Source organism: Podarcis raffonei, chromosome 3, assembly GCF_027172205.1.
Source record: "Podarcis raffonei isolate rPodRaf1 chromosome 3, rPodRaf1.pri, whole genome shotgun sequence".
NCBI classification, from domain to species: domain Eukaryota; kingdom Metazoa; phylum Chordata; class Lepidosauria; order Squamata; family Lacertidae; genus Podarcis; species Podarcis raffonei.
Window position 1 is genome coordinate 83,427,847 of NC_070604.1, and position 144,179 is coordinate 83,572,025.

Sequence of the window (144,179 nt, forward strand, 5' to 3'; positions counted from 1 at the left end):
TTTGAAAAAAATAAATGAAAACATTATATATGCATAGATGAGTAGGACTTGTGTTATTGATTGGTTGCCACGATTTCCCAATCCTATTCTGTTCTGAGCTGCAAAATGATACAATGACCATTTCAGATCTTACACTCACTACCATTGCAGAAAGCAATCAAAAGGCAAAATATGGTTGCATTTCATTTCCTGTGTATGTGGAATTCTTTCTGACATTACTGCTGTGCTCTGCGCATCATCATGCTCAAACTGGTAGGCAGGAACTGAACCTGAAATACGATACCTTTAGACTTCAGCATTTTATTGCTTGAGTAATCACTGAATAAACCCATCAAGAGAACAGCATTCCGTGGCAGTTCATTTGACCTCTGATTACATGAAACAGAATGAACACAGCCAAAGAAAATTAATGTTTGCATCCATTTGAATACATTCTGTATAGAAAATGTTTCCATATCCAACTGACGTCAACTCCTATTTATTTTAATGGCATGGGATCAACACCTTTTAACGCTTCGTGCATAGATGCTTTAGAAGTGCTATTCATGCACACGTAAGTTCATCACTGACAGCTGGTGTGTCACAGTGGCTTAGAGAATGTATTGTAAAGCAAAAGATTGCCTGTTTCAATCTCAGCCACCATTGCATTAAGCAATCCACTATCTTTCAAACAGTAACGGGGCACATGATCTCGTGGAGCCATGGCAAAATCCTCCTGACATCAGTATCACTGCCACTTACCTGGACAGGGTCAAGGCCATACAGGTGCACCACCAGAAGTACCAGTTTGTCTCTCCCCAGTGTGCCCACACAGCTCTGGCCTCACCTCTGTCCAGGTAAGCAGCAGTGATGCTGAAGTCAGGAGGTTGGATCTGCCCCACCACATCCACCACTACTGGTTTCAAACTCACCCTCTCCATCTGCAATATGGGGATAATTCTACCTGCCAAGCTTGTAGATAGTAGCATTTCTCTAACCCTTTATCTGAGCTGGTTTGGTTTTTTCATTTTCTTGGGTAAGGATTGAACAGTGGTACCTTGGGTTACATATGCTTCAGGTTACATACGCTTCAGGTTACAGACTCCTCTAACCCAGAAATAGTACCTCGGGTTAAGAACTTTGCTTCAGGATGAGAACAGAAATCGTGCTCCGGGGGCACAGCAGCAGCAGGAGGCTCCATTAGCTAAAGTGGTGCTTCAGGTTAAGAACAATTTCAGGTTAAGAACGGACCTCCGGAGCGAATTAAGTACTTAACCCGAGGTACCCCTGTAGTTTGAGGAAAGTCTGATGTCAATTGTTTACATCTTCTTTATTTACTGGAACAAAGGGAGATGGCAGTGTGAAACTATTAAATTACATTCAGCAAGGAATTCAGTGCTATCACTTGTGGATTAAATTGGTGTAATGGATTTTTATCATGCTACATGTGCTAATTGGCTTATCAGTGCCACGATGGCTGCATTATCAACCCAACTGTTTTTATGAATGACCATTGTTAATAATGTAATTATCACCAACTGTAGTTTTCTGCATTAATTTCCTTCTGACCTCACTTATTATAATCTCCACATGTACACACCATGTTGTCTATATACGGCTCAGGATAACACTTTGTTCATCTGATGAAATGGATTATATTCCACAAAAGCTTCTCTCATAATAAATTTGCTTGGCTGTCAGATGCCACAAGTCTCTTTATTTTTACTGCCAAAGATTAACATGCCTACCCCTCTGGAAAGTGTTTCAGTTAGATTGACACTTTGTTTCAAAATTAGCATTTTGAAAAATATTATGGGATTTCAACAATACATTTTTCAAGACTGAACTCAGTAAGGTATAGACTCAGAGTATCGACCCTTGTCCCTAACATTCCCATTACTCCAGTAGGAAGTGACCTCCGTACAGAAGTCAAATATTGGGGCATAATTATTTAATGTTCTACCAGTGTTGCTGTCAGTACTGTGTGCAGGATAACACTGCTGTTAATGAACTGCCTGTGAATTATTTGTCCCTCAATATTGTCTGCACACCGTAACTTTAGCAATTAGATTGCTTAAGCTCATATTGAAGGTATTAATAAATCACACGTGTTTTTTAGTTAAGGATAAACCTGGATATACATTTCATTAATGAAAAGTGAGCATGCTTTTTTGGGGTTCAGAGATGTATCCTCTACATAATCAGGATCATCATGTGGATTGGGCTTCGTGGGGAAGTTGGTTAGGCCCCTGGGAGACCATCAAGATCTCATCATGCATCATAAATTCTCTCTGTGGCTCTGTGGTTAAGATGCTAACCTTAACCATTTACTTTTCTGTATCTAAAATTATTGTTGCCAGCAGCACACCCAAAATGTAGTCATTGCTTTGTAATGGCCGCATTCATACCGTATTTATTTGAATATAATGCACCATCGAATCTAATGTGGACCTTGATTTTCGCAACATAATTTGGCCAAAAATGGTAAGCATTAGATTCAAGTAAATATGGCATTTCACTGGCATGAGATCCAGAGCCACAGCTCCTGTTGTTTCTTGCATTGTTGCTCTACGTGGCTGAGATACCTTGCTGTTGATATGCTATTGTACCATGTCTTCTTCCTTCTGTGAATACGATCCCTTTTTTCTCCCTTGAGGCCAGCTCCAAATCTTGGGGCGAGTTGCCCTTGGTTCACTTCATTGCTGACTAATCCCCAGCACTTGTTACCACTTGGGCCAACTGGAACTAGTGCTGCTGCCACCTGAATGAGGAGCTGGTGGACTTACCAGGTAGGAGCAGCACTGCAATTGGCTGGGAGCTGAGTGGCTGTTCTGCTATGAAAGTACCAGGTGGGCTGCAACTGAATCTCCTAGACCATTACAGTGTTATCACCACTGGGGGGGGGGGGTTTACTACCCAGAGGGAAGTGGCTTACTCATGACAGCAGTGTCATGAGTCCTCAAGTAACTTCATTTTCAAGGCTGAGATGAATCCACATCCTGGTCCACCCTGAAGCCCATGTCCCCTGAGCATCAATATCAGCAAACTCTGATGGCTGGTCCACAGACTCCCCAGGGGAATCAAGAAAGCCCTGAGTCGTCCCCACAGTTGGAAACTCCATTAGCTTGAAGGAGCCAATGGCTGCAGAAAAAGGCGCCAACTTTTTAACGGGCCTGGAGTTTTAACTGGACTTGAGGTGGGTGAAACCTCCAGTCATCGACAACCTAGTCTTGCTATGAAACTCATACAGTAGTTCCAGGACCTTGCTAGGGCATCTTTAATGTTTGGTCTCAGCTTTAGGAGCACTAGATGTGGTCCTGAACCCACAGCTTTATCTCTTTCCAAGGTGCTGACTTGTTTTGCCCTGCCTCACAACCTGTCTGCTTGGCGAGCCGGCAACTACCGACCTCTCCTTGTTTGGGCCATCCCCCCGTCCTTTGTGGGGGGCAGCCCATGGATCAATGCTGATAGGGACAGCAGCAGCCAAGCTGAAGGTCCCAGGCTGAGTGCCAGGGGAATGGTATTTCCTGAGATGAAGGAGCAGGTGTGCATCTATGTTTGGATACAATTGCATGCCATTTTTAATCAAGATGGTGGACTCTACCTTTCAAAACTACTCTGATTTCAAAATTGAACTGTTTTCTTTTTTCAGAATTCCTTAACAATGGTGGGTATCAGATTGCTAATATAATTTATAAATGCATAGCTTGTGAGCAAAAATACATTCAAAAGCATATTAAATATGATTTGTGGGGCATATTTTGATTTTTTTTAAATGCAGATGAATGTGGAAATAGAATGGAACAGACTTAAACTTTAACACACTTGAAGAAGCACAAACTGAAAACAGACTGATCCATCAACATCTGCATAAAGCACATGCAGTTGCTGCCACAACCTCCTGGAGAGGCTGTTATCTATAGCTGGGCTATATGGATAGTTCTGCATTACCATACCATCTGACTTCAGTTCAAAGTAGTTGTGCAATGATTTAATTAAAGCTATATCATTTCAGCCATCATGTGATAGGTGTTTAAGTGGCCATGGCATGGTTAATAATTGCCTGTTCCCACTCTCTCGCTGATGGAGACGTGGTGGCGGGGGGGGGGGACAGGACTGAAATATATTCTAAATTGCATAGACCTATAGTTATTTAGTCATTGATTTTATTCTTATGGTGGGCAGCTGATATTAACAGATGCCTCCTGGCACTCTTGAGCAAAGGGTCTCTCAACGCTGTGATAAACTGCTTAGCTGAAATGAAATCCACAGGGTGCCCTTAACACAAACAGAAACCAATAAAATTACCATGGCCAACATCCGAATAGGCCCACAACCGCAGCATAGTAGTCAGAATTTATGGGAGCAAATGTTTTGACTTACAGTAAGATAGGTCTGCTCACATTGCCTCCTTCAAGGAAGCACCATAAAAGTCAGCATTTTATTTACATCTATATGAAAGTAATGTCATTTAAGGAGCAGTTTGTTAAATAGCCACAAATGGCATTTTTATTAGCCTATTTCCATTGCTCTACATCATGTAATTTTACTACTTGTTAGAGGCTCCATATTATCCTGACCCCTACGTCTCCTCTACGGTGACAGGTTTCTTTATGAAATTTCCAATCTAACTTTGATTTCTCCTGCAAATAATACCAATACTGGCACACCTTCTGCTTTCACCTGTATATCATCCATTTCTCAGTCATTCTGTCATCTAGCTAGACCTGAAAATTGCTTTCCTGTCGAGCACTTTTTCTCTTCCTTTCTTCCTTTGTTCCCTCTTTTTTCTTTGCTTCCAAAGCTTTCACTGTTTTGGAGTCTCAACCTACAGATTAAACATAATTTAAGTCACTGGACTCATAAACACTTTATTCTGGGATTTGTGGCTTTTCTCATTTCTCACAGTAAGCCTTGAATCTTACTTTTTCACATTTATGTGGTCTACCGTCATATATATTTCATTCCCCATTATAAATTTTATCATCTCTGCCTCCTATTTCTCCCTCTGTAACATTCCCCTCTTTCCAATTTTTTGCTTCCCTTCTTTAATATTAATTAGTATATAGCATAATAGAAACAACAGAAGTCAGAGCACTTTCATTCTGTAAATGAAGACTACAGAAACACCTTAAATCTGAATTCTCTGCTGCAGGGTCTTTAAACCTGGGATGTTGTTCTTGTTGTTGTTGTTGATGATGATGATGATGATGATGATTCATTGCATTTATATCCCACCTTTTTCCTCCAAGGAGCTCAAGGCAGCATACATGGTTCTCCTCCTATTCGTTTAATCCCCACAACAACCCTATGAACTAGGTTTGGATTAGAGAGCCAGTGACTGGCCCAAAGTCAGCCAGTGAGCTTCATGGCAGAGTATGGATTTGAACTCTGGTCACCTAGGTCCTAATCCAACACTCCAACTACTAACCCACACTCGCTGTTCTGGGATGAAAGCCAAGCCAGCAATCACAAACTTATATGAGTTAATAAGATGGAGAGTCTGAGATGCCTGGCCCACTGTCTATTTTTGTTTGTTTGACAGATTTTGCATACCGCTTAATTGCAAATAATACCTCTAAGCAAGGGATGGCACTGTGGGTTAAACCACAGAGCCTAGGACTTGCTGATCAGAAGGTCAGTGGTTCGAATCCCGGCGACGGGATGAGCTCCCGTTGCTCGGTCCCTGCTCCTGCCCACCTAGCAGTTCAAAAGCACGTCAAAGTGCAAGTAGATGAATAGGTATCACTCCGGCAGGAAGGTAAACGGCGTTCCCGTGCGCTGCTCTGGTTCGCCAGAAGTGGCTTAGTCATGCAGGCCACATGACCCGGAAGCTGTACGCCGGCTCCCTCGGCCAATAAAGCGAGATGAGCGCCAAAGCCCCAGAGTTGGCCACGACTGGACCTAATGGTCAGGGGTCCCTTTACCTTTACCTCTAAGCAGCGTACAGATAATTGCATCCTTATTGTTCATTATGTTGGTGCAAGGTGAACCCATGGGTGTTTATGGGCTGAGTGCAGCTAAAAAGTTTCCATTGGTCTTTCTACATGAGAGAGGAGACCAGCATGATATTAGAAGGTGTGAATATGCACATTTGATTATATCTCATCAGAGGGGTGAAAGAGAGGGAGGAAGGAACTAATGTTTAAAGAAAGTGTGAACATAAAATAAATTCAGCTAGCTTGTGGAATCAGGAGCAGTAGCTGTAAGAAGAGGTAATAGCCTTATCTTTCATGAATTTCTTTCATTCAGCCATCCTCTTTTAAAGTCATCCAAGCTGGTGGCCATCACTACATCTCAGGGCAGCCAGTTTCATAATATCTAAGATAAAATATGATAGGAAAGTGGTGATTGGTAAACTTTCCATGGCTCATGTTGATGGCTCATGTTGAATTAAACCTGCACCCACCCAGTCCACAAAGTGGCCATTTTTAACCAGGGATTGTAAAGGATTGCATGATTCCACAATGGGCCTTACTTCTGAGCAATATTTTAAGTACATGAGCTTCAAGCTGTTCCCTGTATTCATATAGTGCACCATTTCGTAAAGCAATTGTTTCAATAATTAACTCACGAAACTATGTTTTAGTTCTGTTTACATGACACTTGCCTTGGAACTTTCTCAAGATTACCTCATTTTAGGGGAGTTCGACACCACTGTGGAATTTTGAAGGAAAAAAATATTTCTGTTGATGAAACATGGCACAGGAGTGACAACTGAAACATCCATTTGTGAATATAGTTACAGCCACACATCAGAGATTGCTTTTGCTGGGAGGTTAAATGTCATCTTTTCAAATACTGGGATGTAGCCTTATTGGTTTCAATGAAGAAAACCTATTTCTTGTAAAACCATATCCAGTAAATAAGACAGTAACAGGAAATTGAAGGTGTGCATTTCTCTTAAATGTTTGTCTATGTCTTACTGAACACCTGGGATCACTTCTCACTCGCATCTAGCTTCCACTGAGTGTGACTCTTTGTCTGCCAAACATCTCTATTTGATTGAACAAATAAGCAGATTCCCTGGTAACAATCTGCATCCTCCCATTACCTCAGAGGACTTCTTTACATTGGCAAGGCAAGTCTTGAGTCCATTTCCTTTTATTCCCGTCTGCCTGTTTTTAGAGGGAGCCTAATGAAACTGTCCAATTTAACATAGTTAGGCAATACTTCAATCCTAGGTCCTCTCTACTAATTAAGAGTAACGTATATTAATAAACACTTTTGGCAGCTGACAGACAGGAGTCAATTAGATTATCGCAACCAACTTCAGTTGCTGCTTGGCTCATTATGTATAATGTACTTGGAACAAATCTTCCATTGGGCTCCTAGTATTGAAGCTGCTCTGTGAAGACCTGAAACAGAAGGAAGAAAATGGCGCAGATCTTTTAGGAGCAGGGTTACCTGTGGGCAGCAGGATGCCCCACAAGAACCTTCCTTTGCTGCTAGAGTCCATGGAGTTTTTCAAAGAGCAAGAATGCTATGAGTTTCTTTACATGCAGGCTACCAATGGACAGCGCTCCCTCAAATGCCCATTGGACTATGTGATGGCCATTCAAGGAAGTGCTGCCTTGTTCAGGACCTATGAAGAGAGAGCCCTGTGCCCCTGTGAGCACGTGCAGGACTCTTGAAAGGTTTAAAGCAGGGGCCGGGAGCCATTTCTACAGCCTGAGAGCCACATTCTCTTCAGGGAAAGCTTTTGGAGAACACACACTAGTGGTGGGTAGGGCGAGAAACAACATTTACCTTTGTGCCATAGGCTAATTTCCACATATGTCCACTGTCTATCGTCCACCCAGCAGCAAGAGTAATTATCAGAGTTCAAAGATACGTTCAAGACAGAGATGGAGCAAGTCTGCTCATCCATTTCCGCCGTCCTCGCTAGTTTGCTGGACACTAAAAGTCAATGCCTGTGTAGGACTTGAGTTTAATCAGGTTTAAGTTGTAATCTGATTGGCAGTTTCTTGGGAGTAAGCCCCATTTATCAAATTTATTTTTGAGTCAGCACATAATCTAAGACTGTGCTGTTAGTCAAACACCACACTGCAAACTCAAAATATTTACGTGAAAGAAACACCATTAATTTCAACAAGAGTCATTTCCATTTGGCCTAAACGGCCCAAAATTTAATTTGTATTTCATTCTGTATTGAGCTATCTTCCTCTGGTATTTGCATTCTCCAAAGTAAAAAACAAAACCCCTTTAAAAGCTGCATCTTGAGTCTTAAATCAGTCATACACACTCATACCATCTGCTTCCTTTTTACCAACAGGAGAAGCAGATGTGAAGCAAGCCCTATTTTGAACGTGTCACAAGTCATTTATATTCATCATCAAAGACTGAACACCTACTGAAGGTGTAGGAAAATTGCCTTCCCAGGGCATGTCTTCTCTGAGTAAGTTTTCTTCCACATTTTAGCAAATTGGAGCGTTGTAAGAAGAAATTAGTGGGCTAATTAAACCTACTGAAATATTGTTTGATGAGCAATCTAATAGACGAAATGTGAGTGTTGGATATTTGATTAGGATTCATTCATGTGCGATGCTGCTTTGTTGTGTTTTCGTTGCTTTGAGTGTTCCTGAAACAAAGCCCATTTAGGACTATACAAAGAACAGCATAGTTTATTGGTGCTGTGATCATGCCATTAATTTTTCACATAAGTACTGAATATTGGATAAAAAGAAGGTGATTGAAATGGGAGGGATAGGAATGTGGCGCAAAGGATGGCAGACGTACAAAAAACAGTCACACACACACACACACTGCTGATCTATGGATCAAATCAGCTGCTATTGGAGGAGACACTGCTGCAGATACTGGGGCCCTGAGCTATTTAGAGATTTATTACCAACGAGGGATGGGGGAGAAATTCAAATTACTTTGTATTTCTAGGTTTTACGCACTTTCCAAAACAATACACAAAATGAGACACAGCCATCCATCAAAATTCTCAACTCAGTTCTTCAGCCAATTAAGGAGTGCAGGAATTCATATACGGGGGTAAAGTATGCAAGTATGCATAAAGATGTGTATATTGCTATAAACTGCACACAAAATAGTATAAATAACACGCAGAAATTGTATTAGGGAAAATATAAATATTAGGGAAAACATACTTTGGAAAACTGTGTATTAGGAGAAACTTCACTCAAAAATGCTTATATTAAGAAAAACTGCTGTTGAATTTTCCTGACGACTTTTTAAACAAACAAACAAACAAACAAACAAATGCAAGCTAATGTAGGAATGTGAAAAAGTGAACTTAAGACTGGGAACATGTCCCGGTCAGAGAAGAATGGCAAACCAAGTTGATGAGCTATGCCAAAATGGCAAAATTAACTGGGAAGCTGAGGAATCAAGATGACAAGAAATCTAAAAAAGAATGGGAAATGTTCATAATGTATAAACAAAATCATTGCAAACAGGTCAAAACATTAGCAGGATTTTAAATACACTTGTAATCAAACAAAACAAATTATGAAGGTGAAAAAATGGAGAAGTACTGATGCTCAGTTGAAAATACAATAAAAAAGGACCCATGGAGGGGATAAGGGGAGGTCGGGAGATTCAGAGTTATCTCGATATTTGGACTTTGTATTGCTTTATGTTGTATGTGTATATATTTGAAAACCAATAAAAAAGATTATAAAAAAGAAGACTGGAAACATGTGAACCTGGAGATACTGAAATGGATGGATTTGCCCATCCCTATTATAACACCATGAACTGGGCCCAATAGATTAGAGGCAGACCGTGATGTACTTTAGTAAGCAGTGTTACCTTCTGCCATGTTGCTGCCCCAGTTAATAACCTGACAGCTGTATTCTATACTAGCTACAGCTTCCAGAACATTCAGCGGTAGATCCACATACAGCGCATTGCAATAACCCAAACATTAATGTAGACATTAATTCTATGATATATCTTTCCCTTTGTTCTTCAACATGCAACCCATTCTTCCTGTGTGGTTGTTTTGATTTGGGAATCAACATCTGTTGCATTTTTATTACCTCAGTCCTTCTTGGGATGGTTTCAATCACTTTCCCCAATTGATGGATATATAGATTTGGGTCGTAAATCTCAACCCAAGAGAAGCCATCATCTTTCCCTTCTAGAAATTATAGCTCTCTTTATTGTCTGCATCTTTTTTTGAAAAAAATACCTTCATGCCTTAGGATTAATCTCCATGCATGTTTAAAAATACCTGAAAATTTCTTTTGATCAAGTGGAAACATGCCACATTTCATTCAAAGCACATCTGCTGTTGAAGGCAGGGTAAAGAGTTGAAAAGAGACAACACCAGTGTCTGCCTTTTACGGATTAAGGGCAGATATATCAATAACATTTCCCACCGCACACCCCCACCCCCGCCCAACTGTCACCCAACAAAGGAGTGAAGTGGAGGCAATGGTGATTAAGCAAAAATCGTAAAGAAAACAAAGTTTATCATTGAAAAACTTACATATATAATGTATATTGTATAAATTATTAGAAGAGCTACACATTATGTATTTCTTTTGACCACATACACTATTCAAACCAAAGAGTAGCCCACAAATAACACCTGCTCCCTACAAGAATGCCAAAGTATCACACAAAATGCAAATAAATAATGTTGAATAATAATGAAAATTAGTACAACATAATATTATATACAAAGATTGATAGGGTGACACAACATATTCAGAACTACAAATGTCTTCCACCATAGTGCTTATGTCTGATTCCAACAACAATCAAGTGGCCAAACTATATATTTATCTGACAGATTTCTATACTGCCCTTCAGCAAAATCATCATCAACAGCATCATTCAGAACAGTTTACAAACTTGTGAATAATAAATATAGGATTTATTCCAGGTTTGAGGAGGCTCTCTCTGAGTAGTTTTGCCCTCCTCCCTCTTGTTACATTGTTATTTTAAGGATTTTATGCATTCTTTATTTGATTTTGTTTTTACCTTATTATTCTGCAAAGAACAATATATAAATCATCTACAGAAAGTAAATAAATTAATTTTGTCTTGGTTGTTTCCCCCCTTCAATTGCCTTTCCCTTGGTACCCAATCTGCACCAGCGTGGTATAGTGGTTATGAGCGATAGACTCGTAATCTGGGGAACCGGGTTCGTGTCCCCGCTCCTCCACATGCTGCTGCTGGGTGACCTTGGGCTAGTCACACTTCTCTGAAGTCTCTTAGCCTCACTCACCTCACAGAGTGTTTGTTGTGGGGGGGGAGGGAAAGGAGATTGTTAGCCACTTTGAGACTCCTTAAGGGGAGTGAAAGGTGGGATATCAAGTCCAAACTCCTCCTCCTCCTCCTCTTCTTCTTCTTCTTCCTCCTAAAGTGACCATGCAAGAGAGGATAGGACATGCTAAGATAGCTCCTTTACAATGCTCTCCCCTTAGCTCACTTAGCGAGGGCAAGTGGATACGTAGCAGAAGGAGCAAGTCCAGAGGACTCCAGAAATGGCCTAGGGCCATCTGGAGAAGTGTGGGACTCAGTATGTTCCCAATGATGTCAACCCATTACTCGCTTACATTTATATCCTGCCTTTCTGCCATTATGGAACTGAAAATAGCATAGATGTGGCTTCAACACAGTCATCCATCCAAGCACTGACCAGACCCAAGTCGGCTGAGCTTCAGTGAGACAGTGCCAGCCAGACAAGGAGCCCAATTGGCTCCCTCTTGCCACACCATGAAGGAGGCACAAAGCAGGCCCACTGTGAAATGCTTCCATGAAGCTATTCTAGCTAACCTGTGACAGTGAGGATCTTCAGTAAGATGTCAGGCTCTTTTGATAAACATTGCATTTTGAGGTAGAGGGAGAAGCTCTTCACATACTCTGCCAGTTCAATTCATCAAACAGATGCTGCTAATAGAACTCAGGCTGAATGGTAGGGAAGAGGATTCCAAAAATACATTTCAAAAGTTGCCCATTTTTATGCTGGGAAGTGTTTATTTATGATAGTCAAGCAGATACTTCCAAAAGTCTTGAACTGTAGTTCTGTTTTGGGGTGTGTGTGTTTTTTCTATCAGACTTGCTATTGGCAGTAGCACTGTGACTATCAGGAGTTATCACATTGATGTCTATCATTTAACCTCAAATACAGACTCCAAGAATATCATTACAATGTTGCAGAACTGGAAATACAAAATAGAGTGACTCCTAATTGTGGAAAATGGAACTCTGAAAATTGTGCTTTCCATATTCATGTCAGGTGTCAGCATTGGATTTGATATCTTTTTCTGCAGTGGGAGCTCGAGTAATTTGGATTTTCACAGCATTTATTTCACAGCTTGATTATATATTTTCTGGTACAGTTCAGAATTGGACATATTTGGAGCTGGTGTCACATCAAACTGGGTCCAATGTCATGACCTATGAAAGCTAGATGCAGTTAACGATTTGTGTTTCAAAATGCTTCTGAAATGGTCATAATTGTAATACTTCACATTCGGACAAAAACCAAAAGAAAGCAGAAAGAGTATTTTTGTTGTTGTTAGTATGAGTAAATTGATGCAGATTACAAAGCCTTTTCAATAAATTACAGTCTTCGCTTAAAAGGAAAACTATTCCTCTTCCTGTTAGTCTGTCAGTTAAAAACAATTCACAGCAATTTTTTCATGAGCAAGCTGTTTGCTTACAGAGAAAGAACACAGGCTGAACCCAGTTTCCTTTGTCTCATAGACAAAAGAGGATAGGGTATGAAGGTGTCCACAAACACAAGCACACACACACAATGTATGCCCACTGGCTCCACCTCCACATTGGCATATTCTCTCCCACAACCTGACACCTGCATGTTCAGCATTACCATGAAAGGGACTCTACAGTAGAGATGAATGAATCACTCTATTTCCAGTCGTAGATCCTTTTTTCTGCATTAATCTTGGGGTGTTGTTTTTGTTTAAAAAGATCCATTAAAAATCATATTTAAACATGTGTTTTATCCCAAATTGCTTGTTTTAAATACATATCTCAAGGTATGCATTTCAACCTGAATTTTGTCCTAAAATACAGGGTTTTCATACTTTCTGATTCATTTTATTGCAAAATTCAGAGAAGTGTGAAATCCAAAGCATAATTACATTTCAATCTGTGCATTAGTCCACCAGCGGCAAATTAGGTCAGTTTACTATATATAAAAAGAAAAAGTAGACCAAATGAAATTCTTCTCCATCCCTATCCTACAGTCCTATAGCCAATAGCAGGCATCATGGGAGGGGGCAGTGGTGCTTACCTGACCTCCTGACAGCTGGGTCACTTCTACTTACCAAGAAGGAAAGAAGCCGGGTGAGGCAGTAGGAAGCTCAGGAGGTGCAAATGCACCACCAGATTGTTTCTGCTGGTGCGTTGGCACTGCACTAACTTCCTTGCCTTCTCACCGCTCCCCTATAGCAGTGACAGCTGTCGAGAGATCAACCCACCATCCTCTATGATATATCACTGTATACATATATGTTTCTGCGCATGATCAGGATTGCCCCAGTTTCCCCAACAGCATGGAGCAGCCCACATGCTTAATAACTCCATGCGCACAGAGTCCCTTTTAGCCCCAAGCTAAATATGTGAATGTCAGGACAAGGCCAGTGTCATAATTCTGCTACCTATAAGCATTTCATTTACCTAACTGGAGTGTGTGTGTCTGTTTACCCCTACAGTCCACTTCTTGTAAGAGCTTTGCAGGCATTTCTCCATGCACGCGTTCTGTACATTGACTGTGCAGAGGGGAAGCAGGATTGTACCTGCAAATACCACCCCCCACTTCTGCATGCTAATCATTAGTACTGAAGTGGCTGTGTGTGTGTGCTGTGTGCATACAGATTTTGCCACATATTAAGGAACTCTGATCTCTCCAGGTCTTTGCAGGCAAAAGCTCACAGCGCTGATTGATCCATGGTTCATCTAGCACAGTATTGTCCACCCTGTCCCCAGGATTTCAGACCCAGCTCTGAGTAGGTGTTGGTTAGACTCACACCTATAATAGATCGGAAACTGAAGGTATAAGGGACATCATGTATGCTATCTGTATACTATGACTCTACTCTGGCCAAAGGAGATAAGACCAGGAACCCCAGCCACATCAAGGAAGTTCTTGAACAACAATAGGTCACAGCAGGGCATGTGAAATCCCTTACCCCTTATAAGCACAAAAACTCATTTTCTTTTTTTGTTGTTTAATTTTGTTATGTATTTTTGTATTTTTCTTTTGTTTTGTTTATTTTTTGCTCTTGTTTAATTCTTGAAAATGCTAATAAATATTTAATAAAAAAAAAAACTCAGGCTTGCTTGTTAATCTGAGCAGCTAGGAATTTGTACTGCCACTACTTCTTTTGCAGGCTATAGACTGTCGGGAGAACGCTCCGTGCTATCTGCAGCCCCCCCCCCCGATCTCCGAGTGTCCTCCGGTGAGCATAGCTCTGGAAAAGGCATCCCCTTCTTCTCCAGGGTGCTCCAGCGACATAAACCAACTTGATTTACGCACACTAGCCTTCTCTCTTGGCACAGCAAAAGAAAGAAGCATCATAGATCTAAACTATTATTTATTTACAGAATATTTACAGACAACAGCATTATGGCGTCTTTTTTCTCCTACCCCCAGAACAAAACAGAACGACGTAAAGTAGTTTAGCTGTCCAAGGTCTGAACATCAATCCATGGCATCTGCTATTAGAAGAATCTCAGCAGTGCTAAGAAAGACCATTCCTTGAAACCTTGGAGAGCAACCACCAAGTCAGCCAGCATTTTACTAGATCAGCCTTTCCAAACTTTAGGTTCCCAGATGTCATTGGACTATAACTTCCACCACTCCTGACCATTGGCCATACTCCCTGAGGATGATGGTAGTTGTAGTCCAAAGGCTGGGAAAGGCTGATAGCTTCATTTGCTTATTGGAACATTTTTATATATGTGTATTGGGTGCACACAGACACACACACAGTGTGTTCATTCTCGAAGATTAGCTCAAATATCTGCCTGCTACATCCTGCTCTTATATTTAATCTTGAAAATGAAATCTGCATATGGAGTAATGAGACCACTTCAATAAATTATTCTCATGGAAAGGATAAATGTTATATCAGAAAGCGTGTTCTGCCTGCATCTTTTCACTTTGACCTAAGGAATATTCTCTTTCACTGTATGTTTGCAGAGTAGTCTCCTTGGGAGTTTACAAATCCTACAGCAATCCAAATAATAATAATCTCCTTTGTATAGGGGCTTTGAGAAGCTTTTCCAAGTTCAGTCTTCTAACTTACTTTTGTCTGCAATTATTCCACTTAATGTTTGGATTAAGTTTCAAACAGTGTGTCATGCTAATCTAAGAAATAATTGCAACTGGCTAGAAAGATTTCACTAGACCAAGGAATGAGAGCGTGTTTTTAATAATTAAATTCATTCACCTATTGCAATGCTCATCTGTCCTAGGGATAGACTAATTTGCTTTTCTGTGATATCTAGCTTAATTCGCCTCCACACCTTTGAACATAGGGGCATTTTTTACTTCACACACACAGAGGGGGGGGGCGGGGAGAGAGAGCTCCAAGCTAGATGGGAATGGCCATCTCCACCATTCCATTTTCAGGGATATTTGATAGATCACTCTAGGGGACAGATTACTATAGAGTTCTTACCTGCAACTAGCTATCATTGTCTTCTTGTGTGATAAGAAGAACTGAACTGCAAAGCTTGTCCAATGAATTGATAGACTGTCAACTTACTGTCAAACTTGATGCTAATTGTCAGGAGGGTGGGGTGGTTGTTTTATGTGGGCCCATTTTTGTGGACAACCACTTTTAGTGTATTTGTTTTGTTTTCATTGAGTTTCATGTTATATTTTGTATGTCCTTTCTTGTAAATGGCTTCTGGACTTCTTTTGGCAGTGTGAAACAATACATCAATCAGCACCTCCTGTCCCTAAACTGTGCCAACTGGTCATTACAGGAACAACTGTATAGAAACTGATGCCTGGATTTTTATTTTGATTCTCCTCTTCCCTCCATTTCCCTTCCCCCTTGTGTGTCTTGTTAGCCCATGGGTAGCCTTGTTTTGTATGTAAGCTGCTCTGGGAGTCTTTTTTCTGAAGAGCAGGGTACAAATGCTCTAAAAATAAATAATACATACATTTATTTGAAACTGATGGCTCCCAGTTTGGGAATGGGAAATAAAAGATTTGTCTTTTCAGGTGTCTTGCTGTGCTGGATATTGTGGGATATTTAAAGATGCAGTCAAACCAACAATTTGTGTTTTGCTAGATAGGGATGTGATAGGAGCTGAAGTTCACAGAGTTTCTTGTAAGTTTGCTAGAGAAGACTGTGAGAAACACTCCCACTGGGCCCTGACAGAGGCAGGGCATAGCTATATATTCTCCTCCCTGCCTGGGCACACCCTCTTCCACTTTCAATCTCTTTCTGCTCTGACAGCAATGTGGCAACATCTGCTTAGTCTGAGCTCCAAGGCCAGACACATTACCACTTTAAGTTGGCCTGAACAAAGCTGCTGTATTTGTTACTCTTCAACAAGCATTTTGAGTAAATGTTATTTTTTATATTTTACAATATGGTTTGTGTGGTTGTTATTTTATGGGGAGAAAAGGGAGAAATACCAGAAAAAAATCTAGTCTGCCTTAAAGCATCCTGAATTACTTAAACTAAAAGGCTAAAACGAGCCCAAGCTTCCTTCTAAACTGCAAAGGAATGGCACTCTGATGAACTCACAAACCCGAGGAAGGATAATATCTAATAAATATATCCTCTCCTGGCATCTATTCACATCCCAACAGTTATCTGTGAGAGAGAGCCTGTTTACGACCCATTGAGATTATCACAATTCTGGATTGCATTGCTAGAATAGAGGTAAATTTGTAGAGAAATATGTTTTCGCTGGTTCAAGTCGATACAGATCAATAAAGTTATGGTCCCACAGTTCCATTGTGTTCTTCTATGTTACACTTGTTTTAAAAATAATGGGAAGAAGCCTGGGGAATCCTACAGTGTTGAGGCAAGGGGGGGGGAGCATTGCCAGCATGCACTTCTGTGGCTTTAGAAAACATGAGCAGGCAGGAGATGGGGAAAGCACTTTACTGAAAGCAAAAAGAGTTCAAATAGCTTATCTCCTACTAGACAACGCTCTCTGCTCCTCAGTTGGTGGATGCTTTAGGCCCACAAGAACATTTAATCATTTATTACTTTTAGCTAGCTGCCTTGAGGTGGAATGTAAAATTCTAAAGTATTTTTAAAATTAAAATAAATATAAACTCCTGTGCATGCTTGCTTGGAAGTAAGTTCCACTGTGTGCTTAATGGTGTGTTTAGGATCACAACCTTACCAAATATCTCATGGCTCATGAGCGGTTCTTGACACACAGCCATGCCCTCCTACACAGTTTCAAATTACTGCTGCATGCTCAGAAAAGGCTTGCCCCTTGTCTCTTTTTGAGGCAATAGCCATGTTGTAGCCTAGCTATTGCAGGGCCCATCTAGGAGCCGTTTTGCAGTGTTGGGCCATTGACACATTGTACCACAGCATCTTCGGCATAGCAGAAGTTCTTTCAAGGCCACACTACTCAGTTCTGAATTTTCAGTTAGTACTGAGATATGTCCCCATTAAAACCAAGCTATTATCTTTAGTCGTAGCATGGATGGGGAACTGGAATTGCTTCTACCCCTGCACGCCAAATTTAGCAGGTGAGTGAGACCACCCACCTATCAACGAATGTCAGGTGAAGTCTTGCCAATTAGCTGATCATCAGCACTTCAGAAGCCCTCTTTGGTCTGACTCAGCAGCATTTTTACCTACCCACACCTGATGTCATATGTGACATCAGGTAATTGGGCATGACTTGACCAAAATGACCTAGCAGGCCTTAATTAGGTCCAAAAGCCAGACGTTCCCCATCTCTAGGTTACAGCAGATAGTCTAAAATATAGTGATAATTCTTTTGTCACTTCTAGGTAGCAGGCAAAGCAGCAGGAGAAGCAAGAAAAGATTCTGTTTCTAAGTGCCTACTGCAACAACAATGGCACACTAAAAAACGTGCACACAAATAAGCACTAATGTTAAAAATGCGCACAAAAATATAGAACAGACCATCACTGAAGTGCAATTATTTTATTTAATTAGTTATTGTGTAATGTTAGTTTAGCACTCTCCAATAGGGATTCTAACACCCTGCTTGAAGATGCAAAACTGGGGTTCACTGGAGTCTCCTCACCTTCTGAACCAAGTGGTGATAGATCAGCCAATTTCAAATGTTTTATTATAACAGAATTTAACTTATAGTAGAATGAAATTAAAAAAAACTGTGTGTGTATCAGCTTTCTATTTAAAGTCCTTGCCTGATCATACTCTACATGCCTTGCTTTGCAAATTCTTACCTGCTTTTAGCTGTGATATGCTGTTAGTCTCATGATTCCATGTCCCCATATACTTGAACCCTCTTGGTTTTCCCTTAATCAATCAACATGATCTATCAACCATATACCTATATGAAAATGTGCATGCCACTTTAGTCCTACAACTGTCATCACCAGGATGTTCATTTTATTGGTCACATAACATAATAAGAGGATCGTTCTTATTTTTTTCTTTGCAAAAGGGTGATTGTCTCAAATGTCAGTCTTTGTCCTGACACTATTTTGATTACAACTGATCTGATTATACTCTCCTGCCCGCCCCGCCCTATTTTCTTACCAAAATCAAAAGCCTCTGTATCTATATGTTGTCCACACAAGTGACATAAAGCAATTCCTATCTCTTACAGGTGCTGGGGAAAAATTCTGCCTGTCAAGTCTGTTCCTTTGCTCTTTATCAGAAACACCTAGCTAGTGTTTTATTATGTCTAGGGTAGATCCATTATTTGATGCGCCTTTCTGAGGAGATTTTCCTCAGCGAAAACTTATTTTATCACTTCTACAAGCAGCCCCTTTTCCTTTCTTTCATGAAATAGTGCCTGATGCCCTGAATCAAGATGTGCCACAACCCACTGTAACATTTAAGTGGAATATTTGGCCAGGATATTTGCTCTCTGAGTACTCTGAAAAATGAAGCATTTTTTATTTAGTTTTTAGGCGTATCTCTGTATATATTAGGGATGTCCATTGACTCTACATCAATTCCAAATAATGAGTCAAAATGGGAGACTCTCACATTCGAAAGTCAGATCACACCTTTAACTGTGTTGAGAAGGATCAAGGTGTCTGCAAATATGCTCTATGGCTTCTGTTGCTCAAGAAGTTTTTCTCCCTGCTATATTTTCTTAAAAAATAATAATAATGAAACCAAGCTGGCTGGAGAAACACAGCCAACTCAAGAGAGGAGGGTTATAGAGGACACAGGGTATTTCATTTTGATGAATAGGTCAAGCTTTAATCACAGTGAATTGTCTTCCCAGTATGCTACAATCACAGCTGTTAATTCACAAAGCTCTAAACAACATAGGCCAAAAGTCCCTTGAGGACCACCTGATTCCTTATGTTCTGCCTCCTTCCTTATGTCACTGGCGACTTTGATTGGAGAATTTTTTGTGGTCAGGTACTTGAAGAACAGACTCCTGCAGGCCACCTGTTGCCACTGTCAGAAGCTACCCTGGAGAGCTGCCTCTGGAGATTCCCTCTCCTGGGTGTCTTCCCTCAGCTTCTAACCTCCAGTAATCCTAAACTCACTTTCTGCCTCTTCTTTGTCTCTTCACCCTGTGACTGACAGGTTTAAAACATTACTGTGTCTGCCCTAATATTCACTCCAATCAGACCCTTTGACCAATCTTCAGGTTATCCCTGGAATTCTGAATACTCATTGGGCAGTAACTAAGGACCAATGATTTTGAATAGAATGTCAACTAAAGACCTAAAGCTGGCTCTTTTCCATTCTCCTGACCCATATAAAAGACATATTGTTAACTGCTGTAGTATAAAACCTTGCAAGTATGCATTCAAAACACCACTTTTGAAAGTACAACAGCCGAGTTGCTTCTTGGCAGACTATCAGCTGAATCCACAATCATAATTTTTCCTGACTTTAGCCAGGAACAAGCAAAATAGCAGCTTTTTCTTCTCTCTATTCACACAGTTAACAATTTTCATACCTAACAGTGTTCACAATGGAACAACCTCCTTACATTTAAATTTTACCTCATAAAAATCCAGTTACTTCAAAATAATGCTATGAAACAAATCTATGGTGTGATCACACTTGAATGTGGTGTACAGTTCTGGTCGGTGAAGCTCAGAAAAGATATTGTAGAGCTGAAAAAAAGAAAATGGTAGCCAAAATGATGGACGTGTGTGTGGCACAAAACCCTCATGAGGAAAAATTACATTGGTTAGGGGTATTTTAGTTTACAAAGAGGTGGTGGAGGACATGGTAAAAGTGTGGAAATTTATGCATTGTGTGGAGAAAGTGGGCGGAAAAATGGTTCCCCCCCCCCTCTCATATCTTACCTCAATATGAAGTGGCCAAAGGTCCTGGGGTTTCCAGGTTCACTGACTGCACCCATTAGCCAGATAATGGAAACTGCAGGAGGTAAACGTATTCTTAAGGATATCAATTGGACTAATCGCTGGAAAAAGCCAGGCTGTTTTCATAGCTTCATCTCATCCTAGACAAGGATAACTACATGAAAGTGTGCATCCAAGGACAGCTATAGAAAGAAGAATATTCAGATCTGGTGAGTCACATTTTCAAGATCATTCAGTCTGATTTTCATTGCATATCCACAGCTCAAGATAAGAAGTAGGCAGAATTTGTAATCATTTTATCCTTTTATTTGTGTGGCAATAACCGCCCCTATCCACAGTTAGAGTAAATAAAGACAACGGACACCAGAATTAAGGTTAATGGGCGAAAAATGGCCACAACTTTATTGATTACAGGAAAGAGCGGTATTGGCCTTAGGCATTGGCCCTATCAGACTATCGGTATAAACCGTGAAGGGTTAAGCACCAACAGGGGGAGCCCCCGAGATGCACATCCCTAGGCGCTCCCCTAGGGGTTACCGCTCGGGAGCACGCTTTAGGCCCTAGCCTCCGTAGGTTTCGGACGAGGCGACGCCCCCCGGAGTCCTTTAACAAACTACCCTTCAACATTTGGGGGAGGTGATGGCGTTCCTCCCCCCCAACTCATTTGCATAATAATAATGAATTTCCCTGCCAATGCCTAACCGCCAAAACCAAAGGTGTTGTGACGTTTTGCTGCGAGGTAGGCGAAAAAACCAAGTGGCTTCAAAGTACAGCCAATTAGCCAAATGGAAAAATTCCTACCAGGCCCCTTGCGGCGACCAGCCGAAGCCCATAGCAAAGTCCAAATGCAACGTAGAGGGTGGGTGGGTGGGAAACCGCAGCCGCTAGAAGGAAGGAAAGGGGCGAGCTGGGGCTGCCCCAACCTTAAATTGCCCCCTAGTAAGCCCGCCCCCGCCGCCATCCGATTGGCTGGCAGCGTGACTACATGAATATTGATGACCGGGAATTCCCTGAGTCCCACGGGACTGCCGCCAGTCCCGCGAGGCTGTAGGCGGGGCGTGAGCCCGCAACCCCCCCTCCTGATGTCGGGAGTGGCTTTGTGCACAATTGTATCCTTAGTTAATGAGCTTGATAGATTAGCTGGAAGTTGAAGTTAACAAGCTGGCATTGTCCATTTCTTCATCAAAGTCGAGTTGAATGGTGCCAGTAGCTAGAGGCTCTGTTTAATTCAATTTTGTCAAAGCAATGTCAATTGCAAGTATTTCTGCAACACACAAGCCCTGATTCTGGTTCAAAATAACCCAGAATTTGCAAATGATTCCAAGTTCCTGTTAAGATTCTGTTCTACTGTATCTCTGTGTGAAATGTCAAAAACAGCTCAATGAAAATGTCATGTGTGATGAGCATGGCTCTTTTGGCATTTTAACAATGTTGGATCTTAAGTTATTTCTTGGGAAATAACTTATGACTAGAATGATAATTCTGTGCCCAGCAGAAAATTAACCTTGGCAGGTACCAGGTAACATCTCTTATTCATGTTTTACAATGATAAGTTCATGACTTTTTAAAAAAGAAAATGATAGATGCTTCCATTAATGCTTTTCTCAATCTCAAAATATTTTTTCTGGTTTTTATAAAATAATGATGTATATTGTGCTCTAGGCATAGTTTGGCCAGAATCGAATATACACTTCCATTATAAAAAGCTAAAGGACCCCTGATAGTTAAGTCCAGTCGCAGATGACTCTGGGGTTGCGGCATTCAACTCGCTTTACAGACCGAGGGAGCCGGTGTTTGTCCGCTCCGCAGACAGTTTTTCCAGGTCTTGTGGCCAGCATGACTAAGCCGCTTCTGGCGAAACCAGAACAGCACATGGAAACGCCATTTACCTTCCCACCAGAATGGTACCTATTTACCTACTTGCACTTGATGTGCTTTTGAACTGCTAGGTTGGCAGGAGCTGGGACTGAGCAATGGGGGCTCACCCCATTGCGGGGATTCAAACTGCCGACCTTCTGATCAGCAAGCCCAAGAGGCTTAGACCTGGGCTTTTTAGACTCATCTATCCATGTACTATCTGAAACCCAAGGGGCACATTGATTGCCAGAAGTGAAATGTTTTTCAGCTCTCCCACCCCACTAATTGTCTGTCCTAAATATTCTAGCACCGAGCTTCATTGGGTGAGCCTGGCAATGCCAGACTTAAGGTGGTGTGGGTGGTTTCCCCCACAAGGTGCTGAGCCAAGATGGCACAGGACAAAAGGGAAGAGGGAGTAGGGCATGGAAATAAGAAATATTTGGGGGACACCAAATTTTGTCCTTGCTCAGAGCACAATTATTACCAAAGTCCACCCTGCATTATGGGGGGGGGGGGAGAGAAGGAGAGAGAGGGAGAGGGAGAGAGAGAGAGAGAGAGAGAGAGAGAGAGAGAGAGAGAGAGAGAGAGATGCCTCTCTATATGCCACTTACCCTAACCATGCATAGTTTTACATACTTCCGTCATGCCCACCCTTACTTGCCTTTGTTCATCAACTATAAAACCCCAAAATGATGTGATCTTTCCTCATAAGGCTTCAAACCCATGATAATTTTGGTTGCCATTTTCAGAACTTTCTCCAGATCTACAATATTGCCTTCCCAAAAGCTCCCTTAGAGGGATGGAGAAGAGGGGGTTCCTCCCTCCCTTGGCTCATAGATGCTTCTGCTAGATCAAAGATCTTTCTGTCAGCAGAGTGACATAATTGGATATATTTCTTTTTTTAAAAAAAACACCTGACAAAATGAAGGAGGGACACAATTTGCTGGATTTCTAGAATTAGAATTGTAGAGTTGGAAGGGACTCTGAGTGGCATCTAGTCCAACCCCTTGCAATGGACAAGGAGTTTCAAAAAGTTGGCACCGCCACAAAAAGTCCATACTCCAAAACATACACAAACTAAGGAACATGAGAGAGAGCTTTAGATGGAGGGAAGAGGCATTTCACCACATCATTTGAGAGCTTTAAAGGTTATTGGTCCCATGCAAACAGAAAGGCAGAGCAAATGACCCAAGACAGATACAGTATGCTCTTTGCAGCCCATCCTTATTAAAAAATAGCCTTACAATCAGTGTCTGTTTATAGGGTTGAAATGGTAATCTTGATATTTAATGCTATCCTTATCAGTCATTCATGATACCTGGATTGTAAGAGGGCTTAATCAAAGCTGGACCCCCTTGGAAAGAACGCTTGGTCCTAATTTGATCTGGCTGTTGTACTTAATTAAATATCCTCAGAATATCACCTTTATTGAAATACTGTAATGCTTAAATTGGGTAATTAATCCATTAATCAGTTAAGGGCAAGAGAGTTAATTGACAAAAAATTTAATCATTTGGCAGCTTTAATTATTTGCAGTAGGATTATTGTAGGTAGTACATTTAAAATACTCCTTTCAGCTAAATGCATGCTGAACATGGACAGCCTTCTGTCGGTTGAAGCTTAAGGTGCAATTAGGGAAGATTTTGTATACATTTCAATCTTCTCTCCATTATTCATATCTAAGTGATTAAAACAAGCCAAAATAACCGGGGGGGGGGTAGCCTGTGCTGACACCCAACAGGCTTCTCTATCGTGATTTGTGTGGGGGAAGATTATTATTAATTCAGAAGTGATGAATATTCTGTTGGGAGTTTGAATTGCCCTTCTGCTGACCTACCATGCTTTGACCAATTTCATTACTGCCCACTAACTGCCTTAGAGGAAAATGCAGTTGGAGATTTGGGGCACTGCTTCCACTGTCAGGTATCTCACCACAGAATGAGCAAATGTAAGTAAATTAGAATGAAGGGTTACAAGTAAGATGAACTTTGAGAATGGAAACATAATCCATCCAGTTAACCACCTTAATGCACAGACTAATGTTTTGCAACACCCTCATACAAAACAAAACAAAACCCTAAATGGACATTGGATTCTGCAGCAGGTCATTCCAAAAGAGTTGAGCAAATGTTCCTTGATGAACCAGAATTAGTTCAACGTTCAATCACCTTCGATTTTTATTGGACTCATTACTAATTAGAGCTAGAAGGAAACAAAAATTCCTATTTGACTGAGTGTCAAAGTTCTCTGCAGTATTTGAACATCCTCCTCAAAATCCCTGTTCTTGATTTCAGTTTGCTTTCTTGGGAAAAGGAATACTTTAAAAAGGAAATTCAACAACCTTGAACATACAATTAGATTACTGTAAACGGACTGTATGTGGGTCTATCCTGGTTCAGAAGATGCAGCTATTGCAAAGTCCAGGTGCTGGGGTGTTTAGTGAGTTATCCTGCTTTATGCTTATTGTAAAATGTTGAAAGATCTGCACTGGTTACCTATTAATTACCAAGCCAAGTTCAAGCTTTTGTTGCTGGCATTTAAATCCCAAAACAACTTGAGAACAGGATCCCTAACAAACTGCCTCCTGTGGTACACACTAAGCCAGTCTTTAAGATTATCCAAGGAATGATTAGAAGATTTTCACTTGATGACAATTTGGAGGTGGACCTTCTTGGTGTAGCACCCCTCAAGTGATTCAGAGAGTGTAATGACTGCTAAATGGCTTTTTAAAATGAATGTTTGGTCAGGCTTTCCTGAACTTTTTAAAAATAAAGCTTTGCACACTGCTTATTTTTATTTGTGATACATTGTTTTGTTTAGATCTCTTTTTGCCCACCTGTATATGAGGTGCAGCACCAACGCAGATGAGGAAGTCAGGGGAGTGTCTCCATAGCCCTCAGAGTTTCTATCTCCCTCACCAGGAGAGCCCTATGAATGGAGTTTGGCTTAAGGAGCCTGCATCAGGTGATTGAAACAGATCAGGGATTCTGCTGGTGTACTACCCACCCTACTGCCCAAAAGTCTCCCTGACTGAGATGGAAGAGGTGGTGTCAGATGTGATGTCAGGTTTCACCATCCACTGAGGCCAGCTGCACATGACCAGATCAAATATCACCATCAAACTATAAGTCTGATCTTTCAAGGAGAATGCATTCATAAAGGACTGGAGATCAGCTCCCAAACCACCAAACCACACATCCCCTTTATTGTTTGTGTTCAGGTTCGTTGGACCCCATCTAGACTATTTGTCAGCTGCAAGCCACAATTCAATTAGCCCTGCCAAGCAAACTATGACTAATCAAAGTACAATAGATATTTCGAGAAGTGTCCCTAAAACAAGGGCCACAACCACCACCTAATAGGCTACTGAAACTTCAGGTCACCTGGTAGGAAATTTTGTAATGGACAGCTTCATTGTTTGGTGTGTGTGAGGAAGGAGTAGAGGAGAAGGCAACAGTAAATATTTGTGTGAATAGAAGTCAATAAATCCAACTCTTTTTAATCAGTGTTATGCTTCTACCATGTTGCGACATCTAATACTATGTCAGAATCACCATGGACATTGCAATCCAACTGTAGATTAATTATCTGATTCCATAGCTTGAAGCTGCTGTTAGTTCTAGGACAAAGGCCTCAGGTTGTATCTCTGGCTGGCCAAGATAATGATTCCTGTGCAAAAGCTTCATGAACTCACTTTACAGAATTTCCATGATTTGTCCCTTCAGAACTGACATATAATTTCTCAGTTCACAGAGCTTTGAAGTGAATCACTTTACATTAGGGGGGCTGTGTAGCATGGAAACCCAAAGCCTACATTTTCATCGTGAGCTGAGTAAGGTGGAACACTCTATTTGCAGTTATTCTCACTTCTGACATTTTAAAAAACACATTGAATGGATCAAGGAAATGACAGAATTCCAGGCTCATATTTTATAAGTGAGTGTCTAGCATACTAAACAGGTGTGTTGCAGGACACTGTGAGCAGAAGCAGAGTTGATTCTGATGATATCTTCCATCCATTTCTTTTAACTTTGTATTCTTCTCTCCCAACTTTTGGACTGAACATTTAAGTGACATAGGCTAGAATATATTTGAGTTATTGCACAGATTCCACCCTCCACCCCCACTGCTGCTGCCTTCGGTTCTTTTAGTGAGTAAAGTAACAGAAGGCTGTTTGATGCCAAACATTTAATAGGCCATACATGAATAGGAAGCCTTCTAATGAATAAATCTCAATAATAAAATCCCCCGTGGAGTGCCGAGGCAGATAGGTTAATTCTCTTGCTTGAATTTTAATCCTGACTATGAAAAATAAACCACCAAAGAGCGAGCAATTCTAAACAGTATATAGAAAATTAAGTTTTAAATGGGTTTCTTGTTTCTTTCAGTAATCTAATGAAATCATGGAGAACAGAAAGGGGTGTGTAAAACTCATCTTTATTCCAGCAATATTTCAAAAGAGATGATCAACTAACAGGGAAGTTTACTCAAAGACTTTAAAAATCATTTAGGGTTAGGATATAGTTCAGGTTCTGAAGGACTAGCAAAAACACTGTGATGTTCCATGGGTTTTGTCAATAGTAAAGAATTTGCTTTGCATTCAGGTGGTTCGGAGTTCAATTCCCAGCCTCTCCAGATAGGGCTGGGAAAGGCCTGTGTCTGAAACCCTTGAATGCCATACAATACCTATGGCCCGACTCTGTTTAAAGCAGCTTCCTAGGAAACATTGGTCCTTCTGTTAAGGCCACATTTTCAAACCTTCCAAGTGTCCCATTTTAAGTGGGATGTTCATGATTCTTATGAAGGCGCCCCAGGCTCTGCTTTCATCTCAAGGCACACTGATGTTGCATGGCCTGTGGATGGGGGCTGTGGAAGTAGCTCTTGCAGGGGCAGCAGGATTGGGAAAGAGGCTTGAGAGCTCCTTCCCTTCCCCACCAACATGGTGCCCTTCTTCTCTATTACAACTCCCATCAGCCCCCTGGGAGAGAGGGGGGGCAGCTGACTGTTGGCACTTGTGTGCACACCCAGGATGTCCCTATGTAGCTGCCATGGCAGGCACTCTCTAATGAGCCTCAGGTTGCCATGGCATGAGCTGGCTAAGGTTAGGTGGAGGTGGGCAGCAGGGGGCCGGGCGGCAGTGGCATGGGGCATTCATAAACCACTTAATATTTTTTAAAAAAATCTCTAAGCAGTGTACGATATAAAAACCATATCATTAAGAAACACAGCATAAAACCAGTAAAACAATAATATGAAAGCATATAAGAACAAGAATTCAAACAAATAAGATCAGGGTCTGATTTCATGATCCGAAAATAATATGTCTTTACAAGACAGATGATGTTGTAGCAGAAATAGTGGTAATGGCCAATGTGTGTTAGCAATTTCACTCCTCTGACGCTGGAGATGAGATTGTTGTAAATCACATGCCTGTCTGGGACGAGTCTGGGAAAGGAAGACAGTCTTATTTCTTCCTCTGTGGGTACTATTATACTGTACTTTCGCTTTTATTTCTGGCTGTTTTGTTCTCTCGGAGCTGGAGAGAGCAGACACCATTATGCTTTTGTCTGTACATAGTATGTTAATAAATAGTAGGTTAGCTCTACGATGTCTCACTCTTCTTGCTGTGTTATGCCAGAAGATTAGTGTGTGTATATCATTGTGATGTATGTCACTAGAAGCGCACTGGAAGAGAAGGGAGATGCCTTTTCCAGAGCTGCCCATACCGGAGGACTCTCAGAGTTTTGGGGGCTTGCAGGTGTTTTTCCAACAGTGTGTTGGGTGAGGAAAAACAAGGCAGATTACAGAATCATAGAACTGAAGAAATGCAAGGGACTCCAAGTGTCATCTTGTCCAACCTCTGCAATACAGCTAAAGAGAGAGATGGCCATCCAACCTCTGTTTAAAAACCTCCAATGAAGTAGAGTCCACCATCTTCTGAGGTAGCTGTTCGACTGTCAAGCAGCTCTTACTGACTAATCATGCAAGTGTCATTTTCTTTCTTTCTTTCTTTCTTTCTTTCTTTCTTTCTTTCTTTCTTTCTTTCTACTGTTTCCAATGTATTTACATTGTTGTGACCTTCAGGTAAAGGGCAGGTAAGAAATAAAACAACAATAATGCCCCAGAATGATTTCCATAAAAAAAATGCATCCATAACAAAATCAATAAAATAGAAAAATAGGCTTCCAGGTGGAAAAATCAAAATTAGAGACTGAACTGTTAGAATCCAGTACTAAGAATTTGTCAAAAATGTATGATCTGCTGCTGAAATGGAATACACAAGATGAAATGGTAAAATCAAGTATGATTAAATGGGCTCAGGACATTGGTCATAACATCATGTTTGCTGATTGGGAAAAGTTGTGGACCACCGGGTTGAAGTTTACGGCATGTAACGCCTTAAGAGAAAATATAATAAAAATGATTTATAGGTGGTACATAACCCCAGTCAAGCTTGCAAAGATCTATCACTTGCCTGATAATAAATGTTGGAAATGTAAAGAAAAGGAAGGTACATTCTTTCACCTCTGGTGGACGTGCCCGAAGATTAAGGCATTCTGGGAAATGATTTATAACGAACTGAAAAAGGTATTTAAATATACTTTCCCCAAGAAACCAGAGGCCTTTCTCTTGGGTATTGTCGACCAGGGGGTGTTAAAGACAGATACAACTTTTTTCATGTATGCTACAACAGCAGCTAGAATACTTATTGCAAAGTACTGGAAGACACAGGATCTACCCACACTGGAAGAATGGCAGATGAAGGTGATGGACTATATGAACTTGGCAGAGATGACGAGCAGAATCCGAGACCAGGGAAGAGAAGCGGCGGAAGAAGAATGGAAAAAGTTCAAGGACTACTTAAAGAAATATTATAAAATTGGAGACAGTTAGAATGATGTTGGATTAAAACAAATGGTTACTATCAGTAATGGTTATGACAAAGAGAATAAGGGTGATTAGCATAAATTTATAATAAAATAAGGCAAGATTTCGCTGAATAACTGTAAGAATTTGGAATACAGAAACGGGAAGTAAGAGGAGGTCGAGGAAGTAAGGTTTAGAAATTGGGTTATGAAATGGTACTTGTTTTATGTTTTATTATTGTTGAATGTTTGTTCATGTATGTTTTGTTTCTGTTATATAAAAAATTGTTCAATAAAAATATTATAAAAAAAAAAATCAATAAAATATAATAAAATGCAATCAAGACATACATAATAATTCATAACAATTCCATTCTATTCAGAACTAAGCAGGAGAAAAACAGAGTCAACCACCAAAGACTTTTGAACACATAAGGGTTTTCACCAAATGGTTACCAGTTATGCTTCCAAGGGGATGGAGTTCCATTAATGAGGCCACAACAGAGAAGTCCCTCTTCTGATTCCTTACAAAACAAGCAACACTCATTGGTGGGGCCAGTATTTACAGTCACGTGATATCTACTGTGGTTTATGTGAATTGTATCATCTATCTATATAGGTAATTTTACAAACTCTCTGTAGATGGCCATTTGATTTGTGATTGGAAGAAAATGCAAATTCAAATTATTTTTTTCCATTTGGGACACGAGTTGGTTAGTAGCATTTGTATGCAAGGTAAAAATAAAATATTAAAATGAAGCGTGCCTGTCTGGGTCTATTTAATTCAGGTTAGTCAGCAAAAGCTTTCTGTCAGTCATTTAGAAAAAGAAACTGTATATGCCAACAAAAGAAAGAGAGGGGGAAATACTTATAATATCAAAGAAAGAAAGAAAAAATGTCAAGGAAAAGGATTTGCCAAAGAAACATAGTTTGCTGGATCAAAATATTCTTACTGAGATCCATTGGCTAAGACAATGAATCAACAGAAGTTCATTTTAATGAGAAAGCTCTCATTATAACAAGCATGTAGAACATATCCGTCAAGCAAGCATTGGCAGAATATCTTCAGGAAACTCACAATATGCTCAACTTTTGTTAGCAGTCTTGAGTGTGACATCAAAGAAAATATCTCAGTTTCTGGCTGCAACAGCATAGCTATTTCACTTTCCCCCCTCAAAAGGAATCAGACACAACATATGCTTTGTTGTTCCAAAAATTGCCTATATGAAATGAAAGTTGGATATTTTATTGTGAAGAGAAACAACTATCAATAAAAGTGGATTGGTTTGGGGTTCTTTTTAAAAAATGAAATCAAGCGTATAGAATGGGTTTCAGAAGAACCAGTTTCATATCAGCGATGAAAACTCTCAAGGGTGATAAAGAAGCTGCTCAGAGTTTAAGTTATAAAAAAGAGCACTGAAAGCAGAACAAAGATCACGGACATATGTGTACATTTTAAAACAAGGAGGCAGGTGGTGCCCTACTTTTTTAAAAAAGGCACTGGGGGAGACACCAGACTGAAATATCAGAGACTTATCCACAATTAAATGTCATTTTGAAATGCAAGACATTTAGATAACAAGTAATCATTCTAATTGCTCTTAGCATAAAAATGAAATACCAAGTTCTTCTGAGCATTAATTAGACAAATGCCACATGCTTCTATATACAGCTGTATATACACAGCTTTGGGTGAGATGCTACGCTGGTGGCACAAAGGGACTTCACCCCCACTCTACTTTTGAGGGTCCCCAAATCCTCCAGAGCAAATTTGGGGGCTGCATTGAGTTCTGCAGGGAGAGAAGAAGGGAAAGCCCATATGTGGAAGCAGAAGTCCATTATGGAAGGAGGACACTGCAACTGGGCTTCACCCTTTAGCTTCCAACATTGGCCAACACTTTTAAAACCACGGGCCCCGAAACCTTAAGGACACAATGACAGAGCAGTCATGCTTCATTTAACCAATCAAGCATCAATATAATACTTTCCTTTTTATAAACTTATGAGCCCAGTATAGAGAGTTAGGGTGATGTTAGTTGTACATCACAGCCAAGCAATTTAAATCAATGCAGGGAAGTAAGTTAGGTCTATTGATTTCAATGGGTCGGCTCTGAGTATGACTTAGATGGGCATCACTTTTAGAAAGAGAGTTACTAGTAGTTGAGAATCAGACATGTTTTATATAAAAATGAAATACATTACTAACTGCCAGATAAGTAGGTAAAGGATTGTAACCTCAAGGTACTGAAACAGGGCATGTATAGGATATTCCTAGTGGCTGCTGCTCCAAAAAGATGTTTCCCACAAATTCTCAATGTGATTTCTATTACAGTGAGACGCTTTGTTCTCTTATTCCAAAGTGGTGCAAAGGTTACCAGACCTGCATGGAGAATGAAGAGGAAAGGTAATGGAAATCCAAGAGATTACTTTCTCAGATTTAAGTAATATCCATTGTGAAGTACAACAAGACTTACATAAATGGAGAACAATTTTAGAGATTTCTTTTTCCAAAGCTGACAAAGCCTGAAAAAGTGGATTGATTTTTGGAAATGAAGTTAACAATGACCTGAGCATAAGATGATTAGTTAAACAAGCGTAACTCTTGTCTTCAAATACAGAATACTAAAGGGGAAAGCAGCGAGAGGAGGGTAGAAAAGGAGAGGGGAGCAATCCATTCCATCAGGGAAAATCAGTACAATTGCTTTGGAACTACTAGAAAGGAAATTCTTTCCTATCATCAGCCTTATATTTATACCAGGCATTCTAAGAAATCTTTAAGGGTATCTAAAAAGGAAGAGTGGTGAGTTATTAAGTGATTTTTAAAAAGATCTTCAGATAAGACAGAGAAAATGCTAAAAGTTTTTCAAAGAAGAAATCATAACGAGCAAATCTCATCTGAAATATAATAAGGAAGAAGCAGGAGCAAAAGAACTGTAAGAGAGAGTAAAATTGAAATGTTTTAAAATGCTAATTATCCATTTGCAGTCACTCTGAATAGCTATTCTTAAAGTGAGTTCTTCGTGTAATGGGAGTGTTCACGGTCCTTGAATGAATTGACAAGTTTATTCCAAAACCTGGGAGAATATACATAGGATGCTGGGGGTTTGTGCCGTTGCACGGAAAGACTGTATAGTTAGATAAGGAGCTATAAGGATTTCCATGGAGGATTTATGTGGCTGCAATTATTACATTCCATTTCCTAAGACCTGTGTTAATGAAGACAAAGCGTTTCCCTAACTTCAGAGAGCCAATGAGATGGAACTGCAACACATGTAAGAATCCCATTGATGGGGTGTTAGAAGGATGCTTCAGGTTTTTGTTATTATACACTGATCTGTTGGTATGTTTCATGCTCATTAAAACTTTATGTATGCTTCTGATGAACATTTGATTGTTCATCTTTCAAAGGGGCTTCACACAAACCCCTGCACCCACAGAATAAATGTATAGAGGGGGTTGTGGGACCTCACAAACTAGGGCTGGTCACTGCCACCACGTACTGCCATCTTTCCCCCAACACAATAGATGCTGGAATGACTTCACTGCACAATACCAGTGTACATGGGAAGAGTTTCTGCAAATGAGGAGGCACCTTGGCTTAACCAGAGTTCCTTACTGAGCAGAGCAGCTATGCCTGTGTTCACCTGCATGTGCACACAACTCACCCCAGTGACTGCTGAATGCATAGGAACTGGGTGAACATGGTTGTGGTGGGTGGCAATGATGGGTGCCCCTAGCCTGAGCATCCCCAAGGTACTTGCCATGCATTCTTTCCATGTGAATCACCCTAGTGTTTTATTACAGTAGTATCCATCTCAATCATTGTGTGTGTGCAAGTGGATGTTGTGCCATCATTGCATTTAAATTGTGAACCACTTTCAGCACAATATCTTTGTGAAAAATATGGTATATACAGTACATGCTAATAAACTGACTACGGGTACATGAGCTCACTGAATTCTGGTGCATGAGGGGGGAAGTGCTAAAGTATGTATTTAATATTTGCTGTCCTTTACCTTCATGTCCTTTTTTAAATTCAAAATTGGGCATTCTTCCCTATTTTTATTCCCTAAAAGGTAAAGGTAAAGGTACCCCTGCCCGTACGGGCCAGTCTTGACAGACTCTAGGGTTGTGCACCCATCTCACTCTATAGGCCGGGGGCCAGCGCTGTCCGAAGACACTTCCGGGTCACGTGGCCAGCGTGACAAAGCTGCATCTGGCGAGCCAGCGCAGCACACGGAAACACCGTTTACCTTCCCGCCAGTAAGCAGTCCCTATTTATCTACTTGCACCCGGGGGTGCTTTCGAACTGCTAGGTTGGCAGGCGCTGGGACCGAGCAGCGGGAGCGCACCCCGCCGCGGGAATTCAAACCGCCGACCTTTCGATCAGCAAGCCCTAGGCGCTGAGGCTTTTACCCACAGCGCCACCCGCGTCCCACTTTTTATTCCCTACTAGATACTAAATGAAAAACATTTATTTATGCAATATTGGCATCTATTTTTTTCCTCTGCCTTAGTGAAAAAGATTTTTTGAGGCAGCTTACAAATAGTAAAAGAAGAAGCAAGCATTCAGACATCAAATAAACCAAAAGCCACAGCAGGAAAACTCAAGAACAAGGCACTAAAAGCTCCAGTAAGGCACTCAAGCTAGGAGTACATTAAAAGATCAGCTGGCCAAATCAAAGTGCTGAAGTACATAAAGTTTAAAATACCAACTGCAATTCTTAGCAGTTTCATTTTTCGCTAAGAATGAAAAAGCATAGAACCATTTTTAACTTGTGCTTAAAACCCATAAGAGAAACCACACAATGGAACCTACTGTGGTTGGGCATTCAAAAGACGGGAAGCGACTGCTGAGAAGACCCAAAGGCCATTCATGCTAACTTCAGCAAGCTTGAAGAAGGGGCTTTCTAGAGGACATCAGATCTTACTAGGGCATGTGCTATGTCAGATATCATGGTTCCAAGCCATATGGTGCTTCAAAGGTAATCCCACACTTTGAATTGAACCCAGAAATTTATAGGAAGCCAGTAAAGATCTTTTAGAATTGGTAACGTATGTCCTATCTAATATATGCTAGTCAGTGACTTGCTGCTAAGAGGTCTTCAAAGGCAGTTAATCCTGGATGCTACTGATGCAGATAGCCATGGTCTTCCTTTCAAAGGGAAGAGATAAGGAAATACATGAATGCTTCATACTAACAGCTAAGGTGAGTTGGTAAAAAGCTAATGTGATAGCTTAGAGATGGAGAACCTTTTGCCCTCTAGCTGTTGTTGGCCTACCCAACCGCATCACGGTTGATCATGTTGGCTGAGGTGGTTGGAAGCTGGAGAACAACATCTGGAGGACCAGAGATTCCCTATCCCTGTGGTAGATTGTTAATGGATGTAATCTGTTCTGTTTATTTGTATGCTTTTTCACCGAGTATGAAAGGTAGCAAGGATACTACACTGAACTCTAGGATATTCAGCTGTTACTAGATCATTTTTGACTACAGCTTAAGTTATGCAGACATGAATAAACAATGGTGTTACAGCTTAGTAATTAAGACTGCAAACATCAATTATTCTTTAAAACTCATTTGTTGTTGTTTTTTAAAAAATGCTTTTATGGTGTGGCATGATAAGTAACAACACTTCACAAAATCTGATAAAACTCCTGAATGGATAAACTCTGGTTTTGTTACGGAGCATATAGTCCATGCCTTATCTGTCCAATGGGCACGCCAGCTTTGGTTGTGCTCTTAATAGCTTGATCCTATGTGTGTGAACACAGCAGCAGGTCCCACAGTGTTCAGTGAGGAAATGAGCCTAGAATTGCACTGTAAACATTGGAGATGATGACTGCGGGAAGAACTGAAATTATATACACTACCTTTTTCTTGTGCTGGTTGAAAACAAGCCTATATTTAATGGCTTGTGCCACCTGAAGCAAGTAATTGAAGCTAAATACAGATTGCTACCTTCCTTTTATGATTCTCAACACTTTGCCAAGGAAGAAAATGTCAATTCAATACCTGCACTGTGTCACTAATCACTTCCTGCAGTTTGACTTTATCTTATGATCTACACACCTCCTGAGCTCACCCAACAGAAAATTAACCACCTTCTTACCATGTATTTTAAGATACCTGAATCATCCCACTCTTTGTTTCACTAGGTACTGCAGATTCAATCAATTAAGTAACAAAAAGTATATTTCTCTAGCAGTACCGCTATGAAATAATTCTGTATCTTTCAGTTTTATAAAGTAGCAGTCAAGGTACCTCAGCAGGGTACAAAGTAACTGCAATGACTCATTGAACAACTTACTTTTTACCTATATAACAGTTTCGGGGCAGGGTGGGGGCGGGGATGAATCCAGCAAGGATAATTTCTCATTTTATGCATCCTAAGTGTATTCCACCTTTTCTCCAAGGAATTCAGGGTGGGGTACAATTGGCTCTATTTCATTTTATCGTCACAACAACTGTAAGTCACAGCCACAGCCAAGAGGTTGGTTCACCAGCTACACCCATTCTAGGAGACAAACAACATGGTCATAGGAATTCATGCCTTGATCACATCCATACTGAGTTGCTGTAATGCACCCTACAGTGGTCCAGAAGTTTCAAAATGTGACTACCGCATTATTGATAGAAACTGGTTGTTTGGAGCACATTCTACCAATTTTACAGCACTACATTGGCTCCCAATGGTTTATGGGCTCAGTTAATCATGGTAGGGTTGAATTTTACAGCCCAAATGGGCATCCTGGATGTAGTCTTCTGTGAACATCCAGATCTTCCTTGGAAACCTTGCTAAGCATTTCTGCTCTATCAGAAATATGGTTCATAGTTAGTCAGGGAAGGGCTAGATATTGGTTAGAAATGCTTTGCATTCCAAGTGTCCCATGTTCAATCCCAGATAGGACGGAGTGGAGAACTTTATTAGACCTCCTGGGCTAACTTCTGGGGGTCATGTGCCAGTGGGAAGCAGGGCCAGAGGAAAAGTGGGTGTAACATTGAATATAATTTTTACCTTTGAGCAGTAGGCCAGCTTCTACACACACTCCATTGTTCATCCAGGCAAACAAAAAGCATGATCTGAGTTTGAGGATGCAGTCAGTTCAATATACATATGGAAGGTGCCAACCAAGGCCTATGATGGGTTGTGGCCTGAAGGGGGTGTGTGACCTTAGGGAGTCCTGGGAGGTTTCCCATCCCTGAGTTGGGGCATCCCTGCTCTTCTAATTAAATCTAAACATTCTTGAAACCCTGACCTGACATATGGGGAAGTTTTTGTGGTTTTTTGTGGGCACAGAAGCAATGGACAGAAAAGAAAATGAAAGCAGTTGTGTGGGTTGGTCCCAGTTGCCTGCTAGTGAGATTCAAGCCTTGATGAATCTCCATTTCGTTCAGTACCCTTTGTCTCAGGCTCCTCCTAACAGTTTAACAATTGAGATAATGTAGCATGCTTCACGGGATTGGGCTAATGATAAGGTTTCACTCGGAGTTTGAAAGAAAAGCGAAGCATCAATCAGTTCTTGGGGGCTTAACTCTCTTTTTTTATTCAGGAAAACTCCCATTGAAGTGAAAGAAAATCCTCCTATGAATTGAGTAATAATATCGCAACAGGGACCTCAAAGGGCAAACCATTGTGTCTACTAAATGAAGAGAGGACTCTAGGCGTTCACATGGAATGCAGAGCAGACAAAGACTTCAGCATTCAAAATTTTATAGAATAAGAATCTGAATCCTTCCCCCCCCCCCCGTGTGAAATATTAATCATATCAAGATCCAGATCTGATAGTAGCAACGTTTTGCCAGGCAGGATTGCAAATGCCTTTCAAAGGCTTGGTATTGTTCCCAAAGGGGTTAGTGCTCAAACTTCTGTTGAAAGATGTGGTTTAGAGTTAGGCATTAGGAGAATATTCCAGGAGTCCATTGATCCTTGAGATAGAATGCAAAAAAAGATTACTATATCATGTACGAGTCAATATTTTAAATGAGTATCAAGCAAATTCCTCTTCAATTGCTCGGTTCCAGTTTCTGGTTTAGATGCTTAGAGGCAAAGTATCAACAAGTAGGGAAGGAGATCTATGATTAGATCACCTACCGGTAACTTAATTTAAAAAAAAAAAAAAAAACCCTTAAAAGCAGCAACTGGGGACCACAAATTGGTTTGGGACAACAATGGTGGGATTGGACGTATACAGCTTTCCATCCTCTGTTCAGAATTGCCAGGCAGGCAGTTATTGTGCTTGTCTCTTTCACAACTAGGCTTCTAATTGCTGAGGGCAGGTATTTCTATTCCTTCCTTTGAGGAGCTCAAGATGTCCTGCATGGTCATCCCTCTTCCCCATTTTGTCCCTAGAACAGGGTTTCCCAAACTTGGGTCTCCAGGTGTTTGAATCTCTATTCTGGGCAAGGTCCACCCAGAAGATGGACCAGTCATTTTCCAACTTTGCCCTAGCCATTTAATGAACCTATCAGTCCCATGTCTTTGCCCTGTTTTTAAGCTTTTTGTATACCTCTTTGCAAAGTAATTGGCTTGCCATTTTTTAAATGAATGTCCCAATGTTGTAATCATTCTCCAGATTCATATAAAATGATGTGAACCTTTTCAACATTGCTTCCCAATTTAGTAATCTGCTCAGAGTACATCTGCCATCTATGATGTTCTCTTTGCAATTATTTACTAAGTGACTTTATAAAATTATATGTTTTTGAATGTTATCTCATCCCACAGCAAATAGTAGGGCAGCAGAAGTAAATATACAATTATTGCCATGTAGACTGGAGAAATATTTGACACAGCTTCCAGCTTTCAAGGTTGGATAAAATAGTTTTTAGTATACTTTATTTTAAAAAGAAGAAAGAAAGAAAACATGCTGCAGTAACTGTCCATCTCCTAACTTCCTAGTTATGTTCTCAAATACTTTCCCCAGATATTTTCATATGATAATTCTTTTTCAGGCATCCTATTTATCTGGTAACTCTTACCTCTCCTCAATTTTGTTATTTTTTGGTTGGTCTAAAGAAAGGTATTCCCCAAATGTGAACATCTGAGTTTTTCTTATGGACCAACATGGCTTACTTTGCTTTGTGTGTGCCTTGAAGCATACCAAATTTAGGTGTTCATGGTGGAATCTACAACCAGGTGAAGCTGATTTACCACCACTGAAGATGGACGTAGCATTTTATTTTTTTATTTGTTTGCAATGCCTTTTAATAACTAAATAATATTATACAATTGATCTGCAATTGGCTCTCTTCTTTTTTACCTAGAGCACTATCCAAAATTAATCACAGATTTTGCTGAACTATAGAACTGCCATGGTTCTCTTTACTTCTTCTCTCTGCCTACCCAAGAAACTGTGTTTAGGACAGATCCGCATTACAAGCCAGACTTTCTTTTCTAAGAAATGGGGAGTGGCTATTTATTTTTGTCCCAGAAGCTGAGATGTGTCACCTGAGAACTGTGGCACCTGGAAAGGACTTTTTCAACCTGCAATCTCCGTTGTGGAGCTGGATTTACAAGCTGACTTAACGGCTAGAACATCCAGCCTAATTTTGGTACTTTTCTTGTTTGGCTGGCACCTGGCCGGGACACCAACAACTGATGCTACACCACTAGCACAAGTAGCTTCTGTTTTCTTCTCAGATTTCTTGTAACACTTATGACTGAAATTTAGTGTGGCATGCCAGCATTTCAGTAAAAAAAGAAAAGAAAAAGCCACAGTTCCATAACACAACAGTTAATACAGTGTGAAAGGAGCATTGGAAAACAGGGCAGAAGCACTAGCATTATAAGCAGGCAAATGAAAGCACATCTAAATGTACACTTAGTCAAAGAGTTTGAATGCTGTATACCATGATGGCATGTAGTTCTGCATGAGAAATGGAAGTGGCCTTAAAAAGCTCCACCATGTCCTTCAACCATAAACCATCTCACAATCAAATTTAGGCTGTAATCCTAACATACTGGTCCTTAAATTTTTAGTCATGCTGGGTTCTGCTGGATTTGGTCTACTTTTAAGAAAACAGGTCTGTTGAGCTCAGTGGGACTGACTTCCACTCTTTAAAGTGTTTAAAAACTATATTTCTCTTGGAAATTGTGATCCCTACACTGTGCCAAAAAATATAGCATTTTTAAAATCTGAACTGGAGGCAACTTAAATAATGACAACTGCATATGCACATGCCACAGGCAGATTAGATGAAATGCCTTATGTTCTTCAAACAGGGGAATGGTCACAAATTATTCAAAATGTCATTCTTTATTCATGTCCTTTGCATCATCTTCAAAACACAGCTAAGCTGAATATTGACACTACTTTTGGTTCTTATCTATCTAAATCTGGCAGGCTCTGGATGGAGGACTTCTCTGATTTCATGAGTTTTGCAAGTGACCTCCTCAGTGGCATTCACTGAACAAAGAAACAAAAAGGCCTGGATAAACAAGCCAGATTTATTAAAACAAGGCCTAAATTAAACAAACCAGTGCCTGCTATGGTAGAAAGCCATTTGTTGTATTCATCTGTGGTGACTAGTACTAAAATTCAGCTGAGCAACACTTTCTCAGAAAAGTGTTTTCCAGCAAATTTTACAATCTGTGACCTAGTTGTGTTGTTATATGTATTCTTCTGGTTGTTGCCTGTGGGGATTTTTTTTCCAACCTAGGCCCCATCTACACCATACATTTAGTGTAGTTGAAGCAAGAAAAGGGGGGCTACCCTTATGCTATTCATATAATCAGTTATCAGTAATCAATATATTCACATATGCTCACACATAACAGGGCTTACAGTGATTTTTATCATCCATTTTGAATCAGGAAAGCTTTTGCCTAAGCTAACTGCAAACTGCTTGGAACCGCAAGTCCAGAACCGACCTTTTACCTAGTAACGTCCTTGCACCCTAGAGGAAAGGGGAAGCCATGAATCAGAAGGGCTGGTACAAATCTCCCCCTCAAATCCATGCTAAAATGGTCCATGAAACAGGAAGGGCCAAACCACAAAAACTCCCTACATGAAGCAGAATGCATAGGGGGAGGTAGCGCCAGGAGATTCCCTCCCCGAGTCTCATTTCCCTGTTCTGTCAGAACTAGGGAAAAGGTCAGACTGTGCATCATTGTGCAGAAAATGGAAAGCAGAAGTTGGGAGTGAACTCTGTGCACGGCCAGGGCATGGCAAGAAGCGCTAATTGGTTATTTTTCGCTGGCGTTCATGACTGTCTCATGATTGTCTCATGATCTGTGATTTGCTCAGGTATATAACCTCAGGATTTGTATGCTTCGGGGTCCCAGTCTTTTGGAAAAGATTCCAACTGGGTCCATTATTGCTCAGCAATAAACCTCACCTTCTTTTTCTCCAAATTGCTGCGTCTGTCTGATCCTTGTCTCACCCTAAGTGGGTATCACTATAAATCACGTGCTTCATAGAAACATACCACTTTAAACAGCTGTGGCTTCCACTCCCAAAGTATCCTGGGAACTGTAGTTTGTCAAGGGTTCTGAGAGCTGTTAGGAGACTCTCATTCCTTTCACAGTTCTACAATTCCAGAGTGGTTTAACAGTCAGTCCCCCTCTCTAGGGAACCCTGAAATGTATATTGTAGGCAGGGTTCTCATTTCAAAATGAAATTCTATGAGGAAATAAATAAATTTTGAGCTCCTCCTGAATGGTTAAAATAATTTCATTATTCCACTAGAGAATATTTTGTGATATGACCTCCTTCTTTTCATGATCTACAAGTTTCAGGGACCAGTGGGATTTAAATATTTATTGATTAATATCATTTTAATATTGTTGAAGAGTTTGGTTTCTAATCTTTCTAGTCCTTCTTAGTCCATTGTTTCATTCACCCACCAGCAAAAAGTTTTATGCAATATTAAATGAACTCAAATTTCTCAGCAGAGAATTCCTCCTCCCTCTCCTTCCTTCATCAGCAAATGCCCCTTTCCCATTTCACCACCCCAAATAGTGTGGGGAATTTTGGGGCGCTAATTTCACTAAGTCCTGATTAGCCTTTGTCAACTTAACCATAGGCTGATTTCCAGGATTGTTGTGAGAATAACTGAGTTGTGACTATCACTGTACATTTTGTATACCAGCAACTGAATTATGAAACTCAGGGCCATTATAACTAAATCATCACATGACAAAGGGTTTATCACCAGAAGACAAATGGAGATAAGCAGGGCTCAAAATGCATGGCGTTCTTACATAGACCAAGCATGAAACCAGAAATATATTTCACAGTTTGAGGCTGCAATGCTCGACCACTTACCTGAGAGTAAGCCCCACTGAACTCAGTGGTACCTAATTCTGAAGACACATGGACAGGATTGCACTGGGAGAAACGGAGAGAAATCTGCGGTGGGGTGGGGGGCTGTTGTAGTAGGAGGCTACCACTACTGACTTTCTAGCATCTGCTGCCTGAGACAGTTGCTTCACTTTGCCTAATAGTAGGGCCAGTCCTGAATTCCATGCACACCCAGTTATGCACACCAAACTCAATGGGAGTTCTGAGTTTAGAATTGCACTGTTAGGATTGTACTTAGCTGTAGCTGAAAATGTCTATCCTTAAAAGCCTTAGTCACAACCTATTCCCTGCATTGCTGCTTTACATCTAATCCGTAACCCCGAGGTATTATTAAATAAAGCTTCACTAACCAACCATAATAATGCATTCAAAATCTCAGTGTGTCCCACCCCCACTCTTGAAGATGAAATCTTAATGAATATTTGCAGCAGAAGTTCAAAGCTCTATCTACTTCTGTAACACCTCTTTCCTCTGTAAAAGGTTTTTGGTTCCTTGGCACTGAAAAAGTGGAACAATCATTTAGGTTGCAATAAATTATTGTTTATAAAAACAAAATCTCGTTATTGTTTCCCCTGATAGTGTAGCTTCGGTCTGACTAAAAACATCTTCCTTTGCAGTGCCTATCGCAGCCATTATTGCATTGCTGAGTCTTATTGGATTCCTAGTCATCTGGATGAGAGTGAATGTGTGGAGAGAGGGATGAAACAAACAAAAGAATGAATTCAGCATTCCGATAAGAAGTGAACTGGAAAGGCTATTTCCTCACACAGTTGCACCACTTATTCTATTTGTTGTGACAACTTAAATTTCTCTGGAATACATTCAGATGACAGTGGAATGTGAACCTACTTTATTACACATGACAGGAAAACATCACTGAGAACAAATGATTTGAAGAGCCTTTTTGCCCTGATCTGTTGTCCCTTTCATTTACATTCTTTCTGAAGAATGCCTTTGTGGCTGACTCAGAGTGGAAAGGAACATCAATGTTAGATGCAGCATTTGGGGCAGGGAGGACACGCCTATAAGGAGTACAGGGCCTCAAGGGTGGCCAGAGTGACTGTGGGTCCTGAGAATCATGGTCAGGGTAACACCCCACCTCACCCTGAATGATACATGAGGAAGAATGCTGGCCATGAAGGTCATGCCAGAACGCAAAATTCCACATGGATTCTGAAAGAAAGATGGACAAGCAGTTGAGAATCTGCTACTCTCCAGCTTCTACATCAGGGACAGATGTTAATATGTGACCCTCCAGCAGTTGCGCAACTCCAACTTTCATCATCCCTGACCATTTGCCATGCTGTTCAAGGTTGGAGTCCTACAACAACTGGAGGACCATAGGCTAGACAAACACACACACCGTTCTGGATCATCCCTGCATCATCATCATCATTTTATTATTTATATGCTGCCCAGCTGACTGGGTTGCCCCAGCCACTCTGGGTGACTTCAACAAAACATTAAAGCACAAAAAACCTCAAACATTGAAAACCTCCCTGTACAAGGCTGCCTTTAGACGTCTTCTAAAAGTCAGATAGAAGTCCATTTCCTTGACATCTGATGGGAGGACTTTCCATGGGGCGGGCACCACTACCGAATAGGCTCTCTGCTTGGTTCCTTGTAACCTCACTTCTTGCAGTGAGGGAACCACCAGAAGGCCCTTAAAGCTGGATCTCAGTGACTGGGCTGAACGCTGTGGGTGGAGATGCTCCTTCAGGTATAATAATAATAATAATAATAATAATAATAATAATAATAATAATTTTTTATTTGTACCCCGCCCATCTGGCTGGGTTTCCCCAGCCACTCTGGGCGGCTTCCACAAAGACCAAAAATAAACTAAGATGTCACACGTTAAAAACTTCCCTGAACAGGGCTGCCTTAAGATGTCTTCTGAATGTCAGGTAGTTGTTTATGTTTTGACATCTGATGGGAGGGCATTCCACAGGGCGGGCGCCACTACCGAGAAGGCCCTCTGCCTGGTTCCCTGTAGCTTTGCTTCTCACAATGAGGGAACCGCCAGAAGGCCCTTGGCGCTGGACCTCAGCGTCCGGGCAGAACAATGGGGGTGGAGATGATCCTTCAGTTATACAAAGCTGAAGCCATTTAGGGCTTTAAAGGTCAACACCATCACTTTGAATTCCACTCGGGAACTTACTGGGAGCCAATGCAGTGATAGGGAATCTCTGACCCTCCAGATATTTTTTCTGCTCCAGTTTCCATCAGGGTTAGTGGGAGTTGTTGTCTGTCAGCAACTCGGAAGGGTCAGGGTTTCCTCACCCTTGATCTAGACTACAGCATCAAAACAGTGAAACACTGTAGTCTTGGAAGTTGTTCCTGCATCGCAGGGGGTTGGAATAGATGACCTTTGGGCTCCCTTCCAACTCTACAATTCTATGATTTCATTCTCATAGCTCTATGACAAGGCCAGCTTACTTGCTTCCCCCTCTCCATATTTTTTCCCTTTTCCTTTAGATTGTAAGCCTGTGGGGTCTTATTATTTATTTATTTATTCTTTATTTTAAAAAACTGATGTTATGAAAGCTGCCCTGGGAGTATTTTCAGCTGAAGGGCAGAGTAAAAAAAAAAAGCTTTAAAGAAAGTAGTGGCAGGACACGCGCAGCTATCATGCATGCCTAGGGCATCACGTGAAAAACCTAAGAGAGATGCAACAATAAAATTTTGTATATAACACACACACAACATTCCGAGCGGGGGGAATCCTTATGAATGAAATAGCAAACTTTGCCACAACTTGATACAGATTTCATAGTGTCACCGGGGAGAAAATAACAACCTTCAGAGCTGGATCAATATACCAGAGGCTCCAAACATGGTGAAACATTAGTGCTGCACCTTCTCACCATGCCTTTAAATGAAAACAAAAACCAGTAGTGATTTCACTGTGTCAAAAGGGCCATGGGTATGTATCTCAAAGTTAAGAATTAGAATGAAATATCACATACCATGTTTCCTATAAAACTAATGAGAGAGATGTGTGCAAAGTTAGCAAGGGGGAGGGGGAGACCCTGGGTTGTTTTTTTATCACTTTATCAAATAACCATTGCTTTTCTATTTGCTGCATTTCCACATATATCTGCTATGGCAAAGTGATACTTGGATTCCAGGGGGAACTCAGAATACTTGATAAAAACCAATTTACTTTCTTGTGTTTGTTTTGCTCTTATAGTTTGAAGCTTACATTTGCAATCCCCCTTTTTAATGTGCACATTTCAACACAACTTTTTTTTTAAAAGGAATGTAAAATGAAGCCGTGTTTCTCATCTGATCCACTTCACAGGACACACTGATTGTTGTGCAGGGTGACATTTTTTAATTGACATGTGCTGTGCATCTGGCTGACTCATATTATAATTTCCTTCCCATTATGTTAGATGTGGGCTGCTCTTTTCCGAGGTGACATCTGCCAGAATATCCTCTTCCTAATCTTTCTGCTCTGGTGAGATTTCTTTCAAATAATAGATTATGATGCAGAGGATGCATATGGCAAATCTGTCTGATTTCAGATAATTTCCCATTATATTTCCCATTGGCTAGATTCTAGTTCTAGTTTTCAAAACCCAAATCACATAGGCCAGTAATTTCCAAGTGCAACTGCAAGATATTCATCAGGCAAGGCCTCTTTCCACCTGCCTTGCTCTACCCTCTACCCTCTGCTTCTCAATGTGTATTGTATTATTTTATGAATTGTGTTTTGCCGTTGTTTTATTGATTATAGTTTAGATATTATTTATTGTAACTGTTGAGTGGATTTCTGTTTAACTTTTATATGTTGATATTATTATTTTATACTATTCTAATGATTGTTGAATGTTACTTTTTTGATGTAGGTTACCTATTTTAAAGTTATGTTTTATTATCACATTTTTGTATTGCATTAGATTGTTATAAGATGTACATTTTTTGTTTCTTCAGCTTGTAAACCACCTTGAGTTTTGTAAGATAGAAAGACGGTATACAAATTAAAAATGATGATGATGATATCAGGCACACACATGGTGCTTATATCAGGGGTATGTAAACTATGAAAACAAATACATTCCCAACTTTAAGCTGCAACGTGAAGGGCACCCCCAGTGAAGTGAGTGTTATGGACTCCAGAGCAGTGCAACTCTGCTCCACTAGACACTCTTAACCTGAAAAAAACTAGTGATTTGCTACCATAGCAGGGACTCTGGGAGAATTTGGCCAGTGATTGTGGGTTATTTTCTGGCTATCCTTGCTTTGCTTGCACTGTAATAAGTACACCTACATGTTTCCTTTCTGGGCACCTTCTCTGATGCACCAGTTTTTAGCACACCAGCCCCTATTGTGAGAGTGAAAGAAAGCGGCTCTTTGGGAACAGCAGTACTTACAAAATGGGTGATAAGACGGGGTGGTAGACTCCCGTGTTAGTAAAAATACCTTTCCCCCTGCATGGCATAACCCTGGGCCTTTGTGCAGTATCCCACTAGCTATGTCTGTTGTCTGCGGCCCATCAATGCTGTACCTCAGTGCATTCAGGAGTCCCATTTGGACCACTCCATATCAACACCATCCCCAGACAACGGCAATGAGATGCCTTCCTGATGCTGTGGACTACAGCCAGCATCAGTCCTAGCCAACATTGCCAATAATAAGGGATGATGTGGTCCACAACTTCTGGAGAGCACAGTATTGCCTCTCCTCGTCCTGAACAATATGGGCCAGTGTGCTAAAAACTGATGCATCAGAGAAGCACTGTTCTGCTATGGCTATCATGTTGATCCCAAAGTTCATCAGCTAGGTAGTCACTCCACTGGATTCACGTATGAGGTTTGTAGGTCATTTGCACAGTAGGATTAATTGTGTGTCCCTACACACCCCTACAACCAGTCCCCCCCCCCCGAGTACTCAAGGGTACGCAGTACCGGCACCTCTTTTGTTGTTGTTGTTAAAAAGTGTGGCACTTACTGCAACAACTTCATAGTGAGTACCCCCACCTATTTTTCTAGAAAAAACACACTACCTGCAACACAAATGACACTTCCCAGTTTGTGTAGTATTCAGGTTTGCTGCAGATGCACCAATATTTACTACTGTGCATATAAAGTGTGAATCACAATTTCAGATCTCCTGTGCACCTATGCCTGGAAACCCTGAGTAGGCTGTAACTCCTTGATACATATGCGTAAGTGTATTCAGTGCATACATTTTGTGTTTATTGAGTTCTGAGCAGTGCAACATATTCATCTGCCTTATACTGAATCAGACTATTGGTCTATTGTCCACAATGACCGGCCGCAGGTATTTCAGAGAGGGAACATTCCCAGGTTAACTGGAAATGCTGAGGGTTCAACCTAGGACTTTCCGTATGTCATACAGATGCTCTGCCACTGAGCTATAGCTATCCCCCAGTGGATCTGTAGCAAACATGGTTGTCATGTAAAGGGTGGCGCTGTGGCCTAAACCACTGAGCCTCTTGAGTTTGCTTGGGGTTGGAGGTTTAAATCGCTGTGACAGTGAGCTCCCATTGCTCTGCCCTAGCTCCTGCCAACCTAGCAGTTCAAAAGCACGCTGCGGCAGGAAGGTAAACAGTGTTTCTGTGCACTCTGGCTTCTGTCATGGTATTCCATTGCACCGGAAGTGGTTTAGTCATGCTGGCCATATGACCCGGAAAGCTATCTGTGGACAAACACTGACTCCCTCAGCCTGAAAAGAGCAGGGGTTGTCAACCTGGTCCCTACTGCCCACTAGTGGGCGTTTCAGGATTCTAGGTGGGCAGTAGGGGGTTCTACAGCACAAGCTGAATTCTCCTTCCATCGAGCACTGGTAGGTGGTAAGGAAATTTTACCATCAAGAAAGATGCATTAGTGGGCGGTAGGTATAAAAAGGTTGACTACCCCACCCTTAGAGAAACTCGGTATTGGTAGATAAGCTGCAAATAGAAGCCCTATATAGGGAATCTGCTACAATATGGAAGCAGGACAGCAATGACTAGCTCTATTCTCTGACATTCACATTTACAGTGAGGACATCTTCAAGGGACTTTGCATCCTCAGCTGTATATGTGGAGGCTCTCTCCTTGCAGTCATTCAGACTTTCTGCACAGAGGCCGGGGACACGGCTCATGCTCATGGTAGAATGTGTTAGCACTTCACCCAAACAGGACTAATGCTCAGTGGCGTAGCGTGGGGGGTGCAGGGGGGGCCGGCCGCACCGGGCGCAACATCTGGGGTTAGGGCAAATCCATGGGTTAGGGGGCGCAGATCCACGGGTTAGGGGGCGCAAATCCACGGGTTAGGGGGCGCAAATTACTTGCCTTGCCCCGGGTGCTGACAACCCACGCTACGCCACTGCTAATGCTGTACCTCATATCATTTCCTCCGCCATAGCCCAGTGAATTTACACTAGAAATTTTCAGTCTGAGAATGTCTGCATGTAATCTGAGGACTTATGGCTGAACGCTGTAAATACAGGCAACACGACAGAGGAGCAAGGTTCTAGCTCCCTTGATCAATATCAAGTTAGAACTTTCTTTGCAACTATTACTCTTTTCCCAAAAGATTTCACTAATAGAAACACTGGAAATAGCCTTTCCACCCTTGTCCCCATCCATCTGTTCATTTCTTTCCAGCTGTTCCTGTTCCACCAAAAGAAGCCTCTTTCGGTGGCTTCTGTTAATAGTTAATAAGAACAATGATTTAACTCACTGATTACTCTCCTCTGGCTTTTAAATGCCTGCACTGTGTTCAGAGTCAGAATAATAATTTTGAAGATGAGTATATCAGAGAGGATAGTAAAATCACAATTTGATGCAAATTGAGGTTCTGAGATTTGTATAGGTTCCAGCACTAAAGAGTAATGGTTCTTATGAGGAAATGTAATGCACATTTACACCATCCTTCATTAAGAATGGGTGCTTTTATGCAGATGTTATTGCTACAGGCAGAAGGACAAGGTGGAAGAAAGCTGCTATGCTGGAAAAAGATGCTTAAAACCGCATAAAGTCTGAGATGCTTCACAATGTGCTTTCAGACTTATGTAAGCTTCACATTATCTCAAAACAACTTCTTTCCCCCTCTCTACCCTTTCTCTCATTACCCAAGAGTCAACTTTCAGAAGATCTGAAGTTTTGAACATTGACTTCAGAATTAGTTACACATATTTTTAATATCTGTAATGTATGATTCAGCATATTAGACAAGTGGGATATATTTCCATTCATAACCATAGGAAGTTTAAACATACTCTACTCCAAGGGTGCCTCCCAGATGTTGTAGGACTCCAAATGCCATCATCCCCACCCAGCATGGCTGTTGGTGGAGGTGGGTGGGAACTGTAGTTTATGAATGACCATAGGGCACCTCATTGTCTACCCCTGCTCAACCCAATTTTTAGTGAGAACAAAACTTGCCATTGAGCTGACACATGACTCCAGTGACACTGGGATAGCTGACAAACACTTGGGCATTGATTTTTATTTGAAGTGTTTAATAAATGAAATAAGTAAAACTGAAATACTTGCATCTATTTACAATTTAAGCTTTTGTCAATTTGCACTCACTTATGATGCCCTCCATATATCGTCTACTTAGGCCCACCCTTCACAACACATTCTTCTCAAGCTACAAGCCACAAGAAGCATTGATTGAAGCTTAAAAGGGATTTCAAAATATAATTACTTATGGCACAGCAGCAAATATTTACAAGTTTCAAGTGCAATCGTAGTTCATGCAAGCTCTCACAAAATATTAATCTGAAGTGCACTCTTACATGAGAAGGAGAGCTAGGAAGAAGCAGAAAGGAGAGAAAACCGGGGATGCTTTTTAAAAATATATATTATGTATCAGGTTTCACTGGAAACTAGGAGATAGAATGTATTTGGCAGAGTGTAACTGAGAGCTAGAGACATCACTGGGCAGGTTTCCTGTAAAGTATCAAGCAAAGTACTGCAGATGCAGTATTTTGTTTTTCCACATAGGGATGATGAATGGTAACTATATACTTACTGTATATAGAAGAAAGTAAAGGGGTGCACTCAGGACACTTGGGTCTTTGGACTCCAGCTTGAGACTTGTTTCTTGGTCATGATGATGCATAGATGGTAGAGAATGGACGTTGAATTGATCACATGCCAATTTCTCAGCGAGCTAATCTTTTTTGCCCAATACCAGGATGTATTCCTTTTCTTCATTTGCACAGAATCACGGTAGACACGGAAGCCCTATTCACAAGGTGTCCATGTATAACCATGTCATGTTTCAGTCCCAATAACACAAGGACCACGGGCTCTGCCTACCCATATCACTGCTTTGCACATGGATGTCTGCAAATGAATGCCTATGCATGCTCAGTTTTAGGCATAAAGGCATTCCACATATGTGGAATGTCCCTGTGTTGAACTAAAAGTGATTTAGCAGTCCAGTGCTATTTTTGTAGAAAAAGAGGTACCAGAACTCACCATGAAGACCTCCCTTGTTCTCTTGTAACGGCTATGATGCCCACCTGAGAGGTGCTGGAAGTGAGCTTCAGTTCCTGCTGAGAAAAAGGCCTGCTTAGCACCCATTCGCACTCAGTGTCAAAGAGGTGAGCTCAGTAGTGTGTTGACTTCTGAGGAGGGGCTAGTGATGGCCCCTCATTCTTCCTTATCCAGATGTTCAATCAATGCATGGATAATTCAAGGACAAGGCTGTTACTGAATTTCCCTGCATGAAGTGTTGGTCTTATTTTCAAAAGGTCCCTTTCTTGAGGTTTCCTTGAATCAGACAAAGAAGTATTTTTCCAACAGCAGAACAAAATCCAGGCGAAGAATATTTCTGTCAATTAGGGCATCATTTCCAGAGCATCAGCGATCGTCAAGACACCCTAACCCTTCAATAATACCTGCTGGTTCCAAAAAGCACAAAAACGCAAGGCATTCTATTAAAAGTAAGGTGTTTCTATCCTGAAAAGGACGACATCCCTCTGACTGTTAGCATTCCTTTCTTAAGGCTTTGCCATCTATCATTCATTGCTGCATGGTGCAAGTGTTCAACTCCCAAGCTGTGATCTTTCTAAGAGGAGGGAAGGAAGAGAATTTAGTTCATGCACGCTAAGGCATTTCCAGAAACACAGATCTATTTCCCAGAGCAGCAAAGGCACTATAACGAAAACTCAGCAAGAAGCATATGCCTTTGGCTTCCCATTGTAAATGATAATGTTTTTCAAAGGTTAAGAACATGTCAAACCATACAGTATTCTTTGCTGAGCTGAAAAGGCTATTCCTCCATTTTGTCTTGTCCCCCTACCACTTTCCAAACTACAATTAGTGTGCCTGAAGTGAAGGCACACATATCCCACTTTTATACCGGTAGATAAAAGTATTTCCTGTTGTAAAACACAGCATGCTTGCTTTGATCTTGATAGATGAAGAGATGGAACATGAAAGAGGGAGCACTTAGCTCTTATCCAGAAATCCCAAAAAAAGCTGAGAAAGGAAAAGGAATTTGGGCCTAACTTGAATATGGGCAGAGTTGCCCATTTATTTTTTAGTTTCCTCATGTGACTTTTGTTTTCCAGGCTGGAAAGCCATCACTGCTATAAGAGAGCTTTGCCACAAAAGGATCTGACTTGCCTAATCCTGTTCCCGAAATCAAAGAGTTGCTTCTGGTGAATGGAAGATGTTTCTTGCGACATTCCCTACTGTGACACTACCTTGTAATATGTCTTGCGAGCTCATTCACAGCGGTTTCTCTGACTCCTTACACACTTTTAGCGATGTCGTTCCACAAGAACTCCTACTAAAAGCAGCAAGTGACACACTGTGCAAAACACCCCATAGTGTGATTACTGAATTTAAAAGCTGAGAGTCAGAGGTTCATGTTTTGAGCAGGTATGATTCAAGGCAATGAAGACATATATGGGAATTCACACACGGGAGATTATAACTGTGGATATGAAGACTGGTTCCCTGAAGCCTCGTGATCTTTTACACAAGAGGCCTACAACTCCTGAGCCTGTTAATGTCAAATCTTCCTTTTTCCTGGAATAGCATCATCATGATTAAAGTTATACTGAAAGGAGCTTTTGCCTGGAGACCCACTGAAGAGTTTGTGTTTTGCTGAAGAAGCTTCAGACTTTATTACATCCTCTCAGCTAGGACTGGAGTTGTATGCTGTTTGTGAGTGCCCTCCATCTTGTCTTCTCAGCCAGGACTGCATGGGAGAGGTCACTGCACTATTATTGGATGCATGTGTTCAAGTACCCAGAGATTATTTACCAAGTGTAGTCACATCTTTTTCTTTTGACTGTAGTATTTCTCTCTCTTGCACTGCTGCTATATGTATTGCTATATTTGCATATGCTTACTGGGCAGCTTGCTGATTATAGCTGTATTGATTCCACGGATATTCATTCTACTCTGGATTGTATATATTACTTAGGGGGTTTACTCATGTGTGGGGTATAAATAGTCAAATTATCATTATGGAATGGGATGTCCCTATTTTCATCGGAGAAATGTTGGAGGGTATGGAATAATAGTCAGAAGACCACAACATTTAAAATACAAACAAACCCCAAACATAGCATCTGAATGGGGCCAAAGACAGCACTGAGATACAGAACAACATGCATTTCTTGCATTTCTCATGAACCAGCTTAAGTTTGGGCCTTTCTATACTTAACACTCACAGTGTTATAGCTCCTGGGCTTGGAGTGCTTCTTATGGCTTAACGGTATCCAAACTATTGGTAAAAATATATTCTGCAGATGCTCAGGTGCCCCAAGCCTCATGCCTGCCTAAGAAGCCTTTTATTTCAATTCCACACCTCAGGATGGTGGTGGTTATAGAAAATTGAGGAACTGAGGAAAGTAATGTTCCAGATTTTTAGGGGGTGGAACAGAGCAGGAGGTAGGAAGACTGGGATGGTTACTAGTAAATCCTGGGGTGGACTCCTGAACAAAATAACATCTGGGAACACCATGTAGCACTAGTGGAACTTACACCCAAATAAATGTATCTGGAACGACAGTGCCAGCCTGACCTACATCCACATTTTCTTTCTCCTCACTAAACATATAAAAGTCTCTATATGTGTGAAAGAGACTTATAATGTGATTATAGTGTTGTGAGTTCAGTATGGTGGCGGGTTTGGCCTTGCCTCAGCCCGTTCTAATTCCTGGATCCAGCAAGGGTTAAACTCTAATGGCGGATTCAGTTGTTGAAATGTTGTTGTTGTTTAGTTGTTTATCGTGTCCGACTCTTCGTGACCCCATGGACCAGAGCACGCCGGGCACTCCTGTCTTCCACTGCCTCCCGCAGCTTGGTCAAACTCATTTCGTAGCTTCGAGAAGACTGTCCAACCATCTCGTCCTCTGTCGTCCCCTTCTCCTTGTGCCATCAATCTTTCCCAACATCAGGGTCTTTTCCAGGGAGTCTTCTCTTCTCATGAGGTGGCCAAAGTATTGGAGCCTCAGCTTCAGGATCTGTCCTTCCGGTGAGCACTCAGGGCTGATTTCCTTAAGAATGGATAGGTTTGATTTTCTTGCAGTCCATGGGAAATAGCCAGGCTTGTTGTTGAAATAGCTAGGCTTATTGGCGAACTAATGGCCCTCTATGTATGTGGAAAGAAGTCATAAGGAAACCACAGCCTCCACTGTCCCTCATTCTGAAGAAAACTAACCCTGGGAACACCTGGAGTTTTACAACACTTGGAGATTGGAGTGGCATGCAACACTATTATACAGAATCTCATTTGCTCTAGCTTCCTCTGGCTTCCAGCAGATCAGGAATACATGCAGGGGTGTGAAAGAGTTTAAGAACTCTCTCACAACTTTGCATGATACTGTAATTGTACGCTCAGAAAAAAGACCACATTTACAGGTGCATAAGTTAGTGGTGTGGTGTGTGTTTGTAGAGGAAATATTAAAATGGTAATTTGAATGTTAACATGCCATTCTAAGGAAGATTGCGATGTGGGTTATTTCCTTATGTGGTATAAATGGGAGAGCATCCTAGCTCTCATCTTTCTTTTCATGTAATTTCTTTTTCCTGTCACCTGTAGGGCTCATTTGCTTTTAAATGACTGCTTGGAGTTTGTTGCTACAAACTTAAGAAAGAATCTAAACAAAAACAAGATTCTTTCCGAGGGACTACAAAGCCAGCTACTCATTTTTAAGGCCTTTCCAGTGCTGGGACAACCATGATCATATCTGGGCAAAATAGGAAAAAAAAGGGGGGTGGATATCCTCTTCATAGAGGAGACTTTTCACCTAGTGACATGTACATTAAAGGCAATCTAATAAATAACAACAACAACAACAACAACAATAAACCATATGAGTCTGATGGGTTCCCATCACACATACTTGCAGGTTGGACCTATACGGACATCTGAAGCTGCCTTAAGCCATATCAGACCATTGGTCTATCTAACTCAACATTGTCTACACTCAATGGCAGCTGAGTGTTCTACGATGGAGCTACGGTCTCTCCCCAATTTGAGCCAAAAAAGTAGCTGTCACCTTAAATCTCATACCTACTCTGGATCACTTAATTCCTTGTCAGCCTTAGCACCATCCAGGCATGCATTCATCCAATTTTTGGCTGTGTAAGGGAGAGGGGAGGCTCCTCTTGCTGAGCCTTCTGAGCACCAGACATTATCTCAAGCCACTAGTCAAGAAGGAGGAAAAGGTTTGTATCCCAACTTGGTAGTGGATGGTGTTCACTCACCTGACCTTCTTCTAGCTGAACTGTTGTTGCATACCAGGACAGGGGGGTGGGGGTGGGGAGGGGCAAAAGTGTGGTGCAGTGTAAATATGCTGATCCAGCACACCTGTGGGTGTGGGTTTGGTTGGATTTGCAATCAGCCCCCACTAAACCTATATATGAGGAAAACTTAGATCTTCCCACAGTTGTAGAACATATTTTTCTGGGAACCACTGGGAGTCCTGCTCCATTCTGATGAATCAATCGGTGCTTCTCTGCAACTGATTCAGTACAATGGATCTCTCCCAGGAGGAGTTTCCAGAAATGGTTCTCACCCCCTTGTCTCCTTCATGTCTCCTTAATGCTTCACAAATATTTTTGACCCTGAAAGAGAATATTAAATGCCTCCTCGTCCTTAATATATGACTCAAGCTAAATGACTGCTGTGATTTTGGGATTTGGGACCACTATGAAACACAACCATTTACTCAACTCTGTGATATCACCGTAGTTAAATATAACCTTGCTAATTTACAGTGTTCTTGCTATACATTAATAGCTCCTGGGAGAATGAAGTCTTTAAGCTTCACCTGGCACAGCTTTCTGTACACAAATTTCTCAGCCAACAATTGTTACTTACAAAATATATGGGTATTTTGCTTATAGGTGCTTAATCTTCTCCATTGCATCAGGGGGATTCCTTCACTGGATCAGAAGTTTTCGACAGGCAAAAGGAGCCCTTTCATTGGTAGGAGGCAAGGTCTGGATCCAATCTATTATATTACATCAAATGATTCTCTTAGTTAATAGCCGCATGCAAACAAACAAACAAACAAACAAACAAACAAATCCAGCCCTTCATACAGCAGTTGCCTTTGACTACTCTGTTGTGTTTCTGATGCAAAATTGACTGAGAAAACCAACCAATAAAGCCAAGATTAAATTACTGTGCTCTCTAACAAACTGTCAATCTGATTTCCACCATGGTGAAATAATCAATTAATACTCAAGTGCAGAACAGTTAAAAACAGCTCATTGTTTGCACAGATGGATAAGGACACACATTGAAAGCAAATAATTAACATTTGTAATGAGCAAACAGAAAAGCCAAAATGGTGAGCAGATGGGGGAACTAAAGCGATTCTGTGCACAATATTTATTTACAAATTTATTAGTCACTTTTTGGCTGAAAAAAACATTCCTACTAAGAAGAAAAATGCATTTTAAATATCACTAAAAAGCCAATATAAAATACCACATTATAAACAATTATGCACCAGATAAAAAGCAAGACAGTACATAAAATGAACAATCGCCAGTATCAGTAAAAGCAGTGTCAGAACTTAGGAAATATTTTGCAGTTTAAAAGCCCTAAACAACTTGGAACCCAAGTGATTGAAGGCGTGCCTCTCCCTGTCTCACCCCATTCACAGGTTAAGGTCATTGGCCTAACATCATCTCCAAAAGCCTCCACTATTGGAGATGAGGCTTGTGACAAGAAGGGACAGTGCTTTGGGGACAGGGGAGGTAGCTACTGAATGCCCCCATCCCCATCCAACTCCACCAGAAGTGGATCTGGCAAAAAAATGTGCTATCTTTCTGCTAGCATCTTACATATTTTAAACTATATGGTTTGAATCAAAAGATAAATTAACTTAAGGAAGTTCATAGAAGGAAACTTCCCCATCCTCTCTTCTCCTGTGCATCTTCTGCACCCCTCAAAATGTAGTGGGACTTTAAGTGATTCCTGCCTCACCCAGAAGGTCCCCTGGCCCCATTGTTCATTACGTTCCTCACCCCAGACAAGTTTTCCTTCTTTTTCTTTACTTATCTTAGGAGCCAACTCTCTAATACGTTTGTTTTTACCTGCTGCTTTATTTTTGTATTACTCTTGTCATTTTTTAAAAAAATCTCTGTAAACTGTCTTGAAATCATTTGATAAAAGGTGGCATCTATCCATGCTTTGAAATAAATAAATACATACATACATCTGAAAAGATATCCTACGCTGAACAACAGAAGGAGAAAGTGGCTCGGTGTATTTGTTTAAACAAGTGCACTTGCGTTGTGCATTTACTATTAAATCATTTGCTAATTTCAGTCTTCAGGTGTAGAACTTCACAGTTCTTATATTCGTTAGTTCTCTCAAAATCTCCGTGAATTTGGTCATTTATCATGCCCCCTGGGTGGGGATTGAGTTGTACAAAATAAAATGCTAAGATTTCACATTTGTTTGCAGCAAATATATTCCCCTGGGACTCAGCTACATTGGCAAAGAAAAAGCGCTTTATGTGCGTTGTTTATGCATTATAACACTGTGACACCAGATGGGGCTGTGGAGTTCCATTTTTGCTAACCCGATTTTTTTACAACGCATTTAACTGAAATGCTTCTTTGATGTGTCTACCAGCCCTGGTCCTCCTTGTTGTGTAAATAGTATCAGTGTCAATGTCCCTTTTGTTAGTGGAGAACACATTGTACTGTTGCATTGTTGATGGCCACGGATGGCTTGGGATGTGAAGCCCCGTCCTTCACAAGAGGCTCACCATTTGTAACTTCCTCTCATGTTATTGGTCACATCATCTGTTCCCCTTGCTGTATGTTGCCTGCACTCCTCAGCAGCCAAAGAAGTAGAAGTCTATGAAAGCTTATGGTTGATTCATAAATTTAGTCCTACAGGTGACAGTGGATTCAGTGAATGCGCCTTTCAGTTCCCGTCAAAGTAACTCCAGGTGTCACGTTATTATGTTATGTATGCTTGTTGATTTATGGCCGATGGACCTGGAAGGCAGCCTTGGAAAGAGATAAGTGATCAAACAGCAGCCACCATAAATTTTTACTCCGTTCCATCTCGACTTGTTTTCAGCCTACATTTCTGTTCCCTAGGAAGCTTATGAAACCAGCAAAGTTACGATTTTTTTTTCTTTCCTTCACCTTTGTGCTGCAGGGTGAAAGCTCTAATGTCTGGGATTGTGTGTGGAAAGATAAAGATTATATCAGCCTCCCTGCACTGATGCAGTAAAGTTATACAGCATACTTAATTTACCTCTCAGGACAGCATTATATTTTGTACAAATGAAAAGTTTACGATAGGTAAACAGTAGCCCAGGCAGGCACCAATATTTTTTGGTGACCGCAGTGTCTGCTGAGAGTGGAAGACAGCATTGTTTTCTTGGCCTGTATGTCTAAATGGCATTCCCTGCTGTGTGAAAACGAAAGTTATTACAGCCTCTTTGTGAGCATAACTTGAGTTATCTTGATCTTTCTATCTAGATTTTCTTCACAAAAATACACACAAACCTTAGGCTGTTTTGATCAGATCAACAGCCTGAGGCCAAGTGTTACCATGTGTTCTTGTCTACACATAGTAATAAATAAAAATAAAAATAATTTTATCATTTATACCCCACCCATCTGGCTAGGTTTTCCAACAGAACACTAAAAACAGAATAAAACTTCAAACATTGAAAACTTCCCTAAACAGGGCTGCCTTCAGATGTCTTCTAAAAGTCAGATAGTTGTTTATTTCCTTGGCATTTGATGGGAGGGCGTTCCACAGGGCAGGCACCACTACTTAGAAAGCCCTCTGCCTGGTTCTTTGTAACCTCACTTCTCATAGGGAGGGAACCACCAGAAGGCCCTTGGCACTGGACCTCAGTGTCCGGGTTGGACGATGGGGGTGGAGACGCTCCTTCAGGTATACTGGGCCAAGGCCATTTTGGGCTTTCAAGGTCAGCACCAACACTCTGAATTGTACTCGGAAACATATACAAACATGCACACATACACTTGTGTGACACATATTGGGACCTTTAATCTATAGTCACAGTGTGCTGTAGCCAGGGCTGGCCCACCCATGAGGTGGAATGAAGCAGCTGCCCTGCCATCTTTGCCACTAGTGGAGAAGCCGTACTGACCTCGGTGCCTATTTCTAGCATCGTCTTATCGAAATCTTGCAAGGTCTCACTGACAAAATGAAATCCCTTTGAACTGAGGTAAGACTCAAAATGGCAGGGGCAAATTGGGCAACTGGCTACATCACCAGCATTTGCTTTAAACGTAAGGGCAGATGTTACGTGAGGGTTAACAGTCTTGTGCATCTAGAATTTCCCCCACAATATCACCTCAACCTCATAACCTGTAGAGTATCGGCCTCCAGGAAAGGCAAACTGCATTCCTTTAAGTGCTGAGAAGTCTCTGCTCTTGCCAGTTCAAATGGATCAGGCTGACATGTTAATGATCACTCTGGTTCATCGGGCATGCTGATACAAGATGATAACCAGACAAGGGCAAATCTTTCGAGTCTTGCTATCTAGTAGCAGCCCTGCTTGAGGGAAACGATTAATCACTCGGGTAACAAGCTTGCCAGCCTTGACCTCAACGCCGCCTGTCATCCTACCTTGCTTCAGTAACAGTCCAGAAGTCAGAGGAAATGCATATGTACCAGTGACGTCAAATGTTTTCGTGACTCCGACTTTCCTAATTTTTTTATTAATCACAGGCAATAAAGAAGGCTCTGGCTACCTTACCTGTAACCGTCTGCCCTTCTCAGCAACCATGTAGTTAATACCAGATGCCAGAATAGCTCCTAAAAATTGATGGATGGCAATAACCAACAGGATAATAAAATACATTTAAGTACCACTGAAGACACCATAATGACAGTAAAGCACTTTGTGTGCCAATACATCTGTTCTTCCTCTTCACAGAGCTTGGAGAGTGTGAACAAATTGATCTTGATAGCTGGGAAATTAATTTCCCTTCTTCTGGGTCTTTCTATATTTAAGTTTCATTTCAATATGAAATCACTGTGATTTTTAGAAAGGAATGTTTAATTTAAGTGGGAATGTGAAACAGAAAAGCAGATACCATTCCTACATTATAGTGAAACAGTTTTGAGATGCAGCAATAAAAAAGGTTGCCATCTTATGAATTGTCTCATACATAGTCTACATAACTAGGTGCATTTCAGATCTTCAGTCATTAGACTCATATGATGCAGTTCTCGCTGAGTGGTAACAGTCCTGACTACATGTGCAAGAGATCACATCCTTTAATGATCCACCAATATTTTTGCATATTATTATTAATACCCCACCCATCTGGCTGGTTTCCCCCAGCCACTCTGGGTGGCTTACAGTGCATAAAAAAATGTAAAACATTAGATATTAAAATTTTCCCAATACAGGGTTGTCTTCAGATATCTTCTGTTGATTTGAACTGTATTTTGATAATCTAACTACTTGTTTTTAAAGCCTGTTGATCTTAGCAGTATTATGAATATTTAATACTATTTTATGTAAACCAAAAGGTGGGTTAATTAATTATTGAACAGTATCTAAATCTTGTTAAATAAAATAAAATAAACTGTGAAGAGCTGGCCTAACCTTGCCTCTAACCATCAAGACTGTTTGAACTCAATTATATCATGTAGAGTCTAGGCAATGTCCCACAGTTTCTACTTTTCTGAAGAGTTATTTCCCCCGAAATCCCTGGCTGATTTAAAACTTAGGCCAATTTCTTCTTAAATCTAAAGCGCTGTCTCTCTCTCTCTCACACACACACACACACACACACAAAATCTCAGACATGCCTGGAGCCTTAAAACTGCTTTTCTACTTACAGGATTTATGAGTTTTGACCCCTCCCTCCTTTCCCCCCACTTAGGCCATAAAGTGATGACAGCTCAGTGACAACAGGGAGCAGATCTGCCTCCTTGTTACTGACCTTAAAAAAAACTAGCAACAAATAACGAAGTGGTAGGATGCAACAATGCTGTACAAATCTCTGCAGGAAGGCCCTCAGTGCCATGGGTATTAGTGCATCAAGGTCAATTGTCAATCCCATAAAAGTCCAAGCTATATTAATATCCTCCTGCTTCCAAGCTCCTTTCGGGAGGACTCTGCACAAACACCACTGCAGAAAAGTCCTTATTAAACTGGGGGAAAAGGAGACAAAATTATTATTGCCCACACTTCTTATTTTCTTGGAAATATGTGGAGTTTTTACGTATAATATATGTTTATATAAAGTGTGACTGATAAGTAAGGCATAGGCACACAGTTGAGAGCCCCCTAGTACAGTAGCCCTGTGACACTTTCTAATTTTAGGATTTGATTTTCTTGCTGAAGTTTCTGGGAGACAATAAACCACATTTGGAAGGTTTGCCTAGCAAAGTGACATTGAATGATTTACACCAGACAACACATTTCCTAAAAGATACATAGGAGGTTAGAGGGTTCTGCATTTGTGCAGAGAGAAAAATTCAGACTGGCAAATAGATAGGTTTAAGAAAAATATGCATGAAAAGGGGGTAGGGGGTTTAGTAGACCATCAGCTAAAGATGTGGACCCTCAAAACTAAACTAAATACAGTCGTACCTTGGATCCCAAACGCCTTGGTACTCAGCCATTTTGGCTCCCGAACACCGCAAATCCGGAAGTGAGTGTTCCGGTTTGCGAACGTTCTTTGGAACCCAAATGTCTGACAGGGTTTCCATGGCTTCCTATTGGCTGCAGGAGCTTCCTGCAGCCTATCAGAAGCCGCACACTGGTTTCCGAATGTTTTGGAAGTCAACCGGACTTCCAGAACAGGTTCTGTTCGACTTCTAAGGTACAACTGTATTAAGCTACATCAAAGGAGTATAGTGTCTGAGTCACAAGAAGTAAGAGTACCAATCTATTTTGTGTCCCCACCTACTCCCAGATCTCACCAGGATTACTGTGTCCAGAAGAATATTGATAAACTGGAATGTGTCTAGAGAAGGACAACAAAACTGGAGATAAAGTCCAGAGTATCAAGTCCTATGAGAAAAGGATGAAGGAGCCTGTATCTTTAGTTTGAAGAAGAGACAAGAGGTGATGTGATAGTCATGTTCAAGTATTTGATGGAGCACTTTTGTTTTCTGTTGCTCCAAAGTATAGGACCTAAACCAATGTGGTAATATTAGAAGAAAAGGTATTTTGACTGAACATTAGGATTTTCTGTTGGTGCAAGCTGTTTTGACACTAGAACAGATTGGCTCAGAATGTGGCAGTTTGAGTTTCTCTTTGAATTAGAGGTTTTTAACCAAAGGCTTGATGGCTATCTACCAGGGATGCTGTAGTATCCCTTTTCCTTTTTGCACCAACAGGGAGTTGGAGTAGGTGATGTTTTAGGTCTTTACAACTTTAATTCTTTCTTTTTCAAATATATGAATCACATCACATGATCTTCTTTGTCCATTTGGTCATGCTACTTATGTGCAAAAATCAGCCCCATTCTCTCTCTGTCCAGCTGGCCCTTTCTCCTAGAGCTACTCTTTCACATCATTCATGGTGGAATGTGTTGGAGGGGAACAACTTTAATGTTCTGATTTAAGGTTACCATCAGATTGGACTGAGATTTCCATCATGGGAATAGGGCACAGCCTTGTTGTTGTTTTGAAGGAGATGAAGACATAACATGAATAGTGGTTATTATGCAGAAGTATCAGTTTTGTCTGGAGCCTATCTAGAGTAGTGCATAAACCATTGTACCAGACATTTGAAGCATATAGAAGTTGGGGAACAGATTTCGCATTAAAGACCCTTATGGCTGGTGGAACACAAGTTTGCTCATCCCCACCTTGTGACAGGTAGTCTGCCAGTGGCAATTCCAGGACTTTGTGTGATAAAACAACAGTCTTAACTCCCGGAAGCATTTGATCTGCTCTAGATTTTTTTAAAAAACAACAACCCACACATATATTCATCAAAATGCTCACCAATTTTTCTACCCACAATGAACATAAAGAACGGGGTGGGGGAGACCTTGTGCCTATATGTTCTTTCTTTTTTCATTTTAACTTGAGTTCTGCACTATGAATGCAAACGTTTTATGGACTATTTATCACCACACCCCCATAAATCAAAAGGCACACTTTCTAGTTGTAGACTTTTAATTTGGTTTAGGATTTTGTTTTGCTTGTTTATTCAACAGTAATCAAATTCTACCCTCTTGGTTTTCACTCAGTTCAACCCCACTTAATTTTTGAGCTCAAACAAGCTAATAAGGTCAGCTACATTTATCGCCCCAGATGAGTTTTTGAGTACCTGTTTTCACCTGGCAATATTTTTCCTTTAGACCTTTGTGTTGATGGCAGTAAAAGGGTTTCTTTCCATAACCTTGGACAATATTTCATTTACATTTCAATATGTGCTTAAAAGCCACTTAAACTGTAATTTAATTTTCTGCAGAACAGGAAAGTGGACATAAAAAAGCTAAAATACATTTAAAGCATAGTACAGCACTTTAATTGCTAGTATTTTGTGCGCCATATAATTTTTATAAACTAGATATGCCAAAGGTGAGGGGGGTATGACAAATTGCCATTTCAAAAAGCCATATTGAGTGGACTCTATAACTTTATTTCCTATAGTTATTTATTACACTGTTTTTTAAAAAATGAATTTTCTGTATTGGTGAATTTTTTATCTAAAATATAGTAATCTCAAACACCTTTTCTCTTTTTCTCCCCCCCCCCCACCATGCTTCTCTCCTTGCATTTTCTTTGGGTGTTTAACAGTTCCCTGGGGGCAAGACCAATTATTTATGACATACTTCTCTGTGTAAGATTTAGCTGGAAAAAAACCTGTTCCTATGGAAACTGATGTTTTCAAACAGGATTGTACCAACTTCAAAACAATAGTGCTGCATACACAAAAGAGAATACAGCTTTTATAAGCCAGCATATTCTAATGACTTTCATAACCAAACTAAAAGTGAAAGACTGAAGGGAACAAAATGAGGTCTATTTTGTGGCACAATCAAATGGGCTGTTCAGTTGTCACCTGAGAAATGAACAGAGAAGTTTAGAAATCCCAGTGGTTATAAAAAATGTCCAGCCTCATGCTTCAGCAAAACTTCAAAATACAGCTTGCAAAAGGCATCAATAAAAATATGTACTTTCAAATGCAAGGTGGGATTTTAAAAGAAGAAGACAGCAGATGTGTTAATTGCTCTTACAGAATTTTGAGCACTCTTCTGTGGAAACATCTGAAATCTGAATAGCACGTCGAGCAGGCAAACTCTGTGAGAATTTATGGCGCAGAGAAAAAGATAGGAGAGGCCTTGTCCTCCCCTGAAGCAACTCTTTCATCTCTATTGTATCGTGAAGAAGAGATCACACCAAGGACTCATAACCAACAGGCAACCTCTCACAATAGACTTAGAGAGAAAATCCATGCACCGGAAGTCCCGCTGACAACTGTCAAACTGAAACTGAAAGTACAATGCCCGAGAGCTGAACTCAGACACACTGATGGAAGGCATGAAGGTCCAGCATGCTTTGGAATGGATGGATCAGTCTACTTCTGTTCTATGCCAATATGTGTTAATTTGTATGTCCACACCATTCCATTCCATTTCCCCATCAATCCATGCAAAAACATTTATTTAACTACATATTTTATAAAAAAAATATGTATTTAAGTACTTGACCAATTTATTGGACATGGGACCCATTCATCCACAGTGCCTCCATCTCACCAGGGTTCAAGGTCATCTTAAGTTCCATCATCCATCCCATCCAGTCATGTTATGGAGAAATAGAGCTGTCATCGGTGTGCTGATGGCACCTTGCCTCCAAACTCCACATGAGCATTCCCATGGCTTCATGTCAATATGAAATAGCATTGGAGGACACCCATAACTGCCTGGTGTCTGAAAAGCACTCTCCCAGTGCTACTTTCTGGGCTTGGCCCCTAGGTAGACCTAGAACCACAGTTCCCCCAACTCACATTCCATGGAGTTGGTTCAGGAGTATACCATGGCCAATGGTGTTGAAAGAAGACATCGAGAAGCAGGAGTAAGACCACACTTTTCCTGTCCCACTGTCTGTCAAGGTAATCCATCAGGGCAACAAAGGCTGACTCAGTCCCATGGGCAGGCCTGAGTCCAGATTGAAATGGATCTGAATAATCTGTGTCATCCAAAAATAAATCCAGCTACTCCACCACATCTCTCTCCATCACCTTCCTCAAGAATAGGGCATTTTTGACTATTCCAGTGCAAGGGATTCAAGGCTGGTTTCTTAGGGAGTGGTCACATCACTGCTTCTTTCAAGGCAGCAGGTCAACCCCTCATACATTTAAGTGTTAACCATACTTCAGACCCAACTAGTCAAACTCTGCTAGATTTAAGAAGTGATTTAAGTGGGGCATAGCCACCAGCACCTTATCCACATCAGCTGCCTGTTAAGTTGAAACGTATCACTGACTCTGGTATTAGGTACTTTATGTGGAACTGCAACAAATGCATAGTGAAAGTCATTCCAAAGTTGATAGACCTTATCTTCAAAGTGTGTAGAAAGCTGGCCACAGAAGGTCCTCAAATGATTCAGAGGCCTCTTCCCCACAGAGGTCCCCTCCAGACCACCTGAAATAACTCTGCTGGTTGGCAACTAGAAGATGCAATGCAAGCTGCAAAAATTGACCTTCACAGTTCACTTTGCCACATGGCAGGCACGATTATATGGGCTAATCAGTGTTCAGTCGGCTTTCGTGTGAGACTTGCACCACTTATGGTCCTGCTTGCTTCATAGTCCAAAGCTCCCCAGAATGCCATGGAATATCATTACGAAAATGGGAACACATCTTTCGGTACACTAAAATATTTCCATTCAAACACTGGTGTTTCTCTTCAGCTTATTAGTGTGCCATTCTGTTTAAACAAGAATTAGGCCAACCCAGTAACAATTTTAACTTTGTAGTTTAACTGCGAGAAAATTTATTGTAGATGCTAATTATTCTGTCACAATTTCTATGTTATTTTCAATTCCCATTGTGTATCAGAACACGAAAGGAAGAAATTAGGTGTTACAATAAAGGACATTTGCCTTCATGGGGAGCAATTGAAAAGAAAAGAACAAACTTCTTTGATTTTCTTTTAGACAGTGCTGGCTTTCTCCAGGGGACAATACAGGTAGCTGATGAGTAAATGATGGCATAGTAAATGTCAACTGAAATTTCATGCCTTTAATCATGAGAAATTGCAGGATCCTGAACTTGTAATCATTACTGTGAATGATATTTCATTTCTTCATCTTTGGCTTTACAGAATAAATTGGTGCAGTTTTCTTAGCATTATGGTAATTCCTTTTCTTCATCGTCTGCCAAGTTCTTATGGGGTATTACATTCTCCTCTTCCAGGATTCTAGAATAAAATACTGTTCCATAATTTACCTTCATTATAAAGGGAAATCAACATCCTTGATGAGAAGTTGAACATAAGTTTCCTCTTCATGGAAATTCCATCAGGTAAAGTGTGGGTGGAAACCAGTCTGTTAGTTCCTCCTGGTTTTACAACTTTTATACCATTTCTCTTGATATCAGAGGCATCTGAAATTGGCTTTCTTCTAATGTCTTCCCAGATTTTCGGATTCTGTATTATTTGGTCTTGTTTTTGTACAACAAGGGTGAGAAACCTGCTGCTCTCCAGAGATTACTGGACCACATCTCCCACCATCCTTGATCATTGGACTTCATCGTTCTAGACTCTGAAGTATGGACTGCTGCACTGTATTATGAGGGTGCATATGTTTACTGTTTGTTCATTTGGTGTTATAGCAAGGCAGCATGGCATATGTTGGGTTGGGCAAGTTCCTTCTCTGAGGGACTTCCTGTGGCCCATTGAGCAGAGCCTGTGATTAGCAAGGAGGGTGGTCCCCGCCCCATATCCGCAGACAGACAGTCTGGAAGCTTTTTTTTAATTCAAGGTGGAACTGAATGAGATAAGGAAAAGCTTAGTAAACCCGGCAAACAAAGGGCTGCTACTCAAGAGTACGATTCTTCCAAGATCCTGGTGAACTGAGGTACTGTTGAGTGCATGGAACCTGGATGGTGTTTTAATTTGCTTTATTTGCTCCAAAGGGTATATACAAATTTTCTGTAACTTTAGAATTGCATTTCCCCTCTCAGAAACTACACTCACACACAAACACACCTGGTGTGGTCTCTTCTTATTTTAATACCCTTACACTTAGAACACCCTTACCCTTAGAAGCTATAATACTATGCTACCTTAAGAGGCTTCAAGGAGTCTAATTGATAAGGGGCTGCCTTGTGAAAATAATTAACCCCTTTTATGGTGGTGACAGTGGAAGGGGGGTGGGCCGAGCAGTGGGATACACCCCTCAGAAGCTATTGGACCAAAGATGATTGGGAGATTGCTGTCACGAGTCCAGCAACAACTGGAGAACCACAAATTCCCATTCTCTGCTGAACAAGCCCTGATTAGGAATTGTATTGAGAGAGGGATATGGTTGCTCATGTAGATGCCCTTAAGAAAGAAAGAGGCAGACCAGTTCTCAGTACAGCTCCATGCAGAGATTGGTTCATTGATCTGCAGATATACATTCCATACATGCATGTCTCCAAGGCAAAATGAGTAGATTCACTCAAAAACATGAAGTGAGCCAGAAACCTCCCAATCCTTAGATACTGTTCTTTAGTATATAGATACTATATCTTCAAAGGAGAACTAAGACTTCCTTGATAGTAAGTACCACACTTGATATCACTTGGTCTTTTTACCAGTGCCCATCTGTGGTATCATGAGCAAAGCTGCTTTGGCCAAGGAGGTCTCATGTTAATGTTAGACTTCACAGAATGTGAAGGTGGCTTCAGGGGGCCCTTTCCTTTCCTGTGTTAAGTTTTGCTTGCTGGGAGCTGGGTGGTCACAGGGAGCAGTTGGTCACTGGTTGATGTCTATTATATCTATAGGTGTGCTGGCCAGGCAGAGTCTCTGGTTGCCTGGATAAACTGCATTCTCACAGGGACTGTATCCTTGCAGAGGCTGGGAGATCATTTTCAGGTCTCTGCTAAGCCGGTGTCAGTCTGCTCCTGGCAAGCTTTCAGACAGTCTACTCTGTGCCATGATTCGGGAATTCAGAAGCGGGGCAAGAGGTTGAGAACTGATTGGAAGCAACCAAGATGTTCCAACAAGTTTCTCCACCCCTCCCATCAGCTTTTAAAGACAGAGAGTAGTACACTCACTCTCAAGGCCCCTCATACCTTCTTGGAACATCAAGATTGTGCATGCATGCTCCATTGAGATGGGTGAGTCTGCTCCCATGTGCAAAGCCAACACCTGGTTCTAGGTGACAAGACTGAGACTTCTATTCATTCGCTGCTACCTCCTATTCAGTCTCCCACCCCAGCTGATCAAAGTGCTCCCCAGACCCCCAGACTGACCGAGAGCCAGTGTGGTGTAGTGGTTAAAAGTGGTTAAAAGTGGTAGACTTGTAATCTGGGGAACCAGGTTTGATTCCCCGTTCCTCCACATGCAGCTGCTGGGTGACCTTGGGCCAGTCACACTTCTCTGAAGTCTCTCAGCCCCACTCACCTCACAGAGTGTTTGTTGTGGGGGAGGAAGGGAAAGGAGATTGTGAGCCACTTTGAGACTCCTTTGTGTAGTGATAAAGCAGGATATCAAATTCAAACTCTTCTTCTTCTTCTTCTTGCCTGATGCTACCTGCTCCTCCTACTCCGCCTTCCAAAGGGACTGAAGTCAGGATGGAAAGGGGAGATCCTCTCTCCTCCAACCCAGATTCCCACATCTCACCCCCTGTTTATTCCTCCGCCATCAGAGGCTGCCATGCCCAATTCTGACAGCGCCACAGGGCTCATGACACATACACCTTAAAGTCTATTTTTGTACACAAGTTATAAAAATGTAACAATGGAGATTAGTTGTTATGCATGCTTTGTAATTATATTTTAGTTTAGTTTTTATTTTTAAACAGGGTTCTCTATCAAAACTCTCCCCATATGAATTTGGTTGACAAGACCTGTCATAGCCCTTATGGACAATGCAGTGAGAATCAATTAATTTATTTGCAAGGGATATTTTTCAAACAAAATCTCCAAGTAATAGTCGTTCTTTTATTAAGTTCCTCTGTGGAGCCAAACAGAGCAAAGCAATAAGATAGCTATATGTGGAGAGACGCTCCATTAGCTTTATTACTTTTAACTTGCAGAATTCAGACATTTGGTCTCCCCTGACAAGAACTGTGATTCACCTGCTGGGCTGCATACTGTGTCCAAAACATGGTGTGAGAAAAACAATCAGGTAGGCTATAATTCTGACTCTGCTGAGAGTTCAGCAGAAGAGGAAACGCAGAGAGGAAGTCAAATGATATACCCAACTTCTAAATATTTGAGAGGATGAAAGTAGGCAAAAGAAGAGAGAATGGACAGAATTGCTAAGGCCAAAGATGAAAAGTCCAGAACAAAACTTAAAGGAGAAACACTTTGAGAACAATTTTAAAACCCATGCCAGATAATACTTTCATTAGGACCAGTGAAAATGTCACTACTTACACCCCATCTGCACTATAAAATTAAAGCAGTATCATATCATAACTTCTCCCAAAGAATCCTGGGAATAATAGTTTATTAAGAGTGCTGAGGGTTATTTGGAGACCCCTATTTCCCTCATAGAGCCACAGTCTCCGCACAACTCTCAGGAGCCTTAACAAACCACAGTTGCCAGGATTATTTGGGGCATGACATGGCTATTTAAAGTGGTATGATGGTGTGCTAAATGTATAGTGCAGATGGGACCTTTGTGAGTAAGGTTTGGAGATCCCCAGAACTCTATATCAGGTTTCATGTTGATGTGGGGGGGGGGGGGAGTAAAGAAGAATATGAGCCAATAGATGGATCCATGATCTAACTCAATATAAGGCAGATTTTTATGTTCCTGACGCCTCTTCTCTATAGTTGTTCCACAACAACTGGTATTCAGAGTCAAATAGGATGTGTCCCCAAACTGATTCTTGAGCTATTATTGGTTTACTGCCCTCCATGGTGAAAACTGTCATTTATTCCTACCCTCTGCTTCCTGCCTTACTGAGAGTTCTTTTATCCATAGAAACAGCCCCCCCCCTTACTGAACCCTGGATGAACCACATGTAAGCTCTCTGACAAAGGGATTTTGATGGTGTATGGTCTTTAAGAGAAAATAAAACTGAAAAGTGCAATCTGCCCAGCTTTACTTCAGGCAGGTTGAGGGGACTGAGGTGTATGTATTCTTTATTTAATGTGATATGCATCAAGTGGAATATGGAATAAGTGCTACATGAAAGGATGACATAATTCCTTGTGGTAAAATGTGTTCTCTCATCCTAGTATAGCATTTAACCTTCCTTTCTGTCATAAAAGGGAAACCCACAGGTGGATTTTAATTTTATTTCTTATGGCTCTGAACCATCATATAGACTCTGAACATAACACTCACCTCACAGGGTTTGGAGCTAATTTGCTATGTGTCTCGTATACAGATGACCTGTTAACTCACGTGATTTCCACCTCAGAAATATTTGTCATGGTTGGTGTTCTATCCTACTTCTTTTGTTAAGTGTAATGTTTGCATTACGTTCAAACAGGGAATAACTGAGGAAATTATTGTCTGTAGCTTGTCTGGTGGCCTGAGATTATCTTGCAGAGATAACCTAGTCCTATTTTTCTCTCTGGTTGTCTCTCCACAGAAGGAGGAAGTCATGTCTGCCCAAGCGAAACACCCATCTTAGTTAAAAGCAGACATTTGGAAAACAGAATGCAAAAAATAATAATAATAAAAATCCAATTCAATACCGTCTATGTCTGACAGACTATCTTACCAAAATGCTGTTTTTAAAAAAGATTCCTTCTGGGGGAAATGTCACGCATCACACAAGAGTGAAGAACCACCTTGACACGTATACACCAGCCAGATCACTGTGATCATCTGGAGAAGTCTATCCCCACCCCACCATATCCCACTGTTATACAGAGTTATAATAAAATAACTTCAGTGGGTCTACTCTGAATGAACCTTAGCTGAATACAGACCCTTGTACTCATTTAGTGTCTTCTTGGTCACTCTGTAGAAGCTTAAAGTCTTTCTGCTTTCCCCGCGGCTGTTAAGCCTGGTTAACAGCAATCAAGCTAAACTACAGCGAAGCGTCAAGATTATAATTTTAAAGTGAGAAGGGCTTAAAGTGCAAATTGAACTCTGCAGCAGAACACATTGCAGCTGTAATCTCTGGAAGACCAGAGGATAGAAAAAAAGTTTTAAACTGAAGTCTGATCCATGCTTCAGTCGGTCAGATTGCTGTGTTTCCAGATGGGCCTAAGTGCTCTTAACGCTTCTTGGCCTCTTCCAGCTTCAGCCCTGAGCATTCCATCATGCTGTATTGTCTGGTTCAGCCGAATAGTCTTGGGACTGCAAGCCCTTTTGTACAACAGAGTGGTTCCCACAGGTTTGTATTTAGGGGTGGTCTACAAGAATGTTGTGGTAATGAAGCAGCACCAAATGCCAAGATAAAGGTAAGGAGACAGATGTGTTAATCACCTGGATGAGTGTGAAGGATGGGGGGAGTAGGATATTACTACTACAGTGGTACCTCGGTTGTCGAATGTAATCCATTCCAGAAGACCATTCCACTTTCAAAATATTTGACAACCGAGACCCAAAGGGTGGTTGGCAAAGTCAATGGAGGGGGGGGGACGCAGCATAAGCCGTTCGACTTCCAAGGCAAGTTTGAAAACGGAAGCAATTACTTCTGGGTTTTCGGCGTTCGGGTTCCGAAACATTCAGCTTCCAAGACACTCGTAAACCAAGGTACCACGGTACTAATAATAGATGAAATGTGATCAATATACTGTCTGACCTCATGTTACGTCCACTTCATGTTACATTTTTCAGGTTGCGTTCTGCAGTGACTCGGAAGTACCAGAAAGGGTTACTTCCGGGTTTCGCCACTCGAGCATGCGCAGTAGCGCTAAATTGCACTTCACACATGCACACAAGTGCCAAATCGCACTGCGCACATATTCAGATATGATGCTTCAGGTTGCAGGCTTTTCACATTGCAAACGGGACTCCGGAACGGATCCCGTTCACAACTGGAGGTACTACTGTATAATCAGTGTTTACATATTAGATGCAGAATTCTTGATACGTGTTGTTGGCAAATGAAGAAACCAACGGGAAGAACAACAAAGGCAACTATAGTCTTTGGTCTTGCTGTAGACAAACGGATGGAGCTATCCCCCTGGAAGAAATGTGTGTTAATCAGAATGTGTCGTGCAAGCTTAATGGAATGAAAGACCACGCAACATAAACACAATGATTGAAGTTATGTATTAAAAATATATTGTGTCTGCAAATTGCCACACTGATTATAACTCCATTTTTTGTTATTTGTCAAGCTACATGAATTGGGGCAATAATAAGAATGACAAATTAGTATTCACTTATTTGTGCCACAGAGACTTTAATGTCTGAACTAATTGCATTGTAATTTAGGATGCTAATGAGTTCACAATAATTAATGGCTTACTTTAATGCCTTGTTGCATTGTTGATGTCAGCGAGGCACGACTTGGAAGCGTCTGTTGTGGAGAACGGAAGGTTCAACCTGCTGAGACTATTCCAGACCCCCAATTTTCAACGGGGCTTGTATGGGGAAAATATTTGTTGGATTGTACCTAACTGCTTCATAGTGCATGTACAGAGCTCATTTTATGGTTAGCTGTCCTTAATAACTTGGCTGGAGTAATTTTTAAAAAGTATAAAATTCTGTTTTAATTATTGTGAACCATCTAAGATATGGGTAAGTTCTAAATCCTGGCTAATGCACTCATTTTTATAGAATCATACAGTTTGAAGGGACCCCCAAAGGTCATCAAATCCAATCCCCCGCTATGCAGGAATCTCAACTGAAGCATTCATGAAAGATAGCCACCCAACCTTTTCCTAACTATTTAAATTTTCTTTCCTCTTGTATTCTTTTTCTCAAAATACCATGGTGAGTGGGAAGGACAATTTCATCTGAACAGAAGAAACGCAGCTGTCCGTATGCTTCCTGATTGCTAGGAATATTGCTAGGAACTCAGTAGGATCCAAAAGTACTGGAAATGGATAAAAACTAATGAATGGTTTTGTTACAGTGACGTCATCATCTAACCTTGTATGATTACAGGTGAGTTAGTACGTGTATGTAGAGCTGTGCTCTGAAAGTTAAGGCCAGGTGGGAAACCTGTGGTTCTCCAGATGCTGTTAGACTCCAGGTCCAATCAGTTCCAGACAGCATGGCCAATAGTCAAGGAAAATGAGAGTTTTAAGCCAGGAACATCTGGAAACTCCCCCATTACTGCTTTAGGCCAGGCAGCAAAGTGTCAGGGCTACCGTGTCAGGTCATCATGCTAAAGGAAGCAGTTAAGAGGCTGAAACAGGGCATTCCCACTGCTGGTTTGCGAAGTGGTGTACATAGATCATCAGCCACAGTCCATAGCTATCCTATATTAATCCAGTTGTTTCTTGAGAAACACGGTGTTTTGATGCATTCCCCCCCCAAAAAAACCATATTTGATTGAAAAAAGAACAAACTAGGTACATTTTAAGTTAGTAATGTGTTGTCAAGGAGCTGTCAGGTGAGCCCAGGTCATCCACAGGGCAGGAAAGCATGGGAGGCACAGAATGCAATTAGCTTTTATTAACAGAAAAGAACAACACAGCAGAGTCCTCTGGCTTGTCTTCATCCAGCTGAACCATTGCTGAAACTGACACTGGCCCCACCCACCCTCTAGCTTTTCGCTCTGGATCTCTCCCAAGCAGACTCCCTTGTGTCAAGGGGGTGGGCTCCTCCTCTGGGCCTGTCTGGCCCATTGCTCATCAACATGCAGGGCCCTCCTCAAGTGGGATGCCAGAGGGGGAGGAGAGACAGCAGAACTGGGGTGCCCTGCTGTTGGGTAGCAAGGGCAAGCTCTGACTCCTCTCTGTCCAAATCTGCGCTCACACTGTGACTCTCAGCCTCCAACCCTGTCCTGCTTCTAGCACCTGCCAGCTCATCCATTCCCCAGACTGCTCTTCTATGTCCCAGAACCACAATACGGAATCTATGATCGTCTTCTGTGTCCTCCTGGGGGGGGGGGGCTCTTGGATGGGTGCCCCCCCACTCCGTAGGATTAGGCAAGATAAGAAAGCAAAATGAATGAGCACAATAAAATAGAAAGTACAGCTTTGCATTTACTTCAATAAAGTGAGATTAAACCATGGGCGTCACTAGGAATGGACTCCTCCCCTGCCCCAAATCATGTATTTATTTTAATGCACACAGATACACACTGGTGCGGAATTCAGCCATTTGTTGTTTAGTCGTGTCCGACTCTTCGTGACCCCATGGACCAGAGCACGCCAGGCACTCCTGTCTTCCACTGCCTCCTGCAGTTTGGTCAGACTCATGCTGGTAGATTCGAGAACACTGTCCAACAATTCAGCCATAGGGGTTTCTTATTTGGTTTAGAGATCTACTGTATTATTGTCCAATGGACAAATTGAATCTGTATGTCTTTGTAGTGCCTTGTGCTACTGAATGAACAAATAAAGCAACTTGTTAGAAGTTAGTTGCTGAAATGGGAATTGAGGGCACCATGCTTTCTGTGGTTCAATTCCTAGTCAGTTCCAGAAGGTGGCACCAGGGGATTGCTGCTCTGGACCATGGCAATTACACTATGGGGTTCTTCAGAGTTGTGCTCTCTTCTGTGTGATTTTAACATTAGGAATGTGGGAAGCTGACTTAGATTGAGTCAGACCATTGGTCCATATAGCTTACTGAATGGCAGTGGCTCTCCAGGGTTTCAGACAGGGGACATTCCAAGGTGGAGATGCCAGGAATTGAACCTGCATGCAAAAAAAGATGCTCTACCACTGAGCTACGGCCCTTTCCCATTGACATGAAGCCACTGAGTGGATTTATACAGAGATGCCACCAGTTTCCTGATAATAACAGCTCTTCTCATTTCCAGCAGACTTGAGTAAAGTGTTGAACGGGTGCCTCTAAGAGTTTTTGATTAACTAGATGAGAGCTAATAAACTGTACCAAAATTATTAGTGCAGTTCTGAAAGGTTCAATCCACCATCTTGATTCAAAATTATGTCCAATTTTAGCCAAGTGCAGACAAAATCCTGCTGACGGAAGCTAGCATTCAAAATTTGATTAAAATCAGTGCAGTTTTGAAAGGTTCAGCCTGCTATCTTGATTCAAAATGGCATCCAGTCATAGAGGAAAACCTGTCATTAATCTCAGGAGTGATCATGCAAAATTCAGTTACAACATCTGAAGTTAACAATATTGTGGCAAACAAACAAAACAACTTTCCAAAATATAAAGCAGAGAAAAGAAATTGCATTTCTTAGGTCATGAGTGGAGGCTGCAGAATTTGGCAAACCATGGGTAAAAAAAATCTGGGGTTGGGGGTGTGATAAGCAGAACCTGATGAAGCCATAGGTGGGCCATTAACAACAACAACAAAAAGTTTTCCACTCTGATTCTGATTGGTTTTCCAACCTTGATAACAGTTAACTTGTCAGAATACCCCAGAGCTCTTCCCAGAGGACCACTGAAAATGTTTGGCTACAAAATGGTTCATTTGCAAAATCTCTCAGAGCAAAAACAATTATCCATTAGCGGCTAGATCAAAATCTATTTAACCCAAGAGATTTGCATTTACCAGTGAAGGAATCTTCTGGGGGAACTGTGAAGATTTACTGTCTTATTACAGGAATAAGTAGCTTTAATTTGCTGTGGAGGTTCTCAATTTGAGCTTTGTTTATGGCTGCGAGGGAGAAATATGTATCAGTGCAAAGATATTTAATGACTTGCCTTAATTTCTGTTAGTTTGGTCAGTTTTCCTGTGGGCTCACTTTTCAAGCTGATGGGATAATATTCTGTCAGGTTTATTGCTGTCCTCTACTGAGAATCTCTGCCTTGCTCTTTTCATTAACACTGTTCACTGAGGGGCCAAGAGGAGCAACATCATTTGATTGGGGTCTGTCATTTTTCTCCTTACGAAGGTTTTCAAGTTTTGTAAGGTCCCCCCCGGCTCCAAAACTGCCTGGTTCCCACCCCCCACCAGATCACTCTTCATTTTCCTGGGAGATGTGATCTGACTTGTCCAATCTCTAATCCCCACTTCTATGTCATTCCACAATGTGTTATGTTTTATTCCTTCATTATCCCTTAACATGATTTCAGTTGATTTTTTTCAGCTAGGAATGTTGCGTTTCTTTTTTTCAAAAGACACCAACAGTTTGATGGCATAGGTTACCAGAGGACTCTTGAAATGTTCCTTTTAAACAATTACAATGTTTAAAACATGATCAGAAGCTGTGTGACTGAGCTTTCATACTCTAGAATCTTATGAAGCAGCAGTGAATGGCAGGATTACACACAACACCTGTTCTATGACATGTTCAGCATAATACATTAAGGGTATAGCAGGATCTGCCCGCTGACTATACCCCTGGACAGTGATCTATTCAAAGACCACGGCCTGACAGTTGCAAATTTGGCATTAATATAGGGTAGAGCAATCTGAACCCTGGCTGCTGATTGGCAGAACTACCGGTGCATCTTCAGCACCGCTGTACAGGTTGGTCAGGGAAGATCACTGGTGCTGGAGCTACCACAGCAATTGGGCCTGATGCCATCATTCCATGGCAGGGAATCTGGCTCAGGATCTCCCAGATCTCAGGTCAGCTTAGTCCAGGGGTCAGCAAACTTTTTCAGCAGGGGGCCGGTCCACTGTCCCTCAGACCTTGTGGGGGGGCCAGACTATATTTTGAAAAAAATAGTAATGAACGAATTCCTATGCCCCACAAATAACCCAGAGATGCATTTTAAATAAAAGGACACATTCTACTCATGTAAAAACACACTGATTCCCAGACCGTCCGCAGGCTGGATGTAGAAGGCGATTGAGCCAGTTCCGGGGCCCGGGCCCTGGTTTGCCTACCAATGGCTTAGTCCCTTCCACGCTCTGCCCCTGGAGCACCCTGTTCTGGGGTCTTCTGCTAGACTCTTGTCGGCATGCACCTCACTGGTGGCACCTCACCCACCCACATGTTCAGCAGGTGGAAGGCAAGCACCATACTAACAGTTGGAGGCCAGCTTACCTGCCAGTTGGCTGGAGGGACACATCCATACACACCCCAACCTGGTATGTTGAAGGGGTGGGCCCCTCTGAAAAAGCTCTCTGGTGTTGTGTTCTGTGGTGAAGCAAGGCAATGACCCGCTGGGCTATAAGGTAAGGTGGAACAAAGTTCAGGTAGGATACTAGGCAAGGACAGGCGGGTCAGGGCACAGGCTCAGGCTGTGCTCTGAGCAACACAGAACCTTGACAATGCTCATAACAAAATAAGAACAGCCTGTTGGATCAGGCCAATGGCCTATCTAGTCCAGCAACATTGGATAGGGCCTACCATATAGATCCAATTACAGAAATCGTGTTCTCCCTAAAAGAGGGCACATGTTGTGGGTGGGTAAGGTTGGTCAGCCACAACACCCGATTGGTAGGTCCCTCGATGTTGGGTTCAATCTGGCCAATGGGGTGCAGTCCAAACAGATCGAGGGACCTATTTATGCCCATGCACATGACCCAGAGCTTCCTCTTTCGGCGCGTGCATTGACGCCCACCTCTCCCTAGTTTTAGGGTTTGTTGCGCTTGACCTTGCTATGCCGTCGTGTGTCGTCTGTCGTTGGGACAGGAGCACGGCAGGAATTTTCCCCACTTGGCTTGTTGGCTGTTGCCATTTGGGTTTCACCTGCCGCGTAGCAAATCATCACAACTTGTAAGGTTGCAGATAGGCACTGGTTCAGGTGATAGAGATGGGAGAATGCTCTCACCATCCCTATGTGAAGGGTATTCCGTTAAAGGAATCCAGGGACTCAAATGGTTTGGTCAAGCCCTGAGCGGGGGTTGTGCCCGTGCCTGAGTCCAGGGAGACATCTGGGTGGCAGACATAGTCTGTTCTCGGCTTTCCGCCTATCCAGGTATTCACCCTTGACTGACCTATACTGGTGCCCTTGGTCAGCGCTACCTGCAAAGGTGCAGGCAGCTAGTCGAACCAGAGCCTATGCAACCAGTCACTTTCTGTGATCAATAAAGTTGTGGCCTAAATTCTGCCAAAAACCAAACTAAAATTTGAGTCAAGTGTGAATTTATTTAGGGGGGAGGTCTCAGGGTCTGAACACGCAAAGCGGCTTCCATTTAGCTACCATAACATATCCTTCAGGCTGCTTTTGAAAGTCTGAAAGGCTACTTTTTGCTTGATATGTAAGAGATAATCAAAATGTAAGCATTTTCCCCCAACTATATTGCCTCAGAAAAAACTGGAATGAACCTCTCATGATAATAAAAAACCCTCATGTTTGGAATGGATTTTTTTTTTAAAGATAGTGTTCTTAGTCCTGGCATTTTAATGTTCCTTGTCAGGCAAAAAGGTTAATGGCTGGCTGATGTTTTCTTAATGGAGCAAAGGGCTAGAAAACAAATACTTTTTTCTGAATGGGGAAACCCATTAGTGCTTGGAGAAGGCGACTCACTTTCTCCGCCATTCTTCCACCCCAGGCTAAGGACAGGCCTTTACATATGTGTGAGGGGAACAATAAATGTGGAACTCAGGAGGTCAGGCCATTCGTCCTTCGCGCTCAGTACAGTCCATGTTGACTGGCAGTGGCTCTCCAAGGTTTCAGAATGAGGATAGTGCTTTTGGTACAGAGATAGAATGAAATGGTGAGACAGAAGCAGAGACAGAGAGCTTTTGAGGGGATAGTACCTCTGAGAATTTGATGTGGAGCAGTGGGTTTACAACCTGCATGCTTATGCTGCCTGCCTGTCTCTATATAGTGCATTTTTGTTATGGTTTCGTATTGGGAGTACTTTGCATATTGTTTTAATAGAGAAGCAGGCTTTAACTATTACATCTAATCTAATCTCTAGATTTGTAAATAAACCCAATATTACAAAGATGCCCTAAGTCTTCAGTGCTTTCCCTCCTCCAATAGAAATAGCATTCTCACCACGAGGGGATGTGTGAAATGTGAAGCAATGACCACAACTGCACCATATATTTGAGTCACTAGTATACTACTTTAACAGTTATGGCTTCTTCCAAAGCTTCCTGGGAGCTGTAGTTTCTTAAGGGTGCCAAGGGTAGTTAGGTGACCCTTATTTCCCTCACAGAGCTACAATTCCCAGAGTTCCCTGGGAAGAAGAATGGATTGTTAAATTGCTCTGGGATGTGTGGCTCTGTGAGAGGAATAGGGGTCTCCTAAAAAAACTGCCAATCTAATAATGCGTGGTGCCACGACACCACCTGCAATGCTTTATACAGTTCTGGTCACCTCAACTCAAAAAGGATGTTGCATCGCAAAGTATTGGAAGACGCAAGATCTACCTACTCTGGAAGAATGGCAGATGAAGCTGATTGACTGTATGGGACTGGCAGAATTGACGAGCAGAATCTGTGACCAGGGAGAAGAGTCGGCTGAAGAAGACTGGAAAAAATTTAAGGACTATTTACAGAAATACTGTAAAACTAAGGAAAGTTAAATGGTGTTGGATTGAAATTGAGGGGTTTCTAGCTGTAATGATATAAAGGAACATAGATGGGGAAAGAAAGGGTTTGAAAAATAAGGTAATGTTATAAGCTGTAATGCTTTAAATGAAGGATTTGCTGAACAAATAACCTTAAGTGGGATACAAGGAGGAGAAGTATGAGGAGGTCTGAGAAATTTGTTATTTAAAAGTATGATTCATGAACTTTATGTCTTTTTTAATGTTTTTGTTTGTTCTGTTTTTGTTTGTTTGTTTAAAAAATTGGAAAATCTAATAAATATTCTTTTAAAAAAAGGGATGTTGCAGAACTGTGAAAGGTTCACAAAAGGGCATGCAAAATAATCAAGGCGATGAAAAAACTCACTTGTGAGGAAAGGTAACATTTGGGGCTTTTTACTTTGGAGAAAATGTGAGTAAGAGGCGCATGGTAGAAGTGTACTTCTTAAGAGTAAGACAACATGCCGTGGAATGCACAATGTTAAGAATACAAGATAGAAATACTAATAATCGGCTATTACAAAGACCAAAAATCATAGATGTAGACTAAAGACACTGAGTCGAAATGGAAATATGCAGGACATTTGACAAGAGGTGCTTTAGGAATAAAGCAGTTTTTAATAGGCTATGACTGAACTCATTTAAATGTGCACAAATAACAGCAAATTTAACAGGGTTTCATTGATTAACACAAATATTATATTAAATGAATTGCTGGGGGGGGATTTAACAAAACAAACCCTGGACAGAGTCTTGAGTTGTTCCACCAGGCCTTTGGTCAGGGCGCAGCCTGACTCCCTCCTCTGGCAACCTGCACAGAGTTTTGCTTAATGGTTGCCATTAACTTGATTTTAATTAATTTTTATAATGAAATATTTTTAGAATGTTGGTTTATTTGATTGTTTGATTATTTGATTGTTGTTAGCCGCCCTGAGCCCGGCTTCGGCTGGGGAGGGCGGGATATAAATAAAATTTATTATTATTATTATTATTATTATTATTATTATTATTGATGATAAGCATTGTTACTTACAGTCAAATTATACCTGCAGGAATAGATCAAACCTCTGTAAATGCTCCCCCCCACCCCCCGTTTCTGTTTGCCGGATGTGGGAAAGTGATTCATTTCAGAAATGGATGGATAATTTCCTAAATGGAGTCTTGGACAGCACCTGCTGGTATATCAAAGAAAGCTGAGTGGCAGCAAAAGAAAAATAATCTCTAAGCAACAGTTATTATCTAGTGGAATTATTGTAGGCAAAAATAATGGAATTTTAAAACAAGTGATTTCAAACCATCAGGGAACATCCTCACACCATAACCGGAGGGAATTTAATAAGCATTTTCAGGACATAGCTGGACTCTGCTATATGTTAACTGAAATATTGTTACCCATCTCTCTCTTGGCTGTTGTGAGATTATTGCATTTAGGTAAGATTAGCTAAATGGCAATTTGCGTGACCATTTAACACACATGTAACTATTTAAAAATGTTGGCTGCTGGTCAGACTGTTAGAATGTGGGATTTTCCATATCATTTAAGCCAAGTTGGGTAAAAGATGCTTGTGACCCTCCAGATTTTGCTAGACTTCCATCATCATCACCCATTGACTAGGCTCACTGGGTCTGGGTGAGACTTCAGAGTCGACCACAACCTCTGTAAGGCCACAGCTCCCCCCCCCCACACACACTGATTTAGCTGGTGCAGTAAGGTATATTTGCTACAATCATAATTGTGGCAGCATTCTGAATAACCAAAATGTGTCCAGTAAAACAATGAGCATTTTTTAAAAACGTTTGCTTGTATTTGTTTTAAATTTGATATATCCTGAGTTCACTTACATGGCAAAGGGTACGTTAGAAATGGAATGGGGTGGCTAAATCAATAAAGGTAGAATGTGTCGTTTACCTTTGAAAATTTGAAGTGAACTTCAATGAAAGCGCATTGATACAGTTGAGCTAATAACTTCCCAATAGAATAATTTTGGCTTCAATTTGTGTGTGTGAGGGGGGCAGAGGCAAGTAAAATTATTTGCCCTCTTACGTGTATTTCGCGAGTTTTAAGAAGAGTATTCATCAAATTGTGGGGGGAGGGGGGTGCCAAGGCAACTCCTTTCTTTGGGCATTTGCAACACACTGTTCATACCACAAGGCCGCTCATATGAGGAATATAAGTAGTGAAAGGTCATGTGTGAATCAGACACAATGCTCATGGTGCCTTGAAAAGATTGACAAATTGGATATATTACTTAATTCTTTTCTCTTGAAACCTTTATTGTTTTTTTTAAAAAGTAAACATAAATATCATGTAAAAATAATATAATCGTCAATAAAGCTCAGATAAAAGGAGCAAAATTTTAAAAGCAGATACATGTAATTAAATTACATGCCCGGGTAGGCTGGCTGAAATAAAGTTTTCAGCAGGAGTCTAAACCAACATAGCAAGGGTGCTTACCCAACATTGATAGGCAGGGAATTCCAAAGTGCAAATAGTGCCACACTAAAATATCAGCTTCACACATATAAACATGGAGGATTTGCCAGTGTTAAAAGGGAATATTACTTTATGTTTACTTTACTTTACTTTACTTTACTTTACTTTACTTTATATATTTATCCTTGGGACGCGGGTGGCGCTGTGGGTTAAACCACAGAGCTTAGAACTTGCTGATCAGAAGGTCATTGGTTCGAATCCCCGCAACGGGGTGAGTGCCCGTTGCTCAGTCCCTGCTCCTGCCAACCTAGCAGTTCAAAAGCACGTCAAAGTGCAAGTAGATAAATAGGTACCACTCCAGTAGGAAGGTAAACGGCGTTTCCGTGTGCTGCTCTGGTTCGCCAGAAGCAGCTTAGTCATGCTGGCCACATGACCCGGAAGCTGTACACCAGCTCCCTCGGCCAATAAAGCGAGATGAGCGCCGCAACCCCAGAGTCAGTCACGACTGGACCTAATGGTCAGGGGTCCCTTTACCTTTACCTTTATATATTTATCCTTACGGATCTCAGGTTGCAGTATCTGGCACTCCCTTATTTTGATCTCACAAAAACTCTATAGGTTACACGGAAGGAGAGATTTTCAAGGGGTAAGCGGTGGGCAGAAGAAGCCAGCATCCTTTCTCTGCAAATTCCCCCTTCTGGTGCTGCTTTGCTGCCATGATGTTGCAGCCAAGGTTTCCAAGCATCAGTTGACCACCGAATATATGCTCCCAGCCAGAATGTTAGCACCTGGATTTTGAGCAGCTACCAAGTGCTGCTGAATAGACAACCCATCATGCCACATCTCTGAAAGTGACGATGCAAGAAAGCAAGTAAATTTCACCACTTACGATTTTGCTCAGCCTGCCAAAATCAGTAGGGCTGCATAAGAGTATTATACGGAGTATAATGAAAAGCAAATCATTGAAAGCTGCTCTCCCTTCATTTCCTCCTTTCTGCCCACTGCTGAATGGGCTCCTATAACCTGCCGGTTTCATTTCAGCTTGCAGTGGAAGAAAGAAAGAAATATGCATGGCTTTTAGATTCCAAAGAAATACAACTAGGGACTGTGGGAAGGGATTCAATTCTGTTCACAGTTAAAGGTGAACCTACCTAATTCACACTTTTCAAAACAATATGCGGACCAAAACACAGCAGTTCTTCCAAATGGCCACCTCTCTGGATTCTGCAGCACAGTTCTCCAACCAAGTAACATATACAAACATGCATATGCTAGAGTAAAGTGTGCATGCAAATGCACATATTAGTGAAAACAACTTATGAAATGCATTATATTAAGGTAACTTGCTTTGCAAAAATGTGCATGTTAGTCAAAACGCCATGCAAAAAAATGTGTATTAATACATGTCAAAAAGCTGGTGGATTCTCACGAGGACTTAAAAAGGAAGAGAAATGCAGACCGATGTGGAAATGTGGGAAACTAAACCTAAGACTGGACAAATGAGAAAAAGAGGAACCACAATTTATAGATTGGCTCCTCTGTAAATGCAACTTACATCATGTTTGGAACAGCTGTTTTTGAGAAGAGGGCTTCTAAACTTGCTTTGAAGACTGAGCTGAGTGTGCAGTCAGATAGGGTAGCATTGTTCCTATATTTCTACATAGGAAGCTGCCTTAGACCATTGGTCCATCTTACTCAATACTGTCTGCACTGACTGGCAGCTGCTCTCTAAGGTTTCAGGCAGGGATCTCTCCCAGAGCTACCTAGAGATGACAGTAACCAAATCTGGACCCTCTGCATGCAAAGCATGCTATGCCCGTTCCCTAACTGATAATTCTTCCCCCACACAATTCATAATGCTTTGTCCTACCATGTAAGCCACTGAAATGGCCACATGCTATATGGAGGTGTGTGTGTGGGAATCATGGATCGGTCCTACCCACAACATAAGAAGTACCCTGTTGATCAAGCCAAAGACCCATCTACCCAGCATCCTGTTTTTGCAGTGGCCAACCAGATGCTTGTACTACTGAACATTAGCACACCTTGACGAGGAGACTGAAACAATAGCATGGAAGTCTCTTCCTGTGTGAACTTTGCTTGAAAGAAAGTCTCGTGAAAGGAGACTGTATTGGTGCACAAAAATGAGGACATCTAGCGAATTAAGGTATGCACTTCCTTTGGATATGCAATGATAGAAAGAGATTTGGACAGGTTTAAAACAGATTTCCCATTGCCACTTTCTCTGAGATTATATGGATAAGAAGGAAGCCAAGAAAAATAGTAGAGATGGGAAAGCATAAAGGAGTTAAGCCGAGGCTTGATGAATACCTGAATATTCAGCATGTAGGGCTGTTGTTGAAATAAAAAGGAGGCAAGGCACTTATATCTGTTCCTTTAGACTCTGAATCTTGCTGCTTTATTTACACTGAAGACAATGCCTTCCCTTTCTCTTTTTAGATCTAGCACACAACAGCATATTTTTGTTTTCAAAACTACAGAGAGACGATAGCAGCATTTTATAGCATCCCCCCCCCAAAAAAATCTATTTTGCAATCTGTGTATGTCGTTTGTATGGAGGTGGATCAAAGCTACTGCTGTGTGCAACTTATGGTGCTGAACAGAATGTTTTGGTTCTGTCTGGCTCCCTTTCAGCTTTTATTTATTGAACTGTACTTCACAGTCATCTCTCTCTTATCCTGCTTTCTTCCCTGTCACGTGATTTTTTTATCAGCAAACCACTAGTGGTGTACATCCACTTCGGGCAAAGCCCAAATCCAGAATCAAAGTGAGACACTACCTGACCTTGTCTGAAGCAAAAGGGAGCCTCTATGATGAGCACTAGCTTGCAGTATAAGGGATATAAATTATAGGTCAGTCTGTAAGGTCTATGGGCTGGACCCACACAATCCTTTCAATCTGAAGCCTGACCAGCCTGAATTGAGTATAAACTAAGCTGCCAGATTGGTTATGTGTTGACTCACACCATGTGCTGAAAATATCATAGAGTAAGGCTGAGTATACACCATACATTCAAGCACATGACTTCCCCTGAAGAATTCTGGGAACTGCAGTTTGTTGAAGGTTCAGGGAACTGTAGCTTGGTGAATGATAAACTACAGTTTCCAGGATTTTGGGAGAAGCCATGTGTTTTAAATGTGCTTTAAATGTGGGTGCAATCAAGTGCAAAAACACTATGAGTTTAGAGAATTCAGTCACAATTTCTCCTTCTCCCTTCCCCCTTCTCTTCCCATGACTTTGAAAACAAATATATATATATATATATATATATATATATATATATACACACACACACACACACACACACACACACACACATATATATATACACACACACATTGTCCAGTAGCACCTTAGAGACCGACTAAGTTTGTTCTGGGTATAAGCTTTCATGTGCATGCACACTTCTTCAGATACCTGAAGAATATATCTGAAGAAGTGTGCATGCACACGAAAGCTTATACCCAGAACAAACTTAGTTGGTCTCTAAGATGCTACTGGACTTTTTATTTTTATTTTTCATGTATATATTTCAACTGCGTCAGACCAACACAGCTACCTACCTGAAAATAATAGACTGTGTGATAAAATCCTTGCTCATTTATGGAGCTCATCAAGCTATCTTGGGCCACAAACCTTCTCTTAACCTGGATGACATGGATGCCGTTAGGCAGCTGAATGTGCATGCATACTTTGTCTGTTTCCCTCCCACCCACCCGCCTTCCTCTGTATGGCCCCAGGCTCTGACAACCCCCGCTATGCCACTGCGTAGTGGGGAGGTATTTCTGCTGAGCATATCAAGTACAGTCTTAGCCAGCATGCTTTTCATATAGATTCTCAGTATATATGGAAACTTAAACTTCCATTGATATGAGTGCGAAGGTTGGATTAGTTGGGTTTTGACATTGTTCCAGCTCTTCAGTTTTACAGTCCCTAGATAAAGAATCCCGACATGCACCACGGATATTAAGCACAGAGTGAGCAATGCGTTGCGCAAAAGTCTTTGGAATAGATGGCTTACATTCACAATGCCTTTTGTGAGAAATCTATTTTGAAATAGCTCGTTTTAAAATGTGTAAGGTCTGATGAATGTTACATTCCCTTTAGACTGGAGCTTTAAACTTTCCTTTTCATTGGGGATAAAAAAGTAATTACTGTACATAGCCTGGTGCCAGGCAATTCTGTGGATGGAACAGGCACTCACTTTCCATTTCATTCCAACATTCTTTTAGAAACAAATGTTTCTGGGTACCACCTTGAGTCTGACAATACATTTATTTAAATTCTCTGCTTTGCAGTATTTGGGTATTACCTTTAAATTTCTGTATTAACTTTGGACTCAGGGTGTCTTCATAAAAAAAAAGTATATATATCTGATAATATATGGAGTGCTCTTTGCAGGACTACTTTCAAGAGAAAAGGGTGTGTTAAGAACAATGAAAACAACTTCTTTTCTGTGGCATCTACTTTCTCTTTGCCTAGCTTTTTTGACATTCTTTTGGCCCTCACACTCCATTTCGGGTTTCAGGGGGTGGGGTTCCCAGGCTATAGTCACCACCTTCACCCTCTTGTCGGCACTAATCCCTTCTATTTCTGTTCAGTGCCCAGATAGGAGACCACTTAGGAACCTCACATATGCTGCATTGGGTTACCTGATGGATGGAAGAAAGGAGGGAGAAAAGGCCAATGTGATGAGAGACTTAGACTAGGACCTGGGAAACCAAGGCTGAATCTACACTGACCTGTTTAACATGCTTAGAATGATATCAGATTATCGTTCTAAAATGTTGCAGGGCATACTTGTAATTTAAAGTGTTTTTCTGGACTTATTGTAGCACCCTCTGGTGTCACATTTTAACAACACCTTAAGAATGTTAAAAGCAGTGCACCATTCACCCCTCTGCATTGCCATGATCCTTCATTAACCCTATCCTAACTTTAAACACATGAGTGTAGATCCAGCCCAGGGTTCAAATCCACACTCAGTCACGAAGTTCACTGGGTAACCTTGAGCCAGCTACTGCCTCTCATCTGAACCTACCTCATAGGGTTGTTGTGGGGAGAACAATGTATGCCACCTTGAGCTCCTTGGAGAAAAAGGTGGGACATAAAGGCAATAAATAATAATAATAATAATAATAATAATAATAATAATAATTACATGTAAGTCGAAAAGATCCACAGCAAGGTTCAAGAGCCTGTGCTATATTCAGAATTAAATTGTCCCCCGCAAAGGAGTGCATTTTAAGATCATAGGTGCCAACTCCCCGGGGTGCCCATGTACCCGCAGAATTCCCCATAAAGGGGCCGAGCCGAAACCCACAAATTTTGGTGCCAGAGCCCTGGGCACCCATGGCCGCAGAGCCAAGCTGGCAGCCCTCTTTAAGATGGTTTGTTGTGGTTTCATTTTTAATAACCAAAGAGAGAGAGAGAGGTTTTTCTGAGAAGCTTGAAGCAGAAGTCTTGCCCCTCCCCACTGTATCTTCGCCTGTTAGGCTCCTTGGATCTCACTTCTAGCTCATTGTTGTTTTGGCATAGACAGCTCTTTCTCTATTCTTCCAAGCTCAGTAAGAATTGTCATCATTATTCTTCCACTCTTCAAAGAACTCCCGGCAGCATAAATAGCCTCTTCCTGCTTATCCTCACAGCTTTAGCTAGAGCGACAGTGATTGGCCCAAGGTCACCCAATAAGCTTTGTGGCTGAGAAGAGATTTGAATATGGAGCTGTCAGTCATTCTAAAATTACTGACGATGCCTAGAAGGCTCTTTTGTACTAAACTGGTGGTATGTTATATGAGTAAAAATACTAAGAAAATGAAATTAAAATTGAGCTTTGGGCCACAATTCCTTGGGACATTTCCTATACCATCCCCATAGAAAAACATAGAGGGGATGCACATTCCCTTTCATTTCAATGAGCCTCTCTTATGAAACCTTCCCAGGAGATTGCATCCTTTAGCAATAAAGCTTTGGAGCAATTGAAGGATGCCATTCTCAGCCCTTGCAGAAAATGCTAACTTAACAATCTGCTCATTTACTCTGACTCCGCATCTTTATTGCAATTGCGTCATTGCTGGAATCATTCACAGAGCACCTTATGCTGACGGGAATCATTAAGGAATGGAAAGGAAAATGTACTTATTTCAGTTTCTATTTCACACAGCTCAAAGGGTATAATTTGCTCTCAAGGAGGTTCTGAACAACAACCCTCCACTTTGAGATTTAAATCTTACAACATTTGCTGCCTGGATTCTATCTGTACTTGGTGTGCCCAAACTCCCATCTTAAGACCAAAATGTACATTGAGGAGTTTTGCTGTGGGGTTGTTGTTGTTTTTAATGCATTAAAATGGAGGTTGAAAGTCTTGGGATCTAAATCAGGGCCTCCAGGACTCTGGCCAAACAGGTTCTCAGGTTCCATCCCTTGCTTAGCCTCACAGACAAGATGGGAGAGCTGTGCAAGTGCCTGCGTTTTTGTTAGTGAACACACAGAATCCAAGTATGTGTGGCACTAAACATGTCACTTTTAAGTTGCATTTTTAAAACACACACACACAACCACAGTAGGTAGAAGGGGAAGGTGATCAGAACTGGGGTCGCAGCATATGGGAAGGAAGGTTTATACTTTCCTCACCTGCTGTGGTCCTGATGTACGTTCCTCCAACACCTCTCTGAAGCTGCTATTAGTCCTAAGAAGGCAGTTCCCATTGATGCCAATAGGAGCTTCCTTTGAATAACAGCTGCGGTGTGGGGGGAGCATTGGAGGGGCAATTTCTGTCACAGCCCCAGTGGGGGGATAAGGTAGCCCTTTATACATTGCTCTTCCCCCTCCAAAGAAAAGTGGAAATACAGTACCCAAAAGGGGGCCACACATTTGTATAAGGCTTGCATTTACTAATTTATATGGATAAATGCAAATAGGGAACCAGGCAGAGGGCCTTCTCGGTAGTGGTGCCCACCCTGCAGAACTCCCTCCCATCAGATGTTAAGGAAATAAATGACTATCTGACTTTTAAAAGACATCTGTTTAGGGAAGCTTTTAATGTTTGATGTTTTATCGTGTTTTTAATATTCTGTTGGGAGCCGCCCAGAGTGACTGGGGAAACCCAGCCAGATGGGCAGAGTATAAATAATAAATTTATTATTATTATTATTATTATTATTATTATTATTATTAGTGGTTCTCTGTTACACATATCCATCCTAGCAAGCAGGGAAGGTCCGATCACTTTCAAAGCCATGCAAAAGCATAATATCTACCGTTAGCACAGATAACATGTACATTATTCAAAGGACTGTAGCTACCTGCCTTCCAGGAATACAGAGATACGCAGCAGATATGGCATTATCTTTCTGGGATCACCTTCTGCCAGTGTAACAGCATCCAGCCTGAGCCACAGTGTATATCTTGAAATCTTGCAAATGCTTCTGCCAGCACAAGTAGACCTAGGGAAGATTATCCCTGTACCAGTTTTGTTCCATGCTTTCACCTTTCGTGAAGAAGCCAATGTACTGTGCCACCCCCCCTCCCTGAAACCAAGATAAATATAAGAAAACCTAATATGGTTCAGTGGACAGAGTAGATAACAGCCACACCTGGGAGAATTTGACCAAATCCCTTTCCTCTCCTGAGCACGTTAGGCAAGTCAACAAAAACAGCTTTGGGAAAGTAATAGGAGCATGTGAAAACATTCTTGCGGCCCAGTTAAAGAGGGGATGGCAACCATCACTTTACCATCACTTTCCTAAGGCAGTCAAAGGGTATAAAATTCAGGCTCTGCACTGGATTCAGCCAAGTCCTGAGCCAAATAAGGCACTTTCACAGGGACTTGTATGTTGGAGTCAGGCACAAACTGATCGGGTTGGAAGGCCCAGAGCAATCCATGAGTGTCAAAGGGTAAGGCATCAAATAAGGTAAAGGTAAACGTAAAGGACCCCTGGATGGTTAAGTCTAGTCAAAGGTGAATATGGGGTTGCGGCGCTCATCTCGCTTTTAGGCCGAGGGAGCCAGTCGTGTGGCCAGCATGACTAAACCACTACTGGTGCACGGAGGACCATGACGAGTGCCAGAGCGCACGGAAACGCCATTTACCTTCCCACCACAGCGGTACCTAATTATCTACTTGCACTGGTGTGCTTTTGAACTGCTAGGTTGGCAGGAGCTGGGACAGAGCAACGGGAGCTCACCCCGTCGCTGGGATTCGAACTGCCGAGCTTCTGATCAGCAAGCCCAAGAGACTCAGTGGTTTAGAAGGCTGGCATAGAAGGGGGAAGCTCTGTGAAAAAGGCCCTGTCAGGAGAAGATAGGAGTCTGCAATCTAACTCTCTTTCCTGCAGGGTGCAGATTGCTCCTGCAAAGGAGCACCCACAGGATTATCCCCACTTGCTCTTGGCCGGGGGAAAGAGAAGTGTTTGCTTCCCCTGCCCCTTCTCAGATGTATGTTGAACTCTAATTAAGCCCCACTCTCCAAACTACAGATCTAGGGCAGAGTGGATGGTCAGCAGATTAGTCCAGAGTGAGACACCCTGATTCAGGGCCCCTGGGCAAATGGGCAAATGAGCATAAACTATCCTTTTCTTCTTACAAATTTCATGGCACAAAAGAGATTAACATTACAATTTGCTTGATAAGATGAATTTGAAAACTTTTTTTCAAAAAAGGAGTTTCAAAATGTTACCAGGCAATTGATTTGTTAATTAGAAGCACATAAAAGTAGCAGTAGTCCAGCAGATTTTTTTTTTTAAATATTTATTTCACCTGATTTATCTACTTCTTAATAAAAACAAACCTCTAAACCTTACTGGAAGCTGTACAGCCAGAGTTTTCCACATCCAAATAGGTTATATCCAATGCAATTCAGCTGAGTTATTTAAATTTCATAGAGTGGAATTGGTAATTTTGTGCAATCTAATATTAAAACCAATCCTATCACATTATTTTTGTTTTTCATATATCCAGCAATAGCAGTTTGGTGAATACTTAAAAGCTTGCATTTATGGATTATTGATTCTTTCAGATGATTTTGTCCTTGAATTTCAAACTGGTGAATCTCCATGTACAGTACTGAAAAGCATTCTATCAAATTTTGAAACAAATATAGAACATAAGGTACATAAAACCATAAGGCATGTTAATGTATATACCAAATGTATAGACTGCAGTGTAAAGTGGGTATCGAAAGGTGCAAATGAGATTTTGTGGACTCTTAGTATGGTGTTAAAGGTGCTTTTTCTCACACATCTGTCTGAAAAATTGAATGTAACAATCGCAAATGCTCTTTGTTCCAAAAGGTGAGCACTTTACTGTGCTATTAAGATATGAAATAAGTAACTTCAAATTACATACTCTAACAAGCTTTGGAGTACCACAAATATATGCTTTGGTAGTGTATATTATATTTGTAATTTGGAAAGAAAACATTCTGATAGCAGATATTCACAGCTCAACAATATGAATGAGGCTAAGGCTAGCTCCAAATTGTTTGAAGCATGCAGCCACCAAAGTCATTGTGACCTAGATGCCTGTCTCTCTAGGGATGTCATAAAAATGTCTCTGTCTCAGGAGCCCGGCCATTCAGAGGGCAAGCAGATGAAAGAACTGCTTGTCTGAAAAGGGCACTGAGCTGTGCTTCAGTCCTGCAGCGGTTCATCTATTCAGAGGACTCTGCTGCTTTAGGAGGCTGTGGCTTGAGGGGAAAACTGGGGGAAGCTAAGAACAAGGGCAGGGAATGCTGCCTGACTAATCCTGCCACCCTATGGACACCAGGCCCCAAGTGTCTGAAAGACTGCCTCCTTCCCCACAAACCTTCCCATATGCTGAAACCGCCAGAGGGGGACCTCTCAAGAGTCACTCCACCAGTTTAATACAAAGTAATAGAAAACGATGCTCTCTGGAAAAGGTGGAAGAAATGACATGTGTACCAAATGTGTCTAACATAAGTCCTCACATACAGGTGTCTGAAGAGTGCTAACTGTGAGCACAGTTATTGATAATTATTCACTCAGTGGTCTAACTCACCTGGACACATGGTCAGCTGTGGGTCATGGAACAGGCTCTCCACGCTAGTTTGTTCTAAATAAGCATTTTTCTTTTCCACTTAAAGTCATGGGGTACAGTCATACCTCGGGTTACAGACGCTTCAGGTTGCGGTTTTTTTGGTTGCAGACCACCGAAACCTGGAAGTACCAGAACGGCTTACTTCCAGGTTTCAGCGGTCGCACATGCGCAGAAGCACTAAATCATGCTTTGCGCATGCGCAGACGTACCGCACATGTGCAAACGCACCGCTGCAGGTTGCGGACGCTGCAGGTTGTGAACATGCATCCCGCACGGATCACGTTCGCAACCTGAGCGTCCACTGTATTTATTTATCAGATGGTTATTGGGCAGGTTAGAGCAATATATTCATACAAGTAAAAACAAGTAAAAGACATAAATCAGTTTATTATTCTTATTCTTATTCTTCTTATTCATATTCTTATTAATGTAAAACAATTTAAAACCAAAGCAGTGCCATATTGATTAAATAAAATAGAAAATGTATAACACACACACACACACACACACACACACACACACACACACACACTGAACCTGCAAAGCCAGGGTAAAGAGGTGCATTTTCAACATGTGATGGAAGCTATAGAATGAAGATGCTAGATGCATCTCTGTGGGGATGGAAGAACACCTTAGACAAGTGTTGGCTTGGTCCAAGGAAGGGTCTGTTATGGCTTTGCCCAAAAGCAATACATTGGACAATGGGAAGAAGAAGATAATTGGGGTTTCTAGATTACGTCCAGTGAACTCACCTTGCTATTGCAAGGACTTCTGCTTGTGCACTGGAATTTTTCCTCCCACATATCCCTCCATGTGTTTCCCCAAATTTGTTCCAGGGGTTCCCACAACCCCCCAGAGCAGTTTTATTTTGAGGGAAAGTTCTGTTGTTCAAACAGAAATCCTTGCCCAAGTGAAATGACTTCACTAGATCCATCCCACTGTCAGAGGGCCAGAGAAGGCAACCAATATGTGATTGACTATGGTCAGGTATTCCTATGTATTCATCACAGTTCGCTTCTAAAATGTGATTAATTCTGTATTTATACTACTTTATGAAACATTTGAGGCAGGAGTAAAGGACTTCTCATCTAATTGTGTCTTATTCACACAGCGAATTGCTTTTAATTTTAAATATGGTTATTACCTGCACAAGGATATTTAAATGCCCGAATAATAGGCACAGATCTCCACATAGGTTAGAAAATTAATTCATTATTAGATTAGAAGCTTTAATTAAATTTAGGTTTTATTCATATGGTACAGGTGGATAGCATGATATAAGAAGTATGCAAGGCTGTTGGACCCAGCAGTAAAAGGACTGGGATTCTATTCACTTTTCTGTTGTCATCCACTTAAAAGCTTGACAAAGTGGAGAATCTTGGATCAGAACTGGTAAATGCTGGATTCGCATCCATTGTCAGAGCCTTCGAAGTGGCCAATGCTTGGTAGACTTTTCCTTATGAATGCAATGCATTTGGACACTGTGATGGGGATGGCTTTGCAACATTGATTCAATGATGCGTTCCTGTCTCTTCGTGTTCCATGAGAGTAGCTTCTGAAGGAAGGCCTTTTCAAAAACAGACCACTTTAGTTAGAGCATACAAATGCATCACAATGGCTGTGAGCAAGTAAATAAAAGTTGAATTAATTTAATATAAATGTCAGGGAACATAGCCCTGAGGCAAAACTTTTATCTTCAACTGGAAAATGGAACCACTTTGTAAATATCTTTTAATAGTGCCCTTTGGGTACTCACTGATTCATTCACAAGGTCACATCTCTCTGTTTTCTGTTTAATGATGCACTGTATGTATTTGTTAATTTTTGTTTTCTGTCTCTAAGGCACAAAACGTATCATATCCGAGAGTCCTTTGATTCCCCCCATTGCTTCATGAATCCTAACAGGCCCTTAAGCAAATGCGGTACACTTGGTCGCGTGGTTAAATTGTACCCTTGTTCTGAAACCAAGACAATTGTCCTGATTGTGTGTGTTCTGTGCTTACTGGCTTATGGGATCGGAACAAAGAGTTACGTAAATAAATTGAACTTATTAGAAGGTTTTTAAAAGAAGGCATTTAATCAGTACAATTGAACTGATTGTGTTATTGGTCATTTCTAATGACCTTCCCATTTCCTAACACATGGCTACAGTAGATCTCCTGCGGGGGGAAATGCCCTCATGATATTCTGGAAAATAAAGTCAATGATTCTTGAAATGAGTGCCTGAATACACTCTAATGAAATGCTATTCTTTGAGAAAAACATTTGATCTTCCTGGGAAGAGGGGTTGGTTGTTAAGCCACGTTGGGAACAGTAGCTCCATGAGGGGAACAGGGGTCTCCTGGCAACTCTCAGCGCCCTTAACAAACTGCGGTGCCCACAATTCTTTGGGGGAAGCTATGGTAGCTTAAAGAGTTATTGGACTGCTTTAAATGCATAGTGCAAATGGGACCTTATGAATTTCAGTAGGTGTTAGACTTAAGTTTTAAATACCATGCAAGCTTAAAAGAAAATGACAATGATAGTCACTGTGTTTGCAAGGGATTCTTGAGGATTCTGTTGAAGATTTATCCTGTGTGATGTACATTCCATTCTGTAGGAACAAAAAATCCTTGTTGCCTTGCAGTTTTAGGTGCTCTCAAATCAGATGGGTTGCTTAAGCAAGTGAGAAGGTGTCTGTTTCCAGAATGAAGAAATATATTTCCATATTAGGTGTGACAGATGTCTGCTGAAGTGGCTACATTTTCCAAGTGTCCCCAGGAGCACTATCTAAACATCCCAGAGCTCAACTTTCTACTTTGCTGCAGAAGGTGACAAGATAATTGTGCAAGAGCATTTGCTCCATGACAAAACTATAAATTCGGAACTCTCTGTTGACCTAGAAATGAAGTAGTGCCAAGTGTGGCTTTTCATGGTCAGGATCCAAAGTACCCTGGAACAAGTTCTGTGACTTCCATGGAGCTTTAGTTTCTCTCTCTCTCAAAAAGCAGCTTTGTATCCCTCATGGCAAAATGTTTTTGGAGTTGATGGGAGTTCCAAATTCTTCTCTCTCTCTCTCTCTTTTTTTTGTGATAGCCTTGAGTCCAGCAGTTCAAAGGAGGATCACTAGTTTAACTAAGCTAGTGTGAATGCTTTCTCATAAGCCTGTGGTTCCCACTCCAGAACATGCTTTTAGATGAATGCATTAATTAAACTTTCAATTAAGACCCACAACTGCTAACTGATATAGATAATTACTGCAGCTATATTGGAATTCAGGGTACTATTTGGAGATAATCTATTGATTCAGCAATATGTCCAGCTGATACTTGTGAAGTCTAAAATGCTACATGGGGGGGGGGTGTCTCTCAAAAACGCTCCAGATCATCCAATGTTCAAGATGTAAGACTTCAACATAAATTTATGGCATTCATTGTCATGGGATTTGATAATGGCCACTGACATAGATGGCTTTTTAAAAGAGTAGATAAAGAAATGTATAAAAAATAAATCTGTCCTTAGCTATTAACCTTAATACATGGACAACAAGATTGCTGATGGAGACTTGTGCAATGCTGTACATGGGGCTAAAAGTGCGGCCCCACAACCTGAGCGTTGCTCCACATCAAAATAATGCACTGCTGGTTTCCTTTCTACTATGTGGTACAAAACTCTTTACCCCTACCTAGAAAAGCACTTTCAAAATTGTCAGCCAAAATTACCAAGGTCCTGGAGCAACAACCGGTAAGGAAAAGCTGCAACATTTGGGACATTTTAGTTTTGAAAAAACGCTATCATCTTCTGCTGGGGCTTGGGTCTTAGGTGAGGCAAATCCCTGAGCAACTCCCTGTGGCTCCTGACAGGTGAGTTTCAGAAGATGTTCCCTTGGCAAAGGTTTAGAGTCCTCAGAAGCCTTTAAAAACCGGTCTGGGCTTTATCTTTCAGGGGTTCCAGCCTCTGGGAGCCTATCTGCAATTGCATGCTCCTGCAATGGTGGTGGAGAAGGAGCAAGAACAGCTGCAAAGAAAATCATTCTCAGACGGTATAGAAGGGAGTGTGGAGGGCTCCTCCTTGAATGAGATGACTGCTGTACCATCCAAAACAGAGTCCTCCCAGGCCAACACTGGGACAGGCATGATGTCTTCAAGTAAGAGGAATCATGCTAGCGGTATATAAAATTATGAATAGGCTGGAGAAAGTGAATAGACAGATGTTTCCCCGTCTTCTAACAATACTAGAATCTAGAGGAGATGAATGGATAGGTCAAAGGAAGTACTTTTTCCACACAGCACATGGTTAAACCATGCAACTCACTACCACAAAATGTAGTGTTGGCCAACAACTTGGATGGCTTTAAAGGTGGATTAGATGAACTCATAGACCATAAGTCTATCAATCAGTACTCTTCATGACAGCTATATCTTAGCTCCAGCATCAGAGGTAGTATACCTCTGAATTCTAGTGGCTGGGGTTCATGAAAGAGTGAGATTGGGCTACTGTCCTCCTTGTGGGCTTTTGACAGCCATCTGTTTGACCGCTTTGAGAACAGAATGATGGACTAGACAGACCTTTGGTCTGGTCCAGCAGGGGTCTTCATACATTCACTTTGTCCCCACTTTGCCCCATCCTGCCCATCTTTTTTTTCTGGTGCTGCCACTAGCACCTGTACAGAAACTATGAAGTGTAGTTTGTACAAAATAGGAGCACCTTTGTTCCAGGAAGTTGGTGACAGGGCAAAGAGGGGCATTTGGAGAGCTGGAAAAAATAACAAGACCATCAGCTTCAGCAGTGTCTCCAAGTACAACCCAAGATTCAGCCTTTGTTAGCAGAAATCTGACACCGATAAATTTCACACTAAAATTAACATCTTGCTATGTTCAGAAATGGGCCATACTTCTTTTAACTAATACTTCATCTTGGATCATTTTTGGCTGAAAGACTACAACCTGGAAGCCAGAGAGTGATAATAAATCTCTCCCAATGGCCCTGCAAATGGCATCTTTGCCAACTCAGAATCATAAATAAATGTTATGCAGTACAACGTCAAGCTAGAATGGACACCTTTTAGGAAAAGGAAGTGTATAAGCAGAGAGAGAGAGAAACCACATTGTCTCTTGCTATAAATTGTTTGTATGCAGGGGCATCATAACTCTGATTCGGACACCCTGTATCAGTCAACTATTCAAAAAGTGTTAGAATGGGAAACTAACAAGTAAGCAAGCAAGTCCAGTTTCTTGCAATGGCCAAATGTCCTAGACTGAACCATTCCTGTAATGTGTCCCAACTCAATGGTCTCTGTAAACCTCCCTGGGAGGGGATTCCAAAGCAACTTTCCACTCCTGGCTTCATTAGATGTCCACAAGTTTTGGGGAGGAATAGAATCATAATCACAGAATCATAAAATTGTAGAGTTGGAAGGGGCCACGAGTTGGAAGGTCCCTGTAATTTATGGTACCTGTAATGCATGAATCTTTTGCCCACCATTGCACTAAGGTAATAATTCAATCAGCACAATCATTTTGGCTTGCCAGACAGAGCAACCCCCCTCTCTTCCCCACACATGTTGTTCCAGAGGTTCTCCCAACTGGTGCTTTCTTTTGTCTGTCCTTAACCGGGTGGTGCTGTGGATTAAACCACAGAGCCTAGGACTTGCCGATCAGAAGGTCAGTGGTTCGAATCCCCACAACGGGGTGAGCTCCTGTTGCTCGGTCCCTGCTCCTGCCAACCTAGCAGTTCGAAAGCACGCCAAAGTGCAAGTAGATAAATAGGTACCACTCTGGCGGGAAGGTAAATGGCATTTCCGTGTGCTGCTCTGGTTCGCCAGAAGTGGCTTAGTCATGCTGGCCACATGACCCGGAAGCTGTATGCCGGCTCCCTCAGCCAATAAAGCGAGATGAGCACCACAACCCCAGAGTCGGCCACGACTGGACCTAATGGTCAGGGGTCCCTTTACCTTTACCTTTTTAACCTTCCAACATTCAGCCTCATTTGATGGCCCTGAGTTCTAGTGTTGTAGTATTAAATGTTGTTCTTTGCTAAGCTCAGTGCACAGTAACCTGAATAGTCTTCCCATCCATATCCGGAAGAATGGATCCGAACCAAAATGTACAGAATTATGTCCCCTGTGGAGAAAACTGACTGAAGCAGAAGGAAGATTTGTGTGCTGAAGGACAATTTTCCAGGCATCATGGTTTGTCCATGAGGCTCGAAGTTTGTCCTTCCATTTCCACTTCTCCATGAAGAAATTAAATATCAGAATTTGTGAGCTGGAAGGAAACATGCCTGCACAATGCCAGTTGTTTCTGAAATGATTAGATTGCTTTGTCCTATTTGAATTTGTTTGATATGTTTTGTAATGAATTGTTTTTCAGATACAGTGCTGTATGCTGCTATTTATTTGATATGAACTCCTCTGGGCATAGCCCACTGTAGAAAAGCAGCCTTTTAATAAACTAAACTTCATGCTGCAACTGCTACTAAATCCAATGAGGAAGAGAGAGAGTTTTCTGGCCAGGAAGCTAGCTATAGAACATAAAAGAGTATAGCTCTTCCTTGAACCCTCTCCCTGCTCTTAAGGTACAGGACGGGGTGGGGAACCTGTCACCCTCGAAATGTTACTGGACTTCTTCAGCTCCCATGATCTCTAACCATTGACCATGCTGGATGGGGGTGGGAGTAGGGAACCCAACAATGCCCTCCTCAGATGTCCTTTTCATTGTGTAATTATGATAATTTTGCTTATGATGCTATTGGGGCAATCATACACAGTTCAACTTTCAATACTATTTTTGCTCATTGTGCAAAGGATTGGGGGAAATCATACTACTTCATTCCCAGTTAGTTTATATCTTGTAACTTTCTGCTCTGCTCCTGCAACTTTTCATACAACAAATGCTGGGGGAAGCATTGTCCCACTTTTGTTGCATTATAGCCCCTCCAGGCAGGAAGATGGTGGCATCATTGGAAAACTATTGCAGAACAACTAATAAAGCAGACTGAGTTCGCTACTTATGCACTATTATTGTGCCAAGAAAATGTTGCAGCATACATTCAAAATAAAACCTCAGTCTAGAGGGGCTCAACATCTGGAGGGACACATATTAGCCACCCAAGGCATAGGATGAAACATCCCACATATTTTGGAAACATCAGGCCTACACAGCAGCGGGCGGAAATGGCCTATCAAGTTATGACTATGATCCGCACATTGTTAGGGCAAACTAAGCACTTCCTCTGGATGCTTGGCATACTGGCTCCACTCCCAGCAATTTTTTCAAGGCTAGAAGAATGTGTGACTCTGCAGTGGTTGCCCAGCAACCTCATTACTTCACTGCCTACCAGGATGGAGAGGAATACAGTGGGACCTTGGGTTACAGACGCTTCAGGTTACAGACTCTGCTAAACCACAAATAGTACCTCAGGTTAAGAACTTTGCCCCAGGATGAGAACACAAACCGCACAGTGACGGTGCAGCGGCAGTGGGAGGCCCCATTAGCTAAAGTGGTACCTCAGGTTAAGAACAGTTTCAGGTTAAGAATGGACCTCCAGAACAAATTAAGTTCTTAACCTGAGGTACTACTGTATGCCAAGAGAAGAAGTTAGAGACATGTAAAGTAGAGGAAGGGAAGGATTCCCCCCGCAGCTGTGGGTGCAAAGTGATCACAAGTCAGGCAGTGTTTGGAGCCAAGTGGTAGAAGAAGAGATAGCAGCCTTCTCTGGTGCCTTTTGCTATGGTGGCCAGATGAAAAAGAGGACACGACTTCTTCACCTTCAATAGTTGCGTAGAAGGAAATGCAGCAGATTTAGTTTGACCTACAAGAAGGGATTCCCCAAAAGTCCAACAAAAACAGAATTGCTGGAATTACTGGTGTTTGCTAATTCGTACCATGTCTGGAATGGAAATCAATCCAGCGAATACAATTGGCAATTGCTGTTGTTGCTGCTTCCAGACCACAAATGATACATAAATTATTACGTCGTCCCCATATGTACCATATTTCCTATGCATTGAAATGAATGGGGTGAAAAAACAAATGGACAATGTTATTTACAGAAGAAATTACATAATTTTGCCACAGCAGTCACCAAGACCAATAATGTAGCATTGCACACATGGGTGCAACAAACACAGGGTGGAAGAAACAATGGCACCTTCTTACATCCCTAGTTATAAGCTACAGTTGCTTAAATTCCCTCTCCTACAGAACTATTAAAGGTGCCCAAGTTCTGCCCTCCTTTCTCCCTGGCCAGCCTACCATCTGTGGTGTGTCTGATGCCTATAGATATATGTAATAATATATATATATATATATATATATATATATATATATATATATATATATATATATATTAATACCTACAAAGTTATCTGCATCATTTATTCCATAGATTTCTAAGTAGCAATTATGTTTGGATTTGCCTAACCACCACTACCTCCTGGGTGATTGCAGTGTATCCATCTTGCTTTAAAGAAAAGGAACCTCTTTGGTCACCCACTTCACCATCCTGCAAAAGGACCATAACTCAGCGGGAAGTAGGACCACCACTCTGTACATGTTTTGTATGCAGAAGGTCCGAGGTTCAAATCCTGATATTTCCAGATAGGGCTGGGAAAGACTGAAACCCCAGAGAGCTGCTTGCTGTCTCTGTAGACAATACTGAAGCAGATGGGCCAATGGTGTGAGTTGGTTCTATACTCCTAATTACAAACCATTTGAATTTAAACTGTGTTTTTAGTTAATAATAATAATAATAATAATAATAATAATAATAATAATAATAATATTGCAGGGGGCTTCAATGCAAAGACTCTTGCTGAAATGGTTTGTGGCTCGGGCAGAAAGCATATCAAAGCCCACAATGATTTTGCCGGAGGGGTAAACCCTAAGAATTCTCCTTTAGAATTCAATATCGTTTTTCCTCACAACAAATCAATATCGCAAACACCTTTTGGTCTTAGGGTAATCCCATCTTTTGTAAATTTTGTGTGCAACATCTGATTATAAAGAAAATCCATAACCTAGCACGATGCCTTGGAGTGTGGAAGCCAAACTTAGACTGCATCCACTTGGAAAACAGTCAGCTAGCCACCCTGATGGTGCTGAACAGAATAATTCAGTGTCTCCTGTCCTCTTGGGTATGCATCTGCCATTGTACTCTCAATGAAGTTGCTAAAAGTCTGACACTTGATTTAGTTTGTATTTCAGCTGATCCTCCATTTGTCCCTTTCCATCTCTTCCCATCTCTCAGCTTCCCTCACCCAAATTACTATTCAAACGTCAATGCAGCGCCTGCATCTTTCAGCTTCAGCTTTGCTCGCTCGCTGCATCTGCTGCCCTTTGATTTATGTGTTGAGCATTCAGGCCTTCGGGCTTCACAAATAGTGAATTTATTTCCTGCGTATTCAAAGATTGGCCATTTGGTTAAAATGCACTCCTAACGCTGCAGAGAATCCAAAACAAATGAGCTGGGCTTCAGATAATGTCTATCACCCTCCAAAAAAACCAAGGTAGCAAAATTGCCTCGGCTTGTTAAAATATTAACCATGTAATGGGGCTCCAGCTGCTTCCGCTTAGACTTCATTTGCTCTGAAAGCCAGTGTCTATTTCAAGGGTAACAGAAGTTATTATGATAAAGTATTGTATGCATATGTAATTACACATATAATGATGATATATGGAGTAACTTCAAATGGAATTGTGGCTCATTTTAGGTCAATGCCAAAACTTCCATTCTGGCTTTGCCAGTGCTTTCTTCATGATAGATGAAAGATAAATCACATTTCAAACGAGATTAAAGCATTCACTGGCAGTAAGATGATTCAGACGGTGTGGTGTGTGGGTAGGTGTGTTTAAAAAGAGCAAATAGTTTTACTGCTTCAAGGCAGAGAAACTGGATAGTTTCTTCAAAAGAGAAGAGCTCGCCGTGAAAATAACCTGGCTGCATATCTTTTTTCATTACTATGGTTTAAAAATCTCAATCTTCATTTCTTGAGCTGGTACATCATCACAAATATCATTACTGCCTGGGCTGCAAAACATGCAGTGCTTATCAGGCCAGAATATCTGGATGTGTTTGGCTTGGTGGGTCATAAACTACAGAGGCCTGACTTAAAGGAAGCGGTCATGAGGGTGGGGGGAACTGAAAATTTGCAGAATTAGAAGCCTGTTTATAATGAGGTGGTGGGGTTTTAATATCAGTAAAATAATCTTGTCAAACAACACAAAAATCAGAAAGGAGCCTGTCAGTGTGGTGACAATTATCTCATGTACAGTGGTACCTCAGGTTACATGCGCTTCAGGTTACAGACGCTTCAGGTTACACACTCCTCTAACCCAGAAATAGTGCTTCAGGTTAAGAACTTTGCTTCAGGATAAGTACAGAAATCGGGCTCCGGCGGCGTGGCGGCAGCAGGAGGCCCCATTAGCTAGAGTTGTGCTTCAGGTTAAGAACAGTTTCGGGTTAAGAACGGACCTCCAGAACGAATTAAGTACTTAACCTGAGGTACCACTGTAAGGTTATTTTCACTGTTCATCACAAAGAAATTAGCAACACAAGAGCCTTAAACTTGGCTTGGTAACGTGTGGACTGCACTAGCTGCGAAAGGAAAGGAGATGAAATAAAAGAAAGATTCACAGTGCTGTTCTTGGCATGAACACTGAGTTTAAAGGGAGTGGCTCCAAGTAAGTGTGTATAGAATTGCAGCCTTCATTACTGAGAAGTATCTACATAATGTTTTGATTCTAGCAATCTGTAAACAACATTCCTCTAGCTAGTAAGCATTACTATAGACTTCATTATTCCCTGGCAGTTGTGGCTGATTAAAAGCAAAATGTTATTTACAATGAGCCTGCACTTTAACTACTCTAACTTAATAAGTAAAACTTTCTTTATTACACAGTATTAAACAGAGCTTTTAAAAGGCACACTCAGAATGACAGCAAGCAGCATAAGTAGCAGCTAAGGATCCTTGAAAATCACAATGGAACATGGATACTCCAACAGCAAGCTGATAAAGAAGGAAAGCAAGAATAAATAATGGTATTTTAAATGAAGTTTGGGGGAATTAAAAAAAATCCACAAAAGGCAGGATGGAATGGATCTATGTCTGAGCATATGTGAAACTGATACGGAATAGGAATAAACTGATCAATTCCTAGACTTTTTGTGTATCTCACCACCAGCCAGGTGGATATGCTGGGCAGGAACTTCTTTCTGATAAAACTCACTTTGTGTAATTCCTTGCCCTGGAATATCCAGCTGGATTCCTCCTTACCTGGACCCAGTCTTCAGGAGAAGGTACTGTAAATTCAGTGTGCCTTTGATCTGGGCAATAAATTACTATATGGAAATTTATCAATGTTTCATTTGCAATAAAAAGGTATATCTGTTTGGTTTCTACGATTGTTTTACTGCCAGCTTCCTTGAAGACAGAAGTGGCTCACCAAGTGCAACAGAGCCAATAGGTGGGTCACAGTTGTTTACCAGAAATGGGAGGTAAGAAAGAGCAGTCAGGGTGATGTGGTGCAAATGCACAGCAAGAGCCCCAATTTAGCTTTGTTTTATGGAGGCCAATGGCGTCCGGCACTCTTCTTAGCTGCGTCACTGCTGTCCGTGCCGGTAATAATCTCTTCCCAGCCTCTTTGGCCTTTGTAGCAGAGTTTACACAGCGGAGGAAACTGCTGCTTGTGTGGCCAATAAATCAGACTGCACGCAGGCTTTCCTCTTATCTCCAACAGTCTTTAATGAGTAGAATAACATCGTATGTCAGCCCGGAGAAAAACCAGACATGATCTCCGCTTCTCGGTCAAAACCGAAAGAGAAAAACACACAGAGAAACACTCCCCTCTGTAAACATAGCCACGCCTCAGAATGTGAGACGTCACTCAGAACTTCTTAACCCTGTAAGTTCTGGTTCTCCTAACACCCCCTCTCGTCTCGCATCCTGAGGGACAGTGTGAGGACACATCTACAGACCTCTTTGAGTTCAACTCCTTTCCCATTGCCTCTTGCCCCTTCCTGGCTTCTGTCTCAGGCAACTGTTGAACCTCCTCACAAATCCCAGGTTCGCACTGTGCGAAACCAACCCACGCATTGGTGACCTGAAACCTCTCAGGTGGAATTCCCTTTGTTGCCCGAGATGACCGCCTGGGCACAAACTGGGGTGCTCCTCCTGACCCACTGGGGCCAGCTTGTGCGTCTTCCTCATCAGAAGACTCCCCCTCTGACTTGACACGTCTGTGAGCTTTCTCCATTATGCGAACAGGAGATGAGGGCTCACTCTTGGACACTCTTTTAACAACCTGTGGAGACGCCCTACTCTGTTCAGGGACCTGGTCTCCACCAGCAGGTTCAGGCTCTGGCTCTCCCTCCTCCTCAGAGTCAGACAGACAATCTGAGTGAACGTCAGGGCTCGCTTTGCGCCTTGCCCAACCATCCTGCTCATAGAACTCAGCCTGTTTACTGACCAGAAGCTTGGTCTGATCACCTTCTGGATATGCGAACCTCCATCCCTTTGTCGCAGGCTCATATCCACAGAAGATCATTTCCTGGTACCTTGGACCACCCTCTTGCTGCAACCACTTTGGTACAGGCACCATGGCCCTGCAACCAAAAGTGCGAAAGAAATGCACAAGCGGCTTCTGTCGATGAAGCAGGAAATACGGGGTGTCACCTACCACTGAATTGTAGCACCTGTTCATCGTGAAATTGGCCGTCTTTACCGCCTCCCCCCAAAAACTTTGAGGCAAACCAGAGTCATCCAGTAGAATCTCTGATGCTCGAACCAGAGCTTTACTCCTAAGCTCTGCCACGCCACTCTCCTGAGGAGAAGTCACTTTGTGACGTATCCCTCTCTGGCGAAAGAAACCCTTTAGAGCAGACCCAGTGACCTCTGAACCTCGGTCACACTTGAACCCCTGCACCTTGGTGGAGAACCTTAGTTCCACCTCAGCAACCCAATCTTTGATCAGTTGCGTTGCCTCATCCTTCGTTCTCAGCGTGAACGCCCAGGAGTTCCTAGTAAAATCATCTGTCAGCACCATCAGCCACTTGGCCTTGCCCAGACTTGGCTGTGGCATACCAAAAAGGTCTGCATGTACAAGCTCAAAAGGCTTTGTGGTTACTCTCTCCACCCTGGGATCATTAAATCCCTTGTTTCTGGCTTTCCTGCAAGCCTTGCAATTCAAAGGTTGACCACATTCTCTTACCCGGCACCCTTTGGTGCACTCTGATAACATCTGAACGTCCTCACAGGACCCATGTGACATCCTCTTGTGCCACACGCAAGCACACGACACATGAGTGTGATCAGTGGCTTTCCCAGCATTCCCCTCACCCTCCAGAGGTGTTTCCAGAACAAAGAGGTTGTTCTGATTTCTCTCAACACTTACCAGTTGCTTCCCCCCTCTGGAAATTGTACAGACATTCTTTTCAAAACAAACCTTATACCCCTCCTGTAAGAGACATGATACAGATAAAAGACAATGTTTTATCTCAGGCACGACGTAGACCTCTAGCTCCGCCTGCAAGAAAGAAACAAACACATTTCCAACAGTGGTTAAATGTCTCTGTGACCCATTAGCAAAAACAACTGTTTTCCCAGTTGAAACAGCCCTGCAGTTCCACATTTGTCCATCAGGTGGCGCTGTCATCAGGTGATGACTGGCTCCAGAGTCTATGATCCAACGCAGCACTCTCTCCTCACTGGAGTTGTCCCTAAGCATTGCCATGGCAACAATCTTCTCGCTGCCCCCATCCTTGGAGCCTCTGCAGATGTCCTCTCTGGTTGTCACGGCAACAGACTCCCCCCGGCAGGAAGACTTGCCCACGACCTTCACAGCTTCCGTAGATGCAACTCTCTCAGTTGCCTTGGAGACCGGACGTATCTCAGCGTTCCCACACAACTCCATAGCTCTTATCTCTCCTTGCTGCAGGTGGCCGGCCTTGAAGCCTTTAGCTCTTTGCAGCTTCCCAGGCTCACGACGTAAACAGCTCTTGGCAGCTTTTGGAGCTTTCAGAGGCATCTCTGAGCTTTCACTGCTCACTGCCCCCCCACTACTCACGGGGCTCCCAGGACGTTTTCCTGCACCCCCTCTGGTGGGTAAAGGGCTCCCAACACTTGGCCTCTCTCCTGGCTCCTCACACAGACACGTTGCAGCATCCAAACTGCCCCCAGGCTCAGCATTGCCAGCAACAGCAACAGTAACAGCAACAGTCCCTTCGCCCCCCCGTGAGGGCTCACAGCTCTTCCCAGCTGTGTGTCGGCTCTCAAGAATGTGGCCGGCGCCATCTTGCCTCTCCCCTTCGGATGCAGCCCCATCTTGGCCCTTGCTTCCCACCCCAGCTTCACAAGCTTCACGGAGTGCTAGCCAAGCAGCCTCAGGCCTTTCAGCATCCAGGACAACCGGCACCAGATGTGCATCCACATTCTCTGCCAAAAAAGCAAGCACACGCTTCTCAACTTCACTTTGCTCTGCAGCTCTTTCAGTCTCTGCGTTCCCAGTTGCCTTCAGTGGGCGCTGTACAACATCCCACAGCTGCTCCCCAACTAGCCAAAACTCTGCTTGAAAACTCCACTGCAGCCAATTATGGCTAGTCAGTTTCTGGCATGGCAGCTTAAGCTGAGCCATTTTCCTTCTCCCCCGGGGCTGAGCCTACTCACGTAACAGAAGCTCCTCCTCAGCTGGCTTCTCCCACACGCAGGCACATCTCAGCAACAGCTTCCAAAGCTTGGCTGACCTCCCATAACCTATGGAGGCCAATGGCGTCCGGCACTCTTCTTAGCTGCGTCACTGCTGTCCGTGCCGGTAATAATCTCTTCCCAGCCTCTTTGGCCTTTGTAGCAGAGTTTACACAGCGGAGGAAACTGCTGCTTGTGTGGCCAATAAATCAGACTGCACGCAGGCTTTCCTCTTATCTCCAACAGTCTTTAATGAGTAGAATAACATCGTATGTCAGCCCGGAGAAAAACCAGACATGATCTCCGCTTCTCGGTCAAAACCGAAAGAGAAAAACACACAGAGAAACACTCCCCTCTGTAAACATAGCCACGCCTCAGAATGTGAGACGTCACTCAGAACTTCTTAACCCTGTAAGTTCTGGTTCTCCTAACATGTTTACCCTGGCTCATCCTCCTCATCCTCTTCTTCTTCTTCCTTCTCCTCCTCCTCCACATAATGCTATTATTGTTAAGTTGTGGGTGAACATATCAGACGACACAGCAATTCTTCAAACAGCTCTTGTTTATTCACAGGCCAGAACAGAACTGAACTGAAGGGTTCAGCCAGCCTGCTTATATAGAGCTCCAGTACAACGCAATTGTAACAACTTTCTGTAACTATCCAATCACTGAACGTCACTTTCAATCCCTTATTTGCATATGTGGACCTGAGTGAAAACTATCTACAGTATCCCCCTGCTGGCCCAGGGTGAGAACTTCAGTACATAACACCTATCTTTGCTGCCAAGCTCTCTAGCCGATCAGAGCCATTTTGAATTCTTAATGAAATGTGCCTCAATGTCAGCTCACTGCAGAAAGTGGAAGTAGTTGAATCGAATCGGATACTTATCCATATAAACTTCACAAGGCATCTGAGCGCTTTTACTGATTTAGGCCTGAGTTCTTGTTTCACCAAAATCACTCATTTTTAAGGCAGCAGATTGCTGGGTATGAAACATTTGTACAAATGCAGTCTTATTTAGATACATATACATGTAAGAAAAGAAAACTCCTCTGGCTATGTTACAACTTATTCAGAGCGCTGAAAGTCATGTCGGTTTGAGACATCGTAATATTCATCGCTAAAGAATAATTTGCAAATATTATTTGCTTCAAACAGGTAGGTTAATGCATCCCTCACAATAGTCTGCAAGTGAATCTGGATTGCAGAATGAGGTGTGTGAACTGCTGAGCCTAGCTCATAAGTCAGGCTTCTTCTTTACATTTACTGACATTTATATTTACATCTCTTGATGCATCAGATCTCTGCAGATGCTGGACTCCACTGGATGTGCCCTTGCATCCAGCAAGAGAGATGTGTTTACCTTCTGGACCAGAGTGCTCCTATCAAAATAGATAGAAAGTATTCTACATCACAAGTCTCAGATCAAGTAAGTCAAGTAAGGAGAGGTCAGGGGTGTAAGGACGTAGCAGTTTCCTTTCCATCCCATCCTGTGTTCATTGCAATCAGTGCTGTGTCCGTTCCATTACAGTTCAGCTTCTGCTAAAACCAACAATATTCAACTTGCTATCTGCTATGGCTGAAATAACATAATTAATTTGAATGCATTTCAATGGAAGTGAAATATCAAAAGCAATGCAGAATGTAATCATTTATTAAACATTTTCAGACCGAAGAACAATTATAGTGAAGGCCACCCCTGTTTGCTTATGTGATGTCCATTCTTTACTTCAGAAAAACATGCAAATTCTGGCAATTTCTGCTCCTGTTTCCATTTACAATGGAATTCTTCAATCCTTGGGAGTGGGAAATCAAAACATATTCCTGGCTAGATCTGCGGTGAGATCAGTAGAGCTCAGGCAAGGACAGCAATGTGAATGTGGATGGTCATAGAGATGTACACTTGCATCCACACAGCCTGTGTAGATTTTCCAGGCAGATCTCTCTTGCTTAATCCAGGCACATATTTGATTAAACCTTTCTGCTATATATGTTAAAGGCTACCGTATCCTGCATGCTTTGTGCTAAAGGTTACTGAGCATTAGCTGAGTAGGTCTGGTCTTTCAGTAAAAGGAGCTGACATGTAACTGGTTGAGCTCCAGGCAAACAACATTGTTAGTGATTCATTAACACTGTCTGGTACTTGAGGAACTGTCTGGACAGATGTCCTTCTAACAGGGCAACTGAGAAATGTGATTTTGTCAGTGCTCTGAGGAAGTACATTCCTCTGCTCAAACAGATACCAGATTCAGCTGTGCCAAAACCTGCCCTCCACTTTCTTGCAAGTTTTCTTCCCACAGAAAGAGGTGTGCATTTTTCTGCCTCATTTGCAGGATATTTTAGAATTTCTTTATGATTCTGCTGCAGGGCTAAGCTTACCTTATCACTGTCAGATGGCCAAAGGTGTTGTGTGGGTGTGTGAGCTTTCTTTCCATTAAATATTTCTCCAGTGCTTCTTTGCAAAACTAGCAATTGTAGAAGGAACAGGATGCATGGGGATGTCTTCTCCCAAAGCACAGCAAATAGTGACTTGCTGTCGCTATTTTCCTGCCCATTTATGTAAGACAATAAGAACATAAGGAGAGACTTGCTTGATTGAGTGGTAGCTGTCACAATGGCCAACCAGAATTGTGTGGAAATCTCGTGCGCACCATTTGTGATTCCCAGCAACTAATATACAAAGGTATATTGCCTCCAAAGTGGAGGTAGAACATAACTATCATGGCCTGTAGCCACCGATAGCCCTGTCCTCCATAAATTTCCCTAATCTTCTTTTAAATTCATCCAGATGTTATACCGTTTCTCTCCTCCAAAGCAGCCCCAGCCATTTGTATACTTTGGTGGGCAAAATATCATTTTGAAACACTTCTGAAGAAACTGATTTTCTTTTCCTGTTGAAATGCCTTCACGAAAGGGAATAATGTTTGCAGATAAGAGGATCCTCTTTAGTTACCCTCTCGCCCTCTGCTCCATCTGTCTTGCATCCTGAACTGACTCCTACACACCACATGTTTTATTATCTTTGTTCTCTCACATTCGGCTTCCGTTAGAGTTCGGTTCAATTAAGAGCAGCAAGCCATTTCGTTTTGGTTTCATTGTGCCATAAATTTAAAATATAATCTCTCTGAAAGAGTGGGAGGAATTACCTCGGAGAAACATGAGCAGATACATCAGATGTGTAAAATACTGTTGATTTTTCACTATGGTGTAAAATATTTCCACCCTGGGCTGCTTTGGGAGAAAGGCCAGGATCTAAATTAAATGATTTAAAGTGTTCAGAATAATTTTATAAGGCTGAGATTTGCTGGGTCAGACATCTGGCCCATTTTCATCTGTCCTTTGTCTACCTCTCATCTTGGGCAGGGATCTTTCTTGAGCCCAGGACCTCATGTAGTGCATGAGGAATAGACTTTCCTCCACCCAGGATGCTCTCATTTGGTTCTAACAAAAGAATATAAATTTCCTCTTAATAGAATATTCCAGATAATAGAACAAACATTATTGATCAGCATATTGCAAGGTAGTTCTGCAGAGGGTACAAACTAAGCAGGGACTGCACTGAGTAAAAAAGCACTACTTTGAGCTGGTTCTACTCATTTGAATGACACTCTGTGTAAATTACAGGTTTTGCAAAGTAAAAATTTATTTGTTTCACATGGAGAATAGCCTTTCTCAAAGGCAAAAATACTAGATTATTAATTGATTAATTCACATACTGCTTACATACCATATAACATTTGGTTAGCATTCAGTGGCCACTGAGCATGCTCAGTCTTCACTGAACTGCTTTTTTCTTCTTCTAATACTTTTTACTTTTGCAGCTTCGTAGTTTCCCTGAGATTGCTGAAAACTTTCCCTTCTGCATGGATTGTGCGCTTTTGGCTACATAATGATCCACACCTGGAGGATATTTGCTCTTAGTATTTAGATAAGACTGACAACTGTGATTAGTGCAATATTCAGAACTGCTGGTAAAGTTCTTTGATGAAGTAATTACAATGTTTTGTACTCCCCTTACGGTAAAAATCTCTCAGATATGGAAATAATATTGGGAATTTTATCTTGTTTACAGGATGGAGTCTCTTCTAGACCATTTTTCCCTGGATGCCTCTTTGGACAACCAAATAGCCAGGTTTATAACTTGCTAGCGGTAGCGGGTGGGGTGGCGGCGGCACTGAACTGACATCTGGTCAGTTGCATTGCTGCTGCTTATGAAGAGGTGAGGGCAGAGGAACAAGACAGTGGTGATGATGTGGTGCAATTGCACCTGCAGAGCTCATTGAGTGCTCCTGCCAATGTGTTAGCACTGCAGCGAGCTTACCACCATCTCTTGTTCCCAGTAAGTAGGAGCAATGAGGCCAACCAGAGGTCACACCATGCCACCTAATATTGCTTGCCATATCCCCCCACGACTAACCTGGGAACCAGTTTTGACTTGCTGATTTGGCACACATTATAGCAGGAGTATAATATCAGTCATGTACAGTGGTACCTCGAGTTACAAACGCCTCAGGTTACAAATGCTTCAGGTTACAAACTCTGCTAACCTGGAAAAGTTGATAACTTTGCCCCAGGATGAGAATGGAAATCGTGTGCCGGTGGCACAGCACCAGCAAGAGGCCCCGTTAGCAAAAGCATGCCTCTAGTTAAGAACAGTTTCAGGTTAAGAACGGACCTCCAGAACGAATTAAGTTTGTAACTAGAGGTATCACTGTATTTACTTCAATGTATTGAGCAAAGGACATTAGTGTAGCAGGAATAATACCTTTCTCCCCAGTTTGCCCTGAGTCTGCTTACTTGCGTGTCTGCTGGCTGAATTTTCCCTGAAAATTTACCTTCTCAGAGAAGCAAATCTTGCCACCTTCGTTTTACCATAGCTCTGTGATTTCAACCAGGAAGAAGCCCTCAGCCCTTTCTCTTTTCCCTGTATTTCCAAGGCTTGGTATATTTATTAGGAAGTGGTTTAAGTCTTCCTCAGGTTGAATCCCAAATGCAGTTTTAAAAGAAATCTTGCATTTAAATAAAGAGGGCCAAATTTATCAGTTTTGGTTTCTAGTTTTCCAATTTTGAGTTCAGTTTGTGCTTCTCCTCAACAATGATAAGGTTCAAAGGCTCAGCACATTATTTATTTTCTGGTGAAAGAGCCACTTCAAACAGCCTGACTGAATGAGGATCAAAACCATCCTGGGCATACAATACATCTATTCTGCTCCTGTAGCACCCTATGACATCTGCTAAATCAGCCAGCATGCAATCGATCCTGTCAGTGGAGCTGATAGAAAATATATTTTGTGCGGAAGAATAATTTTCTAAAGAGGGGGTTTGATTATTTGTTCTGTAATATTAGCCAATTGTTCTTTGACAGCTAAACTTGGTTGCATTTTACAAATGTCTTTTCCGTTAGAGGGGAAGTCAATAAATAAATTGATGCTACTGCGTTCATTGCCTGTCTGCGGTGAGTATTCTTAGATAATTGAATTAAATGCTGTATAAAATGAATGGTGTGCCAAAAGACATTACTCCTACATGGAGAGCCCAACTAATATATTATGAAAAATAGAAATGCGTCTTAAATTCACTGATGCAACAGACTGGAAGTAGGGCTGGATGCTTTATGAAGTTGGAACACAAAGGAAACTTACCAAAGAATCATTTATTTCAACTTGGATTTGTTACATTTTTATTTTCTCCTTATGAATTATTTCACATTTTAATTATAGTTAGAAGAAAGCTTCCCCACCAGTCTTATTAGCCAGCCTTAATTTGATTTTCTCTCTCTCCCCAAAGAAAATGTTATCTGTAGGTGCTATCCTGAATTAATTTGTCTTCATTTTTGTTTTATGTTTAGTGGATTTGGTCAATTGGTTAGTTTAAATGTTACACTGAGATTACTGTCAGGGTTCTGATTAAATTTGTGTTTTATTGCTTGCTGGCATATATTCTTCTCTTAAGCATGGGTTATACATGGCAATTACTCTTCTGATTTATTTGGTGACCTGCTTTAATTAAAAGTTAAGTCAACCACATCAGTCCTTGGTTTCAGTAGGGATTATATTGTTGGGTAAGTTGTTCTTCAATGGACAATACCAACTAATTCGAACCATGGCATAAACAGGTACAAGGATTGGGCTTGCTCAGTGACCATAGAATGCAGGAAGAGACAAAATGGAAAACAAGATGGGATGCAATTTAGGCACAGGGTTCTAAACCATGAAGGAAGTTCAAATGAACAGAGCAGCCTCCCTACCGCAGAACTTCCCTTTCAAAAACACGGAGGGTGATGGAACCAAGTAACCAGTGGTAGTTAGGTTAGGAAGTGTTTTCCTGCTCACCTGTCTTGTGATTCTAATTGGGATTCATATTAAGATTCATAAGCTTTCAGAACAAACAGCTCCTTCAGTGACTTTAACTAAGTTCCTGCAGCTGCTTTCTTACCTGCTTTGTACTGTGGTTAGAAGTCACGAAGACTTCTGTCTTGCATGAAGCAGATTGTAATTTTTTATTCTAGTGTACGCATTTTGACTGATACAGGTATGAGCAACAGGATATCTGACGTGTCTAAGGGGTCTTGATACAATTTTGTAAATGTACGCTCTGTACTCCAGAGCACTAATGATGTTGAAAAGACGGGTCAAGATAACCTGCGCAACTGAACACAGAAGGCAGCAAAACAAAGCAATTTAAAAATGACTTACCCCTGCTGCATGACTCCAATAGACTACAACCAGCTTAGTTTCTAAACATCATTGCTGTAGTAATAGAAGTAGGCATGCTGTACCTTACTGTAGTTTCATGTCTGGGATTTGTTTACTGGCCTTTAAAAAAAAGTCATTTGATTTCCTTCTGGAGAACTGCAGAGATATTTTTCTGTTTGAAACCAGGTACTAAAATTGTTCCTCAGGATTCATTTTTAGTTTTCTATCATTTTCAATTAATTGCTGGTTATTGTTTATCCAACTCTAGAGTGTACTCAGAAGTGAAGCCATAAGCACTTAAATGGTTATTATTGCGATGTATTTTCTGTGCTAGATGCGGTTATCAGAGCAACGTAACTTACTTTCACAATGTACTTAACAAATACATCAACAAGAAGCACAATCCAGGTTGGGCGTGTTTCATCCATATCTGTGAGAGGCATGGACATATCAAAACTGACCTTTGGATTCCATCACCCAATTACACCCAGTTGCATGTTCTGGTCTTTGTAAACAACAAACCTCACCCCAGCCAATGTAGCACAATTTCTTTTGGAAAGTTGCTTCAGTTCAAAGCTGGTTTATTGTGTGATTTGGGGAACTGGTATTGGAGACATATGAGCCCAAAGTACCTGTAGGCATTCATAACTAGCTATCTGGGAAGTACACAATTAAGTCTCAATTGACTTGGTTCTAATATTTGGTGTCTTCATTTTGTCTTGAATGTCTCACTTAAATGTAGATCTTCTAAAAGAAGTTGCTACTGCACCAAAACATTCCTACTTACAAAGCAGTGAATGTTGTTAATATGCTCTTCACAGCCTCTGAAATATCCCAGCTACATCTTTCTGCTTCTTAAAGGGAAGAAAATATGTGACTAGAGAGTTAGATTAAGAATGTTATATTGCCTAGCATGGGTGAGAGTGTGTGATATTTCAAAGGATTTTCAATAGGATTGTCAAATAACAGCATTTATTTCACACTTCTTTTTCCCATTGCCCTGATCTTTCTTGACCTCTCATTATTTTTTAGCAATCTCTTTCCTTTTACAGATTTGGTGCCCTCCAGTTAAATCACAGGCCCCAACGAAGATTGTTTATCTTGAATTATAGACTCTAGACAACTATTAGAAAATTTGGATAGAAGTACAGTCTCTGGGGGTCTGCAACTTTTTGAAAAGTGATTTGAATTCTTCAAAATCAATTCTTTGTTCACAAAGTTCAATTCATACACACAGTTTTGGGGTGGACTCAGGGACCTACAGCCTAGTCTTAAGCAGTGATTTTCCCAAATATTTTTGCACGAAGAACAGTTTATATGAAATGGGGTGAATTTTCAAGACTGGGTGTGAACTTACTCCATAGTTCTTGCAACCTGCTGCTTCCAAGTGGGCACAAGATGGTAGCCACTTTTTATTTTGTCTATAATACCCTTGGAGCAATGCTACATGATGGTAAAGCATCAGTCAAAGGGACATTATGAGCAGCTAGCCTCTTTTGCCTAGAACCCTTCTCTGAATCATACTACATAATCAGGTAAAATTGGTCAGATGACATTCTGGTGAAATAAAATCATGGCTGCCAGTTATGTAGCATCGCAAGGAGGCATTATGGGTGAAATTAAATGGCTGCAGAGACAGGCTTTCCACTTCATCTCTGAGAAGCTGGAGCCCACTTCCATGCCATCAGTGGCAGACTTGGGTCTCTCAAATTTCAGTGGCGCAATTTGCGGTGCTAAAATTTGGCCCTCCCCACCTCTCGTGCTTCGTTCTGCATGCCCTCCAACATTCCTGAGATGAAAATAGGGGCATTCTATTCTAAATCTGTATCATTGCTAGTTAGTTGTATTTATTGATTTGGGGTTTTCTTTTCCCCTCAGGCTTCCCTAAATGCAATACATAAATTCATAGGTTTCTGTGCTTAAAATACTGCAATTTTGGGTGTGTCCTCTAAGAATTTTTGTACTTAACCAGGATGATAGGCTCAAGTAAGTGATACTGATGTAGAGTGCCACTAATTTCCTCTCAGGGATGAAAATGTTTTACATGTTCTACAGCATTGTTTTGGCACCCCCTGTAGCGTGGCATGCAGTGAGATCACACCGATTGCACTACCCTAAAACCACCTCTGATTCCATCATCTGGTAACTGCAGGAGTCAGAGCAAAAAGCAGAAAACCTAAGCCTCCTTGTATGTCAGTTGTTCAGCAGCTGTACAAATGTCATTCGGGGATGCTGTGCTCCATTTTCCTCTAACGGCACTGTTGCTTTATTGTAAATGCAGTTTCTGTAAAGAGAAATGCTCAAAGCAAAAGGTGAAGAGAATTTCCACTTGGCCGACCCTTTCTGCAATATGCTAATTTTTTGGACAATTAATTTCATTTATCCCTGGTGCAGTCCAACTGAGGGTGGGGAGCTTCACCTCTGCTTTAACAGGGCCAAACTATAGCACAGTTGGTTTCCACTGACTGAGGTAATTAAGAATAATAACATGCTAGCTCTAGTCACTGGGTACCAAGGCCAGACAGACAGAAAAACAAAAAGACAAACAACTCTTTTTAAATTGGGTTTCTCCAATTAGGGGTCATCTAGGGAGCATGCTCAAAGATAAAATAAATTCAAATGGAATAGTGTCATGAACTGCCAGGACTTGAACTAGCAGTGTTTTGCTTTGTGTGCAGTTCCTCATATGGTGTTCAATGACTCACCACAGGGAAGCTGCACACAAAACCAAAAGTTTCCCATTCAAGCCCTGGTAACTCCTGACAATCCTTAGCTTTTAACCATCCTTAGGAACACACACTTCGGTTCAGTATCCTGTGTGTTGCATCGATTTTGGTCCAAGTCACTGGATTGGTTGAAGTGTGTGACTCGGGGTGAGTGCCAATTTTTACTTAATTCTCTTTTTATGGAATACAGTGGTACCTCGGGTTGCAGACGCTTCAGGTTACAGACGCTTCAGGTTACAGACTCCGCTAACCCAGAAATAGTACCTCAGGTTAAGAACTTTACTTCAGGATGAGAATAGAAATCGCGCCGCAGCGGCAGGAGGCCCCATTAACTAAAGTGGTACCTCAGGTTAAGAACAGTTTCAGGTTAAGAACGGACCTCCAGAACGAATTAAGTTCTTAACCAGAGGTACCACTGTATAAGATTAGTTTTCTAGTGAAATAATATCAATCAGTTCTAACAAAATCTGTAGAGTGTCACATGCTTACACCAATCTAACATTAATAGAAACACCTTCAGATGACAAAATCAAATACATTGCCAAGGTTTAAGCTATCTGTGGCATAACCTCTCTATTATTATTATTATTATTATTATTATTATTATTATTATTATTAGAATTTATAAGTGAGCATGAGTGGCTGGAGGTCTTCCCTTAATGCCATTTCTACATACATAGTTGATATATGGAGACCATACTATATCAAAGGAAGAAACTTTTGTTTGACCTCTAACAACCCTTCTGAGTTGTGTTAGATGCTTGGAAAGAGACAGATCTCACACTTTCCCTTGCCGTCCTGTCAGAGAGGGACCTCTGCGGTCTTCTCAATGGGGGAACAACCTCCTACCAGGCAGTAGTAATCGGCATAGCAATTAGATCCTTTTGTATGGAGAAAGAGTCTAGAGTCTAGTGACAAAGGCACCAGAGCTGGGTTTGGGTTCAGTGGTTGACCAATAATATTAGAGATAACATCAAAAATTATTAATGTGGCCTTTTTCACCAAATGATCAAAGGGAATCATCATCTTCCCCAGTGCTATTTTTCTGGAAAAAGAGGTGCCGGAACTTACCATGAATGCCTCCCTTGTTCTCTTATAATGGCAATAGTACCCACCTGAGAGGTGCCAGAACTGAGTTACGGTGAGTTCTGGCTGAAAAAAACCCTCCCCCCAATATAAATGAGTCATGTTTTAGTTTCCTGAATGGAATTTGTCTTTTTTCCTGTTTCCAAATACCAGCAGCAGCAGCAACGACGAATCTTCGATGTGCCCATCCCCACCGCCATCTCTTTTTTTTCTATTTGCATTGGATTCCATTGTCACGATTATTGCAGATTTCTGCTTTCCATTGACTGTTTATACAGCTTTCAGCTTTCTTCTTCTTCTTCTTCTTCTTCTTCTTCTTCTTCTTCTTCTTCTTCTTCATCTCCCTATTCAGTCTACATGGACTAATTATGAATAGAAATATGGGATTCAGTGGGGAATAAGGAAAAGGCTCTTTAAAATTTGATGTCAGTAGTATTCAGCTTAAAAATGCATTAGCAAAATGGGTGCTAAAATCACTGAAGGTGCATTGGGAAGTCAAAAAATATCCCCTTTGTAAAGCTGTCCCAAGATAAAGCACCCAAGGTTTTTATCATGTAAGAATTCCTAAGGAGAACTCCTAGGTCACTGTTGATGCTTCCTAGTTTAAATTTAAGGGGGAAATCAGAAGGGGCAAACACCACAGAGATTTCAAGTCATCTGTTAATTGTAGTGCATTGTAAAGAAGCAGACAGATGGAAACTTACTGTACAGAGGCTCCAAATCAAAATGGATGGCTTGGGTGGTTTTAAGTTGGGAAATGTTAACAGATGTTAAAGATTTTTAATTGAGTGAATTGCAAAAAGTACAAAGAGAATCTGAGATTCTCACCTGTTCCCACTGGGCCTCATCCACATGTGTTTTGATTTTTAAAAATCCACTTAAATGTGTTATGGACATTTTGTTGGACCCCATGAGTGTATCATACTTCCTGAATAATCCAATTAATTTTCAAGAAAATATCCCAAAATGAGCCATGATGGGTCTCTCCACATATAACAAAGTTTCAAGTTCATAGCCGTGAAATATAACCGCTCTCATGCAGTTCATTTGCCTACATTTGCTTTCATGCAAACCAGCTAAAATGTGATCCTTCGTTTACCTAACAGCATAAGAGCTACCATTTGTATTCCAATGATGTAAGAGTTGTTTTTTATCTATAATGGCTAAGACATCCTTTATCATACACCCAAAGTAAAATATCTAAACAAATCTGGAGGTCCTTGTTCATGCAAAACATCCAAGAAACTTTGAGGGAAGCAAAAAAAAAAAATGGTTTCATGAAAACCAGCATTTCCCCCCACCCCGAGAGCTTTGCACCTATATACCCATAGAGGGTTGTTTCTAGCCCTATTCATGAAATATGTAGGGTCTGTATCAGGAAGGCAGCCCTTTATCAGGAAGTTTTTAATGTTTGATGTTTTATTATGTTTTTGTATTTTACTGGAAGCTGCTCAGAGTGGCTGGGGAGACCCAGCCAGATGGGCAGGGTATAAATAATAAAATGTTGCTGTTGTTGTTGGGTTAAATTCACCATTAGGCTAATACATTTAAAGGCCCAGGCCCTCATAATTGTAAGGCCCTCAGTTTCCAAGATAAGCCATGAAGCTTACTGGGTGACCTCAAGCCAGTCATTCGTTCTTAAGTCTTATTTTACTTAAAGGGTGGCTGTTGTGAGGGTGGGAGTGGAGGGGAATCCATGCAGGCAACTGTATTTTTCATAGATGAGCCATGCTTGACATTGCAGTCAGGATGTGGAGAGGTACATCATTGAAAGCAAATTATCTGAGCAGACATGTAAGATCTCAGCCTCACCTAACTCACAGAGTTGTTGTGGGGATTAAACGAGGGAAAAAGGTGGGATAGAAATGCAATCTATCTATCAAGTGTTCTTCAAAAGCTAGCCTAAATATTTAAATCATTCCCTGGTTTAACAGAAGTTGTAAGAACTTTCCAGGTGTTACAGTTATGGAGGGTGTGCAAATAGGGACTAGGGCTCCACTGAGTCCCTCTTCCCCACTTCCACCCCCGACATTCACGTGTCCTATGCATATATTTGAGGGGGTGCTATTAATCAAGACTATGTTGGGCCTTTTGTTTCGACATTTGCCTATAAATATGCTGGGAAATCTTGATGGTGATTGGGGCATGATTCCAACCAGTTTGGATCCAAGGCTTTGGATCTGAGATTTGTCTGAAAGCAGGATGCCCTGCAGCTCCCTCACACATGCTGGTGGGGTCCTTGGGGGGCCACAAGCTCACTGCCTGTCTTTTAATGATGTGTTGCTTCTGTTGCCACCATGGTACAACTTTCAGTAAACTATTCCCATTTACTACATATCTTCAGCAGGATCTCAAGAATTTATTATTTTGAAGCAGAAGTGCAAAAAGGAGACTAAATTAAAAACATAACTCTCCTTTTTATTGAGGAAGTGGGGTTTGGGTGTTTTTGCCAGCTGTTTATAAGAGGCAAACATTGTCTGTCTTTCCTTGTGCCCAAAAACGAAACAAAACACGTTATTGCATTATTTTAATGATTTCTTGTAAGTCATTCCCAAAATGCTATTATTTCTGCAGATTTTTATTTGCCATTCCTACTGCAAAATCCTTGGCTAGAAGACAGTGATACATTGTATAGCATAAATATTTGGGCTAAAAGTATGTTCATCAGTGGATATATGCCTGCCATTTTAAAGAGGTTAATACCCAATAAATCTATTTAAAATTTGTACAGATAAAGCTCATGTACTTACTGTTATGAGAGAGAGTTTGAAACAGCCAACAGTGAAGGCAACTATAATTCATAAAGTAGCTTCTTTTGTATTTCCAGATTTATTGTGTTGTGAGTGAGGTCTGCTCTCAAGGCCCTTCACCTTGAGCAAATAGATAGACTATCTCTGATTATGACCCACTTATTTTTATAAATAGCATGCTATAAATACCAGGATGCTAAAAGTTATATTCAAATGCCAGTGGTTGGAAACCACAGGTATCCTTGTGGATCATAGCCAAAGATTTAAACAAGAAAAGTAACCCTGGACAACTGATTATATTACTGCTCTTCCTTCAGTTCACCTATTATCTCACACCAATTAGGTAAGAAAACCTTTGTCAATGCTCCATAGGATATCAGCAGAATTAGCAGGTGGTACCCAGAACCCAGTACCCAGAAACCTCTCGTTTCATCTATTTGCATTTATGGATGAACTTCCCACTGTGGCAACCAAATGATCAAATAACTGAATGATCTTCTTTTACTATATTGCATTTATGATTTAATGGGAGGGGGGTTAATTCTCGGTTACTTTCTTCTGCAATTAAATGAAGGGCTCATTAACACTAAATGGACATTTTATTCCTAAGAAAACAATGAGCAGTTTTAAAAACAAATGTTTTATTTATTTATTTAAGAACTTGTTTAGATCCTCCCCTACCAGCTGGTCCCCAGGAAGTACTCAGGCACCTTCCTAGCATCAATGATGCATGCATTTAGGAGTGGACAATGCTCTGTCTCTCACCAACCAACCTCCAACCAGTTGCCATCATTATGATTGTGGGGTCTTTTCCTCATTCCCTCCCTGCTTCAGGCAAGGTCCCATCATCACTGTTGGTGCCTGCAGGCTCTTTTGCTTGGAGATGGGCTGCACCCAGAACAACTGTGCCAGCTGTTATGATTCTAATCAGAGACATGGCTCCAAAGGTCCTAACTCCAGCTTCCAGCTTCATCATAGCTGCTCCATTACATCTGCTGCTCCTGGAGCTGACAAAAGACAAGCAGGCAAGATATCAAGTAAAAGGACAACACACTATTTGGGCAATTTCCAGCTGCTCCATCCATATCAATGTTTTCCTGACCTATATGGCATGTCTTGTTGTTGTGGCATTTAGTCCCACCTTGAGCAAATTCTGGGCAACTACTGTTCTTTGCACCTTTAATCGTGTAGATTTGACAATATGCTCCATTCTTTCAGAAGTGTGACAAAACTCCTCAGAAGGCAGTCCCTGCTTCCATGAGCCAGCCTCCTCCAGAGGCAATTAAACGTTTGAGAATTTTCTTCTTGATGAGAAATGTTGAAATAAAGGTTAACAGTAAAACTCAGTGCCTCTCACCTTCCACTGACCCTGTGTCCACTCACCAAGATGTTTGTTTTGATCAGCTAAATAATGAGTCTGGACTTCATTTTCAGAAGGCTCAAGTTTATTCCCTAAAATGCAGCAGCTTTCTGACAGTGTTGATAAAATATTAGGTCATTGCACCTGTATTCAGTTGCCCTCATTGAATGATGATACATGCCTTTCGTGGCAACAATGCTGTAACCTGACAAACCCAAATGGAGGTGCCTTCAAGATGTTACAGCTGTGGCATAGGAGCTGATTCATCCCACAGAGTTCTGGAACAAGGGGCAGGGCCTCTTGCCTGGAGGCCAGCTAGTGATGAGGGATCTGCTTTGCTTCCATTTCCATTTTAATGAACTAATCTACCTAATGTGTTAAGTTGTGGGTGAACATATCAGACGACACAGCGATTCTTCAAACAGTTCTTGTTTATTCACAGGCCACAACAGAACTGAACTGAAGGGTTCAGCCAGCCTGCTTATATAGAGCTCCAGTACAACGTAACTGTAACAATTTTCTAAAACTATCCAATCACTGAACGTCACTTTCGATCCCTTATTTGCATAACTATCTACAGTATCCCCCTGCTGGCCCAGGGTGAGAACTTCAGTACATAACACTATGCACAGACTCATTCACTACACTGCCCATTTCCAGGTACAGGAGATTTGTTGAGTTTCTCAGGGGGCCCAAAGGATGAGGAAAACCTCCCCCCCCTTCACTCACGGCTCTTTCTTCACCTTCTGTGCTCGCCTCCCCCTCCAGCTGTTAATAGTGTTATGGCAGATAGTTAAGAGTGAATCAAGAAGTCCAGAAGAAACAGGAAAGTATTTTCTCTGTGACATTTGAACCTTGCACTGCGCTCAGAAATTGGGATGGCAGTGTAACTCCTTGGATGACCTGTAACTTTCCATATAACCCGAATGTTTTCCCTTCTCAGCATTTGCTTTTCATTTTACTTGGAATAACATCCAACCGTTTTAGCAAGTAGATATAGAGATGCACACACAGAATGCAGTGACTTATTCAGAAGAGCTGGATTGTAAATCACTTTTCCTGGATAAAAATATCCCTACCTGGAAAGATTGTGCTTTATAAGTATGGGGGGAAATGCTGATCTCATGGGTGGCCAACCCACCTTCATCTTAGCAAGCTTTATGATGGTTTAACTCTGGTGTTTTTATTTTTCTTTTTTCCAGCAAATCTCATTTTTTACATCATAAAGAAAAAGAGAAAGGCATTTATCATATATACGTACGTGTTAAATAAGTTTGCATAGAATACAAAATGTAGGGGGTAACCTCAGGCCCCAAGATTTGCCTTGTGTTTGAATTTAAACATTTTGTTAAAAAAATCAGTTTTTAAGTTCTCTGCTCTCTCCAGTTCTATCCATGCCATGGGTTCTGATTCTGAGTCACTGTGTATAAACCAAAGTTCTCTTTTCTTCATTCACTATAATGCAAATCCAAAAAAAGCCATAACTCCCCCCCACCCCCTCTTTTGGGCAAAGTGAGTGAAATTTACAGGCACAGGAGCTTTTTCAGAGTGGATCAATTCTGTCAAATTGTAAGCAGATACAAGGGATTTGCAGCCGTGGCATGTTTTACAAAAAAATTAAGACAACGTCTATAACTTTTTCCCGTGTCAGAATTGGATGCAATTTGCAGGCGTGATCTCCCCTTCTGAGGGGAAGACGCTTGTCAAATTTCAGAGCGATAGTTGTCATGCTTCTCCTACAAAGGTAGACATTACCATTTGGGGGGGGGGATACAACAGGAATCACAGGGCATAGGTGGTGGTGGGGTTAGTGGTGATAGTGGTCATGGGGGAAGCATGGAAGAAAGATGGGTGTGGGGAAAATGTCACCCTCCCAGCAAGGAGCCTGTAACCCCAAAGGTTGCTGGTGGGATGTGCTTCTCTTCCTCCCCCACACATTGTTGGTTATATAGCCTCTTCTCCATGGGGAAACAGAGACCTCTCCACAACTACACAACTTTTAGAAGACATCTGAAGGTAGCCCTGTATCAGGAAGTTTTAAATGTTTGTTGTTTTACTATGCTTTTATATATGCTGTAAGCCACTCAGTGTGGCTGGGGAAACCCAGCCAGATGGGTGGGGTATAAATAATAAAACAACATCACCATTGTTGTTGTTGTTGTTGTTGTTGTTGTTGTTGTTGTTGTTGTTGTATCCCTTCTTATATATGTGGATTTTGTGCATATTTGCCTACAGTTCAAAATGGTAGACTTTTAATTATTGTAATAGACTTGGGAGGGGAGAAAGATAAAGTAAAAAAACAAATTCAGTAAAAAACAAATTCTCACATTAGAAGGCCTGTTTGCCTTCTCCAATCTGTGTTCAGTTGATCAACACCTGTTTTGTATAATTACATGTGACGACTTCAGAACACAAACCTCAAGACTAGTCAAAACAGCTACTTTTAATTGGCTGTAAAATATCACTTTTTCTGTTGCATCTCTTATTAATAAAGTAATTACTTTCACAATGTGATTAGAAATTCACATGCTATAGCAAGAAAACAGCATCTTGGTTAAAGGACCATAGGCCTATTTGCGCATTTGCCGCTCACAGGAACACGAGAAGCTACTTTGCACTGAGTCAGACCTTTCATCTCTGTAGGCCAGTGTTGTTTACACTGACTGGCTATGACTCTCTATGGTTCCAGGTAGGGGTTTCTCCCAGCCCTACCTGGAGATGCCAGGGGTTGAAAAGCTGGGCCCTTCCCTCTCATGCAATACCATCTATATGTTGAGGGAAAGTCTGAAGAGGGTAGCCTGCTTTAGGTAGCCTGATGTGATTTAGAAGCCACCACAATCAGGTTTCCGAGAGAGAGAGAGAGAGAGAGCAGGTTCACTTCTTCACATCTTCCCCAAAGAAATAGGAATTAGGGTAGGGCCAGAAACCCCAGTCCTGTCACACACACACACACATACACACACACACTTTGCAATAGCATGAAGCATGAACTCCTGAACAGGGCAAGTGTACCTTACCTGAATTTTAATGGGGACAGTTCAAAGACATCAGCGATAAGACACATTTCATGCTTCTTGGAGGTTTCCACCATTGCCTCAAAGGGAATCCTTTGAATGGTCTTCAAATCCACTTGTGGCAAGTATTTTGCTGCTGCCTTCAAGTGATAAAAGCAGCAAATAGAAATAATGCTATGTATTTTCACAATGTTATGTTTTCTGTTGTGGGACTGGTTTGTTTTCCAGGTGCAGGTACTTCAAAAGAAAGTGCAATAGTTTTGTGGAGAAGAAATATCTGAAGGTGGAACAAAAAATGTTGCTTTCAGCTTGGCCTGAGAACTATAGGATCACTAGGTGCCTTCCACATCAGGAAATGCATCATAAAAGTATTTTCTGAGAAGTTCCAACCTAGTTATTAAAAAAAAATACCTAAAGACTCCTAGTTATATTTGATTCAGAAGTGTAGATCACACTCTGCTTTACTGTCCCTCCTCTTTCATCTTAGTTACCCTTTAGGGGCTTCCCACAACAATGGATCTGGGAAAAACAAATGCAAGAAATGAGCATTGATGCAGATACCCAGCTCTCTGCTCAGAAGCAACAAGGCAGAGTTGTACAATAAAGCACAGCCCGCGACCATGTTGCCATTAAATCTCCCTCTGTCAGCATTGAGGAATAGCCTGCCTATGTTTTAAAAAAAGGATTCAATTGAAGTTTTTCCTTCACCTTTGCTAAAATTTACAACATGACATTTCAGGATAGATATAAACACAACTCCTACAGTTTTCCAAAGTGGCTGGTATTGCCAAAGGATACTTTTCTGCACCCCCCCTCCCCCTAGTATTGACACAGCTGTGGTAACAAGGCTACTGGCATTTAACACTAGATACACATTTTTCATTTCATTACTACCAGCTACATTTCTCTTTTTTTAAAAAAACCCATTAAAGTAAATGTGGAAAGTTATAATTAACACAATTGACGATCCTTTCTTTTTGCAGGTGGATGTACATCTCTTAAATGTCTATACTTTTTACTGTAAAAAAAAAATGCTAAATATAAATTCACTGGGAGGTACAGGACCAGTTAATAGAAGGAAGGAGCTTCTAAACCTTCTGTGCATTCTGGCTCATGTGATGTTTTCCCCATTTTAGGGTGTTAGGAATGATATCCAGTCTGAAGTATTAAAGAATCCTTGTAAATATTATTACCATAAATTAAACAAGAGTGCTATATTTAAGACTTGGATCCCAGCGTGGTAATGAATAAAAGGCTTAGTCTAGATTCTCTACGTGTGTGTTTTCCACCCTCACTGAACAGACACCTGAGTTTACCGTTTTCTTGATGATGTCTGCCAGAGTACACTCAACTCTTGTAAAGTGCCTTAGGTGCCTCACTAAGACTTCCTAACTTTGATGAAGAGCTTGAAAAACCTTATTTGACCCAACTCATTCCAAAACAAACTAAACTCTCTACGGCTCAAATGGTTCCTCAGTCTTAGTTACGCGCAAATATGGTGCGGTTAATCAGTTGGCCGCTGCTGAGAACATTAGAGAAAGAGAGCATTTATCTCCGGGGCACGGGGGAAGGAGCGGCTATCCAAACTAAGGCCGCCACACCAAAAATAAAGACAGATGTATCAGCATCAAGCCGAAGGAGCTCAGTTGCATTAGGGCATCAAGCAATTTCTCCAAGTGCTCTCCTCAGTGATAATACACTTCCCTGTCAGGACCAATAAGACTGATGGTAAAGAACAACGCAGGCATTCTTTTCAACTATCCTGCCCCTTTGTTTCCATATTTCTTTTTTTAAAACGTCAGTATTGTTGCACTGGAAGGGGAAAATATAGGATGTAGCCTGCGCTGTGTTTATGAATCTTTGGTTTGTGCAGCCATTAGGTTTCCTTACAGCGAATTCTTCCTTCTTTAGCTCCCTGAAAGGAAAGCAGGGGTTCAAAGTACACTTAAGTAATTCTGCACCAACTGAAACGTGGCTTCATCCAGACAAAGATGGACTCCAGCAATGACCTCCCACCCTTTGTGCTGGAGCCAGCTGCATTTCAAATACAGTAGTACCTTGGGTTACAGACGCTTCAGGTTACAGACGCTTCAGGTTACAGACTCCACTAACCCAGAAATAGTACCTTGGGTTAAGAACTTTGCTTCAGAATGAGAACAGAAATCGTGCTCTGGCGGCGCGGCAGCAGGAGGCCCCATTAGCTAAAGTGGTACCTCAGGTTAAGAACAGTTTCAGGTTAAGAACAGACCTCCAGAACGAATTAAGTCCTTAACCCGAGGTACCACTGTATTTCAAATATTACTGCAGTGTGTGCCATAGCCCAGGGCAGCGTAAACCTGTGAGGATGGTATAAAATCAAGTGTGCTGGTCCCACACACTCCCTCTGCCACCATTTATATTGCTTTCCAACTCATTGAGGATGACTGTCTGAAGTCGGGATCCTTTTGCTTCCAGAAGGCTCCCCACAGAAGGCGACATAAATAGTGATGGAAAGGGGGCATAACTAGTGTACTCATTCCCCAGTGCACCATCTCATGTGTTACATTGCCCTAATTGTAATGACTGCGTAGGGCTTTTGTCTTAGATCATCAAAATGGAACTCCTGGGCACTGGCTTTATACCAACCATCAATTCTTGCACTTAAACACAGAGAAGAAAACACCCCCAAACTCTTTATGCCTCAACATTTTTGTGAGAGAGTTCACTACGAAAGTCCCCACTGTTTGTGCCACGCCTTGCTATGGAGCATGCATTGTCCCTTTATGTCCCGAATGAAATGTTGAGTTTGTTAGTGGTGTGATGCAGGTTCTTCTGGCTCTTCTGGCTCCTTCATGACAGGCTCTCTCTGTTTCAGGAGCTTAGCTTAGTTCATTTACTGAATTTATGAATCACTTCTCACAACGTGAGCTATTTACCAGAATAAAATACGGTGATGCAGTAATAAAAATGCATAGACATATTAAAAACACATTCAGAGGGAAAACATCCATTTACTGGCACTGCCAAGTGCCCAGGGAAAGAGAAACATCTTTGCCTGACACAGGACCTATGCTAAAGTTGGTGCCAGGAGGGCCTCCCTGGTGGGAACATTCCAGAGATTTGGAGCTATTGCAGAAAAGGCCCTGTGGCATATTCTGCTCTTAAAACAGATTAAGTAAACACAGAAACAACTTCCAGAACATGGGGTGGCACCTCTAGGGGGAAAAACCCTGCAGAATATGTGGTTGAAGAGGAAGAGGATTATTGTTGGTAATCAAGCATCAAGTCAAGAGAATGCCTCTAATATGCCAGACCTGTGGACCTTAGTCTTCTTTTGCTATAGCATTGTCTGTCTCTGTAATGACTTGAACCTATGAAATGACAAACCACTCTTGCTTGAAAAATGTGCTGCTCTATTGAGCCAAGCAGATTATAAGACATTCAGTTTGTAGTGATCTATGGTCCCAAATGAGTTAGGAAAAGGAAGGGTTGTATGAATTCATTGCTATGATTTATACCACCCACCTGCACAGCCCCCCAATATGGAGTTTTGTAGTATGTCAGGATGACATTTAGACATACCATTGAAATGCAAAGTCAGATTGCAGTGATGGCTTGTGGTGTTACTAATAAAAATGGCTGAACTGCTGTAGGTACGCTGAACAAGGAATCAGAGCTTTGTTACCATCACATCTCATTAGTTGAAATGTTTTTCTTTAAAAAAAAACCTAGAAAGGAAAGGTGACATTTGGTAACCTTCTTAGAAAGTTCATGTACTTGTAAACTGGAATCATTCACTATTCAGCTGTTTTGTCAAGGCCAGAACAACCTGTACAAGATTAGCATTAGTTAAGGCAAGGTGTCAATCACAAATAAATGAGTGATATTTTGAAAGCTGTATTCTTCAACTGTTCACATTTATTTCTAGGCAGGCTGATGCTATGCATGTTTCCATGAAAGGAAAACCAAGTACAAAGAGACTTAACCCCAATTAAAATGTGCATGTGATTGCAGATCCAAACTAGGTCATCAAAAGTTCCAATCTTGATTGTTAGGTGGTCAGAAGCTGAAAGGTCTGCTTAAGCACATTTTCGCACATTTGATTGAAATTCCTACGGAGCCTCTTCAGCATGATTTATTTGAATCTATTGCCATTGTAATACAGAGCAGAAACTGAGGGAAGGCATTTGTAATTTAAACGACTGTTGTAGCCCATGTTAGTTTGACATTTACATGTTACCACCCTCCAGACCTCTTGCAGAGGAGGAACATGAAAAAGGGCTTCAGAGGATGATTGCGAGGTTTGGGTCGGTTCATATGAGGAGAGGCAGTTCTTGAGGTATTGTGATTCTCAGCTGTTTAAAGCTTTATAGGTCAACACTAGCACTTTGAATTGGGCCTGAAAACTAATTGACAGCTAGTGCAATTGGACCAGGATTTGCCGCCAGAGCACGATTTCTGTTCTCATCCTGAAGCAAAGTTCTTAACCCAAGGTACTATTTCTGGGTTAGCGGAGTCTGTAACCTGAAGCGTCTGTAACCTGAAGCGTACATAACCCAAGGTACCACTGTTTTTGCTTTAGTTACCCGTATTTTTCGCTCTATAACACGCACACGACCATAACACGCACATAGTTTTTAGAGGAGGAAAACAAGAAAAAAAATATTCTAAACGAAACAGTGGATGTATGATTTTTGTGGTTCATGCTGTGGCCATAGACATGTGATCTGACAGTGAGTTTGGAGTAGCCCTATGCAAAAATCCTGAGGATCCATGTGGATCCATGCTTTGTAACCACGTTTTTGCACCACTGCGGCCCCAGGCAACAGTGCAGTGGGTGCATGATTTTTTTGGTGCAAGATGTAGCCATGGACATGCTATGTGATCTGATGGTGAATTTGGGGTGACCCAGTACAAAAATCCTGAGAATCCATGTGGATCCATGCTTTGTAACCACGTTTTAAGTGGGGAGGGAAGGAAAAGCACTCAAGGGACAAGGAACATGCGTGGGGTGGGTGGAGAAGGATGCTGTTAATAATGCAGAAGAGGGGTATAAGAGGAGAAGCAAGCAGGCTCTGCTTCTCTCCCTCCTCTCCGGCTCGCTGAAAAACTTTGCTGCTATTTAGCCAGCTGAGTGGGGAGGAGAGAGGGACAGAGAGCCTGCTTGCTTTAAAGGAGCCAACCGGACAGGAGCCGCTTACACTCGTGTAAGCAGCTCCTCTCCTCTCCCGCTTTGCTCCTTTAAAGCAAACAGGTTCTGTCCCTCTCTCCTCCCCACTCAGCGGCTCTTCTCCTGCTTTGCTGTTTCAAAGCAAGCCATGGAGGAGGGAAGGAAGGGGAACCATGGATCCTCTGCTCACGACTGCAGCAGATCCCCCGCCATCCATAGGCATTCCCTCCATAACACGCACAGACATTTCCCCTTACTTTCTAGGAGGAAAAAAGTGAGTGTTATGGTGCAAAAAATACGGTAATTGGTTCTCATCCAGTCCATTAAAGAGACAAGACAGCAGTCCAGCCCATCCACTGCCACACCTCCAGATGTAAAGGAGAAATAGCATATTGTTGACTACATACTTCAAAACTCTGGATGACCCCACTCAGCAGTTTTATGTATATATTAAACAGCACAGGGGATAAAATCAAAACCTGAGGAATTCCACATTGAAGACTTCATTGGGCCAAACATTACTCCCCAAGAACCACCCTCTGGAAATGACCACCCAAGTAGGACCAGAGCCACCCCAAATTGTAGTCCAATTATATATGTCTTCAAACTATAGTATCCACATTATAGTATCCCAAAAGCATCCTTGTAGAATGCAATATGTAGTGCTGGCCTAGCACTGCTTGGTTTGGATAACAATGTTATGCAACATACAGGTGTCATGCCTAGTTCTGACCTAGCATCAAACGGAAACGCTGGACCTTATACTGAAGACTAGATAAGAAATCTTAGCTAGCATTCAGTGATGTTTTACTCAGAGTAAACTCATTTAAATGAAGAGACATAACTAAGTGAGGTCCATTCATTTCCATAGCTGTACTGTGAGTAAAACCCATTTGAATACCATGCCTAATACATAAATAAATCCTGACAGCAAATAGTTTTTACTCCACTCTTCCCTTAAAATAATTATGAGGTGGCCAAATAGTGTGCATTATCACTTGTATTTTTTCTTCTTCACAACTTTGCACTCACTTCACCAGCCAACTTATCAGCTTCCTGTAATTAGGTATGGTCAAATCTGCCCATTTTGGTTTCCCCCTTCATTTTTGCAGTCTTAAGTTCAGTTTGACACATTACTATTCATTACTTTTTATTTTTATATATATAAAGAAGTTGTTATGAAAATTCATCAGTATCATAGCATGAATTTCTCCTAATACCTCTGTATGCACTTTGGGTTAATATACATATTTGAAATTTCCCCTAATATTGTATGCTATTTTCACGAATACATGCATTTTTATACACACTTAACCCTAGTATGTGCACTTTTGTGCATAATTGCTGGAGAACTGGATTGCAAGATTGGGAGGTGTGCAAATTTTGAAGGACAGATGAGTTTTGGTTCATATGCCATTTTGGAAAGTGCTGACTAGGTAAAGGTACCCCTGCCAGTACGGGCCAGTCGTGTCCGACTCTAGGGTTGTGCGCTCATCTCACTCTAGAGGCCGGGAGCCAGCGCTGTCCGGAGACACTTCCGGGTCACGTGGCCAGCGTGACGAAGCTGCTCTGGCGAGCCTGCACCAGAGCAGCACACGGAAACGCCGTTTACCTTCCCGCTATAAAGCGGTCCCTATTTATCTACTTGCACTTAAGGGTGCTTTCGAACTGCTAGGTGGGCAGGAGCTGGGACCGAATGACATGAGCTCACCCTGCCGTGGGGATTCGAACCACTGACCATGCGATCGGCAAGTCCTAGGCGCTGAGGTTTTACCCACAGCACCACCCACGTCCCTATGCTGACCAGGTAAGTACACCTTTAAATGTGAACTGGATTGAATTTCTGCCCCATGCCTACCTGGAATGCCTGTTTTTGGAGGGATGGTGTGACATCAGGATGTCCTCTACTGAACTTCTCAAGAAGAGTGGCTGGAGGTTGCCTGTGGAGCACTGAAGAACTCCAGAGGAATATTTTTTTAAGCAGTGCAGGGTTTTGAAAAAAGCTTTTAAGCCTTCACATTTGAAGATATTCTATAGCATGGGTAGGCAAACTCAGGCCCAGAGGCCGGATCTGGCCCAGTCGCCTTCTAAATCCAGCCCGCGGACAGTCCAGGGATCAGCGTGTTTTTACATGAGTAGAATGTGTCCTTTTATTTAAAATGCATCTCTGGGTTATTTGTGGGGCATAGGAATTCATTCATTCCCCCCCCCCAATACAGTCCAGCCCCCCACAAGGTCTGAGAGACAGTGGACCGGCCCCCTGCTGAAAAAGTTTGCTAACCCCTGCTCTATAGTGTGCAATTTTTGGAAGTTCTTTCCCAATTTCAAGAATGTTGCTTGTCTAGTAACCCAGTCAAATATAATCTCTAATATCGCTAAGCTTTGAATTGGGTTCAAGGGATCTCTAGCAGTATGACCTGGCTGTAGCCCTGTTATTTTAAAACACAATGTCAAAATTTACCTCAGAAGTCTGTTGCACACTCAACTCACTCTGTAATGCTAAAGGATCCATCTGGAAGCTGTCCCTAGAGTCAGTCAGAGGACTTTAGAGAGGCATGAAATGCTTGCTTAAATGTTGCAGGAAGAGAGAGAAACTTCTTTCAAATGTCCTATTTTTATCACTTGTAACTGGGGGTGGGGGATGGGAGAAGGGGAATCAATATTTTCCTTGGGGTTTTTTGTGGGGGGGAGGAAACAGCTCCCATCACAACTGCAAGGTGGCCCTTGCATATCTTTACCCCCCCCAAAAAAATAGTTATGTCCAACAGGAATTTCAAAATTCTGCCAAATATTATGTGCAGGGTTTGCAACCTGCTGGTTTCTGAAATACTTTATTTTTTTTGGAGTGGAGATAGAGTGCCATCAACAAACATGCTTTGTGACTGTATTATGGGAAAACAGAACCATGCTAGTCATTTTCCCCCTTGTGATTTCCACAAGACCCAGTGGAGGGGACTTATTCTGATGCTAATTATCTCCAGATACAAAGGATGGGGATCAGGTGAACAGGGCTACATATATTTCATTATTGCATAAAAGTCTGGCTGGTTCTGATTCACACCTGAGTGTGTGCTTTTTTCCAGTTTGAATAAATTACAATTTATTGGAAATATTTACTGCTTGCACCGTATAAATACAATACAATGAAAATAGTCTTTCTGGGGCTTTTATTTCTGCAGTACGGTTTGCTTGCCTTTTGTCTGCTTAAGCCAATATAATTAGGTCTACTGCAGAGGACAGAACTATTCTGTCCATTGCTGCAGTCCTGTGCCAGGCTTCTCTAGCATGACAGCGGGTTTTGCACTGTTTTCAGCACCTGTGTGAGACTATGAATGATTCATGATTTAAATGATCCACTATAAAAAAAATGCAGTGCAGTCTGTCAACCTATTTAGCGATGGGCTGATATTACTGCAGGGTTAGTTTTATGAATTGGCAGTGTGCTGACAACTGAATTTGAAAATAAACATCTATGAAACTCATCTACTGGAGCAATTCAGAAATCAGCTGGTTCCAGACTGCATGCATAATATTTGAAAACTCTGATGCGGCTGAATAAGATATCACATCTAGTTTATTTCTCCATTCAGTTCCTTCAAATCCCCCCACCCCAACACACACACACATGATTGGGTTTGGGACCAGCCAAGAAAGAGTTAACTTCTGAAGCTGACAGTTATTTCAGTTTTAAATAAATTATATGAACTTTTGAAATGTGTGTTTGCCTCCTTCCATTGCTTCGGGCGACACAGATGGACAAATTCAGAATTCAAGAAGCAGTGGCTCATATCAATCTCTCTCTTTTTTCCCTTTTGGTGCTTTACCCCGTCTACTTCAGATGTCTGCTAGAGCAGCTTTTCCTCAGACAGTGGACTCCACCAAGTTCCTCCTTATTCTCCCGCCTTTCGTTGGGACTGGTGTCAGCAGCAGAAACTCACCATTAAGGTGGCCAGTTCTGTTGAGAGAGGGATAGCTTGGAAGTGGTAGAGTAAGGGGAGTGGCTTATATGGCTTCAGGTGAGGGGGGGCAAAGCTTTTGGTACCCTTATGATCATGACAGATGTATCATGAAATAATATTGTTTCTGATTTATAATTATATAAACTTGTTCACCTTCATTCCATGCACAACTTGTGTTACTGATTTCCTGATTTTATAATTCATTAGCTTTGTTTAACGAATTTATTTTGTCTTTCTGAAAATGAAACGTAAATTAATGCGATCAAACTTAATACATTTGATTAATTTTAAATTAATTGAGTTGGGAAACAATATAGTTTGTACTGGTAAATACACTATTACCTTGCTACATATCACAACAAACACGCAGCACTTGTCTTTGTCATATTTCTTTTTATTTTATTCGTTTACATATAATGTGACTTGAAATGTGTGAAGTTACTGAAGAGTAAGTTGTGTGTTATTTTCCCCCCTGCAGATTTCAAGTGCAAGCTGGAACTGATCTTATCAAACATCATTGGTTTAACTGCCAAAGAAGTTAATGAAATAGGATTGCAATCCGTCGGATTGCAAATTTCAGGTCAACTTTGCTTTGAATTCATGTCACATTCTAAAAATGTACAGTGTGTAAAGTTGTCCTTTAATATTTACATTAGCTAATAAATCTGCTCTATTTGCTTTAAGGGATCTGTTAAATGTTGAAAAAAAATGGTGTGATATGCTTAGGTCCTATTTATAATATATCTATCAGCTGTGACAGCTATAATAGCTGCATCCTTTACTCTCAGAAACAGATGTTGATACAGTCCTCTTCCCTGGCTTTGAGAACTCTCTTTATGTTTAGTCTTTTGTGTGCAGCATTTTGAATGCTGCGGTAAAAAATCTTTCTATACATACATTTTGAGAACACTGAGAATAGATATTGTTCTAGACACTTGTCCCAAACAATGTATTGATTTGCCAGCTGCATCCCTATCTGGAAAAAGCAGATCGTGCTGTAGGCATTCATGCCCTACTTCAGAGGTGGGAAACCTGCAGCCTGTGGGGAAATCTTGGCCTGCCAAGGGTTTCCCTTTAGCCCCAAGGGTCAAAACCATGTCTACCAGTCAGCCAGCCAGCTGGTGACACTTCCTCTGATGTCAGCTGATGGGCAGGGCTTGGGTGCATACCAGTGCTTGTTCCTTGAAGGTAACCGGTGTGCACAGCCAAAGAAGCAGGATTTAACTCCCCATTATATCCTGCTCAGAGCCAGTTTCCTGTGGGGAATTTAGCCTCATTCGGCCATTTCAGGAGGTTTGAACTCTTAATGCACAGTTGATGAATGGGCATTAATTCTGCTCAGTTTCTCTATGCAAGACAGTTCCCTGGGGAAAGCTGGGAAGGGCATACAGTGGTACCTCGGGTTACAGACGCTTCAGGTTACAGACGCTTCAGGTTACAGACTCCACTAACCCAGAAATAGTACCTCGGGTTAAGAACTTTGCTTCAGGATGAGAACAGAAATCGTGTTCTGGCGGTGTGGCGGCAGCAAGATGGCCCCATTAGCTAAAGTGGTACCTCAGGTTAAGAACAGTTTCAGGTTAAGAACAGACCTCCAGAACGAATTAAGTTCTTAACCTGAGTATCATTTGATGTATATCAATGTATATCATTTGAGCAGGGAGCCAACTGCAACAGTGCACTGACCACATTTTGAGCACCTCGATAAAGTTAAAGGAAAACCATCCCCCCGCCCCAGTTTTTGGTAGAAGCTAGTTTTACCCAGAGAAGATTGGCTGGTCCTTGTCTCAGTCACCAAACCACCTCTTCCAGCTTCTCAGCAGTGTTTGAAATGTGAAAAAATAACAATGGGGTCCCCCCTCCCTATTTAAAACAAGTACAAGTGTTTGAACACATAAACATGAAAGGCTTTTGAAACACAAAGTTCATAGTCCACTTGAAGTTTTTGTGAGAGAGATTCTGATCGAGAGACTGTATGTGTGAAAGAGAGAGAGAGAGAGAGAGAGAGAGAGAGAAGAAGAAGAAGAAGAAGAAGAAGAAGAAGAAGAAGAAGAAGAAGAAGAAGAAGGCAAAGCTCATTCTACCACAGAAAAGTCCACACCTACTTCTGTTTGTAGGAACATCTGTATGCACCCCAAGAGAAACCATTTTGAATCAGCTGTATCTTTAAAAAAAACAAAACAACCCCAAACACAACAACTCTAGCAGCTTTGCTTGTGTGGCTTCTTGCAACTCTTATTAGCTGATTTGCATTCAGAACACCAAGAAAGGTGAATCGGTCTTTCTGATAAATTACTCCCACATTTTTTGCAGATGATGCTATACAGGCTGAAGATATTTCAAGAGGAAAGCAAAGATGTAGAAAGGCTTTCTTTTCAATGAATCTCAAGGATGCATCTTAATTGCACATCTCACGACTCTATCATATGGAAACGCAAGCAGGGGCCTATGGAAAACTTGTGGAGGGATTCTGGGGAGGAGGAAGTATTAGTTCAGTGGCTAGGAGGGAGAAGAAAGTAGGTTCAGGGAACTGGAGGAGAGGGCATATTCCCTCTGTTATGGCCAGTTGCCATTTTTTCTTCAAGGTTCTTTCCTACTTTGCTTGAGCAAAGTAATGGGTGAAATGGACTTCTTCCTTAGCAACAGTGGCTGCTTGGGAGGGATGAATATGTCAGTTTTGTCAGGATGAGAATGGCATCATGCTTAGTGGCATGAAAGACCAGGGTTCAAATCCCCACTTAGCCATGAAGCTCAATGGGTGACCTTGGGCCAGTCACAGCCTTTCAGCCTAACCTACTTCACAGGGTTGATGTGAGGATAAAAGGAGGAGGAAGAACTATGCACACTGCCTTGAGCTCCTTGAAGAAAAGGTTGGGATATGTTAATAATAATAATAATAATAATAATAATAATAATAATAATAATACATAGTTTTCAGTAATATAGGCATTCCTATGGATAGTTTTAGGTTGTAAATCTTCATCACGAAATTTGGAGAAGCGTGACTTTCAAAGCATAGCTGTGTTTCAGTTCGCTTTTTGGCTGAGGAAGTGCAAATTAAGTTCTCCTGAAAATGTAATGGAACAGATTTCTCCCTCACCCCTAGTGGTGGCAGAGCTGAGAAGATAGAGCCCAATGCCTTACTTGCAATGGTTTTGGTGGTGACAGAGAGCAGAGCCCACTAAATATCACTTCACTGACAAAATTACAATTGGAGATGGATTCATTCAGGTTGCAAAGGAGGGAAAACCTTTTAGTTGCCAGGGACCAGGTAGCAAAGTATGGGACTGAACAGGTGAGAAGGAAATTCAGCAGAAAAAAATACATTGCTGACAATCCAAATCACCTCACAGGGAATCAGTCTGGACAAAACTTTCCTCCCAGCTAGAATGGCCCCATTCCTCCCACCAAGCGCCTCCAACCCATAGCTGGGCATGCACACTTCCTACAAGGCCCACAACTCTTGCAATTGTGGGAACTGCATTGAAACTAGCCCTGAAGCCATGAGGAGATTTATGTTCGCTCCTCAGGGATGTGTGAATCGGTCTATTTTGGTTTCTCTCAGTTTCTCATTTCCCCCCAATCTTAAATTCAATTCACAGTATTTCCTTATCAGTCTGCATACATTTTCATGCTCATATCATAAAATATGTAAATTTGCCTAATACACAGATTTAGGCAAGCAATTTCCCATAATATCAGTATTCCTATACAATACTTTTGCTAGTACATACATGTTTGTATGTATCTTTCCCCAAGATAGGCATTTTTCAGAGAACTGTATTGCAAAATACGGAGAACTTCGAGGGACAGCTGGGGTTCAGTCCATGCATTTCAAGTTCAAATCTCCACAGCACTTTGCAGTATATACCGTATTTTTTGCTCTATAAGATGCACCAGACCACAAGTTTTTGGAGGAGGAAAACAAGAAAAAAAATATTCTGAATCTCAGAAGCCAGAACAGCAAGAGGGATTGCTGCGCAGCAAAAGCAGTGATCCCTCTTCCTGTTCTGGCTTCTGGGATAGCTGCACAGCCTGCATTTGCTCCATAAGACACACACACATTTCCCCTTACTTTTTAGGAGGGAAAAAGTGAGTCTTATAGAGCAAAAAATATGGTATTCTTAAAAAACCCGCATGGAACTTCATCAGCATTTTAGTGTAAATTTCTCCCATTATACACATTTTCGTATGCATTTTTTTCCTATTATTCACATTATAGCAAAGTAATTTTTACCATTTAGATGCATTCTAAAGATTATTTTCACTAATGTATATGCATGTTCATAAGCACACTTATGCAGCTCCTTGACCACCCATGCTCTTTTCTCCTTTGCAAGCTGTTTATTTTTAATGTGATGAAGGCGTAGAGGTGCATGCAAATAAGTTTCCTATTTATGGTGCAGCAACACTAAAAAGTGCTGGCCCTAGCAGGGACGGGCACCATTTGTCCTAAGCTTGAAACAAAAATATTTGGGGGCTGGCATGGCTAATAAGTGTGCATGTCCATAATGGAAAATTGGTGATAGCTTTTAAACAGCTGATAGGAGGCCAGATTTTGCCCTTTTTTGCTCCAACGATGCCCAAAAGTTGACTGCAGTGGCCCGTAACTGCATGCACACATCTTTGGATAAGAACACATACCCCTTCCAAGGTCCATGAAATGTTAACTGTGACAGTCAATGTTATCTCTTATTTTAACTCCATCTCAAGGGATTTCTGCACCAAGCTTTCAAAATTATTTTTAGGCTTCTTTGCTACTATATTTCTGCACGTGTATCTTCTTCATTTAAAATTAAAATAGGTGCATTTTTCTTTTCTTCTTTTTTGCAAAATGATGTACCACCTCAGCTGCGGAGCGCTGCAAAGCGCAGCATTTTCAGCATCCTTTGAAATGTTGCCACCAGGGTCAGTGACTCCCAAGAGATACGTTTCCTCTGTTTGGTGACAGTGCTTCAAGCCCACGCAACCCCGTCACCTTGTCACACACCTAAAAGAACACAATAACATGTGCAAAGCTCCAGGGGAAGCTGAAATGCAAAAAAAGTTAAATAAATAACCTTCACACTTGGGGGAATGAGTTTAAAATTATTTCAGCTATATTAACTGAACCTGGCTTGACTCCGGCTTTGGTCTGGCTACATTCTGGAGGTGGCAGGGGAGGAGGGATGTAATGAGGATTTTCCCCACAAATGGATTTTGAAGAGCTTTTGCTAACTTGAGTCACAACGCTATGCACAACTACTTGGGAGCAACCCATACTGAGCACAGTAGGACTTAAGCACCTGAGGAAATGTGTATAGGTTTGCACTGTGCATGTCCTACCCCCCCCTTTACACATCTGCAAATAGGGTGTGTCAAGTGCCCTATTTTATTTTATTTTTTAGAGGTAAAGGATCCCTGGATGGTTAAGTCCAGTCAAAGGCGACTATAGGGTTGCAGCGCTCATCTTGCTTTTCAGGCCAAGGGAGCCGGCGTTTGTTCAAAGACAGCTTTCCAGGTCATATGACCAGCATGACTAAACTGCTTCTGGCACAACAGGACACCGTGACGAGTGCCAGAGTGCATGGAAATGCTATTTACCTTCCCGCCACAGTGGTACCTATTTATCTACTTGCACTGGTGTGCTTTCGAACTGCTAGGTTGGCAGAAGCTGGGACAGAGCAACAGGAGCTCACCCAGTCATGGGGATTCGAACTGCCGACCTTCTGATCGGCAAGCCCAAGAGGCTCAGCGGTTTAGACCACAGTGCCCCCCGCTCCCACTAGTGCCCTATTTACCCTGAAGCTGTCCTTTCTTTGGGGGCCTATCTGGCTTAAAGATAAAGCATGGTAAGAAAAGAGAAAAAGAGCCTTAAGTTGCCTATTAGTAGTGAGCACATGGACACAGGCATACAGGTAACTTGATCACATTCTTCCCCTTTATGATGAGATGTATTGCATTCCTACTTAAATTATAATAATCATTTCTAAATGTGCATCCTTGCGTATGCATTAGCTTATGCAAATTTTATGCAAATCTGTTTCTGTCCTGTTTCTTTGGTGCTACATACCTTCATTTTTGAAATGCAAAAAAGAAGTGACCATCGTATCTGGAAATTCTTGAAGTGGGATGGGCTGGTGTCAGGGCCGGATTTAGGTTTGATGAGGCCCTAAGCTACTGAAGGTAATGGGGCCCTTTATATGTTCAACTGTCATTTGTCAACAACAAATTGTAGCTGGGTTTTTTGTTGTTGAATATATGCTATATGGTAATTTATGGACCTAATATGTATCTAACCAGTGATATTTTAGGGAGCAGGCTAGCAGGCGGGCCCCATTACTTACATCATAGGAGCCTACACAACACAAAACACTGTTGCTGTATGTAAGTTTTATTTGGTTTGGTTTTTTATCTTATATTTTGGAAATGTACATCCAGGGGTTTTTTCCCCCTTAATTTTTTTGGGGGGCCCCCAAGAGAGTGGGGCCCTAAGCTATCACTTGTTTAGCTTATACATAAGCCATGGCTGGTGGTGGTGGTGATGGGTGAAACTGAAAAGCCATGTCCCAAATTGACGATACTGCGAATGGACGATGCACTCTGCAACAGCTGCTGCCCTAGAGAAGTCCAAGCATTGGGGCAAAACAGGGCTTCACCTTTCAGGGATGAGCCACAGCACAGCTTCCTCTAGCTCAGCCTTGGTCCTCGTAGAGACTAGCAACTGACCCTGGGAGCTGACTGATCACCAGAGAGGAGTGGCATTCTATGCAATGTCAGTGGCTATAAATTTGATGGAGCTACTCTGAAGTAGCTGTGTTGAAATCCATGGAAGCTTTGCCATTGCCAGATCCTTCAAGAAATAAACATTGAAGAGCACTGTTTGTGGGACAGTGTTTGGTTTCCTCTGCTTAAAAAGTTTTTGAAAGATGTTGGGATTAAACTTCCCTTAAAGGGTGCCCAGTACACATCAACTTCCTTTCAAAGTTTTAATGAAAGGCTTCTACATAAGGAACATTAAAACAACTACTGACAAGCAAGCCTCAAAGACGTGGACATTTGATCTATAAATAAAATGTGTATTCTCTTATTCATATGGAATCATAAGAAAAGATGGCCCATCTGTTAAGAAGCTTGAAATCAAACTGTTGATGATCAGACCCTAACTTCATAAAGCATCAAGGTTTTGAGTTTAAATACCCCCTTGGGGAACTAAAATATCTTAAAATGTTAATGGTGCATGTAGTATCACTAATGGTATACATTAAAAATAAAATACATAGCTATAAGTGAAACTGTATTTCAAGGAACTATGTAGGATGGAAACTGCCACAAGCTTTGAGAAGTGGCTAACTAAGGTTATGCTGAAACCTACATTCCTAATTTACAGGATGCTGGACCCTTAATATTGCATGAGAGAACATTTGTAAAAGTGTTCATATCCTTGCATATTTTAAGAAGAAAGTGAAAAAGAAAACTGAAAGCCATTTTCAATTATGTATGACTTTTGGTACTTAGCATGAATGCATAGCTGCTCAGCTGGAATCGTGTTGTTTTATCTATCTTTGGCTCCTGCTGCATATTCAGAGGTGGCACTTGGACATTTGGAATTCATGCATACGATTTAAAAAGCAAAACATTGCTTAGAGAATATGCACAGCCATCACTAGTGATGTAAGAAGGCATCATTTTTTGTTCTGACCTGTAACTGTCTCGTGCAGCACTGTTTCCATTCTGCTGCAGTTTGTCTTCTGCCAAGAACTCTGTGGTTCATCTCGTCCCTGTTACAAAAATACATGAATTACATTGTTATTGTGTTATTGCACACCACTTCATTGTGAAAGAAACAATGCAAATTTGGGGGGGGCACACGCAATCAATTATGTATCGTGTGCAGACTGAAAGCAGCAACTGCAGCGAATGGTAGTCACTGGATTGATTTCTATTCTGGGCATAGCGCAAATAAGCAAACACTGGCAATTTCAGTTCCCATTTCAGTTACATGGACTATTGCACTACAAGAGCAGTGGTGTTTCAAAGTATTTTCAATGGAAGAATGTAGATTTTTCAAGAATGTTAACCAGTGTGTTAGATTTTTCTAACTTCTTAATAGTTCCTTAATGTTTAGATTTAAGTATGTGTGTCCCTATATCCATACATTTACTATAATCCAGAGTTTGCCACCATTCTTTCTTTTTTAATCATGCAACTTAAAACCTTTTCATAATGTATGATTTTAAAAATTGGTTTTAAAATATGCTTATTTTTTGTTTGTGTTTTTGTAAATCACACTGACTTATCAGGCAAAAAAAAATGTGGCTAGTAACTAAGAATAATAATAATAGTAATAGTAATAAATAGGGACTATCCAAAGAGCTGTTTTTCATTTGTAAAGTGATACAGTACTGCTATACCAGCAGGTATCATATATAGGAGTGCCTTTCTTAAAAAAAGAAAATCCAAAAAGGTTGATTTCAGTTAATAAAAACAGTCCGCTTCCTGAAGAAAAATAGCTTGTGGCTCCTCCCAATTGGCCTTATCTGTCGCGAATCATTACACAAACCCTACAGCCTCACTTAATAATGGAGGCTTTTTTAAAATGTGAATGACTGCTTAATTGGCACCTGCTTCAGCAGCCCTACTTCTTCACAGCATTTTCTGTTGCTGCATGTTCACACACACACACACACAGAGAGAGAGAGAGAGCGCGCAAAGAAGTCAGTGCTGAAGGTAACAGCAGCAGCAGCTGTCATGTTTTGCTTGCCTTGGCCTTTTTAAAGAAACGCAACCCATTCGTTTCCTGAATTTTTCAATCCCACTCAGGCTGTAACTATATTTGACAAATATTTGAACGGAGTTTACTACACCATGCAAATCTGAAAAACAACAACTGATATTCACTATGCATATTAATTTTTGCACTACTTTTGTTCTCTGAATGAAGTTTGAGACATAGCAGAAAATATATAACGTAGCTTTATTTCATTGTAACATTGCTGTGCTTGTGTAGTGCCCAACCCCAATAATTTTTTATGGATTGGTACAAAATCACTACAAACTACATTTAAAGCACTTTTGTGCCACCTTAACTGTCATAGCTTTCCCCAAAGAATTCTGGGAGCTGTCATTTGCAAAGGGTGTGGAGAATTGTTATTGGAGAACTCTATTCCCTGTACAGAGCAATGATGATGATGATGATGATGATGATGATGATGACGACTGGGTTTCCCCAGAGTTCACTGGAAGAGGGACAGGTAGCAGCAGAATTTCCAGAGTTCACTGGAAGAGGGACTGGTTGTTTAACCACTTTGGAAGTTATACCTCTCTAAGGGAAACAGGGGTCTCCTGACAATTCTCAGCACACTTAAAAAACTACAGTTCCCAGGTTTCTTTGGCTGAAGCCATGACTGTTTCAAGTGGAATGATAATGTGGAACTTCCAGCAGATTAGGCAGGTATCATAAAGGTCTTGGTGGAACTCAGCTTCCTATCTGGCCAAGTTATACTGATATCAGAAGACAATGGGTGAAAAAATACTAGGGTATCCCCATGGCACCTCCCCATTTCACAATTTTTTTGACTGCCTCTTTACCAAAGGGGGATTTCTTTTACCTCTTACTAAAGCCCTGTCACACTTTCAGGTGACAAAGTCTAAGACACTTTGAATATTCTGTGATATATGCATTGTCAAGTTCCTGCCTTTCCTTTTAACCCCATTCAGTCACCTGCAGGCTATTTATATTTCCTGACTCCTTTTACCAATGCTTCAGTGTCTCTTTTGCAGCATCCTCTCCTTTGTCTTTTCAAAGAGAAAGCTATTTTGTTTGCAACTTAAGAAAGAAACTGAGTTATTCATAACCAATAGTCTTCCAAATCTATTTAAATGGTTCTCAGCTCCATTTTATTTAAATAACAACAAACCTAGACCATTCTCCCACTGAACACAGCAACACAGTAAACTGGAAAAGCTGGAAAGGCTGCCTTCTTTTTGCTGTTGGTCTTATTTGTTCTCCTGGGAAAATCTTTGGTGCATCTGCAGTGCCTGTGTGTACTTTCATTCCACTGCCCTGAAATAGAAACCACTTGCACACCATCTGTAACCCCCCTGGGCTTCACTGACGCACCGCCATTCCATCCACTGTGTTGACATAGGCAGCTGAACCATGATGAACTCATTTTACATGAGTTCCCATGACCCCAAACACAGGAAACCATCCTTGACACTACAGGAAGTGGTTGGAACACTTACAGCACCTACAGCACCTACAGGTCAAACCAATGCCCAACTGCAGAAAGAACAAGTTGGTGCATACTTCCATATCCTGGTTGGGAGTCTTTGTGTTTGCTGCATGGAAACATAAGAAGATCCCTATACCAGACCAGACTATCCAGCTTAGTATTAACTGGTCTGACTAGCAGATGCTCTGCAGAGACTAGAAGCACAGGTCTATCACATCACCAACTACCTGACCCTTTTAACTGGAGATTCCATGGGACATTCAGCATGCAAATATGTGCTCTATTGCCGAGTTGAGGGGAAAGGGACCTAGCTCAGTTGCAGAACATAATGTTCTGGATGGCAAAAACTTGGTTTTGAGCCCACCAAGGCTAAAGAATCAAGTGATAATCGAGCATTTAGCTGGTGTGCTGCTGGGCGCAAGACAGTCCTTCTGGGAAGACACAACTGTCAGTCAGGTAGATCTTTTCAGTAGTGGCACCTGCCATCACATGTCAAGGAAATAAACAACTATTTGACTTTTAGAAGACACCTGAAGGCAGCCTTGTTTAGGGAAGTTTTTAATGTTTGATGTTTTATGATGTTTTTAATATTCTGTTGGGAGCCGCCCAGAGTGATGGGGAAACCCAGCCAGATGGGCAGGGTATTATTATTATTATTATTATTATTATTATTATTATTATTATTATTATTAAATTTTAGCCTTTCCCCTGTGGGTTTCCCACCCTGGCTGCCTCTACTTCCTGTCTGATGCCCTAACAGTCATGGATCACTCTGGACTCATCTAACCTGACTTGTATCTGTGGCTGTGTGTACTTGACTTGTGCAAGTCCATTTGAATATGCCCAGCATCCACGTGAGGCCAGTTCTTTTTTAAACATTCAGCAAATTAGTGTGTTTGCAGAGAAGCCTCACAACGTCTATTAATCCCGCAAAGCCTCCACTGAGCTTGCCCTATTACGTTAGCTTCCATTAAACACTGCGAGAGCTAGAAGTATGCAGGATGCTATGGAAACTTATGGTCTCCGTTCTCTGCTGACAGCACACGTGATGCCATTAGGGTACTCGCTCTCTCCTTTTGCCCTATAATTGAGTGTTTGATTGCATTATACACAGCATACAGTGGGCATGCCTAGATATGGACCTGGAAATTAACAGTAATAACAATGATGCAGAAAGGTGAGAGAGCAGAAATGATAGAAGTAGGATTAAACATTGCTGGGAAAGAGTTTGAGGGGGTAACAATGTGCTTCTAATTATGTCCTGTGCTCCCTATTGTCATCATAATAGCCCTTGCTTGACTAACTGTGGACAAAGGCTAGTTTTAAGAAAGAAGTCTTGCTTGTCTATTAGATTTCATAGGCAATTTGTTGGTAATCGGGATCAGAGTTCTGCTAAATTTAGAGGTGTAGTAAACCCATCCTTCCCCCCTCCACTCATCATTCATCAAGTGTATATGTGTGTTCTCGGGGTCACCTGATTTCACAAAGGAGAGGCTGATGTGCTTATTGTGGT